This window comes from Oncorhynchus gorbuscha, linkage group LG17 (assembly GCF_021184085.1).
Source record: "Oncorhynchus gorbuscha isolate QuinsamMale2020 ecotype Even-year linkage group LG17, OgorEven_v1.0, whole genome shotgun sequence".
NCBI classification, from domain to species: Eukaryota; Metazoa; Chordata; class Actinopteri; order Salmoniformes; family Salmonidae; genus Oncorhynchus; species Oncorhynchus gorbuscha.
The window spans coordinates 50,778,586-50,910,506 of NC_060189.1; the positions used below are offsets into that span (position 1 = coordinate 50,778,586).

The window sequence follows — 131,921 nt, forward strand, 5'->3', positions numbered from 1 at the left end:
GTGTCTTTTATACTGATAACAAGTTCAAACAGGTGCCATTAATACAGGTAACGAGTGGAGGACAGAGGAGCCTCTTAAAGAAGAAGTTACAGGTCTGTGAGAGCCAGAAATCTTGCTTGTTTGTAGGTGACCAAATAGTTATTTTCCACCATAATTTGGAAATAAATTCATAAGAAATCCTACAATGATTTTCTGGATTTTTTCCATCATTTTGTCTGTCATAGTTGAAGTGTACCTATGATGAAAATTACAGGCTTCTCTCATCTTTTTAAGTGGGAGAACTTGCACAATTGCTGGCTGACTAAATACTTTTTTGCCCCAAGCAATCTTGAAGCGTGGAATCAGATTGGTCGGACCAGCGTTGAACAGAACTGAGCACGGGCGTTTCCTGTTTTAGTGTCTGTCTATAGGGCGGGAGCAACAAAATGAGTTGTGATTTGCCGAAAGGAGGGCAAGGGGGGGCTTTGTATGCATCACGGAAGTTAGAGTAACTATGATCCAGAATTTTGCCAGCCCGGGTCACGCATTCGATATGCTGATAAATTTAGGGAGCCTTGTTTTCAGATTAGCCTTGTTAAAATCCCCAGCTTGTCACGCCCTGGCCATAGAGAGGCTTTTATTCTCTATTTTGGTTAGGCCAGGGTGTGACTAGGGTGGGCGTTTCTTTATTTCTATGTTTTCTATTTCTTTGTTTGGCCGGGTATGGTTCTCAATCAGGGACAGCTGTCTATCGTTGGGAACCATACTTGTGGTATTGTTTTGTGGGTAGTTATTTTCTGTTTTGTGTTTCTGCACCTGACAGGACTGTTTCGGTTTTCCCTCTTGGTTTATTTTGTTTGAGTGTTTGTTGATCTAATAAAAATCATGAACACTTACCACGCTGCGCTTTGGTCTGATCCTTCTTCATCAGACGACCGTTACACAGCTACAATAAATGCAGCCTCAGGATATGTGGTTTCCAGGTTAAATGGAGTCCAATACATAGAGTCCAAAGTTCTTTTAGGGCCGTCGAGGTGTCTGCTTGGGGGGGATATGCACGACTGGAATTATAATCGAAGATAATTCTCTTGGTAGATAATGCATTTGATTGTAAGGAATTCTAGGTCAGGTCAACAAAAGGACTTGAGTTCCTGTATGTTGTTATGATCACACCACGACTCGTTAATCATGAGGCATACACCCCCACCCTTCTTACCAGAGAGATGTTTGTTTCTGTCGGTGCGATGCATGAAGAAACCAGGTGTCCGTACCGACTCTGATAACGTATCCCGAGTGAGCCATGTTTCTGTGAAACAGAGAATGTTACAATCTTTGTCTCTCTGGAAGGCAACCCTTGATCAGATTTCGTCTACCTTGTTGTCAAGAGACTGAAAATTGGTGAGTAGTATACTCAGGAGCGGTGGGCGATTTGCCCATCTACGGAGCCTGACCAGAAGACCGCTCCATCTGCCCCCGTCTGGCACTGTTGTTTTGGGTCACCTACTGGGATCCCGATCCATTGTCCTGGGTGGTGGACCAAACAGAGGATCCGCTTTGGGAAAGTCGTATTCCTGGTCATAATGTTGGTAAGTTGACGTTGCTCTTATATCCAATAGTTCCTCCCAGCTGAATGTAAAAAGACTTAAGATTCCTGGAATAACAGTGTAAGAAATAATACATTTAAAAAACAAAATACTGCATAGTTTCCTAAGAACACGAAGCGCCGGAAGTCAATCTTTGTCCGCAACACTGAAATGGGCTACTTCTAATGTGAATTAATGAGACTTAACACACCTCAAATCCAACTGTTGTTAGAAAATAAAACGTGCTAGTTTGAAATTGACAAGTTGAAACATAGCCTATAGATAATTAGCATGCAGTGTGTCATGGTTTGAGGGCAGTGTGCTTTAACTGTCCTGTTGTGTAACAATCCCATTTTGTAACAGCGAGTGCATTCTGACATCACGTGCCTAAAAACACTCACGCTTAGGGGCAACCCTTAGAGATGTTTGGAACTCGCGTGAGAAGGTACAAACTGTTGGACTCGTGACACGTTGATATAACCTGAATATGCAGTAGATACACTCCAACTGACTCATGTGGTTGATGGAGTGAGGAAGACCACTCCATCCATTATTTTGTTTGTTTGAAGAAGAGTCTCTCCCTTCACACGTACTGTATATTTGGGTTACGTGAGATACCCCTGTAAGAGCCTTCGTATTTGGACATGTGTTAAGTGTATGTTGACGGGAGGAGTATCGTATTCCAGTCGAGGTGGAAATGCTGCAGTTGTGGTGGCGAGCCATGTGCCCGAATTCATGACGTGCCAAGTTAAGGTGAAGGAGGGCTGCCCAGCATGTCTCCTATCCAGAGGTGTTAAGAAGAGTGGAGTAACGTTGAAGAAACCATGGTAGTTGGATTAGAGAAACAGTCAAATGTTACTTGCCAAAGGATCCTGAAATGTTGCATGTTAAAAAATAAATACTTTATATAATTTATTGCATTGGTTATAAACTGTACAGCACAAACAAAGAGGACATATGACAAAGTAGGCATCGTTGAGTTCGGCTGAACATTTTTGGGGGAATCCGGGATTTTACAGCACAACCATTTACAAGAAATGTGAATGTTCAGCCGCCTGTGTAAGGATGTGGTTTGGACTTTGACTGAAGGAGTGGGGTGGGTTTTAGGATTCATTTAAATTGTTGTATTGTATGTGATGTTGGGTTTTTCCCCTTTCCAGCAATGGATATTTTTTTCCTCATTCCCTACCTGTACAGTAGGTGGCGGCATGCACCTTAAACGTTTGTTTGCGGACCGCCATAATGCCAGAGAAGAAGAGGAGAGCAGTCTGAGGTTGCGGTTCAAACTCATAAAAAACACACCCTCATCCACCTACTTATGCCCTTTGGGTAATCCCCGTCGCCATCTTGGAGGGCGGTTCAAGTGATTTGCCAAGCAAGGGAAGTTTGCTACGTAAGCCCCTCGGCCCTCGTATTTTGTAGAGTTTGCGAGTGTACAATTATGTTCACTCCAGGGCCTGAAACTCCCCATAATTCAATTCGCAACGAATGTACATCCGCTAAGAAAACGTTGCAAAATGAAGAAGTCAGCATAAAAGTGTAAGTAAAAAACGAATGCAAATAAGTCAGAAATTGTGCTACTAATGCACATGACGGCACAAACACCTCTCGTAAAAAGTAAATATGTTTTTGTTTGGTTATCTTTTGGAAATTGTAGAAATAAAACGTTTTCCTTCTTCAGAAGTTCCACCTCGGCAGGCTAACATTAGTTAGCTAATTAATTTGCTAGCTATCATACAGTAGGCCTATATTAATAATTATAAATTTAATATTAGTAGACGTGCACTCAATTGACGCATATAAAATTACCCACAAGCTACCGGTGTCTGAAAACAATCATGGCCAGGGGTGGTCCGGGGCGGCAGGGTAGCCTAGTGGTTAGAGCGTTTGGACTAGTAACCGGAAGGTTGCAAGTTCAAACCCCAGAGCTGACAAGGTACAAATCTGTTGTTCTGTCCCTGAACAGGCAGTTAACCCACTGTCCCTAGGCCGTCATTGAAAATAAGAATTTGTTCTTAGTTAAATATTTGTGCCTAGTTAAATAAAGGTAAAATAAAAAATCATTCCTTCCTCCCTTGCCCTTCAAGTGTATACTGGTCAGAAGTGTCCACTTAATTTGAGGGCTGATGGGATAGGGTGTGTCTTTAAAGTGTTTGTACTGCATTCTGAGTATCCATTAATTCCATACAGCAACTTCAACAGGAAGTTACCATTCTCAGCAAGAAGAATAGTGAATTTTGGAAAGAAACCGCCACATGCTTTTGGAGGTAAAGAACAGTTAAATGAATTGTATTTATCACCACCAAACGTTTTGAAATACTTAACAAATAATACACTAGTGGCCCCCATTCAGTCGATATAGATAGAGCACCAGATAACGTTAGCTAGCCTGGATTTTGAATCATGGAGTAAGCAGGGAAAATCCATTTTGGTGGTTATTGATTTATTTTGATATACCAATCACAATGTTTTTGGACTCATTCAGGGGTTTGTACTGGTTAAGTATAATTGCATTAAATTAAAGTTCCATTTATATTCCTAAAACTTTCAAGCTGCAATATGTAACTTTTTGGGTGGGTGACCTGATCAAATTCACATAGAAAAATGTGCTATAGATCTGTCATTCATATTAAAAGCAAGTATAAGAAGCGGTATGTTCTATTTGGGTTATTTCTATACTTCCCAAGTGGTGCGCGGGTCTAAGGCGCTGCATCTCAATGCAAGAGGCGTCACTACAGTACCTGGTTTGAATCCAGGCTGTATCACATCCGACCATGATTGAGTCCCATAGGGCGGCACACAATTGGCCCAGCGTCGACCGGGTTAGGCCATTATTGTAAATAAGAATTTGTTCTTAACTGGCTTGCCTAGTTAAATTAATATTTTGCATTTTTTACACCACCTTCTAACACCTGAAAATACAATTTTTGGTTATGGAAAATATATTCGTCACATTGTAATTGTTTCCTCCTCTTCGTCTGAAGAGGAGAGGCGAGAAGGATCGGAGGACCAATATGCGGCGTGGTAAGTGTCCATGTTTTTTAAATTAAAACACATGTGACGTTCTTTCAAAATCGAACCCAGAAGCAGACCAGGACAAGGAGAGTAGGAAGAAGGTGAGTATTTATTTACAAGTGAATGTGAATGGGTAGATATATCCAGGTGGCGTAGCGGGCAGCGGTGGTGAGTTGATGGGAGTAAATAGGTGGATGCAATGGGGTAGCGGAATCCTCCGACGACCAGGCGGGAATGGGGTAAATGATCCGGGTGAGTAACTGAAGACAGAACAAACGGAGGTAAGTTTAAGGCAAGCAATACGTAAAAAACAAAACAAATTCTATCCAACTTGAGGCTGATACTATGGCGCAACATATTGTTCATGGCTAACGATCCGGCAGGGAATGGATGTCAGGTCCGGGCTTATGAAGAGGAGAGATGATGATCAGGACCAGGTGTGCTGATGGGATACAGGTGCGGGTAATCAGAACTCCCAACTGGCTACATTGCCCGGCAACCAGACAGGGTGCGTTCCAGGACGCCGGAAAAAAACACTCCAGGACAGAACACAGGCAAAAAACAGACTCAGGAAACGGGATTCGTGACACATAAACTGAACACTCCATACAAAACAATAAACGTAACGTGAATAACGAAAACAGTACTGTGTGGTGTAAAACACAGACACGGAAACAATCACCCACCAAACAACAGTGAAACCCAGGTTACCTAAGTATGATTCTCAGAGGCAACTAACGACACCTGCCTCTGATTGAGAACCATACTAGGCCGAACACAGAAAAACAACCTAGACACACAAAACATAGAATGCCCACCCAACTCACGTCCTGACCAACTAAAACAAACAATAACACAATAAGTAGGGTCAGAACGTGACACACATGTGCTCCATCTCCAGCCTCCAGGTCGTCAGAGCATTATGACAACACCTGGACTCCATCACCTCCTTGATTACCTGCCCTGTCTTGGTTCCTTCCCTAGGCATCATTGTTTCTGTTTCATGTCTGTGCGTTGTTTGTGTTTCTTGTTTTGTATTATGTTTCGTTTATTGATTAGATCACTCACTCCCTGAACTTGCTTCCCGACTCTCAGCGCACTCATTACAAGTTCACAGAGGTTTGGATGGTACAATGGGAGCAAACTATTCTAATTATAGCAACCAGGAAATGGCAGAGCGATATCTGCATAGTGCATCTTTAAGTTGAAAACGATGCTGTCGCTGCTTCCATAAGACACATTGATAAATAGCCCAATGTCAAAACCTAGTTTTAAAGTGTCCAAATCAATAACCAATATGCAGGGACAGTTTGATATATTGAAAACCAAAAATAACTATCTACACGCACATGTGGAACAATAATAATCATATTATTATTAGCAGTTTTTTTAAACGAGCACCTTATAAACAGCACACCTACCAAAAACCCTGCTGTTACTACAGTGTGTCACTGAACTGTGTGAGAAGCCTGCAAGTACATGACAATAACATTTGATTTGACTGAATTTGATTTGTCACCAGTGGATCCAGGTGACCAGGACTGCCCCTCGTTATCGGATATATTTTGCACACACACACAATTCTTTACTGCACTTTTCAACAAACCTTTTTCAAATGGACATGGTATTCAATGTATTTTAAATAATATAAATATGTATAAAATAAGTGGCGACAGGGAGTAGGTATGCCACTGGCTCCGACTGGCAGCTGTCGTGTTGCCGGTCTGGAGAAGGGCGACTGGGTTGTGTAAGGAAAACGGTATGTCAGCGGGAGTAGCAGCGTGACCCAAACGGCCTATCGCTCTGTGAGTCGGTTTGGGGGGGAAAAGCTGCCGCACCGCGATCAACCACTATGGAGGGACACCGGGCTCCCGAGTGCTCATTGCTAACTGGGATGCAAGCCGCTTCATTGGGGGCTTCCAACAGTAAACTTGTAAAAAACGCTTACTTCAAAGTGGATGTACTGTGACAAGACCTTCAGGGGCATATTTCAGAAATGTATTTCATAGCTCAGCTTGCAATGCCATTTTTCAGGTGACACGAATCTACTCTTCATAGCCCAATTTGAATTATTGTAGCTCTTGCTACTCATAATAACGTAGACGTTACATCCTTGTTTTTTTGTTGCCATGTAATGGAGGACAATTTATTACGTTACACAACAATACAAAAGTCATTGTTAGGCTCAATTCATGCATGGAACTTGGCCGTTTATTCAATAAATTGACGGAAGAAGACTTGGAGTAGAGGGTGAGGGGTCAGAACCCACAGGAAGGCCTCCGCCTTCAGGAGAGTTTATGGGCCGAGGTGGAGATGGCAAAGCCTGTATCAAATACTAAGGAACATCTCTGAAGAGAGTGAAACTGACTTAACAACCATATCCCATCTCTTTGAGTGTCGCGTGGTTTCATAGACAATGTGTCTTTGCATTACACTCTCCGCAACCCTGACACCGAATAAAATATATGAAATAATGAATCCAATCTACAAGCTGGCTCTTTATGCAGTAGCAATTGAGACTGGGAAGGAGGTTAAGAATAAATGGACTGGTTTACATCTCCTGATCTCCCGCATCCTTCTATTTCAGTGTAAGTCACAATATTGCAAAGAAAAGGTATCTGCAGTTTGCGTCCCCCTTCCAGGTAGGCTATAACAAGTTGCCCTTATACACAGATATAGGATCAGTTTACTCAACAGCAATCCCTTCCTTAAAAACGATTGTGGAGGAAACACACAACTGATCTTAGGTCAGTTTCTACTAGAAGACTCCTTGCTAACTAAAAGACACTTCACTTTGCCCTGTTGTTGTAGCCTTATGTTACACCCTTATCTTATCCTAGAAAATCAAAGTTCACATGTGTCTTATTACAGTTTGAGAAGGTTACTCACCAGCCATGTTTGGGTTCTGTAGAGTTGGTCTGTCAAGTCCACTGTTCCGTAATCCCTCAGCCAGGGGATGACCTAATGACCCACACTTGGGTCGTGTTCACTAGAAACCAATAAAATGCAGGCTCGCAAGTTGAAATCTGTTCATTTATTACTTCACAAAGAGAAGTGCCCCAGAACATCAGTAAAAACACTTAAAGAGATTCTCCGGTACTTTGTAAACTTTTTTAGCCAGTAGTTCTGAAAGTAATGACCACGAGCCAAAAGTGGTCCCCGGAAATGAAGTACTATTGTTACGTCACATATGTGCAGATATGTGCACCATGTCATTGCTCTCTCTCTGCTGTGTTTGCATCCTGCTAGCTGTCACTCAAATAGCGAGGGGCTGGCCTACGTGGGGGGGAAATGGCGCCACACAGCTTCCAGAAAACAGTTGGGCCTTCGTGGCTAATGAAGTAAGACAGTAATTAGGCATGTATGAACTACACATGGACGCATCCAACCCTAAGCGGGAGGTTGAAAAAATTCAAAGTTCCGGAGCGTGTCTTTAAATATGACATTTTCTATTCAAAGCCTATTTATAATACATTGTTTTGGATCCTCTTACATTCTCTTCACCACATTGCCCGCATAATATGATCTTATTATTACAAATGGAATAAGATCAGTGATAATGATGAATGTTCTCCAACACAGAGGTGGAAGCACAGTATGTGAAAGTTGCCCCATGTTCTGCGCATGTAATCATAAAGCATCTCAGAGTTGGAGTACAGATCTAGGATCAGGTCCCCCCCCCTGTCCATGTTATCTAATTCATTCTGATCTAAAAGGCTAAACTGGTCCTAGATCACCACTCCTACTCTTGAGAGGCATAGTTGGAGAGCAACTGTGATGTGGATGAACCAACATTTTTTTTCTTCTTCTGATGCTCAAATAAAATAAATGGCAAAGCAAACTCTCATGTCTTAAAAAGATGAGAAAACATTCCAAGCGCATATATATATATATATATATATAGCAAAACTATAGCTTTACATTCTCATAGTGCAATTCGGACACTATAGGTACTACACATACCATTACATGGCACAAAAGTAGCCAGAGTGCCAGTCTGTTTGTGCAATCGTGTCAACTCCTTTTCAAACGTGCCATGTTTGTCTTGCAATAGAGTTGGGGAAAGCACAAACAGATCTGAGACCAGGCTACCACCAAAATACTTGCTTCCCAGGCACTTACAATAAAGCACACACATTCAATTTATTACATATCATTACATACATACATTACAATATTCTCTTTCAGATTCAAGCGCTACTAAGTCACGCACGCGGTCTCCATCACAAATGGCACCCCATACCCTACAGAGGGATTTAGTGGGATGCACACTAAATAAATAGCCTAGTAGCTCCAATGCACCTGCTAAATGAAGCCCTGCTCCAATGAGGTGGTTCTACTGTCGTTGTCATGGGGACAGTGATATCGGGGTTCAGGTGCATCCACCTTACCTCATACATTACTTGTTAACTAGTAATACTGTTTGTTATATTTGACCTAATACAGTACTGTTAACTAGCAACACTTTTATTTGACCAAATACAATACTATGAACTGTAAAATACTGTTTTATTTGACCTCATCGAGGGCTGTTAGCTGTAAATAATGTATTGTTTTTGAATACCGAAGACGGTTGGTTGATCAGATTCAACCAGCTTTTGGAGTTGATTTGAGCAACACATCTGTACATCTATATTATCTCGTACAGTACTGTAAACACGGTTTAACATTTCAAGATGGTTGGTTGGTGGGCTGTTTGACCAGATTGAATCAGCTTCTGACAAGTGCTCTTTCTTGCCCACATTTATATATATACTTTTCTTTTAAACTAATCTACAGCTCTTTGTAAGAGCTCCTTTGTAACAGCTCACCTTGAAAGGTTTCGGTGATGGGTACCGATTGGCATTTCTCTTGAACTACACAGACATTTCCCGTTGCAATTTTATCATACGCAACAAGTTCAATGACATGATTATCTAAAAGCAAAATTCCATCAATGTTGCTGCAAACTAGGCTGTGCCTGCACAACACCTCGCATACCGTACCACTGTCCTGAACTTAGCTATGATTGGCGGAAATAACAATGGATGATGTCATCTCAAAACCTCGGTTCTGTCTCACATGGCACCCTATTTCCTATTAGGGAATAGGGTGCCATTTCGGACATAGCCGCAGACTTGACCAAGTGGGCATAGTACTTAGTGGACTTACAATGACAGGTCTGACATGGAGATAAAGAAGGGGACACAGGGAAAGATTGCAGGTGCAGATTGATAGTCAAATTAATAGGGATGTGCAGGCCCCATGGGCTGGTGGTCTGGGCACATGTACGGGGAAACTGTGGTTCCCCTTCTCCACCATGTCTCCTCCTAATCTGTATTCTCCGCTAGATGTAAAGACACAATAAAGACAAGTATAGATACAGGGAGTGAACCGGAAAAGACAAACAAACAACGACCAATAAAATATTAGTACCAGACTGGCTGCTAGGCCTAAATTAATGAAGTGACTGGGGTGGTGAGAGTTGGGTGGGGGAGGTAGTTCAATGTTACACCAGCCAATCTGATAGTGAAATAAATCTACTTCCTGTCTACTACAGAATACTGAGAGTTGTGCTTCTGGTTGGTGGAAGGGTGACCTGAAATGGTACCAATAACCTTCATGGAATTTCTGGTCAGTGTAAATTTTATTGCTTAATTATTGAATTGCCGAACCTCAATTTCCATTGAGATTTTCTATTTCACGTTTAGGCATGAAATTATGTTTTTAACTAAAATAAATATTAGTTAAATGTATATTTTAGGATTTCTTTGGCATGTCATACCTAAAACAAAAATGAGTGTATTGAGTGTGTATTTTGATGTCAAATTAAAAAGGGCTTAAGGGTGACATGTCCAAACTCCAGTGCACAATATTGTCATCACTGTCCGAAAATGACAACCATCATTTGTCATCGTCATGACGATGGTCTATAATGATATTTTACAATTAATGACTATGATATTTGACAGTTAGTTTGGTCAAGATTCTTAAGCTTAATTGCTGAGATGTCCATTAGTATGGTTTTTGGTATGGCCATTTTCTGGTTGCCGTAAGGTTTGTCTCTCTCTTTCTGATTGGTTAGCGGCCTCCCTCTCACACTCCTCCACCTTCTCTCGCATCAGGTTCCTACGGTGATAGATCAGGTATCCGGGCAACAGGAATCCAGCCAATGAGGCAATGAGCAGGCTCAGGTTGATCTGTTGATCGGAAGATAGAGTTAGTCAGAGAACTAACGTGTTTGAGACATACCTTTCTAATAAATCTTATTGCCTCAATTGTCTGTTTCTGCCTATTCACATGAATGTATTAATTTGCCTTACAATCTCAGTAGTACAATGGCAAAGCACGAATGTCATCGTGTGTGCTGTGTGTGTCTGCATGCATGTGTGTGTGTATGCTCTGTGTACGTGTGTGTGTGTGTGTGTGTGTGTGTGTGTGTGTGTGTGTGTGTGTGTGTGTGTGTGTGTGTGTGTGTGTGTGTGTGTGTGTGTGTGTGTAGCCTCACCCAGTAGGGGTCTCCTCCCAGGTGTCCCACCATGATGACGAAGAGAGGCTGCTGGAGGAGAGCGAATAGCGCGCTGATCATCGACTGCATCCCCGTCAATGTCCCAAAGTGATTGGACGGATATCTGGAAGGGGCGGGATGTATGGTTACCTCCCCAATCAACACTGACAGCACCTTACCTGTGTTTTATTAAGATAATACATATTTTTGATTTTTTTTTGTGTTTGTAGCAATTTGTGAATTGTATCCAATACTTTAACCTTTCACTGCTATTGATATGTAATATAGTTTTTTCTAAATTGTGCAACAAACAATTCCCAAAGCTATCTGACACACACACACCTACGGATCTTACTGAGACGATCATAGCGATCATAGGGTGGAATGTTCTGGAAAGCAAGCGTCCAACAATGTGTTTAGTTGACGTTGTAATGTACTTACACGGCAGCATAGAGTCCTCCGGCACAGGAGTGGACGAAACCCCTGACCATGGTGTGGACGATGAAGGAAATTATCTGGGAGGGAGGGAAAGAGAAGGCGAAGGAGAGAGAAAGGGGGGGGGGTATTAGGAAAATAAAAGGATAGGGGGATGGAGAGGGAGAGAAATTGTTCATTTTATTTGGCCATTTAAAAACACAACACAACCACACACGTGGATACTGCCGCATTTTAAAATCATCAAGGACGACACGAAAAGGTTCCATTGTGGCCCTAAACATATACTAAACACTAAACATATACTAAACACTAAACATATACTAAACACTAAACATATACAAACTAAACATATGGTTTAGACTGGACAAGAGTTTTTGCAGAGATTGAGAGCTTTCCAGTGATAACCACAATTAATATTAGCAGCACAGATGTGCAGCGCGGTTTTGTTAAGCAGTGGGAACGACACATCACACCCAGCAGACACAACCTACATCAGCTGGTGAGCTGAGGGGGAGCAAGCAATGAGTGTGGGCAGACAGGCTCCACTCAGGCTCAGCCTCCGATTATACACATCACGCTGGCGACTCTCTTGTATCCCCATAGCTAACCAGTCACCACCAGCCTTCTAGTTAGCTACCCTTTGGCTGGTTAAGAAACACAAGCCTCTTTATGAAATGAAAAACAATAGCAGCATTGAGATTAATAGTAAAACAACGGTCTAGCTATGTTTTTTTTTATCTCCCTTGACTATAGACAAGTATAGAAAAGCCTTTGAATTTGTAGTTTCACTTAACCCGTCCACTTTCCCCACTGTATTTCAGAGCCAGGTTCTGTAGTCAATGTAGCCAAGTCTCAATCTTTTCCTCAGAGAAAACGGCTTGATTCTAGCCCTTAACGTTCAAAAGATAGACTACATGACCAAAAGTATGTGGAACATCTCATTCCAAAATAATAGGCATTAATATGCATAGGCATTAATAGGCATTAATAGGCATTAATATGGAGTTGGTCCCCCTTTGCTGCAATAACCACATCCACTCTTCTGGGAAGGCTGTCCACTAGATGCTGGAACATTGCTGCTGGGACTTGCTTCCATTCAGCCACAAGAGCATTGGTGTGGTCGGGCAATAACGCCTGGCTCGCAGTCGGCGTTCCAATTCATCCCAAAGGTGTTTGATGGGGTTGAGGTCAGGGCTATGTGCAGGCCAGTCAAGTTCTTCCACACTGATCTCAACAAACCACTTCTGTATGAATACCACTTTGTGCACGGGGGCATTGTCATTCTGAAACAGGAAAGGGCCTTCCCCAAACTGTTGCCACAAAGTTGGAAGCACAGAATCATCTAGAATGTAATTTTATGCTGTAGTGTTAGGATTTCCCTACGCTGGAACTAAGAGGCCTAGCCCGAACCATGAAAAACAGCCACAGACCATTATTCCTCCTCCACCAAACTTTACAGTTGGCACTATGCATTCGGGCAGGTAGCGTTCCTCTTTCATCAACCAAACCCAGATTTGTCCGTCTGACTGCCAGATGGGGAAATGTGATTCATCACTTCAGAGAACGTGTTTCCACTGCTCCAGTGTGAGCTTTACACCACTCCAGCCGACGCTTGGCATGGCGCATGGTGATCTTAGGCTTGTGTGCAGCTGCTCGGTCATGAAAACCCATTTCATGAAGCTCCTGAAGAACAGTTTTTGTGCTGAAGTTGCTTCAAGAAGCCGTTTGGAACTCGGTAGTGAGTGTTGCAACCCAGGACAGATGATTTTTATGCCTATGGGCTTCAGTACTCAACAGTTCCGTTCTGTGCGCTTATGTGGCCTGCCAGTGTTGCTCCTAGACATTTCCACTTCACAATAACCGCAATTTGAGAACTGACTTGTTGGAAAGGTGACAGTATCATGTTGAAAGTCACTGAGCTCTTCAGTAAGGCCATTCTACTGCCAATGTTCATCAATGGAGATTGCATGGCTTGTGTGCTCGATTTTATACACCTGTGTGTGGTTGAAATAGTTGAATCCGTTAATTTGAAGGGGTGTCCATATACTTTTGGATATATAGTGTATGACCCATAATACTGCCGCTACGGTTTTTTTCTTTCTATCTTGCATTGGCGGGCCGCATTTGACATTAATCAAGCATATCGCGAGCCGTACTAAAACTAGGCCACATGCGGACCTTACCGTTAACCATTTGTTAAGGCTACACCTTGTTCAGTCATGTTACCTCATTTGCCAGCTATAATTAACAACCTGGGCGCGCGTTCAGTAGGACGCAACGTTTTTGGAACGTTCAGATATAAATGCTATTTCGGACACTTTGAATAAGAACTAACATCTCATCTGTTGATGGAATTTATATCTGAAACGTTTGAGAACGTTTTGCAACTGAACATGGCCCTGGTAGCGTTACAGCAGCCTATTCATTCATAGGTTGCATCTCCGTCACTTGGTCGCGTCAGTTTATCTCAATACTTTGTTATATACCCTTTGTTGGCAATGACAGAGGTCAAATGTTTTCTGTAAGTCTTCACAAGGTTTTCACACACTGTTGCTGGTATTTTGGCCCATTCCTCCATGCAGATCTCCTCTAGAGCAGTGATGTTTTGGGGCTGTTGCTGGGCAACACAGACTTTCAACTCCCTCCAAAGATTTTCTATGGGGTTGAGATCTGGAGACTGGCTAGACCACTCCAGGACCTTGAAATGCTTCTTACGAAGCCACTCTTTCGTTGCCCGGGCGGTGTGTTTGGGATCATTGTCATGCTGAAAGACCCAGCCACGTTTCATCTTCAATGCCCTTGCTGATGTAAGGTGGTTTTCACTCAAAATCTCACGATACATGGCCCCATTCATTCTTTCCTTTACACGGATCAGTCGTCCTGGTCCCTTTTCAGAAAAACAGCCCCAAAGCATGATGTTTCCACCCCCATGCTTCACAGTAGGTATGGTGTTCTTTGGATGCAACTCAGCATTCTTGTCCTCCAAACAGCCGTGCATCCTTCGAAACAACCCTGCTAAGCCGCACTGTTTCTTGACACCGCTTAACCCGGAAGCCAGTCGCACCAATGTGACGGAGGAAACACCGTCCTCCTGGCAACCGTGTCAGCGTGCATTGCGCCCGGTCCGCCACAGAAAGTCCCAACAGCGTGATGGAACAAGAACATCCCCTAACCAGGGCGACGCTGGGCTGATTGTGCACCGCCCCATGGGTGTCCTGGTCGCGGCCGGCAGCGACTGAGCCTGGACTCGTACCAGGATCTCTAGTGGCACAGCCTTAGACCACTGCGCCACTCGGGAGGCCCCCCATATATTCCTATCGGAAACATTTCCACAACGCTGTGTCCTGTTGAACGCATCCCAGATGAGCTGTGTGTGGTAGGGTCATGTGGCTGTCTTCTTACCTGTACAGGCAGGTTGTCTATCATCTGGATGACTCCGAAGGTGACCAGTAGAACGTTGGTGATGATGAAAGCACGGATGGCGTTTGTCAGTTTCTGGATCTTCCTGTCTCTCTTCGGGGGTTCAGGTTGGCTGGAAAGAAGAGGTCAGGGATGAAAAAAATATTTTAAAAATGTAAGTATCAGGAAAATACCAAGGGTTGTGTTTATTAGGGAACACCACAGAAGACATTTAAACAGGAAAGCGAAAAGTAGCATTTTAGTCCGTTTTCTTTAGTTCGATGTCTAATGAACACAACCCGGGCTCTCTCTCAACATGCCATGCTTGGTCCTTTCTGAATTACTTCTCCCTTAAAGAGAGTGGCGCAGTGGTCTAAGGCACATCATCTCGGTGCTAGAAGCGTCACTACAGACACCCTGGTTTGAATCCAGGCTGTATCACAACCGGCCGTGATTGCGAGTCCCCATAGGGTGGCGCGCAATTTGCCCAGGGTTGTCCAGGTTTGGCCGGTGTAGGCCGTCATTGTAAATAAGAATTTGTTCTTAACTGACTTGCCTTGTTAAATAAAGATTTAAAAAACAATAAAGACAGCTGATTGACCGATTTTAGTCACCTCCTGTCCTTCTCTCCATAGGGCTGAACAGCTTATGTCGCCATCTAGGGGTGATTTTGTATTACTGCATCCCAGGCACCAATAGGCACATGCATATAAAATACCTAGGGCCCAGAGATTTTCTTGGTGGGCTGTAAGTATAAACACTGTCCAATCAGCATGATGGATGAGATGGGTAGTTTATAACTGAAGTTCCTATGTTCTCTCTCTCTTTCTCTTTGTTCCGTTCTCTCTCCGTTTCACTCTGTCACACACACGCGCGCACACACACACACACGAACGTGCACGCACACACGCACACCTCTGGTCTACGTCGCACTCCTTCATCCTCCAGTCCATGATGTAGCCAATCAGAGGACAGGTGAGCAGGCAGAGCAGCTGCAGAGAGCCAAACACTGACGAGTAGAAACCCACTAAGGAGAGGAGACACACGGTCAGAAAACACACACACACATACGTACATGCACATACACAGTCACTATGCATTACCACACACACACACACTCTCTTTCTCTCACACGCCCGAACGCACGCACGCACAAACACACCCCTCAACGCACACACACAAGCTTCCAATACCAAACCAGGATCTCTCTCTGTTTCATCCTCTCACCTTGTTGCTCTGCCTCCATCAATAGCTCCTTAGAGGCTGAAAACAAAACAAAAAACACACAGAAAGTCAAGGAAGTCACAAATTCACGCCCACTGACATCATAACAAATCCCAGATGCCATTCTCCGACAACTGTGACCATCCGGTGCCACAGATATTCAAGTCAAGTTTTATTTCGTCATCTCAATATACTTGACAAAAAATAAATATGAAGATATGTGACAGAATAAAGAAATGGCAGACTAACCGCTGCGTTCATGTTTTGTTGAACATCACTTGAAGGGAAACAGAATGTGAGCTACTACGGAATCAGTCTGCTTTCACAAGGCAAATGGGGCAGTGCCCACGACTTAAAAGCCTTCACAAGTGATTGGTCCTTACGGTGTGGGTCGCCGTGGGTAACCAGGAACTCCAGCATCTTGTTCATGGCGCCCATAAAGAAGATGATGCGTAGCTGGGTCATCGCCATGGTGATGAGACTCCACAGGAAGATGGGCGAGCAGACTGAACTACGGAAAGGAGGGCCACCTGTCGGGGGAAAGAAGGGGAGGGGCGGGGGTAAGAATTAAACATGAGATAATGACACTAGGCTAAGTTACTTTCTCTATTTGTTAACACATTTGTATTACATTGAACAGATTAAAGTAGGGTTGAACTCAATACCGTCCATTTATTCTGGTTGGTGAGTGAAGCCATGGAAGACCAGCTCTGACCGGTTCCATATAACTATCCGGTTCTAAGCAGTTATGTCTAGTTCTGACTGGTTCTAACCGTTTTTGTTGTTGATCCCATGCTATTCCTCACCCTGTGTCTGTTCTCCAGTTGGGAGCTGCTCTGACGAGGAATCTGGTTCCTGCTGCTTCGCAGCCATCTTCTCTTCCACCGTGGTCACATGACTGTAGAATCTGTCCCCCGTCACCTTGTCATCCATCACCATGCCACTCAGCTTCACCTCCTTACTGTGGGAGCAAGGGGGAGGGAGAGAGGGAGAGAGAGAGAGACTCCTTCAACGATTTTTGGGTTACTGTAACAGTCTATAACGTTAGAGTTACGTCATGTAATGTTGTGTTTATGATAGTAACGTTGTCATGAATACTGACGTGTAGCTGATGTCCTCCGGTGCGGGGAAAGACTCCCCCGGCCAATTGAGGAAGCAGTTGAGGAAGACGAGACCGGCTAGCCCCGACCACACCCACATGATCACCCTGAAGGACACACCTAGATCATAGATCAGCTGGAGGGAAGAAACAGAGGGATGGAGGGAGAGAAGTAGAGGTTAGAAAATTCAACTATAATATATCACGATATCAAGTAAAGCCATCAAGTGATGCCTTACTGTGTATCCTCAATCAATCAAACCAATCAACATTTGTCACAAGGTGCTCAAGGTAACAAACACTGACCTAAACTCCCAGAGGGAACTGAAGAGTAACTCTCCTACCTTGACTCCAGGGAAGGTGACGGCTGAAGAGGCGTAGGAGCCGATCATTAGAGACAGGATAGTGGAGCGCACGTTCCCAAACATGTTGGGCAACTAGGAGACAGAGAGAAGGGGGGCCAGAGAGGTAGTGAGATGGGAAACAGCGAGAGTGGGAGATAGAAAAGAGGGAGGGAGAGGAAGTTGGACAAAGATCACAGGTGAGCAGTGGCTGTATTAACTGATTTTTTTTTGTGCAAATTGATGGAAAATGAAACGCAGAAATACTTTGTAGAAGCATTTTTGGCGGCGATTAGAGCTCTGAGTCTTTCTGGGTAAGGCTCTAAGAGCTTTGCACACCTGGATTGTACAATATTTGCCCATTATTCTTACAAAAAACAATATTCAAGCTCTGTCAAGTTGATTGTTGATCATTGCCAGACAGCCATTTCAAGTCAAATCAAATTGTGTTTATCACATGCGCCGAATACAACAGGTGCATGTGATAATTGTCAATAATGACAATCACCTTACAGTGAAATGCTTATGTACAAGACCTTAACCAACAGCGCTTTAAGAAGTTAAGAAATGTTTAAGTAAAAAAATAGATAAGTAAAAAAATAGATAAGTAAAAAATAGAAAATAAAAGTAACAAATAATTAAACAATGTGCGGGTGCACTGGTTAGTCGAGGTAATATATACATGTAGGTAGAGTTAAAGTGACTATGCATAGATAATAAACAGAGTAGCAGCAGTGTAAAAGAGGGTTCTGGGTAGCCCTTTGATTAGCAGGTCAGGAGTCTTATGGCTTGGGTGGTAGAAGCTGTTAAGAAGCCTTTTGGTACCAGACTTGGTGCTCTGGTACCGCTTGCCGTGCGGTAGCAGAGAGAACAGTCTATGACTTGGGTGGCTGGAGTCTTTGACCATTTTCATGTCTTTCCATAGATTTTCATGCAGATTTAAGTCAAAACTGTAACTAGGCCACTTAGGAACATTCACTGTCTTCTTGGTAAGTAACTCCAGTGTATATTTGGCCTTGTGTTTTAGGTTATTGTCCTGTTGAAAGGTGAATTCATCTCCCAGTGTCTGTTGGAAAGCAGACTGAACCAGGTTTTCCTTTAGGATTTTGCCTGCGATTATAGCTGTATTCCGTTTATTATTTTCCCGAAAAACAAACTCCCTTGTCCTTGACGATGACAAGCATACCCACAACATGATGTAGCCACCACCACACTTGAAAATATATGATAAATATACAATGTGATGTGTTGTGTTGGATTTGCCTCAAACATAACACTTTGTATTCAGGACAAAAATGTAATTTCCTTGTTGCAAACATGTGGGCATGTTTAGGAATATTTGTATTCTTTACAGGCTTCCTTCTTTTCACTCTGTAATTTAGGTTGGTATTGTGGAGTAACTACAATGTTGTTGATCCATCCTCAGTTTTCTCCTATCACAGCCATTAAACTCTGTAACTGTTTTAAAAGTCACCATTGGCCTCATGGTGAAAATCCCTGAGCCGTTTCCTTCCTCTCCGGCAACTGTTCGGGTGGACATCTGTATCATTGTCGTGACTGGGTGTATTGATACACGATCTAAAGTGTAATTCATAACTTCACCATGCTCAAATGGATATTCAGTGTCTGCTTTAAAAAAAATTTTTTTTAAATACAATTCTACCAATCGGTGTCGTTCTTTGCGAGGCATTGAAAAACCTCCCTGGTATTTGTGGTTGAATCCGTGCTTGAAATTCACTATTTGGTTTAGCGACCTTACAGATAATTCTATGTGCGAGGTAGAGAGATGGGGTAGTCATTCAAAAAAAAAAATATTAACCACTATTATTGAACATTATTATTAACTTATTAGGTGACTTGTTAAGCACATTTTTACTCCTGAACTTATTTAGGCTCGCCATAACAATGGCTTGAATACTTATTGACTCAAGACATTTCAGTTTTAATTTTTTTAAACCAAATAAAAAAAACATTTCTACAAACAAAATTCCACTTTGACATTACGGGGTATGGTGTGTGACAGAACATCTAAATGTAATCCATTTTAAATTCAGGCTGTAACACAGCAACATTTGGGAAAAGTAAAGGGGTGTGAATACTTCCGGAAGGCAGTGGAAGTGCTCAAGATGCAATTCCATGAAAGTAACACCAGGTGGCGATATGAGCTGTTCCATCTTTATGGAGAGGGTCCTAATACGCAGCTTTGCAACATGTGTTAGGTCAGTTACTCTGCTGCTTTAGGAGACACATGCTAGCCTGAGGCAGGGGGAATAGCCTTGCTTTGTATTCACAGCCTCTGACTTGGCATATAATATTGCTACACAAGTAGAAGGTTGATTTTAGACATTTTTTTGGTCGCTGGCACTTTTGCAAAACAAACCGTTTTTACTTGGAAACGGTAGAACATGTGGACATATGGGGTTATGAATGAACAAATGCCATATACAAGAAGTCTTGTAGTTGCCTTCCTATTTCCCTCACTCATTCTCTCCCTTGTCTTTTTGGAGGACGTTGTGCAAGTACTGAGCGTCTGCGTGACAAAAATGCATTTTTTGTTGTGGTTGCTGTGAATGAGTGTGTGCGTGGAATTGTGCAGGTGGCACAGTAGAAGCAGTGTCGTCCTTAACCTGCCGAAGTAATACCCAACACAAACAGCTGTGAGCAGTTCCCCCTGTGTCGTGCCGACGACACTGTGCCAGTGCCAGCCTACGCAGATATAAAGACACACCATCCTGCCAACCACTATATGAAGAAGTTTAAGGAAAACATCAACTCAAATTGCTCCTTTTGTAATGACCACCCAGAAAGAGTTGTGCATCTTTTTTTGGCATTGTATGCATGTAAGAAAACTGTGGCAAGACATCAGTAGGTTTATAATTGAACACATTTATGAAGATTTTACACTATTGTGGAGAGATGTACTGTTTGGATTCTTTACATACAATAGAAATAAGCGGAATAATTTTTATGTAATTCATTTCATTATTCTTTTGACCAAATTTCATATACACAAATGTAAATTTACAAACAGAAAACCACATTTTCGTATCCTACAAAAAGAAATTGAACTGTATTTTAAGACGGTTAAATGCTCTACTAACAAAAAAGCTGTTAGAATTGTAAGTATATGCATGTCCCTTAAGGTCCTTGTGTAATTGTAATGTGATATTGTACCCCCTAGCTCGATTGTCCATTGTTTGTAATCTATGTATGCTTGTGTTCCCTCATGTGCTTTATGTATTGATTTGTTGTTAATAAAAATAAAAATAAAATAAAAAATAAAAAAGATATAAAGACACACAGATAACAACGTACATCACGCCAGGCTGTGTGTCGTCACCACTCTCTCCCCCTTTGGAAAACATCGCCTGATCTCGCGAGCTTGACATGAATGTTCGCTGCACAGAGCGGTAAATTAGTTCAAGTTAAATATAGTGACAACACGTACTGTGTCACCACACTGAGCTTAAATACATACCAGATATTGTGACAGAATTTCTCTATGGGGGCTTAAATCAAATTGATGTGATTTAGCCTTTTTTGTACATTGTATATAAACGTACAGACTCAGAGCAACAGCACTGTTTGCACTTCTCTTTATAGATGTGTGTTACGATTTGAAGTCGCACCCTATTCACTATATAGTGCCCTACTTTTGACCCCTATGTGGTTAGGGAATAGGGTGCCATTTCGGATGCAAACTGTCACTCCACACTGTGCCAAGCTGAGCTTAAAGAGTGATATCAAACACCATTGTGCTAACCTCTATTTAAAGATGTGCAATACACCCGGAACCTATAAAGACAGCATCCATGTAAACAAGTTATATAAATCATTTCTATAAATAATAACTCTGTGTATCGTTCCCATCCGTCATGCCTTCACTATTTGTTCAATAGAAATCTGAAAATACAGAAAAGGTGGGAATTACCACTCCTTCATAAAATATATATTCTTCTGATGCTTCTGATGCTTCTGATGCTTCTGATGCTTGGGCTTCTGATGCTTCTGATGCTTCTGATGCTTCTGATGCTCTCTCTTTTAACAAATAAATGCAAAAAAAACACAAAAAAAACAGGAAGAAGCAAAAAACACACACTTTGACACCCTATTTCCAGTTGGTCACTCTAAGTTTAACTGAGGACAATATCCCACTCTCTCCCTCTCTAGATCTTTCCTGTTTTCCACAACAGTCTCTCTCCCTGTTTTTCCATTCTTATCACTCCCCCCACCAATTTAACCCTGCTGATAGTGACATACCAGCCAGTACCACAGTTTTCCAGACTAAGTAACCTGACCAGGAACAAACCTGGTCAGGCTATACACTATATAGAACCCCTAGGGTTGCTATATGAAGTGATAGAACCATTTTTGGTACTACATAGAAACCCTTTTCCTACGAGTGTAGTTTTAGCCAATAACTAGGAACTGCAGGTTTCCCTGGTCAAGTCTTGGCAGAGGTACGGATAGAGTTGCCCCATAACCATGACCATTCTCTCTCCAGGTCCTGTCGATCAGTGTACAGGTCATGGCTGAACCATCAGAGGACTTCAGGGGCCTCAGCTACGTGCCCCAACACACACTACCATGGACATGGACTGACAGACAGAGACAGGCAGACAGAACCAAAGGTTGACATTATTTTGGTGGATGGAATGAAAGAGTCCATGACTAGGAGGGAAACGTGTGACTCGTTTGCCATGTCGTGCAGTGCAACCGTTTACTTGCATATGCGCCTAAATATTTTTGCTGCGACCTGGAGCTTTAATTTAGGAGCACCAGTGCGCCAACATTTTGGGGGGATTCTGGCTTCATTACCTCCTATATTTACATTTTTCATCTTAGGTTCACACACACATGCCCTTTCATGTGTGGGTATCAGAGGAGGCTGGTGGGAGGAACGATAGGAGGATGCGTGAATTGTAATGGCGGGGATTAAATTAATGGAACGGTCTCAAACACACCCAACATACGGAAAGCAACGCCATTACAATGGGCCCGTCCTCCTATAGCTCCTCCCACCAGCCACCCCTGGTGGGTATGTGTACATGTGCGTGTGTGAAAAAGGCAGAGAGTGTGTGAGAGAGAGGTAGAGGTACAGACAGAGGTAAGGGAACAGACAGAGAGGTAGAGGTACAGACAGAGGTAAGGGAACAGACAGAGAGGTAGAGGTACAGACAGAGGTAAGGGAACAGACAGAGAGGTAGAGGGACAGACAGAGAGGTACAGGGACAGACAGAGAGGTAGAGGGACAGACAGTGAGGTAGAGGGACAGACAGTGAGGTAGAGGGATAGACAGAGAGGTAAAGGGATGGAGAGAGTTAGAGGGACAGACAGAGAGGTAGAGGGACAGACAGTGAGGTAGAGGGACAGACAGAGAGGTAAAGGGACAGACAGTGAGGTAGAGGGACAGACAGAGGTAAAGGGACAGACAGAGGTAAAGGGACAGACAGAGGTAAAGGGACAGACAGAGGTAGAGGGACAGACAGAGAGGTAAAGGGACAGACAGTGAGGTAGAGGGACAGAGGTAAAGGGACAGACAGAGGTAGTTTTATGTTTATCCACCCAGAATTCCGCTACAAGACCATGGTGCTTGCCTACGGAGCTGTGAGGGGAACGGCACCTCAGTACCTCCAGGCTCTGATCAGGCCCTACACCCAAACAAGGGCAGTTCATCCACCTCTGGCCTGCTCGCCTCCCTACCACTGAGGGACAGCTCCCGCTCAGCCCAGTCAAAACTGTTCGTGCCCTGGCCCCCAATGGTGGAACAAACTCCCTCACGACGCCAGGACAGCGGAGTCAATCACCACCTTCCGGAGACACCTGAAACCCCACTTTAAGGAATACCTAGGATAGTAATCCCTCTCACCCCACCCCCTAAGTTTTAGATGCACTATTGTTAAGTGACTGTCCCACTGGATGTCATAAGGTGAATGCACCAATTTGTAAGTCGCTCTGGATAAGAGCGTCTGCTAAATGACTTAAATGTAAATGTAAATGTAGAGGGACAGACAGAGAGGTAGAGGGACAGACAGAGAGGTCGAGGGACGGAGAGAGAGGTCGAGGGACGGAGAGAGAGGTACAGGGACAGACAGAGAGGTAGAGGGACAGACAGAGAGGTAGAGGGACAGACAGAGGGGTAGAGGGACAGACAGAGAGGTCGAGGGACGGAGAGAGAGGTAGAGGGACAGACAGAGAGGTAGAGGGACAGACAGAGAGGTAGAGGGACAGACAGAGAGGTCGAGGGACGGAGAGAGAGGTCGAGGGACGGAGAGAGAGGTACAGGGACAGACAGAGAGGTACAGGGACAGACAGAGAGGTAGAGGGACAGACAGAGAGGTAGAGGGACAGACAGAGAGGTCGAGGGACAGACAGAGAGGTAGAGGGATAGACAGAGAGGGTAGGAAGATGGGTGAACTCGAGAAAAAGCAGGGAGCCTTAAAAACAGAATCAGAACAACATTCTACAAGCACAAAAAAAGAGGAATGGGATATGTCTCGATTGCCCTGGAGAATGTAAGGTCATATAGCTCATGTACCTAATATTGACTGACGGACGGACGGGTGTGTGTGTGTGTGTGTGTGTGTGTGTGTGTGTGTGTGTGTGTGTGTGTGTGTGTGTGTGTGTGTGTGTGTGTGTGTGTGTGTGTGTGTGTGTGTGTGTGTGTGTGTGTGTGTGTGTGTGTGTGTGTGTGTGTGTGTGTGTGTGTGTGTGTGTGTGTGTGTATATAATATAGTGAGAGATGTGAAATGGCTAGCTAGTTAGCAGTGGTGCGCGCTAATAGCGTTTCAATCGGTCACATCACTCACTTGAAGTAGTGGTTCCCCTTACTCTGCAAAGACTGTGGCTTTTGTGGAGCAATGGGTAATGGTGCTTCGTGGGAGGCAGTTGTTGATGTGTGCAGAGGGTCCCTGGTTCGAGCCTGGGTATGGGCGAGGGGACGGACTAAAGTTATACTGTTACTCCCATCCCCCTGCAGACCCACACTTGGAGGAGCCACAGCCCAGCAGGCAGAGCTACGCACAGGCTGTGAGAGGAGCAACTGGCCCAGCCCCCACCAACCAAATGAGTGACACTAAACAAATGCTGAGTCTACTATGCTCACATGTGATAAGGTCGAGGGTCATGGTAAGATGAGCACAAGAACTCCACCATCCTCATCCTACACCCACCCAAGTGCCATGACACAAATTCTTAAATGATAAACATATCACATTTGCATAATAAGAGTTTACTTTAATTGAAAAACCCTATTGTAATAGTTCTTGTTGGATTGTGAGTGTTTGTCTCATTTTGAAGGAAAAAAAAGTTATGAAATGTTTTTACGTGGCATGTTGAAACTTACAAGGATTGAAGTCCTCTGCTTTTGGACTAAAAGAGCAGAAACCCAGACTTCCTGAAAGAAATTGATGATGTTGACATTGTAGTTCTACAGGAAACATGGTGCAGAGGTGATGTTTCCACTGGCTGTCCACTAGGTTATAGGGAGATAATCATATGCATCCACTCAATGAAAAGGAACCAGACAGGGCAGAGACTCAGGGGGAATGCTACTATGGTATAAATCTGAACTAATTCATTCAATCGAATTGATCAAAACAGGAGAATTCTTTATCTGGTTAAAAATCAACAAGGAGGCTATCTTGACAGATAAAAACGTCTTCCTCTGTGCCACATACATTCCCCCCTCAGAGTCACCCAACTTCAATGAAGAGAGTTTCTCCATTCTAGAGGGGGAAATGAGTCACTTTCAGGCCCAAGGCAACGTACTGGTCTGTGGAGACCTGAATGCAAGAACAGCAGAAGAACAAGACACTATTAACAGTCATGGGGATAAACACCTACCAGGAAGCAACAACCTTTCCATCCCCACAGAAACAACTATGACAAAGTGAAAAACGGAGTCCAGCTCGTGAAGCTCTGTGGAACACTGGGTCTGTACATAGTCAATGGTAGGCTGGGAGGGGACTCTTTTGGTAGGTACACCTCCAGCTCTGTGGAACACTGGGTCTGTACATAGTCAATGGTAGGCTGGGAGGGGACTCTTTTGGTAGGTACACCTCCAGCTCTGTGGAACACTGGGTCTGTACATAGTCAATGGTAGGCTGGGAGGGGACTCTTTTGGTAGGTACACCTCCAGCTCTGTGGAACACTGGGTCTGTACATAGTCAATGGTAGGCTGGGAGGGGACTCTTTTGGTAGGTACACCTCCAGCTCTGTGGAACACTGGGTCTGTACATAGTCAATGGTAGGCTGGGAGGGGACTCTTTTGGTAGGTACACCTACAGCTCATCCCTTGGCAGCACACTGGGTCTGTACATAGTCATGGACCTAAAGGGGAGTCTCTCAGAGCCTCCACAGTCAGCCCAGCTAACATCCCTCTCAGAGCTCCACTGTCAGCCCACTAACACCTCCTCAGAGCCTTCAAAGCCCCTAACAGTCTCTCAGAGCCTCCACAGTCAGCCCACTAACACCTCTCTCAGAGCCTCCACAGTCAGCCCACTAACACCTCTCTCAGAGCCTTCACAGTCAGCCCACTAACACCTCTCTCAGAGCCTCCACAGTCAGCCCACTAACACCTCTCTCAGAGCCTCCACAGTCAGCCCACTAACACCTCTCTCAGAGCCTCCACAGTCAGCCCACTAACACCTCTCTCAGAGCCTTCACAGTCAGCCCACTAACACCTCTCTCAGAGCCTTCACAGTCAGCCCACTAACACCTCTCTCAGAGCCTTCACAGTCAGCCCACTAACACCTCTCTCAGAGCCTTCACAGTCAGCCCACTAACACCTCTCTCAGAGCCTTCACAGTCAGCCCACTAACACCTCTCTCAGGCCACAGTAAAATCACAGTGTATCTGAGAAGAGCAGAACCCAACCATGAAGCATCACGGCCCAATAAATTGCATGGTACAAAACAGGCCTGTAGATGGAGTGTAAACTGTACAGACATCTACCAGAAAGCAATTAGTAGCCAAAACATACAATCTCTCCTGGACAACTTTTTAGCCTTAGCATTCTCCTACAACAATGAAGGTGTACATTTGGCTGTTTGGAACATAAACTTTATATTTGACAAATTAGCCTCCTCGTCTAATCTAAAGAAGCATAAGAGCAAACCAGAAATAACAGATCATGAAAAATGGTTTGATAATGATTGCAAAAATTTAAGAAAACCATTGAGAAATATATCTAATCAAAAACACAGAGAACCAGACAACAAAAATATACACCTTCAATATGGGGAAACACTGAAGCAATACAAACACACCCTAAGAAGAAAAAAGGAACAGCACATTAGAAATCAGCTGGTTGGAATTGAGGAATCCACAGAATCAAACCACTTCTGGGAGAATTTGAATAAATAAAACAAACCTCATCAGGAGGAACTGACTATCCAAAATGGGGATATGTGGAGAAATCACTTTGCAAACCTCTACAGCAATATAACAAAGAGCCCAGAACAAAAAGATATACAAGAAAAATGACAAATCCTTGAATCAGCAGTCAGACTATCAGAATCCTGTGGATCCCCAATTACAGAAGAAGAATTATTGGAAAAACTATGCACTCTCCAACACAAAAAGGCCTGTGGTGCTGATGGTACTTTAAATGAAATGATCAAATATACAGACCACAAATTCCAATTGGCTATACTCAAACTCTTCAACATTATCCTCACTGCAGGTATTTTCCCCGATATTTGGAACCAGGGATTGATCACACCAATCTATAAGAATGGAGACAAATTTGACCCAAATAATTACAGAGGAATTTGCGTTAACAGCAACTTGGGGGAAATCCTCTGCAGTGTTATAAATAGCAACTACATCATTTCCTTGACGAACACAACGTCCTGAGCAGAAGCCAGATTGGATTTCAATTTTTTTTCCGTACGACAGACCACATTTACACCCTCCACACTCTAATTGATAAACAAGTAAACCAAAACAAAGGCTAAATCGTCTCGTGTTTTGTAGATTTCAGGAAAGCATTTGATTCAATTTGGTACGAAGGTCTTTTTTATAAACTAATAGAAAGTGGTATTGGAGGGAAAACATATGATTTTATTAAATCAATGTACACTAAAAACAAATGTGCGGTTAAAATTGGCAACAAGCAAACAGACTTCTCTCAGGGACGGGGAGTGAAACAGGGCTGCCCAATAAGTCCAACACTATTTAACATCTACATGAATGAATTGGCAAAAACATTAGAAGTATCGGAAGCACCTGGTATCACCCTAAACAACACTGAAATCAAGTGTCTGAGGAACGCAGATGACCTGGTGCTGCTGTCTCCCACTAAAGAGGGGTTACAGCAGCACCTAGATCGTCTTCACGGGACCTGTCAGACCTGGGCTCTGACCGTTAACCTAAAAAAATATATATATAATGATATTCCAAAAAAGGTCCAGAAATAAGGATGACAAATGTAAATTCTATTTGGACACAGTTCTATTAGAACTACACATATCAGGACTAAATATCAGAAACACAGGTAGCTTTCACAAGGCTGTGAATGAGCTGAGAGACAAAGCAAGAAGAGCATTCTATGCCATTAAAAGGAACATCAAAATCGAAATTCCAATTAGAATCTGGCTCAAAATCTTTTAATCAGTTATAGAACCAATTGCTCTATATGGCAGTGAAGTATGGGGTCCAATCTCTAATAATGAATTTACCAAATGAGACAAAAATCCAATCAAAATACTGCATGCAGAGTTTTGAAAGACTGTATTGCAAGTGCAAAGAAAAACTCAAAATAATGCATGTAGAGCAGAATTGGGCCAATACCCCCTCCTCATTCAAATAGAAAAAAGAGCCATCAAATTTTACAACCATCTAAAAACAAGTGACCCCAAAACATTGCATCACACAGCTCTACAATGTCAAGAGATGAAACAAGAGAAGAGTCTCCTCCGCCAGCTGGTTCTGAGGCTCAGTTCACCAACCCAAACCAACCCCATAGAGCCTCAGGACAGCACTCAGAAAATCTGGCCCAACCAAATCATCACAAAACAAAAATAAAAATATATAATCTATTGGAAAGACACCACAAAAAAATCTAAGTAAACTTCAATGCTATTTGGCTCTAAACAGACAGTACATGGTGGCAGACTATCTGACCACTGTGACTGATAGAAAACTGAGGAAAACACTATGTACAGACTCAGTGAGCACAGTCTGGCTATAGAGACCGGTCATCACAGACAAACCTGGCTGCCCAAAGAGGACAGGCTGTGCTCACTCTGCTCCAGGGGAGAGGTAGAGACAGAGCTGCATTTCCTATTACACTGTGACAAATACTCAGACCTAAGAGAATATTTATTTCCCAAAATTATAATTCAATACAAAGAATTTGAAACTATAAAAGATGAAGAAAATATAAAATATTTATTTGGTGAAAAGCCAAATATGTGTCCTCCTGCTACAACCTGAGGGACAGCCAGTGAAAAGTGCAAAGTAATGTCGATAATATTACCCATCTTGTTTTGTTTTGTCTTTCATACCACGTCATGTGTCTTTTCAGTCACGTTGACACTGGTCTACTACCATTGCTTTAATGTATTGCTGTTCTCATTAATATTGTTGTTGTAGTTGTTGTTAATGGTAATCCCATGTCCACTACTACTATTATTATTGCTGTTGATCCCACCATTTATTTACATACAAATATATATATTATATATAAATATATGTTTTTTAAATGTTTTTGTTGATATTTATACTTTGACAATGTAAGTAATAATAAACTTGCCATGTCAATAAAGTCAATTGAATGAGAGAGAGAGAGAGAGAGAGAGAGATGGGTGTCCTTGTGTGTTTTGGGAAGGGGGCAGGGACGAGCGTGTCGACAGCCCAGTAATCTGATTGGCCGACGGCCGTGTGCTAGAATTTAGAGCCAGGAGCAGAACAGCATGTGCCGTAGAAACTCTGAACACCAACATACAAAATATACAGTTATATAGCGTATAATAGTAATAGCTACAGTATGCCTCACATAGTGCATTCAGGAAGTATTCAGACCCCTTGACTTTTTCCACATTTTGCCACGTTACAGCCTTATTCTAAAATGGATTAAATTACTTTTTTTGCTTATCAATCTGCACACAATACCCCATAATGATGAAGAGAAAACAGGTTTTTAAATATATTAAAAATAAGAAACAGAAATACCTTATTTACATAAGTATTCAGACCTTTTGCTATGAGACTCGAAAATTGAGCTCAGGTGCATCCTGTGTCCATTTATCATCCTTGAGATGTTTCTACAACTTGATTGTTGTCCACCTGTGGACCAATCAATTGATTGGAAATTATTTGGAAAGGCACACAACTCTCTAAATCATGTCCCACAGTTGATCGTGGATGACAGAGCAAAAACCAAGCCATGAGGTCGTAGGGATTGTCTGTAGAGCTCCGATACAGGATTGTGTCGAGGCACAGATCTGGGAAAGGGTACCAAAACCTTTCTGCAGCGTTTGAAGGTCTCCAAGAGCACAGTCGCCGCCATCATTCTTAAGTGGAAAAAGTTTGGAACCACCAAGACTCTTCCTAGAGCTGGCAGCACAGCCAAACTGAGCAATCATGGGAAAAGGGCCAAGAACCCAATGGTCACTCTGACAGAGCTCCAGAGTTCCTCTGTGGAGATGGGAGAACCTTCCAGAAGGACAACCATCTCTGCAGCACCCCACCAATCAGGCATTTATGGTAGAGTAGCCAGACAGAAGCCACTCTTCAGGAAAAGCCAAATGATAGTCGCTTGGAGTTTGCTAAAAGGCACCTAAAGGACTCTCAGACTGTGAGAAACAAGATTCTCTGGTCTTATGAAACCAAGATTGAACTATTTGGCCTGAATGCCAAGCGTCATGTCTGGAGGAAACTTGGCACCATCCCTACAGGTGAAGCATGGTGTTGGCAGCATCATGCTGTGGGGATGTATTTCAGTGGCAGGGACTGGGAGACTAGTCAGGATCGAGGGAAGATGAACGGCGCAAAGTACAGAGAGATCCTTGCTGAAAACCTGCTACAGAGCGCTCAGGACCTCAGACTGGGGGCGAAGGTTCACCTTTCAACAGGACAACGACCCTAAGCATAGCGTTTGGATAGCGTTTTCCCAGTAAGCCATGTCTCCGTAAAGCAAAGAACGTTGCAGTCTCTGATGTCTCTCTGGAATGCCACCCTTGCTCGGATTTCATCAACCTTGTTGTCGAGAGACTGGACATTGGCAAGAAGAATACTGGGAAGTGGTGCGCGATGTGCCCTTTTTCGGAGTCTGACCAGAACATGCGGTCTCTCCTTCAGCAGAGGGAACACCCCCCTATCCACATCGATGGAACAGTAGTGGAGAGGGTAGCTAGTTTTAAGTTCCTCGGCATACACATCACAGACAAACTGAATTGGTCCACTCACACTGACAGCGTCGTGAAGAAGGCGCAGCAGCGCCTATTCAACCTCAGGAGGCTGAAGAAATTCGGCTTGTCACCAAAAGCACTCACAAACTTCTACAGATGCACAATCGAGAGCATCCTGGCGGGCTGTATCACCGCCTGGTACGGCAACTGCTCCGCCCTCAACCGTAAGGCTCTCCAGAGGGTAGTGAGGACTGCACAACGCATCACCGGGGGCAAACTACCTGCCCTCCAGGACACCTACACCACCCGTTGTTACAGGAAGGCCATAAAGATCATCAAGGACATCAACCACCCGAACCACTGCCTGTTCACCCCGCTATCATCCAGAAGGCGAGGTCAGTACAGGTGCATCAAAGCTGGGACCGAGAGACTGAAAAACAGCTTCTATCTCAAGGCCATCAGACTGTTAAACAGCCACCACTAACACTGAGTGGCTGCTGCCAACACACTGTCATTGACACTGACCCAACTCCAGCCATTTTAATAATGGGAATTGATGGGAAATGATGTAAATATATCACTAGCCACTTTAAACAATGCTACCTTATATAATGTTACTTACCCTACATTATTAATCTCATATGCATATGTATATACTGTACTCTACATCATCGACTGCATCCTTATGTAACATGTATCACTAGCCACTTTAACTATGCCACTTTGTTTACTTTGTCTACATAATCATCTCATATGTATATACTGTACTCGATACCATCTACTGTATGCTGCTCTGTACCATCACTCATTCATATATCCTTATGTACATGTTCCTTATCCCCTTACACTGTGTATAAGACAGTAGTTTTGGAATTGTTAGTTAGATTACTTGTTGGTTATCACTGCATTGTCGGAACTAGAAGCACAAGCATTTCGCTACACTCGCATTAACATCTGCTAACCATGTGTATGTGACAAATAAAATTTGATTTGATTTGATTTGATTTAGCAAACAGCCAAGAAAACGCATGAGTGGCTTCGGGACAAGTCACTGAAGGTCCTTGAGTGGCCCAGCCTGAGCCCGGACTTGAACCCTATCGAACATCTCTGGAGAGACCTGAGAATAGCTGTGCAGTGATGCTCCCCATCCAACCTGGCAGAGCTTGAGAGGATCTGCAGAGAAGAATGGGAGAAACTCCCCAAATACAAGGTGTGCCAAGATTGTAGCGTAATACCCAAGAAGACTCGAGGCTGTAATCACCGCCAAATGTGCTTCAACAAAGTACTGAGTAAAGTGTCTGAATACTTATGTAAATGTGATATTTCAAAAAAAATTAACCAGTTTTTACTTTGTCATTATGGGGTATTGTGTGTAGATTGATGAGGGAAACAAACTATTCATTCCATTTTAGAATAAGGATGTAACGTAACAAAATGTGGAAAAAATCAAGGAGTCAATACTTTCCGAATGCACTTTATACACTGAGTATACCATACATTAGGAACACCTTCCTAGTATTGAGTTGCACCACCCCCCTTTGCCCTCTGAACAGCCTCAATTCGTCTGGACATGGACTCTACAAGGTGTCGAACGTGTTTCACGGGGATGCTGGCCCCATGTTGGGGATTCTGGCCCCATGTTGACTCCAATGCTTCCCACAGTTATGTAAAGTTGGCTGGATGTCATTTGGGTAGACCATTCTTGATACTCAAAGTAAACTGTTGAGGGTGAAAAACCCAGCAGCGTAGCAGTTCTTGACACAAACCGGTGCGCCTGGCACCTACTACCATACCCCGTTTTTGTCATTCACCCTCCGTATGGCACACATACACAATCCATGTCACAATTGTCTCAAGGCCTACAAATCTTTCTTTAACCTGTCTCTCCTTCATCTACACTGTTTGAAGTGGATTTTACTAGTGACATCAATAAGGGATCATAGCTTTCAACTGGATTCAACTGGTCAGTCTACGTCATGGAAAGAGCAGGTGTTCTTAATGTTTTGTTCACTCAGTGTACAGTTAGTTATATCCGTAGAATCTATTCCTATGGTTATAATAACTAACATATGTATGTTTCAGAGGAGGCTGGTCAGAATCACATCACCTTTATTCACCAAGTACATTTACACATACTCAGGATTGTACTTGGTGACATGGTGTTTCTAGTGATAGACAACATTTAGAGACAGAATACAGGCAGCGGAGTTTAAAGAAGGTTTACATGCATTATATACAACTAGGCAGAGTGAGCATAGAGCTATAAGAGAATGAGCAGATATACAAATATACAGTGGGTATACGGTTGGAATACAGTGGGTATATTGTAGACATACAGTGGGTATATTGTTGATATACAGTGGGTTATTGTTGATATACAGTGGGTATACGGTTGATATATAGTGGGTATATTGTTGATATACAGTGGGTATATTGTTGACATACAGTGGGTATATTGTTGATATACAGTGGGTATATTGTTGATATACAGTGGGTATACGGTTGATATACAGTGGGTATATTGTTGACATACAGTGGGTATATTGTTGATATACAGTGGGTATATTGTTGATATACAGTGGGTATACGGTTGATATATAGTGGGTATATTGTTGATATACAGTGGGTATATTGTAGACATACAGTGGGTATATTGTTGATATACAGTGGATATATTATTGATATACAGTGAGTATATTGTTGCTATACAGTGGGTATATTGTTGATATACAGTGGGTATATTGTTGACATACAGTGGGTATATTATTGATATACAGTGTGTATGTTGTTGATATACAGTGGGTATATTGTTGATATACAGTGGGTATATTGTTGACATACAGTGTGTATATTGTTGATATACAGTGGGTATATTGTTGACATACAGTGGGTATATTGTTGACATACAGTGGGTATATTGTTGATATACAGTGTGTATGTTGTTGATATACAGTGGGTATATTGTTGTTATACAGTGGGTATATTGTATTGTTGTTATAAAGTGGGTATATTGTTGTTATACAGTGGGTATACGGTTGATATGCAGTGGGTATTCTGCTGATATACAGTGGATGTACACATTTACAGTATCAGTATGAATGTATCTACATTCAGAAACATGAACAGAGTGCAAATGCAGTATAGTGCAGTTATTTTGTGTACAGTTCAGAGATGGCTTAAAACGGGGTGCAGCATAGAGTGCAGTCCTTTAGTCTCTATGGGCCACAGCACGCGCTAAGAAACTTTTCAGGTGACGGGAGGTTTTGGTCATGAGTGGTGGGAGGAGCTATAGGAGGAGGGGCTCATTATAATGGCTGGAATGGAATAAATGTAATGGAGACAAATGTGGTTTCCATATGTTTCATACCGTTCCATTAATTCCATTCCAGCCATTATAATGAGCCCGTCCTCCTATAGCTCCTCCCACCAGCCGCTGGTGTGTTCTGGGAACTTTGGATATGTCGTTATTGTGTCCATGTAGAGGAGAAGGATGGTGTGTGTGTGTGTGTGTGTGTGTGTGTGTGTGTGTGTGTGTGTGTGTGTGTGTGTGTGTGTGTGTGTGTGTGTGTGTGTGTGTGTGTGTGTGTGTGTGTGTGTGTGTGTGTGTGTGTGTGTGTGTGTGTGTGTGTGTGTGTGTGCGCGTGTGTGTGCGCGCGCGCCTTACCGTGAGGGAGGTGAAGGTGAGGCAGATTCCTCCGAAGCCGTTGAAGGAGACTGCAATGAAAATGAGGGCCGAGAGTACTGGAGGAGGAAAGGGAGGAGGAAGGAGGAGACCGTTAAGTGAGATCTATGTGTGCAGTGTAATGTAATAAGCAGATGTGTTCAATGTGATGTTTCTGTACATTTAGTGTTCATTTACAGTGACATACAGCGGTTTAGGATCCTTACCTTCGGGGTTATAGGCAGCTCCAGCTATCATGGCACAAGAGAAAGCAAAACACGCACTGCAAGAGAGAGAGACTTGATGATGACGCTGACTCATGGAAGATAATGATGGTGACGATGGTTGTGAAGATAATGACTATGGTCATGACGATTGTTAAAAAAGTTATAATGGTGACAATGACAATCACAGTGTTAATCGCTGATGATTTAATATTACTATAATGAGGACGGCAATGACGATGACGATGTGTCCCGGCTTTTACCTGCCGAGGAGGCGGAGTGGGCGGGGCCCGTACTTGTCCATCAGGATACCTAGCGGCAGAGTGGCTGCACTCAGCAGGAAGGAGCCAATGGTAAAGCCCAGATTCAACATCTCTTCCTGGTCCACGCAGCTATGCCAGATACCACTGTCCCACGAACTGATGTTACTGAACACTGTCTCATTGTCTGGGAGGGGGGGGGGGTGGAGAGAGGTGAAGAAAGAGAGGGGGGAGCAGGAGAAGGGTAAGGAAGGGGACGAGAGAGAGGGGAGTTGAGAACTATACAAGACACAGGAAACCACATGTGCTATAGACATGTATATCTCTATGGACGTACACAGGGGCGAAATCCCAAGTTCCACTGGAGTTGAATTTTCACTTAGTCATGCGTTGATATCAGTGGTCGTTAGGATTCACCCCACAGTATCTATGCATAGGTTTATGTATACCTGGGGTCAATTCCATTTCAATTACACACAGTTTGGAAAGTACTCTGAAGTTCTCTTCTGTGCTTTTCAATGAGAAACATTTTGAATTGGCATTTGGTCTATTTTCTGAATTGACTGGAATTTAAATGGATTTGAACCCTGAAGTATACGGCATCCCTTAGTATGGAAATGACCCCAACCCTGAAGTATACGGTATCCCTTAGTATGGAAATGACCCCAACCCTGAAGTATACTGCATCCCTTAGTATGGAAATGACCCCAACCCTGAAGTATACTGCATCCCTTAGTATGGAAATGACCCAAACCCTGAAGTATGCAAGTATGGAAATGACCCCAACCCTGAAGTATACTGCATCCCTTAGTATGGAAATGACCCAAACCCTGAAGTATACTGCATCCCTTAGTATGGAAATGACCCCAACCCTGAAGTATACTGCATCCCTTAGTATGGAAATGACCCAAACCCTGAAGTATACTGCATCCCTTAGTATGGAAATGACCCAAACCCTGAAGTATACGGTATCCCTTAGTATGGAAATGACCCCAACCCTGAAGTATACGGTATCCCTTAGTATGGAAATGACCCCAACCCTGAAGTATACTGCATCCCTTAGTATGGAAATGACCCCAACCCTGAAGTATACGGTATCCCTTAGTATGGAAATGACCCCAACCCTGAAGTATACGGCATCCCTTAGTATGGAAATGACCCCAACCCTGAAGTATACGGTATCCCTTAGTATGGAAATGACCCCAACCCTGAAGTATACTGCATCCCTTAGTATGGAAATGACCCCAACCCTGAAGTATACTGCATCCCTTAGTATGGAAATGACCCCAACCCTGAAGTATACGGCATCCCTTAGTATGGAAATGACCCCAACCCTGAAGTATACTGCATCCCTTAGTATGGAAATGACCCCAACCCTGAAGTATACGGCATCCCTTAGTATGGAAATGACCCCAACCCTGAAGTATACTGCATCCCTTAGTATGGAAATGACCCCAACCCTGAAGTATACGGCATCCCTTAGTATGGAAATGACCCCAACCCTGAAGTATACGGTATCCCTTAGTATGGAAATGACCCAAACCCTGAAGTATACGGCATCCCTTAGTATGGAAATGACCCCAACCCTGAAGTATACTGCATCCCTTAGTATGGAAATGACCCCAACCCTGAAGTATACGGCATCCCTTAGTATGGAAATGACCCCAACCCTGAAGTATACGGCATCCCTTAGTATGGAAATGACCCCAACCCTGAAGTATACGGTATCCCTTAGTATGGAAATGACCCCAACCCTGAAGTATACAGCATCCCTGTGTGAGTGTTACCCATGGACGGGGACGTACCTATGCAGAGGTGTGAGTAGAAGCCCTCGTTCTTGAGCATGATGAGTAGCGATCCCCAGCCCAGCAGCACAGCAGAGAACAGCAGGTTCTCTATGACCGCAGTCACCGCCATCCACCAGCGCCTACGGTAGGCCTGGGCCAGAGAAGGAGCCATCGCTGCTCTGGGGGGAGAGAGAGAGAGAGAGAGAGGTGGTAGAAAGAGAAAGACAAGAGGATGAGGAAGACAGGGGAGAGAGAGTTTAACGTTTAACAATCCTTTCTTAAAGACTGAAGTACTGCACACACTCTCCGTGCGGAACTTCAAGGTTGCATGAACAAACGTCAAAGGTCGACAAAAACTAAAAATACATATCAAAGCAAGAAAGGATGTTTTTCTTTTTTAAGTGTGCAGCTGCTTTCCTCCTTACTTTCATCTGAGCTCAGAGAGCAACAAAACGGACGAGGACGGCAATATAAACCCTCTGTGGGATCCTACCACTGAGAGATTGAGGTTAACCACACGACTGACTCGTTATCACCACCATCACGGCGACCACATCATTCTGGTTTCTGGAAGGAAGCGGTGCTGACTGGTTTCTCTGTCAATTCCGCTATAATCCCGAATGTGTTGACTTTCTATAAAACATATAGAATATGAATATAGAATATGAATATAGAATATGCTCCCCCCTCCCTTAACATGACAGACTGGTGGTTTGAAGACTTCGACAGACGGATGTAACGGATCCAAAAGAAATTGAATTATTTCATTACGTTGCATAATGAATTGTGGAAACACTCTGAATGTAGACTATTCTAAGTTAGCAAAAAAACACACAGATCTGTCTGTAATGTAGTGCTGAGCGAATAACCGAAATGTTGGTTATTTATCATTATTGTTGGTTTCAATTATTTGAAACCATTATTTTATTTTTTGGGAGCTCAGTGCGCACAGTTGCCAGTTCCCCTAAAGATAAATCAGATCAAGCCCGAACTGTGCAATGTAGTAGGGAGTTTTAGTTTAGTGGAAATAACTAACTGCCCTGAGGAGGGAGAGGAATAAGGGATTGGTGAAGATGAGAATAAAGGAGAGACAAAGATGAGAAAAGACCTGAGTGGCGAGTAGAGTAGTGACCCCTGGATTGACTGTCACCCAGATCAACAATGTTGTAACCCACCAAGGAGCCTCTGGCCACTTACCAACTCCCTCCAACAACAGTCCAACCTCAACCCAGGAGGAGCCAATGCTGAAGTCTCATCGCCCAGTCCTACAGGCGTCGCAGTGGGTTTACGGTTACCGGCAGTCTTTCAAGCATTGGTCAATGACACTCTTAGGGATATATTGCATCAGTTCGTCTTTGTTTACCTCGATGACATCTTGATCTTCGCCAAAACCCTTCCAGAACACATACTGCATGTCCACCAAGTGCTGAGACGCCTCCTGCAGGGTTGTTAACACAGTGTCCAAAGAAGGGCCAGAAGTATACAGAATGGTGCCGTCTGCGTAGAGGAGGATCAGAGACTCACCAGCAGCAAGAGCGGCATCATTTATGTATACAGAGAAGAGAGTCGACCCAAGAATTGAACCCTGTGGCACCTCCAAAGAAACTGCCAGAGGCCCAGACAACAAGCCCTCCGATTTGATACACTGAACTCTATCAGAGAAGTAGTTGGTGAACCAGGCGAGGCAATCATTTGAGAAACCAAGGCTATCGAGTCTGCTGATGAGGATGTGGTGATTGACAGAGTCGAAAGCCTTGGCCAGGTCAATGAATACGGATGCACCGTATTGTTTCTTATCGATGGCGGTTAAGATATCGTTTAGGACCTTGAGCGTGGCTGAGGTGCACCCATGACCAGCTCTGAAACCAGATTGCATAGCGGGGAAGGTGGGGTGGGATTCGGAATGGTCGGTAATCTGTTTGTTGACTTGGCTTTCGAAGACCTTAGAAAGGCAGGGTAGGATAGATATAGGTCTGTAGCAGTTGGGTCAAGAGTGTTCTCGCTTTGAAGAGGGGGATGACCGCAGCTGCTTTCCAATCTTTGGGAATCTCAGACGACACGAAAGAGAGGTTGAACAGGCTAGTAATAGGGGTTGCAACAATTTCGGCAGATAATTTTAGAAAGAAAGGGTCCAGGTTGTCTAGTCCGGCTGATTTGTAGGGGTCCAGATTTTGCAGCTCTTTCAGAACATCAGCTGACTGGATTTGGGAGAAGGAGAAATAGGGAAGGCTTGGGCGAGTTGCTGTCGGGGCTACAGTGCTGTTGACCGGGGTAGGGGTAGCCAGGTGGAAAGCATGGCCAGCCATAGAAAAATGTTTATTGAAATTCAAAATTATAGTGGATTTATCGGTGGTGACAGAGTTTCCTATCCTCAGTGCAGTTGGCAGCTGGGAGGAGGTGTTCTTATTCTCCATGGACTTTACTGTGTCCCAGAACTTTTTTGAGTTTGTGTTGCGGGAAGCAAATTTCTGCTTGAAAAAGCTAGCCTTGGCTTTTTAACTGCCTGTGTATATTGGTTTCTAACTTACCTGAAAGGTTGCATATCATGGGGGCTGTTAAATGCTAATGCAGAACGCTAAAGGATGTTTTTGTGATGGTTAAGGGCAGTCAGGTCTGGAGAGAACCAAGGGCTATATCTGTTCCTGGTTCTAAATTTCTTGAATGGGGCATGCTTATTTAAGATGGTGAGGAAGGCATTTAAAAAAAATAACCAGGCATCCTCTACTGATGGGATGAGGTCAATATCCTTCCAGGATACCCAGGCCAGGTCGATTAGAAAGGCCTGCTCGCTGAAGTGTTTCAGGAAGCGTTTGACAGTGATGAGTGGAGGTCCCTTGACCGCTGACCCATTACGGATGCAGGCAATGAAGCAGTGATCACTGAGATCTTGGTTGAAAACAGCAAAGGTGTATTTAGAGGGCAAGTTGGTTAGGATGATATCTATGAGGGTGCCCGTGTTTACGGCTTTGGGGTGGTGCCTGGTAGGTTCATTGATCATTTGTGTGAGATTGAGAGCATCAAGCTTAGATTGTAGGATTGCTGGGGTGTTAAGCATGTTCCAGTTTAGGTCACCTAGCGGCACAAGCTCTGAAGATAGATGGGGGGCAATCAGTTCACATATGGTGTCCGGGGCACAGGGTGGTCTATAGCAGGCGGAAACGGTGAGATAATTGTTTTTAGATAGTTGGATTTTTAAAAGTAGAAGTTCAAATGGTTTGGGTACAGACTTGGATAGTAGAACAGAACTCTGCAGGCTATCTCTGCAGTAGATTGCAACACTGCCCCCTTTGGCCGTTCTATCTTGTCTGAAAATGTTGTAGTTAGGGATGGGGATTTCAGAGTTTTTTGGTAGGATAAGGGTATGGCTAAAAGATGTGAGAATTGGTCGTCTAGGACGCCCGGAACAGAGAGTAAAAGGAGGTTTCTGGGGGCGATAAAATAGCTTCAAGGTATAATGTACAGACAAAGGTATGGTAGGATGTGAATACAGTGGAGGTAAACCTAGGCATTGAGTGATGATGAGAGAGATATTGTCTCTAGAAACATCATTGAAACCAGGTGATGTCATCGCATGTGTGGGTGGTGGAACTGAAGAGTTGGATAAGGTATAATGAGCAGGGCTAGAGGCTCTACAGTGAAATAAGACAATAAACACTAACCAGAACAGCAGTGGACAAGGCATATTGACATTAAGGAGAGGCATGGCTTAGCCGAGTGATCATAAGGGTCCAGTGAGTAGTGAGGTTGGTTGGGGTCATGGCAATTCAGACAGTTAGCCGGGCCATGGGTAGCAAGCTGGCAGAGGATGGAGGTCTGTTTTTAGCCACCTTGTGCGTTTCCGTCGGTAGATTAGCGGGCAGATAACATCGGTAGTCCAGTCGTGAAGGCCCGGTGGGGCTCCGCGTTGGCAGTAAAACGGGTCCGGATAGGTGATTGTAGCCCAGGAGTGGCTGATGGAACTCTTCAGCTGGCTAGCTCCGTAATAATTTATGTTTGCTCCGGGACCGACGTAAGCCAATAGTCACTCGGATAGCAGCTAGCTAGCTGCAAGATCCAGGTATTAATGTCCAGAGCTTGCGGTAGAAATCCAGGGATATGGAGAGAAAATAGGTCCGGTATGCTCTGGTCTGAGTTGCGTTGTACAAAACTGTCGATTAAAGACATTAATGACACTCAGTTGTGTCCCATTACTCATTATGATTTCCCTATTAAAGGGGGGGGGTTCTGTTTTCCTTTGCAGCTTTAATTGTTTTACGTGTTTGTTTCCTGAGTGAGTTTTCGAGACTTAGTGGGGGTTCCCCAGTGTACTGTGATCCTGCGGCTACTGTTTATCAGTAAAGCATTTATGTCTATCCTTAACCACTGACTCCTCGTCTGGTCTCTTCCCTGCACCTGGGTCCAACCTCACCACGTCACATTGACCTTACCGCTGTGTGCCTGACCTCATGCCGTGGACCTATCAGGTATCAGAGAGCAGGGACTGACACAAACACACACTCTGTTATTTGCATGTGCCTATCGGCACACACATACGCACACAGCCTGACCTAGTTAGGGAGAGTTTAGCCTTGTGCAATGTGCCTTGTAAAAATGTAAATTCCAATGAGAAGAGTATAACTCCGGAGTATAACTCACAAAAATGTATATGTTTACCTGTGGCCAATAGGCATGACGTCTGTATGCATAAAACAAATGGATGTTAGATGTATGTGTGAGTACATATAAGCACAGATAGAACAATGAGACAGATATTTCACCGGATGTATACACTTGAAGCATCCGCTCGGCGTGGCCGGCAGTGGGAGAAGATGCAACGAGATGGATTTTGGTCGGCATTCTGCTCATTTTCTCGTCAATGAAAAATTTGATCTCAATTCAGTTTTCTGTTCCCCAAAACTAGAATCTGTTACGAACAGAGTGGACTAAAGTTTTGTAGTCTTTACCCTTTGCAAAAACAACAAAAAAACTACAACAAAAAAGATGTTGTTTAGAAGGAGAGCAAAGGCGAATTGAGTTATTGCACACACGCACTTCAGAGTAGGCGGTCCCTAACATACATATGCAAATGATTGTGAAAGCATGCCAATAGGATCTCGCTAGCTCTTGCTTGGCTCTGCCCACCACCTTCCTTGTTCTGCCCACTATGACTCATTTGTTCCCATTTGAAATGAGCGGCTGTGGTCTTTCTTGGTTTAGTTATACAAAATGTTTGATATAAGTGTGAATAAATGCCAGTCTATCTGTGACTGTGTGTGTAGGTAAAGCAGGTTTGACTGAGGGTCTGTTACCTCTCTTGAGCACAGGCCTGCATCCAGACTGGGACTTCGGCCAGCTGGGGCCAAAAATAGCTGCAGTGGTCACAGATCCAGTCCCACTTAACTACACCTGTACACTACATGGGAACACATCTATGTTGCACAGAATATCTGGATATTACCATGACTGGAGAAGTGTTTAAAGAGAAACTTCACCCTTTTTCAATATGAAATTGGTCATCTCTAGCACCACCCTAACATCAAATCAAACTTGATTTGGCACATGCTCCGAATAGAAGTGTGGACAACGTGAAATGCTTACTTACAAGCCCTTTACCAACAGTGTAGTTCAAGAAAGAGTTAAGAAAATATTTACCAAATAAACTAAAGTAAAAAATTAGTAAAAAATTATAAAACACAATAAAATAACAATGAGACTATATACAGGGGGTACCAGTCAATGTGCGGGGGGGGGGGGGTACAGGTTATTCGAGTAGCAGCAGTGTACAAAACAAATTGAGAGGGGGGTTGTAAATGTAAATAGTCTGGTGGCAATTTGATTCATTGTTCAGCAGTCTTGCAGGCTTGCGGGTAGATGCTGTTAATGAGCCTTTTGGTACTAGACTTGGCGCTCCGGTACCGCTTGCCGTGTGGGTAGCAGAGAAAAACTCTATGACTTGGGTGACTGGAGTCACAGCGCTACAGGGAGACAGGACGGACAGCTGATCGTAAGCTTACAAAGATAGAAGAAAATGTTTTTTTCCGATGGCATCATCCGGAGACACTGATGACATCGTCGGGTGTGAATCATGTGATTTTAGCCAACTATGAGCAGGCAAAGATGACTTACAATATCCTTATGTCATATAGATGTGGTAGTATCTGAAATGTGCTCATACTGAAACAAAACAGAAAAAAACATGTGATTTAACCTTTTATTTAACTAGGAAAGTCAGAAAAAAATCTTATTTACAATGACGGCCTACACCGACTGTAACGGCGTTCGTCTGTTGTAAGAAGAGAGTCGGACCGAAATGCAGCGTGTAGGTTACTCATGACTTTAATGAAAGATATGATGGTACATGAAATAACTGAAATACGAAAACAACAAACGAAACGTGAAATAAATTACAGCCTATCTGGTGAATACTACACAAAGACAGGAACAAACACCCACGAAATACAAAGCGAACTCAGGCTACCTAAATACGGTTCCCAATCAGAGACAACGATAAGCACCTGACTCTAATTGAGAATCGCCTCAGGCAGCCAAGCCTATACCACTCCCCTAATCAGCCGCGATCCCAAATAATACAAACCCCAATACGAAACACAACATATAAACCCATGTCACACCCTGGCCTGACCAAAATATATAACGAGAAACACAAAATACAATGACCAAGGCGTGACACCGGCCAAACCTGGACGACGCTGGGCCAATTGTGCGCTGCCCTATGGGACTCCCAATCATGGCCGGTTGTAATGTAGCCTGGATTCAAACCAGGTGACGCCTCTAGCACTGAGATGCAGTGCCTTAGACCGCTGCGCCACTCGGTAGCCCAACATGGGAAAGTGTGAGACTTTGACCTCTAACCCCTGACCTCTCTGCTCCTCCCTCAGCTGAAACTTGTGTGCCCTCAATTTTAGTTGTACGTCCCTAATATAAAAATGGCAAAATAACGTTCAAATTATTGAGTGACAGCTTCGTGAAAAATCTATCTCCACCTCGCTGTATCGACAAGCGGCGCAAGGAGAATGTCTCCATAGCCCTCTCCACCTCCGAGTGTTCCTGAAGGTCTTTGAACAAGAGGCGGCGGCCATGTTAGCCTAGAATCCTACCCAAGCCGTAAGGTTTTCAGTCCAAAAACGTTATTTTAATAGCAACCGGTTCATACTGGTTTTCGTGGTTGTAAATGGAACTGTACGTATTGGAAACGTGTTTACTGTCGGCCTGGTATTGCTTAATTGATTACGTGGGTCGAATATGACCCACAGAAGTGTATTGTGCCATATCACAACGTGTCGCTGTACTCATGAGCGGAATGGTTTTCCATTTTTGAAGTGGACCTTTAACTGGTCTATTTGTGTGGCAAGACAGGTGTGCGTGGCTGCATCTCATTGTAGTAGGCTGTGTTCTGGCCATTTGGATCTCCATTCACCTCTTTGATTACTGTGTTCACTACACCCGCACTAACATCTGCCAAAATATGTGCATGTGACCGATAACATTTCATTTGATTCAAAAGAAAGTTGGAAAGCATCATTAATAAGAAATCCAGCAAATCTTTTAGAGGAACAGTGGAAGTTGATAAAGATCTTTATTGGTAAACGTAATAGTAAAGAAGCACTTCTATCACCTTCCACTGTTCCTCCAAGAGTTGCTGGATTTCCAATTCCTGCTGTAGACACCAGCGAAGGCAGAGTAAATACACAATATGTTAACACTGGCACCACCATTCACTGGCCATGTCATGAACAGATCAGTCCACCAACACCAACTAACTGTGAAGTGTGTCGAGAGAGATATGACGTCATAGGTTTGCATCACAACCAAGTCTGTGGCCCTGGTTGATTGGTGCTGTTGGCATGGTTATAGGTTGGTTTACTACTAGTAATATGGAGTCCAAATGGATGGTCACAGATCTCTTAAAACCAGGGGTGGTAAAACAGCTCTCTTTCGACTCTCTCTCTGTCACTTACTCTCAGCTGTTGCCCCTAGTGCGGCCAGTCACTTCACCTCTCCTCGTGCTCCCCTGTGTGCGCACTAACAGCTGCGTCCAGGTGACACCGGTGGTGCCACCTTTTACGTGGACAGCGCATGGAATGCCCGTTGCCGCGTTCAAAACTGGACCGATTTCCAATTATACAAAGTTGACTATAAATAATGTACTGGTCACCCTCCATTATACTACTCTTATGGCTAAACGACACCTGAAACGTGTCAAGAACAAAATTGTGATATAATTAGCGTCAAACATACTAGTGTCAATATAATAACTTTAGCATTGTTTAAACTGATATAAAATCATCCTTGTCACTGTCTACACAAAAAGGCATGTACATTAATAGGAAAACAAATTAAAGACTGTCAAATAAAGAATGAAATAGAATTAGGGAAAAAAAACAAATATTCAAGAGACGTGTATATATATATATATATATGAGACGTCTTGTGCCATGTGCGTAAAGTCAAATTCCTCTTACCACAGACACAAAAGAATTAACATTTCTGAACATGCAAAACCCCAAAATATGACAGAAATTACTTACTTCAGACGATAATCCCTGAAAGAATCGATATCTATGGTAAATGGTTTATTTCCCGTCTTTGGTGGGGAAAAAAAGCGGGATTTAAACTGTTCATGTGTTGCTATAACACGTTACACAGTCAGTTACTGTGGGTCTTGTGAAACTTCACTTTCCATTCGGTTAGTTCCTCGTCACAACTTCATTACATCTGCATGGCTTTAAACCCCTCCTCTCGCCTTCCAACGATCTATATAAATGGACTCCCCCACCCCCCAAAGAAAAACACACACACACACAGCAACGAGTTTCCACTTACGCATGCACGCCCAGCTGTCAGTGGTACTTTACAGCTGTCAAATCTTCAAACCCTGCTTTACTGCGCCACCTTGCGGCGGCATAAAAAAAAATATATAAAAACAGCATGTTTTTCTTGGTGAGGTTAGCCAACATCAGCGTTACCCAATGTAGGCTGTTGTTTTGCCCTAGCACTACACAGTGGATTGAAATACCCAACTCTTCAAGCTTTGATTTTTTTTTTGGGGGGGGGCTTGGGAAACCATGGACGACATGGTGAGGGGCCATATTGAGACACATTGTGACTTTACAATGTGAAGAATACCCTAACCACAGCCATGTATTTAAATACATTGCTCTGACCTTGGTCAAATTAGCAACCACAAAAACGTACATTTAAATTAACAATTTTATTGTTATCCCATAAAGCATTTTCCATATTTCAAATAGCAGTAATGTGGCAGACAGCAATGGAACAATTTACAATAAACAAAATACATTCCCACTTTAATTCAGTCAAAATTAAATGTTGTAAAAAGTTCCAATTACTCCACTCAATGTTTATTCCTTTGAAGTTGTTAATTTAAGAATTATTTTGCTTATTGGTTTCAGATGAAGACAGAGAGCACTGGCAGAACGCTAGTAGAGAAACAGAGATGGAAAGAAAAGAGACCTCTCAGCATCTCTCCCTCATCCCCCTTTTCCACTCCTCTCATTCTCACACCTATTAATGATTTTTATAATAACCCTTTACTACAAAAAAAAAAAGAAATTGCACCCCTAATTCTTTACAGGCACAGTAGGGGTACTACAGATGCCACAGCGACAATTAATCAGAATTACCGTAGTTATATCAATCATAATAAACAAAAAACAATGTTGCGGGGGGGGGGGGGGGGGGGTGTTTGCAAATTTGGTGTGTAGTCAATAAAACACAAGTGTTCCCAGCCCTAACAAACCCACTACTATAGGGGAAGTGGTATTGGTGTCCACATAAGCAGACTACACAACTTTGTACCTTTAGTTCATGGTGTGATGTCACAGTGGCTGTTAAGACTATCAAAACACATGGTCAACTAGTAGAATGGTAGAGTAGCCTAGCTGAAATATGATGCAATTTCTCAGCCCGACAACAATGTCAGAGATGTTGGAGCCTTCCGGAGAGGCAAGTCTACTACTTCTAGGCCTACGTGAGGATTGTGACAGAACTTTAAGGACGCAGCTGAAATCGTGTGGAGGACATCAGAACGAATCTGGTAACGCAAAAAGATGCCAAGCCTGCACCTAAAGCCCATTACTACCCAACCTGGACAGTTCTAGTATAGAGCAACAGTCAGCGTGTTTGAGCAAGGCACAGCGCAGAATCGCTAATCTTAATCACATAATGAGTAGTTATTTAGAATGCAAGGTGATTTGGAGATCAGTGATTCTGAGCAGTCCATCTGCAATGTACCAGTAGTCAATCTCAAACATGCATGATGATAAGGAGACAAAAGGGTATGATGTCATAAAGAGTAGCCAACCTTAATCAGAACCATACATGGAGGCAACATCCATTCTGTAGCAAAGTAGTTAGTCATAGAAAAATCTGACACAAATCAAAAAAAAGAAAACAATTCCGTGTCGTTAATAAATACGAATAGTGCAGTGAAAATGAACAAAAAATATTTTACTTTCCAAAATTCAGCTTTGCCAGCCCATAACCCTAAGAAATACACATTAAAGAAGTACTCTGCTGTCCTCTTCTCTAGACACAGTTTGATGAGACCTAAATTAAATCAAATATTAATTAATTATTGATTGATTGATTTCTGAAGCTGGCTGGAATGTCAGTGTGTGGCCAGTCTGACGGATGCTGGAAGATTCTTCAGCTTTCCCTTTCCATCCAGTCATCCCTCCATTCCCTAGACTGGACTGAAGAAGCTGCTTTCTCTATCTTCCCACCTGTCAACTTCCAGGTAGAGAAACTGGAATGAAATTATTAAGTACTATGTTAGAAATCCTCTATAGACAGGAATTTACCTTTCAAAATTGAATAAATATGCAGGAGAGAGTTCAAGACACAAGCAACAGCCATATTCAATCAAATCCGCTAAACAAGCTTTCTGGGGAGAAGTTAAATTGGAAAAAAATAAACACTCATTCTGAGCGGCCAGAAAGATAGTTTGAATCAACTACAAAGTTGCGTTTCTTCTCTGCTTTGTCCCACATTGTAAAAATGGTGTTGTCAAGGAGCTACGTGAACCCAAACGTGCGTTCTTTCTGCACAAGAGGAATGGTATTTTCAAGACCTATTCCGGCAATGTTAAACCAGGCATGATTAAATAGGACCTTGAGTTTTGTAAAAATCCCTCACTTACGGTCAGGGCCCGTATTAAAAAAGTCAGAGTGCTGAGCTAGGTTGTATCAGCTCCCTCCTCTTCACTTCCTCTCACTGTCTCAGATTGTTCACCTTTCATCCCTGGCTTTATCCCTCTAAAAATGTATATTTTAAACGTTTTCCTTTCCCTGCACTCCATCTTCACCTCAACTTGCTCCCCTATTTATTTTATAGTTCCTTCCCCAAACCCCTCCCACCCCCTCTTCTCCCCTTCACTCATAGAACATGTTAGTAATATCAGAGTCCAGGCTGTAAATCCAGACCAGTAGCGGGAACGACATTAAAACGAACGACCAGGACACGCCCTTGAATGCCCTGCTCACGGCGGCGGTCATGCCCCCTGGCCCTTGACCCCTCCGCCGGCGCTCCCGCTCCTCCTCCTGGCGCTCCACGTTGGTACCCGGCTCGATCCAGTTCCGGGCCAGGAACTTAAGGGCCTCGTCCATGAAGATGACAGGCAGGGACATCTTGAGGACCACAACCCACTGTGGCCATGACAGGGGGCGGATCTGGAACACCACCTGGATGGGAGAGAAGGGAAGGGAGAGAGGGGCGAAGGCAGGGGAGAGAAGGGATGGGAGAGAGGGGAGAAAAGGCAAGGGAAAGAGGGGAGAAAAGGGAGAGAGGGGAGAAAAGGCAAGGGAAAGAGGGGAGAAGGCAGGGGGTGGTTAAACAATGAGATATCGGAGGAGCACAATGTAACACACAGGCACTTCATTGTCCAGCAGAGGTCATTTTGGCACATAACAAAATATTAAAAAATAAAAAATCAGTGAAGTCTTACTCCCATTTTTTTGGCATTTGAATAATGATTTAGTCTGTCAAAATAATGAAAACAATGGGACCAAAAAAAAGAAGCATCCTCTCACTGTCAACTGCGTTTGTTTTTAGCCAACTTAACATGTGTAAATATTTGTATGAACATAACAAGATTCAACAACTGAGACATAAACCGAACAAGTTCCACAGACATGTGACCAACAGAAATTGAATAATGTGTCCCTGAACAAAGGGTGGGGGGTCAAAATCAAAAGTAAGTTTGTAATCTGGTGTGGCCACCAGCTGCATTAAGTACTGCAGTGCATCTCCTCCTCATGGACTGCACCAGATTTGCCAGTTCTTGCTGAGAGATTTTACCCCACTCTTCCACCAAGGCACCTACAAGTCCCAGGACATTTCTGGGGGGGAATGGCCCTAGCCCTCACCCTCCGTGCCAACAGGTCCCAGACGTGCTCAATGGGATTGAGATCCGGGCGCTTCGCTGGCCATGGCAGAACACTGAAATTCCTGTCTTGCAGGAAATCACACACAGAACGAGCAGTATGGCTGGTGGCATTGTCATGCTGGAGGGTCATGTCAGGATGAGCCTGCAGGAAGGGTACCACATGAGGGAGGAGGATGTCTTCCCCGTAAAGCACAGCGTTGAGATTGCCTGCAATGACAACAAGCTCAATCCGATGACGATGTGACACACTGCCCCAGACCATGACTGACCCTCCACCTCCAAATAGATCCCGCTCCAGAGTACAGGCCTCTGTGTAATCCGACCATCACCCCTGGTGAGACAAAACCGCGACTCATCAGTGAAGAGCACTTTTTGCCAGTCCTGACTGGTCCAGCAATGGTGGGTTTGTCCTCATAGGCTCAAATGTTGTTGCCGGTGAGGACCTGTCTTACAACAGGCCTACAAACCCTGTCCAGCCTCTCTCAGCTTATTGCGGACAGTCTGAGCACTGATGGAGGTATTGTGTGTTCCTAGTGTATCTCGGGCAGTTGTTGTTGCCATCCTGTACATGTCCAGCAGGTGCGATGTTCGGATGTACTGATCCTGTGCAGGTGTTGTTACACGTGGTCTGCCACAGAGGACGATCAGCTGTCCGTCCTGTCTCCCTGTAAGGCTGTCTTAAGCGTCACCCAGTACAGACATGGCAATTTATTGCCCTGGCCACATCCGCAGTTCTCATGCCCCCTTGCAGCATGCCTAAGGCACGTTCACACAGATGAGCAGGGACCCTGGGCATCTTTCTTTTAGTGTTTTTCAGAGTCAGTAGAAAATGTATGCCAGATGAACGAACACACACTTACAGGCAGGGGGTCAACGTAGAGGATGAGGAAGTGGAGCGCCATGGAGAGACAGATAGCTCCCACCAGCCAGGGGTTGGACCAAGGAGGCATCTTCAGCAGGGACTGGTTTTCTGACAGACTGAGGACAAGGACACACACAGCGGAGCTCAGAAATGGACCAGTACAAACTCATAAGATGCCAATAGAATATTGATATTAACACAGAGCTCTGGATATCAGTACACAGTCAGATGTCAGTAAAGTATCCACATATATACTAAATAATCTGATACAAATCTGTACTCGACTGAATAGGCATGAATATCATGATCTTTTTTGTGTGTTTAATTTGATGTAAACATTTATGTCTGATTGAAAAGAGCAAAGGTGGACTACAAATGCAATAGAACTGAATGAACCATACAGTCAATATTCATACATGTAGAATGTACTGTGACTAATAAATAGAAATGTTACTGTACGAGAACTAAAAACCTGTTCTGTGTCGCGTCACAAATAATCATCGCTGTGACCGATGCTAAGTACCGCAAGGAATTGTTGGGAGTTGCAGTTTTAGTAGCGTACCTGTTGAGGGCGTTACACATCTCTATGGTAACGAGCACGGACAGGGCCATGGTCATGGGGTAGGGCGACTCAAACACTGAGCACTGCACCCCCGCAAACTCCCCGTGGCCTTCACTGCACTGTAGATAGTGGGACTGAGAGGAGGAGCGAAAATAGAGCAAAACATTTTTTTTTAAAGAGCGAGATGGGTAGTGAGTGAGAGGTCAGAGACCTCGTTAAAGTAAAAGAGAGGGACGTGTTCTTACCAGTTGGTAGAAGGAGAGTTTGGGTCCGTCGTGTGCTGCCATGAACCACCAGGCAGCAGCTCCTACTGTGGCCGCTCCCACGTAGCCTGAGAGAGAAGTCAAAGGTTAGATGTGTATATTCTAGAATCCCAGCTGATATTGTGACGTAAAAATACAAAATCCCTGTCTGTTCATAATCTATAGCCTCACAATGTGGTGTCTGCCATAGATATAGATATACTAGATTTACTCACATCCGACAATGAGGTATCTGCAGAAGAGCCAGCCGGAGATGAGTGGCTCCTTCGGGGAGCGTGGGGGGCGGGACATGATATCCAGGTCAGGGGGGTTGAAGCCCAGGGCGGTGGCCGGGAAGCCGTCTGTCACCAGGTTGACCCACAGCAACTGGACTGGGATCAGGGCCTCAGGCATGCCCAGCGCAGCAGTCATGAAAATACTGGAGGAGAGAGGGTCAGAGTGAGGGAGGGATACAACATAATTCAGAAATCCTCTTTCACTGTCCCAGACTACTATTTTCCCTCAAATTAATCCCTTCAACCATCCCTCCTTTTAAAATGTTCCTTCTCCCTATTGTCACCTGACCTAAAGAGTACTCCTCTCCTAAATGTCCACCACTGTTCTGTTATCCTTGCCCTTTATTTATAACTGTAACCCCACCACCCTCTCTCCCTCCCCCGTTTCCATCCCCCTCTCCACCATACAACCTCTCCTATAAACGGTTTCATTTTGTTATAGATGGCTTTCCCGTCCTCTCCTCTAATCCATCCCTCTCGTCCCCCTATCCATCCATCCATCCCTCTCGTCCCCCAATCCATCCCTCTCGTCCCCCAATCCATCCCTCTCGTCCCCCAATCCATCCCTCTCGTCCCCCAATCCATCCCTCTCGTCCCCCAATCCATCCCTCTCGTCCCCCAATCCATCCCTCTCGTCCCCCAATCCATCCCTCTCGTCCCCCAATCCATCCCTCTCGTCCCCCAATCCATCCCTCTCGTCCCCCAATCCATCCCTCTCGTCCCCACATCCTCACCAGACAACCTCTCCTATGTTGGAAGAGATGAGGTATCGTATGAACTGCTTCATGTTGTTGTAGATGGCTCTGCCCTCTTCTACAGCCGCTACGATGGTAGAGAAGTTATCATCAGCTAAGATCATCTCGGAGGCGGACTTGGCCACAGCCGTGCCTGAACCCATGGCGATACCGATCTCTGCCTTCTTCAGGGCTGGCGCGTCATTTACTCCATCACCAGTCTGGGGGAGAGTGGGATGGAGGGGGCAAAAACAGGCGATGAGTCAAAACGAGGAAACACATGAAAGGCCCCACACAATGCAAACATGCCTTTTTAAGTGTCACAAAGTAGAGCCCTAGACAGGGACCCTGTTGCCAGAGATACACACACAGAACACACAGCCCCCCCTCACCATGGCTGTGATGTCATCAAGGCTCTGTAGGTACTCCACGATACGGCTCTTGTGTGTGGGTTCCACGCGGGCGAAGCAGCGTCCGGTACGACAGGCCTGCCTCTGGAGGTGGGGGGGCAGCTCGTCAAACTCCCTCCCAGTCAGGCCCCCTGAGAACGGGTCGTCCCTGCCCGCCTCCTCCTCCTCCTCCGTGATGATGCCCACGCGACGACAGATGGACATGGCCGTGCCCTTGTTGTCACCTGGGGGGGACGTGAGTTTAGAGGCAAGACGTTAGAGATGACACCCAGCAGGCAAAACGGTTTGAAATTGCGTTATTAGGCCGGTACCAGTATCATGATACTCAATAGTGTCGTGGCAACAAAACAAAGTGGATTTAACTTAGAGGGAAAAAATCCATAATGTCACATTTATTTAATTTTCCAAGTTAAAGCAAACAATATTTGACATACAGCAGCTTTTTAAAGGACAAAAAAAGTTTGGTCTGCATCGTGTATTCATTTTTGCCATTGAATAAAAATATTGCAATACTGCTATCGTCCCGGCCTTTCACGTTATAATATCATTTTAAGGTAGACGAGTGAGAGGCTAGAAATTCTGTTCAGTTGACTTTATTGAATCCCCTCAGATTATGTGTCTTGCATCTCCCCATCCAACAAACATGTATCACAACACAACAAACAACCGAGGGAGTGTGTGCGCGAGGCGTGTCATACCCGTGATCATGATGACCCGGATGCCAGCCTGTCGACACATGCGGACCGCACCAAGTACTTCCTTCCTGGGGGGGTCCAGCATCCCCACGCAGCCCACAAAGGTCAGGTCCGACTGGGGGGGGGACATTGTTGTTTATTTAACGCTAATCAAATAAAACGGTATTTGAAGTGCCTTTAAAATCCACAACACTTTATAGTCAAAAATCAATAAAATAGATTCATAAAAAGTGCATAATAACACAAAGGATGAAATAATCCTAAAAATCACTCACCTCGTAGTCGGCGAAGGTAGCCGAGTTCTCCAGGTTGAGGGAGCGTATCTCGGGGGGTGAGTCCCGGGTCGCCATGGCGAGGCATCGGAGGGTGTCCCGCCCCGTGGCCCACTCCCTGACGGTCCCCTGGAGCTGCTCCCGCCCCGCTGGTGTCATGGGCACCCGCGCGCCCCTGTTCACCCGGATCCAACGGCAGCGCTCCAGCACGCTCTCCGGAGCTCCCTGGGAGAGAGAAGACAAGTTGATACAAAGTGAGGAGAGTGATAGAGAAAGAGCTCAGAAGAAAGAAACGCGTCAGGAACAGAAACGACAAGAAAGAACAGAGAGAGGAGAGAGCTGACCTTGACAAACATCTTGGCCCCCGTGGCAGAGCGGCTGAGCTTGTTGGGAGAACAGAACACTGACATGGACTTCCTGTCACGAGAGAACTCCAACGTCAACTCCTTCCTCATCAACTGTTTAATCACCTGATGGAGAGGATAGAGGGAGGGAGAGAGGAGATATCATTCAATCATCCTGCCAGGAGGTAAATTAGGTCAGCACGTCTCAAATGGTACACACAGATTTTTTCAAAAGCACGGACACAGATTTTATTAATTTAATTTAGACACACACCGAGCAGCAGGCAGTAGCCCTCTCGACAGCGGACAGTCCTCGGAGGTCTGTGTCGAACACGTTCATCTTCTCCACCAGACAGCACAGAGCCGTCTCTGTGGCTTCGCCTACCTTCTCATACACACCCTTAGACTGGGGGGGGACGACACACCCACAGGTTAATGGTCAGTAAGGATATATTATTTGAATGTATTATTCCAAACAGATGCTACTGGACTGGAACAAAAAAAAGTAGCTCTCCAGGACTAGAACTAAGAAGTGTCTGTCCATGTACATTTGTATGTATCATGGTGTGCAGGGCAGGGGTTATATATGGTGTGCAGGGCAGAGCCGTGGTTATATATGGTGTGCAGGGCAAAGCAGGGGTTATATATGGTGTGCAGGGCAAAGCAGGGGTTATATATGGTGTGCAGGGCAAAGCAGGGGTTATATATGGTGTGCAGGGCAAAGCAGGGGTTATATATGGTGTGTAGGGCAAAGCAGGGGTTATATATGGTGTGTAGTGTAGTGGTTATGGTGTGCAGGGCAGTGGTTATATAATAATAATAATAATAATAAGCCATTTAGCAGACGCTTTTATCCAAAGCGACTTACAGTCATGTGTGCATACATTCTACGTATGGGTGGTCCCGGGAATCGAACCCACTACCCTGGCGTTACAAGCGCCATGCTCTACCAACTGAGCTACAGAAGGACCATATGGTGTGCAGGGCAGTGGTTGTGTGGTTGTATGGTGTGCAGGGGTTATGGTGTGCATGGCAGGGGTTATGGTGTGCAGTGGTTATGGTGTGTAGTGTAGTAGTTATGGTGTGCAGGGGTTATGGTGTGTAGTGTAGTAGTTATGGTGTGCAGGGGTTATGGTGTGTAGTGTAGTAGTTATGGTGTGCAGGGGTTATGGTGTGTAGTGTAGTAGTTATGGTGTGCAGGGGTTATGGTGTGTAGTGTAGTAGTTATGGTGTGCAGGGGTTATGGTGTGTAGTGTAGTAGTTATGGTGTGCAGGGGTTATGGTGTGTAGTGTAGTAGTTATGGTGTGCATGGCAGGGGTTATGGTGTGCAGTGGTTATGGTGTGTAGTGTAGTAGTTATGGTGTGCATGGCAGGGCAGGGGTTATGGTGTGTAGTATAGTGGTTATGGTGTGCATGGCAGGGGTTATGGTGTGTAGTGGTTATGGTGTGTAGTGTAGTAGTTATGGTGTGCATGGCAGGGCAGGGGTTATGGTGTGTAGTGGTTATGGTGTGTAGTCGTTATGGTGTGCATGGCAGGGCAGGGGTTATGGTGTGTAGTGGTTATGGTGTGTAGTCGTTATGGTGTGCATGGCAGGGCAGGGGTTATGGTGTGTAGTGGTTATGGTGTGTAGTCGTTATGGTGTGCATGGCAGGGCAGGGGTTATGGTGTGCATGGCAGGGGTTATGGTGTGTAGTGGTTATAGTGTGCATGGCAGTGAGCAAAGTGGGCTGGCACTGTTCTCACCTCGTTGTAGTCCAGAGAGGAGTCGTTACACAGAGCACAGATAGAGGCCATCTCCACCAGGCCCTCATACTGACTACACTTCACTATCGTCTCATCTTTATACCTGGGAGAAAGAAAGAAAGAGGACAAGGAGAAGAGAGTTAAAGGTGGATATGGAAGATGACATGGGGAGAGATAAGAGGGAGAGAGGGTAAGAGGGTAAGAGAGAAAGAGGAAAGAGTGAGAAGTAAGGGATTGTGAAAAGCCAGAAGAGGGGGAGAATGAGACCAGAGAAAGAAAGAAAGTAGAGGGGAACCAAATGTTAGAAAGATAACAAGATCAGCATCTTAAAGGTCCAGTGCAATCAGAAACATGATTCATCTGTAATATATATATTTCCACACTGAGGTTGAAATAAAACAGAACTTGTGAAAACTGATCATGTCCAATTGACAAGACTGCCGTAAAATTTCAGCCAATTTTGGTGGGATAGAGTTTTGGCCTGCCTGGTGGCATCACCAGGCAGTAAATTAGTTAATAGACCAATAAGAAAGAGTTCCAAACCCCTCTGCCAATAACAGGTAGTTTTCAGTTTTCCCCTCCCCACTCAGACAGTCCTAGCAAAATTTGGGATGAGTGATTCGTCATGACATCTAGTGCTTTCAAGACAACTGGAAACTCCAAAGAAACGCGGTCAAATCATGACCTCCCTGATCTTCAGGTCAGAATTTCAGAGCTCTAGAAAGATGAGTTTCTGGCATGGAATTTCATGTTGGATGACCATTCAAAGCAATTCTTCCCGGTCGGGGCTCGTTTTGTTCCAGAGTTCAGTTGTCTTGAACGGACTGAAGTCCGATATTTCCAAGTTCCCAGTTGTTTTGAACATGGCAATCATCAGTTAAGGGTTAAAAGGTTAAAGGCACTCACACTTCCCCTTCCGGGGCGTAAGTCGATCCGGTCACCGAAAACTCACTCAGGGTGCATCGCTCCCCTGACACACTGTCCACAACAAATATCTACACACACATGCAGATACAGACAGACCGGGTTAGAAGATACACCCTCATTGTCACAATCAGTTAGGTTAGGTCAGCATCAGGCTGAGTGTCTGTCAATCAACATGCCAAACCATTCCACTTTCAGGTCAGCTCCAGGGAACCAAAAGTGGTTACTCATCGCCTATCTCTATTTTTCCCCCCTCTCTCCCTCCCTCTCTCACCCGGTGGACAGACATCTGGTTGGTGGTGAGGGTGCCAGTCTTGTCGGAGCAGATGACAGAGGTGCAGCCCAAGGTCTCCACAGAGGGCAGACTGCGGACGATGGCATTCTTCCGAGCCATGCGTCTGGTGCCCAGAGCCAGGCAGGTGGTGATCACAGCGGGTAGGCCTGTGGGCGAGCAAGATTGAATAGGGTGAAGGGACAGTTAAATATATGGTTCCATAATGGTTATTCCGAGTCATGTAACAAAAGTACACTGGCTGATCAATCTATTTATCGAGTTAAGAGCCTACATGGACACAGAGAGGAGCTGTCTTGAGAGAATTCATTTTGGTTTAGATTGCTCAGAATAGAATAGAATTGACTCATGCTCTACTTTGTGTGTGTCACATGGAGGCAGAGAAGGAAATAGGAAAGAGAGAGGTGGTTGGTCCCACAACGTACCCTCAGGGATGGCCGCTACAGCCAGTGCCACAGCGATCTTGAAGTAGTAGACGGCCCCTCTGAGCCAGCTGCCACCGTGGACCGGGTCATTGAAATGGCCCACGTTGATACCCCACACTGCCACACAGATCACTGTGATCACCTAAAGGGAGGGAGAGAGCCTGTAATCACAACACTGCCACACAGATCACTGTGATCACCTAAAGGGAGAGAGGGAACCTGTAATCACAACACTGCCACACAGATCACTGTGATCACCTAAAGGGAGGGAGAGAGCCTGTAATCACAACACTATAACACAGATCACTGTGATCACCTAAAGGGAGGGAGAGAGCCTGTAATCACAACACTGCCACACAGATCACTGTGATCACCTAAAGGGAGGGAGAGAGCCTGTAATCACAACACTGCCACTCACAATTTTTTAAAACATTTTTATTTTATTTAACTAGGAAAGTCAGTTAAGGAACAATACAGCTGACAGATTAAATAAAATGAATGAGGAAAAGAAAGAGAAGGAAAGTCCTTGTACCTTGGACAGCTGTTCTCCAAACTGGTCCAGTTTCTGCTGCAGCGGTGTTCTCTCTGGGTCTGTAGCAGCCATCTCGTCGCGAATCTTCCCGATCTCAGTCTGCACCCCTGTAGCTACCACCACACCTATAGCCCTGCCCGCCGCAATGTTGGTGCCCTGGAAGAACAATGATACAAAGCAATGTGTTGGTACACTCTTAACTACAACAGGAGTTTGATCTGAAAAGCAGCATACTTTTCCTGATCAAATAGAAACACGAGTCAAGAGAAGAAAAAAAACATGGGGATTACAGTAAAACACAAGAGCAGAATGACATCTTTTCAACCAGAAATACACAATGTATTTTCAACATTTTTTTTTCAACATTTAAAACCACAAAGTGTTTCCAACGTCTTGTGCTCATTGGGTAGATGTATTATAAATCACAAATTGTGTTCTGACTATGTAGGTGGCGTGCGGGGGGGTCAACAACATGCATCTCACACATTCGGTATCGTTTAGTGATATACAGAACAGAATCCGTATGTGGGGGTAGGTCTAGTACCAACACAGCCCTCGATGGTCCAGTTCGATGGCTCCACTATCAGTACATTGACCTGGAAGACAGTGGTCTTGAAGCTCGTTCAGCTGGCTCTTCAGAAGTGCACGAGGAGCACTTTAGTAGGTTACATCACGCAGTATATTGTGTGTTTTTGTACGTGTCCTGTGCAAACAATGCGAGTGATGTTTTATTCAACAAACGGTTGAGTCACACCTTCAATACTCACATCAAAGTGCACACACACACAGTCCTGAGTTCTGGTTCCTCTTGCACACCATATCTCCCATTAGATCAATAAAACACACACACACACACACACTCTCTCCCACACCTACACAAACAAATGTGCACCTTTTAGCTTGATGCCTTAATCCCACGTGCTGTGCTGGTCTATTTCTAATCAGATAATGACCCCCCACCACCACACACTCTCTCCCACCCACTTACAGAGAACAGCATGTTTTTCTTGTCCTGGTTGACGGCTCGCGGGTCAGGCACTGGGTCTGTGTGTTTGATCACAGACACTGACTCCCCCGTCAGGATGGACTGGTCCACTCGCAGTGTGGTGGAGCGGATGGAGGTCAGCCGGATGTCTGCTGGGACTTTATCACCCACTGGGGGAAAACGGGGCGGAACAGGGAGGTGATGGTTCAAGTCTTACATTGCAGAAATTAGTGGATTTGGCTAGATCAGCCACACCCATTGCTGACAGGAGTATAAAATTGAGCACAAGCCATGCAATCTCCATAGACAAACACTGGCAGTTGAATGGCCCATACTGAAGAGCTCAGTGACTTTCAACGTGGCACCGTCATGGGATGCCACCTTTCCAACAAGTCAGTCTCAAATTTCTTCTCTGCTAGAGCTGCCCCAGTCAACTGTAAGCAAACAGACACCTCACAAGTCCTCAACTGGCAGCTTCATTAGTGAAGAGAACGAGGAGTAGGATGCTGACCTTTAAGCAGAGTAGCAAAGAAAAAGCCATATCTCAGACTGGCCAATAAAAATAAAAGATTAAGATGAGCAAAAGAACAGAGCATGGACAGAGGAACTCTGCCTAGTAGGCCAGCATCCCAGAGTCACCTCTTCACTGTTGACTTTCAGAATGGTGTATTGCGGTACTATTTAATGAAGCTGCCAGTTAAGGACTTGTGAGGCATCTGTTTCTCAAACTAGACATCCTAATGTACTTGTCCTCTTGCTCAGTTGTGCACTGAGGCCTCCCACTCCTTGTTCTATTCTGGTTAGAGCCAGTTTGCGCTGTTCTGTGAAGGGAGTAGTACACAGCGTTGTATGAGAGCTTCAGTTTCTTGGCAAGATTTCACATGGAATAGCCTTTATTTCTCAGAACAAGAATAGACTGATGCGTTACAAAATAACGTTTTTTGTTTCTGGCCATTTTGAGCCTGTAATTGAACCCACAAATGCTGATGCTCCAGATACTGAACTAGTCTAAAGGAGGCCAGTTTTATTGCTTCTTTAATTAGCACAGCAGCTTTCAGCTGTGCTAACATAATTGCAAAAGGATTTTCTAATGATAAATTAGCCTTTTAAAATGATAAACTTGGAAGAACTAATACAACGTGCCATTGGAACACAGTAGTGATGGTTTCTGATAATGGGCTTTTGTACATCTACGTAGATATTCCATAAAATAAATCAGCAGTTTCCAGCTACAATAGTTATTTACAACATTAACAATGTCTACACTGTAATTCTGACCAATTTGATGTTATTTTAAATAAATAAGGGATTATCTCTCAAAAACAAGGACATTTCTAAGTGACCCCAAACTTTTGAATGGTAGTGTACATAAAACATACTTGGTAGCAGTTTAAAAAAGGTGAGTGGACATCCTCCCTTTATAGTGGATCTTTGTCCAGCTACTGTATTTAAAACAAGTTGATTCAACTTGTGTATATTTCCACATCGAAGCCATGCAATTTCTTAGAACAATGTAGAATGCAAACAGGGTCAAGTTAACATACTGAATTTAGCAAAGATGGGATAGGTCTACATTTTGTTATTTAGTTTCTGTAAGCTGTTTAACAAACTATAATGGACTAACATTGGAATTGGAGTTGATTCCAAGGCAATACATAACAGACCGTAAATACACAACTTAAAGCAACCACATATTTTCGCCATGGAGCACGTTTCTGATTGGCCAGTGAGGGGCCAAGTCGACACACCCCAAACTTGTTTATTCATAAAAACCCAGCCCTTTCGCGCCCATGCCAGCAAACAGCATCGATAATTATGGTTGTGAAAATAGCAAAAATATTTGACACCGCCAGCGCTTAGATTGACCGTTGTTTTAAGTTTGTTCTAATACAACCCATATTATAATACAACCCATATTAAAATACAACCCATATTAAACTAAAGCCCATAGACGTATCATCTTATTTCCACACAACTGCTGTTTTGTTTATTTATGACCTGTCAATCAGCCAAATTCATTGATAAACATCTCAAACCCTGCAAGATCATTGGCTCAGACGGATAGACAGGCAGTGATGTGATGATTGATGCGATAAACAGTGTGTTACGTTTTTTTTAAACAATCCTCCATGGATGATTCCCAAATGGCACTCTATTCCCTAGCTCTGGTCAAAAATAGCACACTATAAAAGGGAATAGGGTGCCATTTGGGATGCGTCCCCCAGTGTTCCGCTGTGTAAACTGTGATTGGTGTCACAAAGTTCCCATGCTCTTTAAGCCAAACATCGCCACTGTGAATCTCTCGGAGTCACACACAAATAAAAAACACTCAAATCCCATTTCCTCTGTTACTTCTTTGAAGCTCTAAGAATAGAAACGGAGCGTCTTGAGGATTCGACAATTGGGGCGGTCTTAACCCTTTGAGCTGTGTTGTCGCTAAAAGTCACACAGAAATTTGAAACTGACCCCCAAACCGCATTTTCAGTCAGATATCTGTAAAAAGTTTAATTGAGAAAATATTTAGAAAAGGTTAGCGTCGCTGAACCCGTCTGGCCTCATTCCCAGAGCTTATCAAGATGCAGGGATATTGGGTATTGTAGGCCTCTTCGGATATCACATCAACTGACAGCACCTTGATTAAATTATTAATTTCCCATAAAACCTTTCTTTGATTTCCATGATGATGCGAGAGGGCAAATATCCAACCCATACAGATAAAAACATGTCAAGGGTACCTAAAAAATATATTTTGGGAAATTTAAACAACTCGGTCAATAATAGAACACTTTGGGTATGAGATTTACTTAATGGGTATGGGATTTGTAGTTTCTGTTTCCCCCTACACACCTGCCACCTTCACTGTGTCTCCACTCCCCAGGTACAATGTATAGAGCACAATGGACCTTTCAGGAGTTACAGAATTTGTAGTTTTTCCCCCTACCTGCTATAGTACCTCAATATCATAGGTGTTTTTTTGGGAGAGTTGCTGTTCTTCTTTCCATTATTGGAGGACTTCTAATATAAAGAACACTTAGGCCCCAAGACTAGAGGATGGTGGGATATTTCTGCCTACCTGCTATAGTACCTCAACAATGTTATCAGTTACAGTGTAGAACACTGTGGTCCCTAGAGGACTCTGGGATTTGTAGTTGTTCTGCCTACCTGCCACCTCCACTATGTCCCCAGGTACGAGGTCCTTAGCCCGGACCCTCTGGACACTCTTCCTGTCCTGTCGGTACACCTTCCCCATCTCAGGCTCATACTCCTTCAGCGCCTCGATCGCGTTCTCGGCATTACGCTCCTGGAAAAACACACACACGTGAATGAACACACATCATCACACATTAATAAACTTGTTTATGCATGAACACACACACACACTTAGGAAGGAACACGCACTAATGCAACATGTCAAAACACTGACTTTACCTGCCACACCCCGACGATAGCGTTGGCGATGAGGATGAGGAGGATGACGAAGGGTTCCACGAAGGCTGTGATGGTCCCCTCTCCTTCCTCGAACCAGGCAAGAGTCTGTCAGAAGAGAGAGAGAGAAGAGAGGTTAAAGAGGAACTTGTTTTCAACAACCAAGAGAGTATGTGACAGAGATGATAATACTGTGAGGATATAAAGAATTAATAGTAATGCTCAGAGCAAAATATTGAAAAAGCTATAAACATACGTCTGACTGGCTTTGGGTAGGCTGTAACTTAGCCATATACAGTAAAGCTACAGTATTTACGATAGTGTTTGTTCAGGTAGTCTTTGTGTGTGTGTGAGTGTGTGTCCTTACGAAGGAGATGCAGGCAGCCAGCAGAAGAATCCGAACCAACAGATCCTCAAACTGTTCCAGGACCAGCTCCCATAGCGACTTCCCTGGAAACACAGATATGGAAAGAATGTAAATGCAGGGGACAGAGAGAGAGCGACCGGAGAGAGAGATAATGAACATCTTACCTTCTTCTGCCGGTAACTCTGCATCATGGAGTTCAGAAATCCAGAGAGAAAGAGAGATTGTTATAAACATAGCAATAACATTGCTATTATCAGCCATCATCAATATCATCTTCACATTACTAAATATAGGCCTAACTTGGTGTCATTACTTTGTAATAATCATTGAAACAATTGAATACTGGTGAGAGTAAAAGGGGTCAAGGGTTAAGGATTCGGAGTGAAGGGTTTGGGCTGTATCCCAAAAGACACCTATTCCCTACATTGGTCAAAAAAATAGTGAACTGAGTCCTATAGGCGCTGGTCAAAAGCAGTGCACTACATAGGTAAGAGTCATTTAGGTCACGAACTAGGACATACCGTTTGGGCCCCATCTCTCCTTGCTCTTCCTCAGCTGTTCACAGCTCAGGCCTGTCGACTCATTCACACAGAAATACCCCAACACCTCCTCGACGGTCTTAGTATGGGCATTGTCCATCCCTGAAGGAGAGAGGGATAGAGAAGCGGGGTGGAGACAGGGGGAGTCAAAGAGAGAGAGTGTGACGGTGGATACACAACACATCAGTAGGCCTACAGAACATTAACTCTTAACTACTGAAAATAAAATGGAGGGTGGGGGGGGTTATTGTGTACTCTCCATTCTATTCATGATCTCACTGCACTGAATGAAACATGACCACAATATGGTGACCGACTTGATGCTGTAAATACCGATAATGTTGAGACAGAGATAACCGCCTGGGGACATTACAAAACGAGCCTAGATAGTGAATCAGATGCACCTGTTGCATGTAAATTAGGTTGATTTACAGCACCTGTTCAGGAGGGGGTTCAACACATGACACAATAAACTTCGTAACATCATAATATACTGGAACCGTGAATTCTCCGTCACGTTGTGCTAAATGCACCTATCGATGGTTCGAAGAAGATACAATGTCAGAATCTCAGAATGTTACCGACAGAATCATCCTCGCAGCATCCGACGCAGCGCTCAAGTGAGCACGCAGACACGGGTCAAGTGTTTGTCAACCACTCTCACATTATTTTACAAATAAAACAAATGCAATGAATGTCGTGTGTTTGTTGACATACAACGATAAAGTCTTGTTGACGAGCTTTTAAATATCTGCATTGAAGGTAAATGCCCTACTTCCAGGCCGAGCCGCTGCGACGCGTTCAAATATGCTAACATTTGCTAACTGGCGTTCTCAGAATCGGTACCTAGCGAATAATCCTGTTTGCACGGGACGTTTACGCTCAAATTCATTTAGGGAGACTTACCAGTACACTACGTATCCCGGTATTGCGTTGACTAACAACTAATTCCGAAACGTTGAGTAAATAACACAATATCAAAACAAATAGGATTAGAAAACCACAAAAAAAACGGTAATTCCCACGAAGAATTGAGAAATCGATCTAACGTTACATTAACTGCCTGACTATCTCTCCCACTGAATCACTAGCTAACGTTACGTCCTGGAAAATTATAAGGAAGGCATTTTCAGAGAATAACAGTAATTTTCTTCCGGTACAACTAAGATTTGTTGGAGCCGTATTCCCCTACTTTTATATTTGATTACAACACCGATGTCGTGCGCTTTAATCCACCCGCTCTGTCACAGCTATCTAAATAGCCGTCGCTTTATTTAATGCTAGGCCACAGAATTACACAGTTGTGCATCAGTGGCAGAAATCGTAGGAGCAGAAGTTAGGCCAATTAGAGACCTGGGATTTAGACTGAATTGGCTGTACAGCGAATCACATTGCAGCAACTTCTATAAACCCGCCTACCAGTGATTTGCTGCAGGAGGGTGGAACCCCAACCTTGCCCTTGGCTCAGTGCTTGACCAATGAACGTGCTGTGCGACAGTCGTTTTTCAGGTGATTGCCTTTTGTACAACCCAATGGGTTCGTCAATGACATTCGCTTCGCGTTACCCCTGACCAATAGTAAAGTTTGTCAAGCAAAATAGGCGGAACGTAGATTTAAAGGTAAAGCTGAGAGCTCCCTCCCCCAACGCCCATCTGTCACCAGAATGCTAATGGGTGACGCACAATATTGGACTCTTTACTAGAGCTCCGACCTGAAGATCACCGGCATCATGATTTGATCTCGTATTTTTCCAAGTTCCCAGTTGTTTTGAACGCGGCATGTCTGGTCGCATATGTACCTAAAGTCATATGTGGTCAGACATTATATGTGCCCCCCGCTCCATCTCTCTCTCTCTCTCTCTCTCTCTCTCTCTCTCTCTCTCTCTCTCTCTCTCTCTCTCTCTCTCTCTCTCTCTCTCTCTCTCTCTCTCTCTCACACACACACACACACACACACACACACACACACACACACACACACACACACACACACACACACACACACACACACACACACACACACACACACACACACACACACACACACACACACACACACACACCCTCCTATCTGCTCTATAAGAGGTCACGTTAACAGCAGGAGGCTATTGCTAGTCTGACGCAACACATTAGCCTACATCACGTATTCTGGGCTATTACTCAAATCAAATCACATTTTATTTGTCACATGCTTCATAAACAACAGATATAGACTAACACTCACGGGCCCTTCCCAACAATGCCGAGAGGAAAAAAATGAAATACTAGAAAAATAATAAAACAAGGAATAAATACACAATGAGTGACAAACTTGTCTGTATAGCTACATATACACTGAGAATACAAAACATTAAGAACGCTTGTGCTTTCCATGGACATCTGACTAGGTGAATCCAGCTGAACGCTATAATCCCTTGTTGATGTCACTTGTTAAATCTACTTAAATCAGTGTAGATGATGGGGAAGAGACAGGTTAAAGAAGGATTTTTAAGCCTTGAGACAATTGAGAGATGGATTGTGTACAGTCGTGGCCAAAAGTTGAGAATGACACAAATATTAATATCCCCAAAGTTTACTGCTTCAGTGTCTTTAGATATTTTTGTCAGATGCTACTATGGAATACTGAAGTATAATTACAAGCATTTCATAAGTGTCAAAGGCTTTTATTGACAATTACATGAAGTTGATGCAAAGAGTCAATATTTGCAGTGTTGACCCTTCTTTTCCAAGACCTCTGCAATCCACCCTGGCATGCTGTCAATTAACTTCTGGGTCACATCCTGACTGATGGCAGCCCATTATTGCATAATCAATGCTTGGAGTTTGTCAGAATTTGTGAGATTTTGTTTGTCCACCCGCCTCTTGAGAATTGACCACAAGTTCTCAATGGGATTAAGGTCTGGGGAGTTTCCTGGCCATGGACCCAAAATATCATTGTTTTGTTCCCCGAGCCACTTAGTTATCACTTTTGCCTTATGGCAAGGTGCTCCATCATGCTGGAAAAGGCATTGTTCCTCACCAAACTGTTCCTGGATGGTTGGGAGAAGTTGCTCTCAGAGGATGTGTTGGTATCATTCTTTATTCATGGCTGTGTTCTGAGGCGAAATTGTGAGTGAGCCCACTCCCTTGGCTGAGAGCAAGGGGACCATCCACACATGTTGTGTAGACAGTGACACATTCTATTACACAGTAATAACACATTGAGTATACCAGACATTAGGAACACCTTTCTAATCTTGAGCAACTCAAGAAAAAAAAGGTGTTCCTAATGTCTGGTATACTCAATGTGTATTACTGTGTAATAGAATGTGTCACTGTCTACACCACATTAGCAGGTAATAGCAACATCTGACTGTCCCTCTCTCTCTCTCTCTCTCTCTCTCTCTGTCTCTCTCTCTCTCTCTCTCTCTCTCTCTCTCTCTTCACTCTGGTACATATACAATTGAAAAACTTTATTTTGAAATAGGTTACCTATAAAAAATATTTATGTAAACGTCTCAAAAGTGTACCAAATGTGTGACGTAGGCAGTGGTGTGTTTGTGTGACAGACCGAACAAAAAAGGATATTTGGGTAGAAAATGTTATTTATTTATTTAAGTGTAGTGTGATGGTTAGCAGTCAAACCCAAACTGAACAAAAGCAAAACCACGTGAACTTTGGACATTTCACTTATATCTTCTCTGTCTCTCCACTTTTTATTTCTCACAATGGATAGTCACTCCACAGGCTGAAAGACAAAACAGTACGAAGACAATATTTTATGACAATTGTATAATATCTAATTACTGTTATGCACAATGCTACTTATGATACTGTATGGCTGGAATACATTTGTAATGGTCCAGAATCAAGTGTGTGTGTTTATGAGAGTTTTTTTTGTGTGTGGTGTGTGTACACTCTTAGAAAAAAAGGTGCTATCTAAAACCTAAAGGGGTTCTTCAGCTGTCCCCATAGGAGAACCATTTGAAGAACCCTTTTTGGTTCCATGTAGAACCATTTTGGTTCTACATGGAACCCAAAATACTTCTACCTAGAACCCAAAAGGCTTCTCCTATGGGGACAGCCGAAGAACCCTTTTTACTAAAGAATGTACATGCATTTGTACATGAATCTGCTTGTTCGTTGTGTGTGTAGTATTCTGATCATGGTACCAGTGTGTGTAGTCCGGGTCTGTGTCTGCGCTAAGTAGCAAATCTCTGATCTCCTGAGGGGGTTTAACCTTCTCCTATGGGGACATTAAAGAATGTCTCATTTGTACATGAATCTGCCAGTTGTGCTACTATATCTCCTGGACCTTCCCGTTCTGTGTCTCAGCTGAAGGCTATTCCCATGCATGCTGTGCAGCTCTCTCCCACCTCTGCAAGCGACTGATACCTGATAGAGAGAGAGAGAGAGAGAGTGGGAGTACAGTGCGAGTAGGAACTCTACTGTAGATCATATAACACTATGAGATACAGGAGGGAAAACAATTGGATCGGTTTAAAACAATTCGCAAAACAATATGTCACAGGAGATGAAACGCTAAAACATCACTGTCACGCCCTGGTCGAAGTATTTTGTGTTTATCTCTATGTATTGGGTCAGGCCAGGGAGTGGCATGGGGTTTTTGTATTGTGGTGTGTTTTGTCTTGGGGTTTTGGTATATAGTGGGATTGTAGCTAGTGGGGTGATCTAGCAGAGTCTATGGCTGTCTGGAGTGGTTCTCAATCAGAGTCAGGTGTTTATTGTTGTCTCTGATTGGGAACCATATTTAGGCAGCCATATTCTTTGGTTGTTTTGTGGGTGATTGTCCTTAGTGTCCTTGTAACTGTCTAGTGTTAGTTTGCACCAGTTTAGGCTGTTTCGGTTTTCGTTACGTTTTGTAGTGTTTGTGTTTAGTGTGTTTTCTTCATTAAACATGAATCGTAATCTACACGCTGCGTTTTGGTCCGACTCTCCTTCACCACACTTAGAAAACAGTTACAATCACACTATAAAGGAACCATGCAAAGATGAAACACTGGCGCTCCGCTGTGCTGCATGTTGTTATTATGAACAACGGTATTAAAATGTGTTGTCAAGATAGTTAACACGGGTTGCTGCAGGGTACCTGTGCAGGGTCCATACCGCCAGTCCTGGTCAAACTGCCTCAGCTCCTGCAGCTCTATCTCTCTGGCCGTGAGGGGATGCGGCTTAGTGTCTGATTGGACGAGAGACAGGAAGCCAGGTTAGAGTGACACCACCATGACCAATCACTTACAGCTGGGCCATAGTGCTCTGTTGACAAATTGAGTTGCATCACTGAATCACTCATTTCCTCTCCGGAGACCAATAAAACTATTCTAGCATGCCATTTCATTTTATTCATTGTGTCTTTTGGGTGTCATTATTTGGGTGTCATTTGAAAACAGTAGTTCAATTTCATACTCTACTATGTCCCATCTGTCTTGTATGACAACTGTGTGGTTTGCTGTACACACACACACACACACACACACACACACACACACACACACACACACACACACACACACACACACACACACACACACACACACACACACACACACACACACACACACACACACACACACACACAGCTCTAACTCTTCTGGGGAGGAGATGGGGTCCTCTTCTCCCTCTTCTCCTCTCTCCTGGATCTCTTTACTACCTTGTAGGAGTCGGTGATCAGAGCTGCACGTTTGGCCGTCATAGCTGACAGACAAACAGACATAGGGTGTGTTTTCTACTGACATTGATGAGTAGGCAGTGTTTCTATTTCAATAGTGAAATTCCGAATCTGGGTTCTTGTTTCATTTAAACCAAGTCTGCAGTATAGTTTGCGGGTTGACGTTGTTACACACAGGGCATAACTACATTTTGACACAGCGACTGAACGTCCCACCCCAACCTTAGTTTCTTTACAAATGGATTGAAGTCTGTAATGCAAACATTAGCTGCATAACGTGCAATTTCGACGATATTTCGCCAATAGTGTAAAGTATTGTGAACATTTTGTATGCATTACTATCATATGACATTTTCTGCGCGTTTTCATTGGTTTCTTGTACTTGCGGAATTCTTTGTGTGCAAAAACGTTTTTTTTTATCAAGCCCTTGATATTGTTTTATAACATACCAGATCGCAATTCTGTTCGATGTCTTTCCACTTCGATTTTTGCCTGACGATCAATTTGTATGTTCTCATGAACAAAACAATCGAAACGCAACAAACCCGGACCAAGAGAAGAAAAAAACGTCAAACGTAACACATAACAGCCTTTGGCAACGTCACTTTCGACGCACACGACGTAAAGACTTGACATTCTCCCCACTCACAGCATTACAAGTTGACAGCTACAACACAACGGTTAGTAATGTAAACAAGACGTTATTCCACAGATCAACGATAGTCGGTAGACAATAACATAGTAATGGCACCATTATAACAAGCTGTACTACAATGCATAATAGTTTTTACATGTCATAAGGGTTATTTACATGTCTCAGTCCCCATTTGCTTGACAGCTGACCGCTACACATAACAAGCATGTTGGGTTGGTTGTTATTAACACTGCAAGGCCTGCTATGCTAAATTGTTGGGGCATGCAGTTCATACAGGCTTCCATATAAATCATTTAGATTCATTTCATTCAAGACTTAGTCCACTTCCTGCACATAAATTGTAAATCATTGAAACAATATATATTTCTTACAAATGTATATAAAGAGTTAGACAGTGATATAGCTCTATGAGTTTGTAGTTTGTTTATACTATAGACAGTACAGTAGACACTTTTATTCAAAGCGAATGACAGTTATGTGCATACACTTTATTGACGAGTGATCCCGGTAATCGTACCCACCGCCCTGGCATTGCAAGCCCCATGCTTTACCAATTGAGCTAGAGGACCAGTATAATGAAGAGAGACGGTTGTCCTCTCTCTGTGTGTGGTATTAGAGGCACAGTGGCTCCTGAGGACCAGAGGAATAGCTGCCATGGGCGACCCACTGGAGGTCAGTGACATTTACCAGGAGGTCAATGGGTCATGGGGGAGTGTGTGTGTGTGTGCATGCACGTGCGTGTTTGTGCATGTGTGTGTGTGAGAGAAATAGGGAGAAAGGACTCGAGGAGAGACTGTCTGTGTGTGTTTCTGCACAGCAACAGATATCTGACAATGCAGTAACAAGTCAACAGTTAAAAACTATGACCAACTTTTCTAAATGTGTGTTTGTCTATGTTTACTTCAGGTGTTTCTATACAGTATATGTACAGTTGAAGTCAGACGTTTACATGCACTTATGTTGGAGTCATTCAAAATAATTTCTCAACCACTCCACACATTTCTTGTTAACAAACTATAGTTTTGGCAAGTCGGTTAGGACATCTACTTTGTGCATGACAAAAGTAATTTTTACAACAATTGTTTACAGACAGATTATTTAACTTATAATTCACTGTATCACAATTCCAGTGGGTCAGAAGTTTACATACACTAAGTTGACTGTTCCTTTAAACAGCTTGGAAAATTCCAGAAAATGATGCCATGGCTTTAGAAGGTTTTGATAGGCTAATCGTCAGAGTCGTGTGTATGGGTGGCAGGGAAGTCAGGCACAGGAGAGTAAAACGAGTGTAATGGAGTCCTTTTAATATATGTCCACTAAACATGCTCCAAACACTAAATATACATACATGATAAACATGGGTACAAGGACCCGTCGCACACCTATACAAACATAAACAACACTGAAATAAAACAATCTCTGACAAAGACATGAGGAAAAACAGAGGGTTAAATACACAACAGGTAATGAATGGGATTGAAACCAGGTGTGTAGGAAGACAAGACAAAACCAATAGAAGACCGGTGACGTCGACAGCCGAGCACCACCCGAACAAGAAGAGGCAACGACTTCGGTAGAAGTCGTGACAGTACCCCCACCCCCCCGGACGCCGGCCTCAGGGACGACCCGGAGAGCGATCCGGATGGAGACAGTGGAATTATTTTAAAATGGAAGGATCTAACACGTCCTTCACCGGAACCCAGCATCTCTGCTTCGGCCCGTACCCCTCCCAGTCCACGAGGTACTGAAGGCCCCTCGCCCGACGTCTCGAATCCAATATGGATCGAACAGAGTACGCCGGGACCCCCTCAATGTCTAGAGGAGGCGGAGGAACATCACGCACTTCAGCCTCCTGGAGCGGGCCAGCCACCACCGGCCTGAGGAGAGACACATGGAACGAGGGGTTAATACGGTATTTAGTGGGCAGTTGTAACCTATAACATACCTCGTTCACTCTCCTCAGGACTTTAAACGGCCCCACAAACCACGGACCCAGCTTCCGGCAGGGCAGGCGGAGGGGCATGTTTCGGGTCAAGAGCCAGACCCTGCCTCCCGGGTGGCGCAGTGGTTAAGGGCGCTGTACTGCAGCGCCAGCTGTGCCATCAGAGTCCCTGGGTTCGTGCCCAGGCTCTGTCGTAACCGGCCGCGACCGGGAGGTCCGTGGGGCGTCGCACAATTGGCCTAGCGTCGTCCGGGTTAGGGAGGGCTTGGTCGGTAGGGATGTCCTTGCCTCATCGCGCACCAGCAACTCCTGTGGCGGGCCGGGGACAGTGCGCGCTAACCAAGGTTGCCAGGTGCACGGTGTACCCTCCGACACATTAGTGCGGTTGGCTTCCGGGTTGGATGCGCGCTGTGTTAAGAAGCAGTACGGCTGGTTGGGTTGTGTATCGGAGGACGCATGACTTTCAACCTTCGTCTCTCCCGAGCCCGTACGGGAGTTGTAGCGATGAGACAAGATAGTAGCTACTACAACAATTGGATACCACGAAATTGGGGAGAAAAAAGGGGTAAAAAAAATCGAATAAAAAAAAGAGCCAGACCCTGTCCCCTGGTGCGAACACCGGGGCCTCACTGCGGTGACGGTCTGCGCCAACCTTCTGGCGCGCTGAAGGTGGACGTAGGCTGCCTCCCAGGTTTCCTCAGCGAGCCGAAACCAATTGTCCACCCGAGGAGCCTCGGTCTGACTCTGATGCCAAGGAGCCAAAACCAGCTGATACCCTAATACACATTGAAAGGGAGAAAGGTTAGTGGAGGAGTGATGTAGCGAGTTCTGGGCCACCTCTGCCCAGGGCACGAACTTCGCCCACTCCTCCGGCTGGTCCTGGCAATAAGACCGCAGAAACCTACCCACATCCTGGTTAACTCTCTCCACCTGCCCATTACTCTTGGGGTGAAAACCTGAGGTAAGACTAACCGAGACCCCCAGACGTTCCATGAGCGCCTTCCAGACCCTTGATGTGAACTGGGGACCCCGATCAGACACTATATCCTCAGGCACCCCATAGTGCCGGGAAAACGTGTGTAAACAGGGCCTCCGCAGTTTGTAAGGCTGTAGGGAGACCAGGCAAAAGGAGGAGACGACACGACTTAGAAAACCGATCCACAACGACCAGGATCGTGGTGTTACCCTGTGAAGGCGGAAGATCAGTTTTTAAAAATTCATCGACAGGTGCGACCACGGCCGTTGTGGAATGGGTAAAGGTTGTAGCTTACCTCTGGGCAGGTGTCTAGGAGCCTTGCACTGGGCGCACACCGAGCAGGAGGGAGCATAAATCTTCACGTCCTTAGCTAAATTGGGCCACCAGTACCTCCCATCAAGACAGCGCATCATCCAACCTATCCCAGGATGACCAGAGGAGGATGACGTGTGGGCCCAATAGGTCATTCGGTCGCAGACAGCAGACGGAACGTACAGACGACCAGCTTAAGGGGAGAGGGCTCTGCACGTGACGCCTGCTCAATGTCCGCGTCCAGCTCCCACACTACTGGCGCCACCAAACACGAAGCTGGGAGTATGGGAGTGGGATCCAAGGACCGCTCCTCTGTGTCATAGAGCCGGGACAATGTGTCTGCCTTAACCTTCTGGGAGCCTGTTCTGTAAGAGAGGGTAAACATAAAACAAGTGAAAAACATTGCCCACCTTGCCTGACGAGGATTCAGTCTCCTCGCTTGCCGGATGTACTCCAGATTGCGATGGTAAGTCCAGATGAGAAAAGGGTGTTTAGCCCCCTCAAGCCAATACCTCCATGTCTTCAAGGCTTTTACAAAAGCTAACAGCTCCCTGTCCCCCACATCATTGTTTCCCGAACGTACCCGAACGCTGAGAGAGCACTGCTCCTATACCAGCTTCGGATGCGTCCACCTCCACTATAAATGGCGAAGAGGGATCCGGATGAGCCAACACAGGAACCGAGGTAAACAGAGTCTTTGGGTTCTTAAAAGCCCAGTTCGCCTCAACCGACCACTGCAAGTGCACTGGGCCCCCCTTTAGCAGTGAGGTAATGGGAGCAGCCACCTGACCAAAACCCCGGATAAACCTCCGGTACTAATTGGCAAACCCTAAAAAACGCTGCACCTCCTTAACCGTGGTTGGAGTCGGCCAATTTCGCACGGCTGTAATGCGGTCGCTCTCCATTTCGATGCCCTAGGAAGGAGATGGATTGGTGAAAGAACAAGCATTTCTCAGCCTTGACATATAGATCATGCTCCAACAGGTGACCAAGCACTTTGCACACCAGGGACATATGCTCGGCGCGTGCAGCGGAGTATATCAGGATATCATCGATATACACCACTACACCCTGCCCGTGCAGGTCCCTGAAGATCTCATCTACAAATGATTGTAAGACTGATGGAGCATTCATCAACCCATATGGCATGACACGGTACTCATAATGACCTGAGGTGGTGCTAAATGCCGTCTTCCACTCATCACCCTGCCGAATACGCACCAGATTGTATGCACTCCTGAGATCCAATTTTGTGAAGAAGCGTGCCCCGTGCATTGACACTAATTGACATCATTTGAGTCAATTGGAGGTGTAGCTGTGGATGTATTTCAGGGCCTACCTTCAAACTCAATGCCTCTTTGCTTGACATCATGGGAAAATCAAAATAAATCAGCCAAGACCTCAGAAAGAAAATTGTGGACCTCCACAAGTCTGGTCCATCCTTGGGAGCAATTTCCAAATGCATTAAAGTACCATGTTCATCTGTACAAACAATAGTACACAAGTATAAACACCATGGGACCACGCAGCCATCATAGTGCTCAGGAAGGAGATGCGTTCTGTCTCCTAGAGATGAAAGTACTTTTGTGCGAAAAGTGCAAATCAATCCCAGAACAGCAAAGGACCTCGTGAAGATGCTGGAGGAAACAGTTACAAAAGTATCTATATCCACAGTAAAACGAGTCCTATATTGACATAACCTGAAGGGCCGCTCAGGAAGAAGCAACCACTCCAAAACCACCATAAAAAAGCCAGACTACGGTTTACAACTGCACATGAGGACAAAGATCTTACTTTTTGGAGAAATGTCCTCTGTCTGATGAAACAAAAATAGAACTGTTTGGCCATAATGACCATAGTTATTTTTGGAGGAAAAAGGGTGAGGCTTGCAAGCCGCAGAACACTATCCCAACCGTGAAGCACGCGGTGGCAGCATCATGTTGTGGGATTGCTTTGCTGCAGGGGGGACTAGTGCACTTCACAGTAGATGGCATCATGAGGATGGAAAATTGTGTGAATATATTGAAGCAACATCTCAAGACATCAGTCAGGAAGTTAAAGCTTGGTCCCAAATGGGTCTTCCAAATGGACAATGATCCCCAAGCATGCTTCCAAAGTTGTGGCAAAATGGCTTAAGGACAACAAAGTCAAAGTATTGGACTGGCCATCACAAAGCCCTTTGTGGGCAGAACTGAAAAAGTGTGCGAGCAAGGAGGCATACAAACCTGACTCAGTTACACCAGCTCTGTTAGGAGGAATGGGCCACAATTCACCCAACTTATTGTGGGAAGCTTGTGGAAGGCTACCCAAAACGTTTGACCCAAGTTAAACTATTTAAAGGCAATGCTACCAAATACTAATTGAGTGTATGTAAATTTATGACCCACTGGGAATGTGATGAAAGATATAAAAGCTGAAACAAATCATTCTCTCTACTATTATTCTGACATTTCATATTGAAGTGGTGATCCTAACTGACCTAAGACAGGGAATGTTTACTTACATTTAAGATTAAATGTCAGGAATTGTGAAAATTGAGTTGAGATGTATTTAGCTAAGGTGTATGTACGTAAACTTCCGGCTTCAACTGTATGTCAACACAGTTTACTGTGTTTTCCCCAGAATGACTGCCGTCTGCGGTTCGGTAGACAGAGTGTGGTGTATAACAGCAGTAAGACAGGGAAGGTGGACAGCATCCCATCTGTGGAACTGTCTCAGGCCCAGTGGAGACGTGTATGTCTGGGACAGGGCATCAAGTTGACCACCAGCACTGGGCACATCTACAAATATGACGGCTTCAGAGACACAGTGACCAGAGGGATGGGGGAAGGGGGGGGGGTGAGGAGGGTAGAGGAGAAGTGAGGGGAGGAAAGGGGTGGAGGAGAGGAAAAAAGGACGGAGGGTAGGAGGAGAGGGAGGGGGAGGGAGGGAGATATCGTTGAGGTGAGACAGAGATGGAGGGAAGGATGAAGGGGAGGGAGGTATGGATGATGGAGGAGAGAAAACATGAGAACAGGGAGGAAAGAGGTGGAAAGAGGAAAGAATGGGAATGAAAAGAGAGTAAAGAGTGAGTTTGGAGTAGGAACGAGATCAGAGAGGAGTATAGAATAATATGAAACAGAAAAATCAGCATGGAAAATAAACATTGTCTTCTCTCTCTACATCCTTCTCTCTAGGAATTTGAGAAGATATCTGAGTACTTCAAAGCCCACTACAAAGTGGAGCTGCCAGAGAAAGAATTGTGTGAAAGGGGGTTGGAACTGGGGCACCGACAAAACCCGTGGAGGTGGGGGGGGCTGTGTGTGAGCGTGTGTCTGGTATAGACTTGAAAGCAAATACCCACACTCACTGAAATATTCTTTAAGTTGTAATGTATTTTGTGTTTAGCAGCAGAGGTCATAACAAATGAATGGCAGTGTTTGTCAAAGTCTGGTATAGACTCCCATTTTAGTCCCATATTCAGAAAACTTTAACCTGTTAATCCTACCCCCTACTTTTTCGAACATTCTGTTAAAAATCGCGCAACATTTCAGCGCCCTGCTACTCATGCCTACTACTACTACTACTACTACTACTCATACTCATGGAATATAGTATATGCATATGATTAGTCTGTGTGGATAGAAAGCACTCAGACGTTTCTAAAACTGGTTAAATCACGGCTGTGACTATAAAAGAACGTGCGTTTCATCGAAAAGCCCAGGAAAATCTGATCACTGAAAATTGGAAAATATATCAATGCGCCACTTGTATGTATTGTTGAATGGAAACCACATTACCTGGAGCCGAGATTGCAATTCCTACAGCTTCCACACGATGTCACCAGTCTTGTCAATTGCCTAGGCTTTGTTTCTTGGTCAAACGAAGAAGAGACAGCCCATTTCCTCCGGTCTCCGACCGGATGTTTTTGAGTAGAAATTTCTGAACATGATGTGAAGACGTCGAGCTATTGAATATACATCGCCCGTGATCAATTTGATAGATTATTAACGTTTACTAATACTTAAAGTTGCATTACAAAAGTATTTCGAAGTGTTTTCTGAAAGTTTATCGTCAACTTTTTTCATTTAAAAAAAATGATGTTGCGTTATAAAACGCAGTTTTTTCCTTGATCACACAGTCTTCATAGATTGATATCTAGACTATATATGGACCGATTTAATCGAAAAAAAGACCCAATAGTGATGTTTATGGGACATCTAGGAGTGCCAACAAAGAAGATCGTCAAAGGTAATGAATGTTTTATTTCTGCGTTTTGTGTAGCGCCGACTATGCTAATTATTTTGTTTACGTCCCCTGCTGGTCTTTTGGGGTGTTGCATGCTATCAGATAATAGCTTCTCATGCTTTCGCCGAAAAGCATTTAAAAAATCTGACTTGTTGGCTGGATTCACAACGAGTGTAGCTTTAATTCAGTACCCTGCATGTGTGTTTTAATGAAAGTTTGAGTTTTAACGAGTGCTATTAGCATTTAGCGTAGCGCATTTGCATTGCCAGATGTCTAGATGGGACGCATGCGTCCCGGGTCGACCCAAGAGAGTTTATCAAAATTGTGTTTGTTTTCAAATTCTTTATGGCTCTGTGTAATCTTAGGTAAATATGTGTCTATAATATGGGCATACATTTGGCAGGAGGTTAGGAAGTGCAGCTCAGATTCCACCTCATTTTGTGGGCAATGTGCACATACAGTGGGGCAAAAAGTATTTAGTCAGCCACCAATTGTGCAAGTTCTCCCACTTAAAAAGATGAGAGAGGCCTGTAATTTTCATCATAGGTACACCTCAACTATGACAGACAAAATGAGAAATTTTTAATGAATTTATTTGCAAATTATGGTTGAAAATAAGTATTTGGACAATAACAAAAGGTTCTCAATACTTTGTTATATACCCTTTGTTGGCAATGACAGAGGTCAAACATTTTCTGTAAGTCTTCACAAGGTTTTCACACACTGTTGCTGGTATTTTGGCCCATTCCTTCATGCAGATCTCCTCTAGAGCAGTGATGTTTTGGGGCTGTTGCTGGGCAACATGGACTTTCAACTCCCTCCAAAGATTTTCGGGCGGTGTGTTTGGGATCATTGTCATGCTGAAAGACCCAGCCACGTTTCATCTTCAATGCCCTTGCTGATGGAAGGTGGTTTTCACTCAAAATCTCACGATACATGGCCCCATTCATTCTTTCCTTTACACGGATCAGTCGTCCTGGTCCCTTTGCAGAAAAACAGCCTCAAAGCATGATGTTTCCACCCCCATGCTTCACAGTAGGTATGGTGTTCTTTGGATGCAACTCAGCATTCTTTGTCCTCCAAACACGACGAGTTGAGATTTTACCAAAAAGTTCTGTTTCGGTTTCATCTGACCATATGACATTCTCCCAATCTTCTTCTGGATCATCCAACTGCTCTCTAGCAAACATCAGATGGGCCTGGACATATACTGACTTAAGCAGGGGGACACGTCTGGCACTGCAGGATTTGAGTCCCTGGCGGCGTAGTGTGTTACTGATGGTAGGCTTTGTTACTTTGATCCCAGCTCTCTGCAGGTCATTCACTAGGTGTTACTGTAATTTAATTATTCATCAATTGAAATCCCTTAATCTATTTTATGAAAATTTCTAAGATTTCTTGTTTGCATTAAATAGACGCAGACCAGTCTCTCAATAATAGGTAATAGAATTTATTCTCGGAGCGCGCTCCCACTTAATCACGTGCAGCAGTTTATATACAGATCATGATGTAATTTCATTGCTGTAACAGAATCCCCTCCTCTCGAACGGGACAAAGTGAGGTGAAAAGTTCATTCTAACTTACTAACACACTCCCAGATAACTTTTGACCCCTCAACATTATCGATCACCACTGAGCTGACAGTTTTAATTAACAGAAAACCCAGGAATGCACTCACTGCCTTATCTAAAAACCCCAGAGCTAAGTTTCTGTAGGTTCAACGTTAGGTTAACGACATTATTTGTTTACACAGTCCCCAACCCATTAGTTTCTTCCTAGTTGGAATGGTGTTCATTAACTTTAATTACTCCTTGTCCGTGTCACACAATCCCTTCTTATGAACTCATATTGTTAATCAGATATAATAAAACAGAGTATAAGTTGACTTAGTTACAATTCCATTTCAAATTATTTGTTCAGTCATTTAATCATAATTTCCCAACACTAGGTCCCCCCGTGTGGTTCTGGGATTTTTGCTCACCGTTCTTGTGATCATTTTGACCCCACGGGGTGAGATCCCCAGATCGAGGGAGATTATCAGTGGTCTTGTATGTCTTCCATTTTCGAATAATTGCTCCCACAGTTGATTTCTTCAAACCAAGCTGCTTACCTATTGCAGATTCAGTCTTCCTAGCCTGGTGCAGGTCTACAATTTTGTTTCTGGTGTCCTTTGACAGCTCTTTGGTCTTGGCCATAGTGGAGTTTGGAGTGTGACTGTTTGAGGTTGTGGACAGGTGTCTTTTATACTGATAACAAGTTCAAACAGGTGCCATTAATACAGGTAATGAGTGGAGGACAGAGGAGCCTCTTAAAGAATAAGTTACAGGTCTGTGAGAGCCAGACATCTTGCTTGTTTGTAGGTGACCAAATACTTATTTTCCACCATAATTTGCAAATAAATTCATTAAAAATCCTACAATTTGATTTTCTGGATTTTTTTTCTAATTTTGTCTGTCATAGTTGAAGTGTACCTATGATGAAAATTACAGGCCTCTCTCATCGTTTTAAGTAGGAGAACCTGCACAATTGGTGGCTGACTAAATACTGTTTTGCCCCACTGTAGCCTGTCTTATCTTGAGAGCCAGGTCTGCCTACGGCGGCCTTTCTCAATAACAAGGCTATGCTCACTGAGTCTGTACATTGTTAAAGCTTTCCTTATTTTTGGGTCAGTCACAGTGGTCAGGTATTCTGCCACAGTGTACTCTCTGTTTAGAGCCAAATAGCATTCTAGTTTGCTCTGTTTTTTGTAAAAAGTTTCCAATGTGTCAAGTAATTATCTTTTTGTTTTCTCACGATTTGGTTGGGTTTAATTGTGTTGCTGTCCTGGGGCTCTGTGTGGTCTTTTTGTGTTTGTGAACAGAGCCCCAGGACCAGCTTGTTTAGGGGACTCTTCTCCAGGTTCATCTCTCTGTAGGTGATGGCTTTGTTATGGAAGGTTTGGGAATCACTTCCTTTTAGGTAGTTGTAGAATTTAATGGTTCTTTCCTTGATTTTGATAATTAGCGGGTATCGGCCTAATTCTGCTCTGCATGTATTATTTGGTGTTTTACTTTGAACACAGAGGATATTTTTGCACAATTCTACACGCAGAGTCTCAATATGGAGTTTGTCCCATTTTGTGAATTCTTAGTTGGTGAGCAGACCCCACACCTCACAATCATAAAGGACAATGGGTTCCGTGACTGATTTTTTTTTAGCAGATCCTAATTGTTTTGTCAAATTATATGTTCCTTTTGATGGCATAGAAGGCCCTTCTTGCATTGTATCTCAGCTCGTTCACATCTTTGTGGAAGTTACCTGTGGCGCTGATGGGCCGAGGTATGTGTAGTTTTTGTGTGCAACGGTATCTAGGGCAACGGTATCTAGGGCAACGGTATCTAGGGCAATGGTATCTAGGGCAGCGGTATCTAAGGCAACGGTATCGAGATGGAATTTGTATATGTGGTCCTGGCAACTGGACCTTTTTTGGAACACCATTATTTTTGTTTTACTGAGATTTACTGTCAGGGCCCAGGTCTGGCAGAATCTGTGCAGAAGATCTAGGTGCTGCTGTAGGCCCTCCTTGGTTGGTGACAGAAGCACCAGAGCATCAGCAAACAGTAGACATTTGACTTCAGAGTCTAGTAGGGTTAGGCCAGGTACTGCAGACTGTTCTTGTGCCGCTGCATCCCTGTCTCACCCCACGACCCTGTGGAAAGAAATGTGTGTGTTTTTGCTCATTTTAACCGCACACTTGTTGTTTGGATTTAGTAATGTTGGATGTTTTTCCCCCAACTCGACTTTCCATCAATTTGAATGGACCCTCATTCCAGATTAAGTCAAAAGCTTCTTTGAAATCAGCAAAGCACGAGAAGACTTTGCCTTAGTTTTAGTTTGTTTGTGTGTCAGTTAGAGTGTGCGGGGGGAATACATGGTCTTTCGTACGGTAATTTGGTAAAAAGCCAATTTGACATTTGCTGTATATTGTTTTTACTGAGGAAATGTACAATTCTGCTGTTAATGATAATGCAGAGGATTTTCCCAAGGTTGCTGTTGATGCATATCCCACTGTAATTTGTCTCCACATTTGTGGATTGGGGTGATCAGTCCTTGGTTCCAAATATTGGGGAAGATGCCAGAGCTAAGGATGATGTTAAAGAGTTTAAGTATAGCCAATTTGAATTTGTTGTCTGTATATGTTATAATTTAATTGAGGATACCATCAACACCACAGGCCTTTTTGGGTTGGAGGGTATGTATTTTGTCCTGTAGTTCATTCAATGTCATTGGAGAATCCAGAGGGTTCTGGGACTCTTTAATAGTTGATTCTAAGATTTGTATTTGATCATTAATGTGTTTTTGCTATTTGTTCTTTGTTATAGGGCCAAAAGTGGTTTACCCATACATCTCCATTTTTGATAGATAACTCTTCATGTTGTTGTTTGTTTAGAGTTTTCCAATTTTCCCAGAAGTGGTTAGTCTATGGATCCTTCAATTACATTGAGCTGATTTCTGACATGCTATTGCTTCTTTTTCCGTAGTGTATTTCTGTATTGTTTTAGTGATTCACCATAGTGAAGGTGTAGATTTAGGTTTTCTGGTCTCTATGTTTTTGGTTGAACGGGTTTCTCAATTTCTTTAATAGGTTTTTGCATTCTTCATCAAACCATTTGTCATTGCTGTTCATTTTCTTTGCTTTTCTGTTTGAAATTGAGAGGTCAAATATACTGTTTAGATTTTCTTGCGCCAAGTTTACAATTACAGTGGAATGTTTTGTCCAGGAAGTTGTCTAAAAGGGATTGAATTTGTTGCTGCCTAATTGTTTTTCCGTAGGTTTCCACACTACATGCCTTCCATCCATTGCATGTCTTAATATTATTCAGTTCTTATTCATGCCTCATGATTGAGTACTGTTCTGTTCAAGTAGACTGTGATTTTGCTGTGATCTGATAAGGGTGTCAGTGGGCTGACTGTGAACGCTCTGAGAGACTCTGGGTTGAGGTCAGTGATAAGTAGTCCACATTATTACTGCCAAGAGATAAGCTATAGGTGTACCTACCACAGGAGTCCCCTCGAAGCCTACCATTGACTTTGTATCTCTCTCGCTCTCTCGCTGGTATGATATCTACCCGAGCTTCCTCCATGGTAAGACATTTGACTATAAGATCCCCTACACCACTGTGCTACGTCTCTTCCTGCTGCCACACAAGGACAGGCAGATGTACTTCTGGTGCGTGTTTCAATAGTCATCATACGTAAGACCTCAAGATTGTATACAATTTGAATACAAACGTCTGTCTGTGTCTCCCTCTCACCTTCTCCCTAACTCCCCCCCTCCCTCCCTCCCGCCCACCCACGTACCCCCCTCTCTCTCTCTGTAGATTCAGTCTAGACCCACCCATTAAACAGGGGCAGACACGTTACCACTTTCTCATCCTGCTCTTCTCCAAGGAGGAGGACCTCAGCCTTTCCCTCAACATGACAGAGTGAGAGAGAGAGAGAGAGAGAGAGAGCGAAAGAGAGAGAGAGACTGTGAGTATTAGAGAGGAAGAGAGCGATATTATACTGGTACCCCCTGTACATAGCCTCATTGTTGTTATATTATTGTGTAACTTCTGTTTTGTCTACTTTAGTTTATTTAGTCAATATTTTCTTAACTCTATTTTCTGAACAATGCATTGTTGGTTAAGGGCTTGTAAGTAATCATTTCACGGTAAAGTCTACACCTGTTGTATTTGGCGCATGTGACAAATAAAAGTGGATTTGATTTCTAAGTGTTTGGAGAAGGAATGGTAAATGTTAGAAGAAATCGATCAGATTAGATACTTGTAATGAACTTCGTCTGTTGTTTGTAGAGAGTCAGACCGAAATGCAGCGTGTAGGTTACTCATGACTTTTAATGAAGAAAATAGCGGTACATGAAATAACTGAAAATACTAAAACAACAAACGAGTGAAACTAATACAGCCTATCTGGTGACTAACACAAAGACAGGTACAATCACCCACGAAATACAACGCGCACTCAGGCTGCCTAAATACGGTTCCCAATCAGAGACAATGAGAATCAGCTGACTCCAATTAGGAATCGCCTCAGGCAGCCAAGCCTAACTAGACACACCCCTAATAATACACACTCCCAATTAATACAACCCCAATACGAAATACAACATATAAACCCATGTCACACCCTGGCCTACCCAAACATATAACAAAACACAAGATACAATGACCAAGGCGTGACAGAACCCCCCCCCCTAAGGTGCGGACTCCGGGACGCACCTCAAGAACATAGGGAGGGTCCAGGTGGGCGTCTGTCCATGGTGGCGGTTCTGGCTCGGGACGTTGACCCCACTCCATAAATGTCCTAGTTCCTCCCCTTCGCGTCCTAGGATAATCCACCTTCTCCGCCGACCATGGCCTAATAGTCCTCACCCTGATCCCCACATAACTGAGGGGCAGCTCGAGGGGAGCTCGGGACAGAGGGGCAGCTCCAGAGGGGAGCTCGGGACAGAAGGGCAGCCCAGAAGGGCACTGAGAAGGGCAGCCGGGACAGAAGGGCAGCTGAGAAGGGAGCCCAGAGGGGTAGCTGAGAGGGAGCCCAGTACAGAGAGGAAGCCCAGTACAGTACTGAGGAAGCCTGAGAGGGAGCCCAGTACTGAGAGGAAGCTCAGTACTGAGAGGAAGCTGAGAGGAAGCTTTCAGTACTGAGAGGAAGCTCAGGCAGGTAGTAGGCTCCGGTAAATCCTGGCTGGCTGGTGGACCTGGATGATTAAGGTTGTCTGGCCGATCTAGAAGATCTTGGCACTTCTGGCGGACTGGCACTGGTCTGCAGACAGGGATCCTAGCAGACTGGTGACTGGTAGCACTGGGCAGACAGGAGACTCCGGCAGCGCAGGAGAGGAGAAAGGCTCTGGCTGAACAGGCTGGAGACTCCTGAAGCACTGGCTGTGCTGAACAGGCTCACTGGACGCGCTGGGCCGACTGGGAGCACTGGTGGCGCTGGACAGACAGGAGACTCCGGCAGCGCAGGAGAGGAGAAAGGCTCTGGCTGCGCTAAACAGGCGGGAGACTCCAACAGCGCAGGAGAGGAGAAAGGCTCTGGCTGCGCTGAACAGGCGAGGCGCACTGGACGCGCTGGGCCGACTGGTAGCACTGGTGGCGCTGGACAGACAGGAGACTCCGGCAGCACAGGAGAGGAGAAAGGCTCTGGCTGCGCTAAACAGGCTGGAGACTCCGATAGCACAGGAGGGGAGAAAAGCACTGGCTGTGCTGAACAGGCGAGGCGCACTGGAGGCCTGGTGCGTGGTGCTGGAACTGGTGGTACTGGCGCGAGGACACGCACAGGAAGCCTGGTGCGGGGAGCTGCTACCGGAGGACTGGTGTGTAGAGGTGGCTCTGGATAGACCGGACCGTGCAGGCGCACTGGAGCTCTTGAGCACCGAGCCTGCCCAATCTTACCTGGCTCGATGCCCACTCTAGCCCGGCCAATAGGAAGGGCTGGTATGAGTCGCAGCTGGCTCTGCACCCGCACTGGAAACACCGTGCGCTCCATAGCATAACACGGTGCCTGCCCGGTCTCTCTAGCCCAACGGTGAGCACAGGGAGTATGCGCAGGTTTCCTACCTGGCATAACTATTCTCCCTTTTAGCCCCCCCAATAAATTTTTTTGGGGCGACTTTCCGGTTTCCAACCGCGTCGCAGTGCTGCCTCCTCATACTCGCGCCTCTCCACTTTAGCTACTTCTATTTCCTCCTTGGGACAGCGATATTCTCCCAGCTGCGCCCAGGGTCCTTTTCCGTCTAATATCATCTCCCAAGACCAGAAGTCCTCATATTGCTGCTCCTCACAATTAACAGGGAGAGTAGGCTCAGGTCTGACTCCTGACTCTGCCACTCTCTCTCTGCGCTTTCCCCCGTTACCTACGGTTTTCGCTCTGTATAGCCGTGCTTTCCTTTTCGATTCCATCCGTGTATAGCCCTCTTCGCATTGTTGTAGGGAATCCCAGACGGGCTCCTGCACTCGCTCTGGGTCGGCCGCCCACCTGTCGATTTCTTCCCACGTAGTATACTCCTTGCTTCTGTTGTCCATAACGTCCACCTTCAGATCCTGCCAGTTCACACGCTGCTCGGTCTGTGAATGGTGGTGGGTGATTCTGTAATGAACTTCGTCTGTTGTTTGTAGAGAGTCAGACCGAAATGCAGCGTGTAGGTTACTCATGACTTTTAATGAAGAAAATAGCGGTACATGAAATAACTGAAAATACGAAAACAACAAACGAGTAAAACTAATACAGCCTATCTGGTGACTAACACAAAGACAGGTACAATCACCCACGAAATACAACGCGCACTCAGGCTGCCTAAATACGGTTCCCAATCCGAGACAACGAGAATCAGCTGACTCCAATTAGGAATCGCCTCAGGCAGCCAAGCCTAACTAGACACACCCCTAATAATACACACTCCCAATTAATACAACCCCAATACGAAATACAACATATAAACCCATGTCACACCCTGGCCTACCCAAACATATAACAAAACACAAGATACAATGACCAAGGCGTGACAATACTGAGGTTTATATTTCATGCTTTTTGTATAATTTATTTATGTTTGTCTTCCCCTCTCTCTCTGTCCTCACACTCTCTCTCTGTCCTCGCTCTCTCTCTCTCTCTCTCTCTCTCTCTCTCTCTCTCTCTCTCCCCTCTCTCTCTCTCCCCTCTCTCTCGCTCCTCGCTCTCTCTCTCTCCCCTCTCTCTCTCTGTCCTCGCTCTCTCTCCCCTCTCTTGCTCTCTCTGTCCTCGCTCTCTCTCTCCCTCTCTCTCTCTCTCCTTGCTCTCTCTCTGTCCTCACTCTCTCTCCCCTCCCTCTCTCTCTCTCTCCTCGCTCTCTCTCTGTCCTCGCTCTCTCTCCCTCTCTCGCTCTCTCTCTCTCCTCGCTCTCTCTCTGTTCTCGCTCTCGCTCTCCTCTCTCGCTCTCCTCTCTCGCTCTCTCCCCTCTCTCTCCTCTCTCTCTCTCCTCTCTTTCTCTCCCCTCTCTCTCTCTCTCCTCTCTTTCTCTCCCCTCTCTCTCACTCTCCCTCTCGCTCTACTCTCTCTCCTCTCTCTCGCTCTGTCTCTCCTCTCTCTCTCCTCTCTCTCGCTCTCTCTCTCCTCGCTCTCTCTCTGTTCTCGCTCTCGCTCTCCTCTCTCGCTCTCTCCCTCTCTCTCGCTCTCTCTCCCCTCTCTCTCTCCTCTCTCTCTCCTCTCTTTCTCTCCCCTCTCTCTCACTCTCCCCTCTCGCTCTACTCTCTCTCCTCTCTCTCGCTCTGTCTCTCCTCTCTCTCTCCCCTCTCTCTCGCTCTCTCCTCTCTCTTCTCTCTAGGGAGAAGCATTATGGGGGGAAGCTCAGTAAGAACATGTCAGGTTCCCTCTATGAGATGGTCAGCAGGGTGATGAAGGCTCTGGTCAACAGGAAGATCACCGTGCCAGGAAACTTCCTGGGGTAAACACTCTCACACACACATGTTTACATACACACACACACACACACACACACACACACACACACACACACACACACACACACACACACACACACACACACACACACACACACACACACACACACACACACACACACACACATACATGTTTACACACACACACACACACACACACACACACACACACACACACACACACACACACACACACACACACACACACACACACACACACACACACACACACACACACACACACACACACACACACACACAAACTTCCAGGAGTAAAGAGGCGAAACTGCTGCGGACAGCCAGGTCAACTGCTGCGCACAGCCAGCGTTCATGTTGCTCTGTCTCTGTCACACTCTCCTTCCACTCTGAAATACAACTCTAACTCTCTCCCCTGCAGTCCCAGTGTATGACGTGTTCCTACAAAGCGTGGTCAGGCCTGCTCTATCCTCTGTAGAGGGGTTTCGTCCACATACACAAGCCCCCCCCCGTGCACCTGCGCTCCCCAGGAGGTACTGTATGCCCGTCATTTGTCCTTATGGGACATTCAAGTTTCCCCTTTTTGTTGCTGGACGTTGGACGACAAAGTGAATGTCTACTTCCTCTACTCCTTCTTCATCCATCCAGGTGTCGGTGTGTTAACGTCGCCAGAGGCACCACCACCACGCGCTCCCTCGACTTTGAGATCGAAACCAAGCAGGGCACCCAGTTCACCCTTCAGCAGCATCGAGAGGTGACGGATACACACACACACACACACATACATACACTTCTACATACACACACCTTTGTCACGTCTCGTCTTTCACTCCATTCTCTCTCTGTTTCTAACCTCTCCGTCCTAGAGGAGTATGGGAAGCGTTTTGACTTTGTGACCGCCGAGAAGCTCAGCATCCAGAACAGAGGGTTCAAAGAGGTTAACATCTCACCTGTAAACTCCACTATTTCCCTCTTTCATTAGATGTTCTTTCATCCCTTCGTCCACTGACCTGTCCTCTCTGTCTCTCTGTGTCGTGGTCCGGTAGAAAAAGGTTGGTCCTGTACAGAGGTGGGGGTTTGGTTTTAAACTGCATGGCGTGTGATTTGGGAGAATGTTATGATCAGGATTGGGGGTGTTAATTGCATTGCCTTTCTCTTATGGAATTGTGGGGGTGGGAGGAGTCTAAATCTGTGTGTGTTATTACTGATGGTATAGCAAAGTAACACCTAACTTGGTAAGTGAGACAACATTTTCTATTTTGTTCACTGTGTATATTTCCCAAAGTAAGTTAGCATCTTTACATGGGTTGTCTGCGTTTTACAACGAATAATATTGCCTTGTATTACTACAGTACTACTATGTATTTACTATGATACTACTGTGTATTTACTATGTTACTGCTGGGTATTTTTGTCCTGTCAGGTTATGAAGGGTAAAGATGACATCTTGGAGGACTCAGACGAGGACCAGCACGATGTCTACCTGGAGAGGATGAAAGAGGAGGGCAAGATCAGAGAGGAGGCCAATGACAGTGATGACTCCCATGGAGAGAGCGGTGAGTGACAGAAGGCTTGGCCAATAAGAAGGCGAAAGCAGTGAGTGACAGGAGGCTGGGCCAATCAGAGGGTGAGAACAGTGAGTGACAGATATTGCTGAGCGATTATTTATGTAGTTTCGGTTTGATTATTAAAAAATAATCACTGTTTTCGGTTTATATCATTTTTGTAAATATTAAAAGCACTATGCATTATGTGGATTGAACTAAGTAACTTACTAAACTAAGTAACAACAGAGAATAAAACAATGAATAAAAGTCCCATGATGGTAGTGTTTGCCCATTACTGCTTATCACTTATTAACCATAATTTATTCACATTACTTAACGTTAATAAAATATTTCAGTTGTTGTGTATATTACATTTGTTTTATTTGATTAGTTTATTATTTCATTTACAAGTCATCTCGTTTCTATAAAGCTGCTGCCTATGCTGTCTGACAAAATCATTATTTTAGTAGTTCTTCATTGTTAATAAGTCATACTTTTATGACCATACTTTTACTACCAACTATCAATCACTTATATCATGTATGTTTTAAATTACCTTGTGAAGCAACTGATAGTGCATTCTTCTGTCTCTTCTCTCCCTCTCGGTGTCTGTCCTGACCGGACAAGAAAATGAACAGAGGGAAAAGCAAAATGACAAGACAATGTATTCTTCTGTCTCTTCTCTCCCTCTTGGTGTCTGTCCTTAGTATTATGGTCATTGTAGTTATTTATGTTTTCTGTACTAAACAGTGTAGAATATTGGCCTGTTGGAAACTACAACTCCTTCCTACATCACACAGTTTGGGCTTGACCTGATTTATCTCTAGAGTAACTGCATATTGGGATCACAGAAAAAAAAAGGAACGAAATGGAACTCAAATAATTGAAACGATGTCAGTCAGGGTGAGAGTGGTGAGTGACAGGAGGCAGGGCCAATCACAGTTGTTTGTCTTGTCTTCAGATGAGTCTTTTAACCCTGGAGAGGAGGATGATGACATAACGGAAGAGTATGTATTCGTTTTCAATCCATCACTCCATAATATTTACTTATTTTTTCAATGTTTTTATCAGTCAATCTCTTTCACTTCCCCCTCTCACTTCTCATCCTGCCTCCCTCTCTCTGACCTGCCTCCTTTCTTTCACTTCCCCCCTCTCTTCTCATCCTGCCTCCCTCTCTCTGACTCGCCTCCTTTCTTTCACTTCCCCCTCTCTCTTCTCATCCTGCCTCCCTCTCTCTGACCTGCCTCCTTTCTTTCACTTCCCCCTCTCTCTTCTCATCCTGCCTCCCTCTCTCTGACCTGCCTCCTTTCTTTCACTTCCCCCTCTCTCTTCTCATCCTGCCTCCCTCTCTCTGACACGCCTCCTTTCTTTCACTTCCCCCTCTCTCTTCTCATCCTGCCTCCCTCTCTCTGACCTGCCTCCTTTCTTTCACTTCCCCCTTTCTCTTCTCATCCTGCCTCCCTCTCTCTGACCTGCCTCCTTTCTTTCACTTCCCCCTTTCTCTTCTCATCCTGCCTCCCTCTCTCTGACTCGCCTCCTTTCTTTCACTTCCCCCTTTCTCTTCTCATCCTGCCTCCCTCTCTCTGACCTGCCTCCTTTCTTTCACTTCCCCCTCTCTCTTCTCATCCTGCCTCCCTCTCTCTGACTCTCCTCCTTTCTTTCACTCTCACACATTCTCTTTCTCTCACACTCTCTCTCTTTCTCTGTCTCCTCTCTCGGGTATGACAATAAGACAATTAAGGGGGGAGACAGTGACAGAGAGAAGAAGAAGAGACCAGCCAAGAAGGCCAAACTGGTGAAGGAGAGGAAACCACGCAAGGTAAAGGAGGGAGGAATGGAGGGAAAGAGGGAGGAGAGGTAAAATTGAGTAGCTCATCTGAAATGAACCTGTCTTTCCTCCCTTCCTTTCTATCTCTCAACATCTCTCCTCCTCTTTCCTCCCTTCCTTTCTATCTCTCAACATCTCTCCTCCTCTTTCCTCTCTGTCCTTCCTATTTGCATGTTCTCTCTCTTCACCTCTGTTTTTCTTCCTCTTCCCTTCCTCTCTCCCTCCCTCTCTTTTTTCCCCTCTCCCTCCTTCCCTCTCTCTCAGGACAGTGGCGCCCCCAAGAGGCTAATGAGCACCTATTTCCTGTGGCTGAACGCCATTCGCGATAGCATCAAAGCAGAGCACCCTGGGATATCATCACAGAGATCTCCAAGAGGGCTGGAGAGATGTGGAGCAGAAAGAGGTGTGAGAGAGGGAGGGAAATAGAGAGATACCACTATTGCAATTGTCCTCCTCTCATCCTTCCCTCTTGTCTTTCTTTTGCTCTCCCTTTCAATAAAAAAATGTAGTTCATTATAAAAAATGTAGTTCATTTCTAACCTTTTGACTATCTCTTTCTTTTGCTCTGCCCAATTCCTCTCCCTCTCTTTGTCTCTCTCTCTCTCTCTCTCTCTCTCTCTCTCTCTCATTCTCTCTCTCTCTTCCCTCTCTTTGTCTCTCTCCCTCTCTTTGTCTCTCCCTCTCTTTGTCTCTCCCTCTCTTTGTCTCTCCCTCTCTTTATCTCTCCCTCTTTTTGTCTCTCCCTTTCTCTCTCTCCCTCTACCCTTGTCAGTCTGTCTGTCCGTCCGTCCGTCTGTCTGTCTGGAGTGGAATGGGAAAGTGGAGGAGGCGAAGAAGGACTATGAGGGAGTACAGAGAGAGTGGAAGAGGATCCTCTGCCCCCTCCAAAAAGTTCAGTATCATGTCCCTGTTAAACACCGACATACTACACTGTTTACAAAAAAAGTATCTGGATAGAACCAAAAAGGGTTCTATGCTTGCTTCATACAGTGCATTCGGAAAGTATTTAGACCCCCTTCACTTTTCCCACATTTTGTTACGTTGCAGCCTAAAAAAAAGGCAGCGCGCTTGGAGTTTGCCAAAAGGCACTCAAAGGACTCTCAGACCATGAGAAACAAGATTCTCTGACGAAACCAAAATTGAACTCTTTCTGACGAAACCAAAATTGAACTCTTTGGCCTGAATGCCAAGCGTCATGTCTGGAGGAAACCTGGCACCATCCCTACGTTGAAGTATGGTGGTGGCAGCATCATGCTGTGGGGATGTTTTTCAGCGGCAGGGACTGGGAGACTAGTCAGGATCGAGATAAAGATGAACGGCAAAGTACAAAGATCCTTGATGAAAACCTGCTCCAGTGCTCAGGACCTCAAACTGGGGCAAAGGTTCACCTTCAAAACAGGACAACGACCCTAAGCACACAGCCAAGACAAAGCAGGAGTGGCTTCGGGACAAGTCTCTGAAAGTCCTTGAACCCGATTGAACATCTTGAGAGACCTGAAAATACCTGTGCAACGACACTCCCCATCCAACCTGACAGAGCTTGAGAGGATCTGCAGAGGAGAATGGGAGAAACTCCCCAAATACAGGTGTGCCAAGCTTGTAGCATCGTACCCAAGACGACTAGAGGCTGTAATCGCTGCCAAAGGTGCTTCAACATTATACTGAGTAAAGGGTCTGAATACTTATGTAAATATAATATTTCCATTTTTTATATTTTATACATTTGCAACATTTTCTAAAAACCTGTTTTTGCTTGGTCAGTATAGTGTATTGTGTGTAGCTTGATGACAAAAAGCGATACAATGACATTCAAAAGGAGACAAATAATTAGTAGGAAAACCTTGTCATCATTCTGATGTCACCAGATTGACTTTAGATACAGTACAATGTTAGCTAGCTAGCTAAGATTGAGGAGAGGCCACCGGATTTTAGCTCACTAACGTTAGCATTGCTAGCTATTTTTGACAGACTTTGCTAGCTAATGACAACATTGCAATCTGTGAAGTACATTTGATGACTGTCACAGTTTTCTTCCTGGGAAGGAGAGGAGGACCAAAATGCAGCATGGTTATTTATAAACATCTTTAATGAAAGATGAAAACTATACAAAATAAGAAACCGTGGAGAACCCAATACAGTCCTAACTTGTGCAAAACACAGAGACAGGAACACAATCACCCACGAAATACCCACAGAATATGGCTGCCTAAATATGGTTCCCAATCAGAGACAACGATAAACACCTGCCTCTGATTGAGAACCACTCTAGGCAACCATAGACTTACCTAGAATACTACACTGAACACAACCCCATCAATCTACAAAAACCCTTAGACAAGACAAACACATAATCACCCATGTCACACCCTGGCCTAACCACAAAAATAAATAAAACACAGAATACTAAGGCCAGGGCGTGACAACGACATGATAATGCTGACAAAGTTGTTTCCTACTAAATATTTGACTACTTTAGCAATGTCATTGTATTTCCAGGCACAGTAGTGTAATTTAGACTAAACCGTAGTTAGCCTCTGTCCAGAGTGACTGGGTTTATCACCACTTTATGGCACCACTATGTCACCGCCGAGTGACGGAGGTGCAACCTATGAAAATGAAGAACGCACTACAACCCTTTTTGGTTCTATCCAGAAAATGTTTTTTTCTAAGAGTTTAGATACAATTGATGCACTACTTGTATATAATATATACAAGTATATATAACGTGGGATGGTTTCCCAGACCCAGATTAAGCATACTGCTAGACGAGAAATCATTTCTAATTGAGATTCTCCATTGAGCATGCTTTATTAATTCAGGACTAGGCTTAGTCTGGGTGTGGGTCATAGATTATCATGGAAGAGTTTTGCTGATCATAACACCAAAAGGTGCATCATATTTGAAGTATTTGTGTCTGAACGTTTGCTTATTTATCCTGTCTTGAATATAATCTCTTCCTCTTTTTCACGTGTTCAGAGTGAGGAAAAAGAAGGAAGGGAAGAGTGAAGAGAAGAATAAGAAGGTGAAGTCTGGTGGAGGGAGAGAGAGAGGGAGACAGGAAACGACAGCTTTAAGAGCAGGGAGTTCATCTCCAGCGAAGAGAGCTCCTCAGAGTCCAGACAGTGGCACGGGCAAACGCAAGGTGAGGACACACATGCACACGCCCCATGCACACACACACTGTACTTCACATGTAAAACATTTTGCTACAAGTGTGGCATTTCAGACAGTTGTTTTGTTTATTCATGTTCACGCCTCTTCTTTTACCCTCTCTCTTTCTCCATCTCACTCTCTCAGGGTTCAGATGAACAAGAGGCGGAGGTGGCCTCGACCCCACCCAGTTCTGACTCAGGATCGGACTGAGGCACGTCTGAGAGGAGAGAGAGAGAAAGAGAGGGAAGGACATGGAGAGGGAAAAGAGGGCAAAGTGTGGAGAGGGGTTGTGAACTCCTTTACCGCCCTCTGTTCTTCTCTCACGCAAATTATATGACATTTTAAAGTACATGAAGCAAGTATGAAGATAAATACCGACGTATTCAAAAATATTCTGTCCAGGAATTGTAAAACTATCCCTCTTATCTTAGGAAGCAAAATACCGTATTTCATTATTTTAACCCAGTGCAAAAATCCCATAACCTGACCAGTGATGACTATATTTCCCAGCTACACGTGCATGACACTGCCTGTCGGTTTAGGCTGTGAACAACTCAGGTAAAACCCCTTGCCTACTGTGAAATGTAGTTTTCCAGAATAGTACAAAATTAAATATTGTAAGTAAATGCTCTTTTTCATGTCTTGAGTGTTTTGGTGCAGACTGGCTTAAAGGCTTAAATGCTGTCTGTCATATACACATATACAAAAAAAAAAAGTTCATTCACACACACGCACACACACACACACACACACACACACACACACACACACACACACACACACACACACACACACACACACACACACACACACACACACACACACACACACACACACACATAAACAACCATTTGCTGTTAGCGAAGCACAATAAACATTCTATGGTTATTCAATGTGTTTTAGAAGGATGTGTGATGTTGGACTGAGTTAGAGTAGTGAAGAGGGCTGTGGTTTCAATATGCCACGGTGTGGTCAACTATGAGAAGTGAGAACGACGGTGAGGACAGGAGAGAGAGATGGATGGAGGAGGCCTGTCTTTTAAGTGTCGGTGCGTAATCTGATACTGATGACAAGCGCTCGAAATGAACACAATCTCCTCCAGCTCCCTCGCTCTCTTTCCAGCCATACTATCAATTCTCTCTCCCCTCTCCTTCTCAGCCAACCTCGAAATCTATTTCCTTGTTCTTTCTCTCTCTCACACTCCCTTTTGTTCTCCCTCTCTCTGTTTCTCTGCACACCCCTCTCTCCAACCACACCATCGTCTGTATATGACAGTTATATTGTTTATCTACGACACTTACTCTCTTCTCTCTATATATTAGCCCTAGGTTGATATATATTTATACAGTAGATATGTTTTGTCACATACACCGGAGAGGTGCAGTGAAATGTGTTGTTTTACAGGGTCGACCTTCCACATCAACAGATTTTTCACCTTTGTCAGCTCGGGTATTCAAACCAAACATTCAGTTACTGGTCCAACATTCTAACCGCTCGGCTACCTGCCGCCCTTTCCATCATGCCCTTTGTTCCTTTTTGCTGTTTCTCTCTCCCCTTATCATTGTCTGTTCTCCATCCCCTTCTCCTCCGTCTTCTGTCTGCCCTCTAGCTCTCTCCTTCCTCTCAGACCACTTACTAGGTAATCTAATTTAAGGTGTGGATGAGTTGTATTTATCATCTACTGAAGTCCATTTCCTTTCTCTCTCTTCATCTCTTTCTCTCGCTCTCTCCCCCAGCTATCTCTTCTCTTTCTCTCGCTTGTTTCTTTTTCTCCCCCTCTCTCTCGTTCTCCCATTTCTTAGGAAATCTAATAACAGGTTGGAAGGAACTTCCCAGTATCTGTATTCTCTAACGGCGCCACAATCATCATTATGACCAATATAACTCTCTGGGCGCATCCCAACTGGTGCCCTATTCCCTATATACTACACTACTTTTGACCAGGGCCTATAGGGTGTAATTTGGGACTTAACCCTCTGGGCTAAGAGAGAGACGGCTGCTATGGTGTACTGAATACTTAACAGGGTCATGACCTTAAAAACTTGCGATCCATCGTACAGTGCTTGTAATTTGGACTAGGACACTGTCGCCGCCCCCCTGACACTGTCGCCGCCCCCCTGACACTGTCGCCGCCCCCCTGACACTGTCTCTGACCGATTTAACGCCCATTCAATGTCTTAACATTTGAGTCATTTAGCAGATGCTCTTATAAAATGCGACTTACAGGAGCAATTATGGATAAGTGCCTTGCTCAGAGGCACATCGGCAGATTGTTCACCTATGTAGTCAGTGCTGGGATTTGAACCAGTGACCTTTCAGTTACTGGCCCAATGCTTTCAACCCGAGGAAATGTAAAGGAAGACGATATTTTGGTATTTTTGTCATTAGTCAATTGTTGATATAGTGCCAAAATGTGTTGCATGTCAGCAATCAAGTGTTCAAGATATATATATATATATAACTTTCAAAATACAGAAATACAGTGCATTCTTAAAGTATTCAGGTCCCTTGACTTTTTCCACTTTTTGTTATGTTATAACCTTATTAAAAAATGAGGAAATAAAAAAGAATCCTCATCAATCTCCACACAATACCCCATAATGACAAAGTGAAAACAGTTTAAAAAATATATATTTTTAAAAATCTTTGCAAAATAAAAAGCATAAATAGCTTATTTACATAAGTATTCAGACCCTTTGCTTTGAGACTCAAAATTGAGCTCAGGTGTATCCTGGTTCCATTAATCATCCTTGAGATGTTTCTACAACTTGATTGGAGTCTACATGTGGTAAATTCAATTGATTGGACATGATTTGGAAAGGCCCACACCTGTCTATATAAGGTCCCGCAGTTGACAGTGCATGTCAGAGCAAAAACCAAGCCATGAGGTCGAAGGAATTGTCTGTAGAGCTCTGAGACAGGATTGTATCGATGCACAGATCTGGGGAAGGGTACCAAAAAATGTCTGCAGCATTGAAGGTCCCCAAGAACACAGTGGCCTCCATCATTCTCAAATGGAAGAAATTTGGAACAATGAAGCGGTGACTCCCGGATGCTGGCCTTCTAGAAAGAAAAGAAAAAAGACATATCTCAGACTGGCCAATAAATTAAAAAAATTAAGATGGGAAAAAGAACAGCCACTGGACAGAGATATGGCTTTCTCTTTGCAGCTCTGCCTAGAAGGCCAGCATCCCGGAGTCGTCTCTTAATTGTTGACGTTGAGACTGGTGTTTTGCGGGTACTATTTAAGGAAGCTGCCAGTTGAGGACTTGTGAGATGTCTGTTTCTCAAACTAAACACTCTAATGTACTTGTCCTCTTGCTTAGTTGTGCACCGGGGCCTCCCACTCCTCTTTCTATTCTGGTTAGAGTCAGTTTGCGCTGTTCTATGAAGGGAGTATGACACGGTGTTGTATGAGATCTTCAGTTTCTTAGCAATTTCTCGCATGGAATAGCCTTCATTTCTCAGAACAAGAATAGACTGACGAGTTTCAGAATAAAGTCTTTGTTTCTGGACATTTTGAGCCTGTAATCGAACCCACAAATGCTGATGCTCCAGATACTCAACTAGTCTAAAGAAGGCCCGTTTTATTGCTTCTTTAATTAGGACAACAGTTTTCAGCTGTGCTAACATAATTGCAAAATGGTTTTCTAATGATCAAATAGCCTTTTAAAAGGATAAACTTGGATTAACTTGTACAACGCGCCATTGGAACACAGGAGTGATGGTTGCTGATAATGAGCCTCTGTAATCCTACGTAGATATTCCATAAAAAAATCAGTGTCTACACTGTATTTCTGATCCATTTCATGTTAGTTTACTGGACAACATTTTTTGCTTTTCTTTCAAAAACAAGGACATTTCTAAGTGACCCCAAACTTTTGAACAGTAGTGTAGACCTTTGAGTTCATTTTATTTTTACAGGGACAGTGCACATTAATCAACGTTTCAGTAAAAGTGTCGGTTTTAGCCAGCCGGCTAATTTTCAACCGCAGTCCCTGGGCAGGTTATTAAAAACAATTACACTATAGACAATCATTGAGCAGTGAGCACACGCAGAGCAACATAGGACAAGCAAGACATAGCATACAGACAGAGCAACATAGGACAAGCAAGACGTAGCATACAGACAGAGCAACATAGGACAAGCAAGACGTAGCATACAGACAGAGCAACATAGGACAAGCAAGACGGTTATTAAAAACAATTACACTATAGACAATCATTGAGCAGTGAGCACACGCAGAGCAACATAGGACAAGCAAGACATAGCATACAGACAGAGCAACATAGGACAAGCAAGACGTAGCATACAGACAGAGCAACATAGGACAAGCAAGACGTAGCATACAGACAGAGCAACATAGGACAAGCAAGACGTAGCATACAGACAGAGCAACATAGAACAAAACAACTCTGGAATGAAAAGGCGCTGTACAATTAAAATGTATTGTTATTATACTGTATACATACATATATCTACATCGAACATCCAGAGATACTGCCTTAATCTCTAGTCTAGTATCTTTCAGTCTATGGAAGAGCCCTATATAAATACAATCAATTATTATTCATTATTAAAGGGCTACTTTTCAACCTTATTCATTATCTCCGGCACCAAACCATATGTGAAAACAGAGCATGGTTATAAAAAATAGGAAGAAAGGCTCGGGAAAATGCATGTCTGTGACATCACAGGGTAGGATTAAAAGGAAAACAGTGATTTTCAAAACCTGCAACGTGTTTCTAGCTAGAGGGAGGGTATTTTCTTGTTCCCCACGCCACCGTGAATGTCCTAGTGTTTGAAAGTCACCGTTTTTCAAATGTTAAAACTTTGAATCCCAGTCTCTTTTTTAAACAAAATGTAGAAATAGACCGTTTTCACATATGTAGACACGGGTATTGTGCTGGAGATAACAAAAATAAGGCTGAAGAGTGGTGGAGCCGTACATTAGGTGATATGTTCATCTTTCAATGAGCATGGTCAGAGACAAGGGCCTGCATCCCAAATGACGCCCTATTCCCTTCATAGTGCACTACTTTTGACCTATGGACCCTGGTCAAATGTAGGGCGTTATATAGGGATAGGGTGCCATTTGGGATAAAGACACGGTTGAAACAACATCGGGTGAAATCGATATATATATATGAAAATGTATCTATAACATACATACAGTAGCATGCAAATCGCTATGGTCATGGACTTCTAGACCTCAGGTTAAGGACCTAAGACAACAGATGAGGAAATGAACCATCAAGGTTACTGCTCATTAAATGTCAGTGTGTGCGTGCGTTGTGTCTGTCATTAACTGTAATGGGGATTGTCTTTTACTTCGAACTCCAGTTTTGGTCATTTTACTGAGAATGCTGACAGACTGACTGGCACCACTCAGGAAATGAATCTCCTCCTCCTTAACTCTCAAGTCTTTTCCTCATCTTTTAGTGTGTGTGTGTGTGTGTGTGTGTGTGTGTGTGTGTGTGTGTGTGTGTGTGTGTGTGTGTGTGTGTGTGTGTGTGTGTGTGTGTGTGTGTGTGTGTGTGTGTGTGTGTGTGTGTGTGTGTGTGTGTGTGTGTGTGTGTGTGTGTGTGTGTGTGTGTGTGTGTCTGCGCGAGCATTAGGGGAAGCAGAAGAGAAGAAGGAAAGATAAAGGGGTTGAGAGTCAATCTGGTAAGTGGAGGGGGGAAGCAGAGACAGAAAGAGAAAGGGGAGGGAGGGAGGTAACGAGAGAGATGGAGAGAGGGGGAAAAGAGAGAGATGGAGAGAGGGGGTAAAGAGAGAGATGGAGAGAGGGGGAAAAGAGAGAGATGGAGAGAGGGTGGTAAAGAGAGTGATGGAGAGAGGGGGGTAGAGAGAGATGGAGAAAGGGGGAGGGAGAGTGTAAGGATGTTTACCATTTCACTACTTCAGCAGCGACATTGAGGTCCGTTATTTGGACCTTTTTGAAAGGAGCGAAGAATAGGATCAGGTTGCTTTTTTGGAACAAATAGCAGTGTTTTAGTATGTAGGGAAACCAACACATCTTGAGATTTGTCTTTTGTTTTGGGGGGTTATCTATGTCACACACACTGTACACACTCTCCGAAGAGGCATTCTGTGGATTGTTGGCTGTGACACGTTGAATTTATTGGGGGTCGCGGGTTGCCTCAATGCCAGGATGTGGACGTGTATCACGGACTTCTTCACCTATGAGACCACCAAGTCGGTGGTGGTGAAGAGCTGGACCATCGGGATCATCAACCGAGTCGTACAGCTCCTCATCATCACCTACTTCATCGGGTCAGTACTATCGCTCCATCACTCACATTCTGGATCTCCCAGTGAGAGGAATTGGTTGAAAGACGTCTTTTCAACGTCTTTCCTTTGGAGAAACGGGAAAAAGTCTCCGCACACTTCCAGTCAGACACACATTTCTCATTATAAAGGCTGTGCTTTATGTATTTTCAACGTCTTTTCAACGTCTTGTGCTTATGGAGCTGAATCTATTGTTTGTTCATTAGAATCTCTTTCAGCCCAACAAAGGGCAAGTCTATAAAGTCTCATAGATCATTCATTATTGCTCTATACGTGACAGAAAGAGAAGGGAAACTGTGATTGAATGATTTTCCCATTATGTTATCTCAACCCCTCTCTCTCCACCCCCCCTCTCTCTTCTTCTCTCTCCTCTCCTGCACCTCTCTCAGGTGGGTGTTTGTGCATGAGAAGGCGTACCAGATCAGAGACACGGCTATAGAGTCGTCTGTCATGACCAAAGTCAAAGGCTTTGGACTGTACAACAACCGAGTCATGGACGTAGCTGAGTACGTCACCCCCTCTCAGGTAACACACAAACACACGCAAACATCTGTACTAGAGGTCGACCGATTATGATTTTTCAACTCCGATACCGATACCAATTATTGGAGGACCCAAAAGGCAGGTACCGATTAATCGGCCGATGTCAAAAGAAATGTATTTGTAATAATGACAATTACAACAATACTGAATGAACACTTATTTTAACATAATATAATACATCAATAAAAAACATTTAGCCTCAAATAAATAATGAAACATGTTCAATTTGGTTTAAATAATGCAAAAACAAAGTGTTGGAGAAGTAAAAGTGCAATATGTGCCATATAAAAAAGCTAACGTTTGAGTCCCTTGCTCAGAACATGAGAACATATGAAAGTTGGTGGTTCCTTTTGACATGAGACTTCAATATTCCAAGGTAAGAGGTTTTAGGTTGTAGTTAATATAGTATTTATAGGACTATTTCTCTCTCTATACCATTTGTATTTCATATACCTTTGACTACTGGATGTTCTTATAGGCACTTTAGTATTGCCAGCGTAACAGTATAGCTTCCATCCCTCTCCTCGCCCCTACCTGGGCTCGAACCAGGAACACATCCACAACAGCCACCCTCGAAGCAGCATTACCCATCGCTCCACAAAAGCCGCGGCCCTTGCAGAGCAAGGGGAATAACTACTCCAAGTCTCAGAGCGAGTGACGTTTCAAACGCTATTAGCTCGCTGTTTGAATGAATGCTTACGAGCCTGCTGCTGCCTACCATCGCTCAGTCAGACTGCTCTATCAAATATCAAATCATAGACTTAATTATAACATAACACACAGAAATACGAGCCTTTGGTCATTATTTAATTGAAATACGGTACCGTTTGGTATTTTATCTAACGGGTGGCATCCCTAAATCTAAATATTCTTGTTACTTTGTACAACCTTCAATGTTATGTCATAATTACGTACAATTCTGGCAAATTAGTTCGCAATGAGCCATGCTGCCCAAACTGTTGCATATACCCTGACTCTGCGTGCAATGAATGCAAGAGAAGTGACACAATTTCACCTGGTTAATATTGCCTGCTAACCTGGATTTCTTTTAGCTAAATATGCAGGTTTAAAAATATATACTTCTGTGTATTGATTTTACGAAAGGCATTGATGTTTATGGTTAGGTACAGTCGTTGTGCTTTTTCCGAAAATGCGCTTTTGTTAAATCATCCCCCAGCTTTGCATCGATTATATGCAAAGCAGGACACGCTAGATAAACTAGTAATATCATCAACCATGTGTAGTTAACTAGTGATTATGATTGATTGATTGATTGTTTTTTAAGATAAGTTTAGTGTAATGCTTAAGATAAGATAGGTTTAATGCTAGCAAGCAACTTACCTTGGTTTCTACTGCATTCGCGTAACAGGCAGGCTCCTCATGGAGTGCAATGAGAGGCAGGTGGTTAGAGCGTTGGACTAGTTAACAGTTGCAAGATTGAATCCCAGAGCTGACAAGGTAAAAATCTGTCTTTCTGCCCCTGAACAAGGCAGTTAACCCACTGTTCCTAGGCTGTCATTGAAAATAAGAATGTGTTCTTAATAACTGACTTGCCTAGTTAAATAAAGGTGTAAAAAAATATATATTTTTAAATCGACTTCCAAAAATACTGATTCCCGATTGTAATGAAAACTTGAAATTGGCCCTAATTAATCGTCCGATTAATCGATAAACTAGGTACCCAAACTAAACTAGGTACCCAAGCACGTATTGATACTGAGGTATGTGTGGATTATAACATCAGGTCTGATGTGCTGGTCAATGGAAATGGGAGTGTTTTTGATGCTGTGTGTGTGTGTGTGTGTGTGTGTGTGTGTGTGTGTGTGTGTGTGTGTGTGTGTGTGTGTGTGTGTGTGTGTGTGTGTGTGTGTGTGTGTGTGTGTGTGTGTGTGTGTGTGTGTGTGTGTGTGTGTGTGTGTGTGTGTGTGTGTGTGTCTGACAGGGGGCCTCTGTGTTCTGCATCATCACTAAATTCATCACCACAGAGAACCAGGTGCAGGGATACTGTCCCGAAGTGAGACCACTCATACTTACTCTACCATTGGCCCTCTGTTGTCTCCCCCCATATGTTCTCTCTGTCTCGGTCTGTCTGTCTGTCTGTCTGTCTGTCTGTCTGTCTGTCTGTCTGTCTGTCTGTCTGTCTGTCTGTCTGTCTGTCTGTCTGTCTGTCTGTCTGTCTGTCTGTCTGTCTGTCTGTCTGTCTGTCTGTCTGTCTGTCTGTCTGTCTGTCTGTCTGTCTGTCTGTCTGTCTGTCTGTCTGTCTGTCAGTCTGTCTGTCTGTCTGTCTCTTTCTCTCTCTGTCTGTCTCTTTGTGTCTGTCTGTCTCTCTCTGTCTCTGTATTTTACTCTAACCTGTATTATGTGTGATGCACAGAGTGAGATGAAATACAAGTGTACGCACGACAACAACTGCACTAGGTTCCTCAACAAGCCTGGAGGAAATGGTGAGGTTCTCCACTTTTTCTGGATCAATTCACTTCCTTTTCTTATTGTCTTTCCTTCAGAGGATAGAAGATGTTACAGAATTTGCAAAACAGTTGCTTCCAGAATAATGGTTTGGTCTTTGTAATTTATTGTCCCTATCCGTCCTCCCCCTTTCTGTGTCATATATCCTTTCTTCCTGTCTTTCTTTCTTTCTGTCTCTCTCTCCCCTACCTCTCGCTCTCTTTTCCCTACCTATCTTCCTCAGGTCTTCCAACGGGCAGGTGTGTACATTTCAACGACACCCTCAACACCTGTGAGATCAGAGGCTGGTGCCCCGCGGAGATCGACTACATCAAGACGTGGGTAACCGTGTGCGTGCGTGTGTATTTGTATTTGCCAAGGCAGCAGCTACTCTTCCTGGGGTCTGGAAAAATAAAGGCAGTTATATACAATTTTTTAAAAATTACAACACTAAGTGTGTGCCCTCAGGCCCATTTTCCACTACCACATATCTACAACACAAAATCCATGTGTATGTGTGTGCATAGTGCATATGTTATCATGTGTGTGTGTGCATGTGTCTGTGCCTATGTTTGTGTTACTTCACAGTCGGAAATATTTAGGAGTAACTTATTCCTTGCTACCCATTCCAAAACTAACTGCAGCTCTTTGTTACGTTATACAGTAATTTCAGTCACTGTAGTAGCTGACGTGTATTGTGTTGAGTCATCTGCATACATAAACACACTGACCTTACTCAAAGCCAGTGGCATGTCGTTTGTATTGATTGAAAAAAGCAAGGGGCCTAATCAGCTACCATGGGGAATTCCTGATTCTACCTGGATTATGTTTGAGAGGCTTCCATTAAAGAACACCCTCTGTGTTCTGTTAGACAAGTAACTCTTTATCCACATTATAGCAGTGGGTGTAAAGCAATAACACATACATTTTTCCAGACGCAGACTATGATTGATAATGTCAAAAGCTGCACTGAAGTCTAACAAGACAGCCTCCACTATCATTTTATTATCAATTTCTCTCAACCAATCATCAGTCATTTGTGTAAGTGCCGTGCTTGTTGAGTGTCCTTCCCTTAATGCATGCTGAAAGTCTGTTGTCAATTTGATTACTGTGAAATAGCAATGAATCTGGTCAAACACAATTTTTTCCAGAAGTTTACTAAGGGTTAGTAACAGGCTGATTGGTTGGCTATTTGAGCCAGTAAGGGGGGCTTTACTATTCTTGGGTAGGGAATGACTTTAGCTTCCCTCCAGGCCTGAGGGCACGCGCTTTCTAGTAGGCATATGAATATGTGACAAATAGGAGTGGCAATATCGTCCACTATTATCCTCAATAATTTTCCATTCAGATTGACAGACCCCAGTAGCTTGTCATTGTTGATAGACAACAAACATTTTTTCACGTCTTCCACACTGACCTTACGGAATTCAAAAGTACAATTCTTGTATTTCATAATTTGGTCATATATACTTGGATGTGTAGTGTCAGCATTTGTTGCTGGCATAATTCAATGAATGATGGAGCCGAGTTGGCTTTTCCCCCCAAAATGTCATTTAAGGTGCTCCATCATTCTTTACATAATATACCTTTGTTTCATAGTATAGTTTTGATTTATTTAGCTTAGTCACATTATTTCTTCATTTTGCAGTACGTTTCTCAATCAGTTGGGCTGCCAGACTTATTTGCCATACCTTTTTGCCTCCTCCCTCTCAACCACACATTTTTTTTTATTCCTCATCAATCCAAGGGGATTTAACAGTTTTTACAATCATTTTCTTAATGGGTGCGTGCTTATTAGTAACTAGAATAAGTTATTTCATAAATGTGTCAAGTGCAGCGTCTGGTTGCTCCTCAATACACACCACAGACCAGCAAATATCATTTGCATCATCAACAGATGAATCACTACAAAACATGTTGTATGACCTCTTATACACTATATTAGGCCCAGCTTTTGGAACTTTGGTTTTCCTAGATATGGCTTTTATATTGTGATCACTATATGGATTTGGATACTGCTTTAAAGCACATTTCTGCAGCATTAGTAAAGATGTGATCAATTGTTAATGAGTTCATTTACTGTCCTGTTTGTAAATACCATGGTAGGTTGACTGACAACCTGAATCATGTTGCAGGCACTGGTTACAGTTTGACGTTTTTTCTTGAGTGGGCAGCTTGATGAGAGCTAGTCAATATTTAAATCACCCAGAAAATATACTTCTCTGTTGATGTCACATACATTATCAATCATTTCACACATATTATCCAGATACTGACTGTTAGCACTTGGTGGTCTATAGCAGCATCCCACAAGAATGGGCTTTAGGTGAGGCAGGTGAACCTGTAGCCATATTACTTCAACAATATTTAACATTAGATCTAAGCTTTACAGGAATGTGGTTCTTTATATAGACTACAACACCGCCCCCATTGGCATTTCTGTCTTTTCGGAAAACATTATAACCATGTATTGCTACCACTGTATCATCAAAGGTATTATCTAAGTGAGTTTCAGAGATAGTCAGAATATATATTTTTTAATTATTTTTATTTCACCTTTATTTAACCAGGTAAGCTAATTGAGAACAAGTTCTCATTTACAACTGCGACCTGGCCAAGATAAAGCAAAGCAGTGTGACACAAACAACAACACAGAGTTTCACATGGAATAAACAAGCATACAGTCACTAACACAATAGAAAAAAAATAAAGTCTATATACAGTGTGTGCAAATGGCGTGAGGAGGTAAGGCAATAAATAGTCCATAGAAGCGAAGTAATTACAATTTAGCAAATTAACACTGGAGTGATAGATGAGCAGATGGTGATGTGCAAGTACAAATACTGGTGTGCAAAAGAGCAGAAAAGTAAATAAAAATAATATGGGGATGAGGTAGGTAGATTGGGTGGGTTATTTACAGATGGGCTATGTACAGCTGCAGCGATCGGTTAGCTGCTCAGATAGCTGATGTTTAAAGTTAGTGAGGGAAATATAAGTATCCAGCTTCAGCGAATTTTGCAATTCGTTCCAGTCATTGGCAGCAGAGAACTGGAAGGAAAGGCGAACAAAGGAGGTGTTGGCTTTGGGGATGACCAGTGAGATATACCTGCTGGAGCGCATGCTACGGGTGGGTGTTGTTATCGTGACCAGTGAGCTGAGATAAGGCGGAGCTTTACCTAGCATAGACTTATAGAGGACCTGGCGACAAATATGTAGCGAGGGCCAGCCGACTAGAGCATACAGGTCACAGTGGTGGGTGGTATAAGGGGCTTTGGTGACAAAACGGATGGCACTGTGATAGACTGCATCCAGTTTGCTGAGTAGAGTATTGGAAGCTTTTTTGTAAACGACTTCGCTGAAGTCGAGGATCGGTAGGATGGTCAGTTTTATGAGGGTATGTTTGGCGGCGTGAGTGAAGGAGGCTTTGTTGCGAAATAGGAAGCCGATTCTAGATTTAATTTTGGATTGGAGATTTTTAATATGAGTCTGGAAGGAGAATTTACAGTCTAGCCAGACACCTAGGTAATTGTAGTTGTCCACATATTCTAAGTCAGAACCGTCTAGAGTAGTGATGCTAGTCGGGCGGGTGCAGGCAGCGAACGGTTGAAAAGCACGCATTTGGTTTTATTAGCGTTTAAGAGTAGTTGGAGGCCACGGAAGGAGTGTTGTATGGCATTGAAGCTCGTTTGGAGGTTAGTTAACACAGTGTCCAAAGAAGGGCCAGATGTATACAGAATGGTGTCGTCTGCATAGAGGTGGATCAGGGAGTCACCCGCAGCAGGAGCGACATCATTGATATATACAGAGAAAAGAGTTGGCCCAAGAATTTAACCCTGTGGCACCCCCATAGAGACTGCCAGAGGTCTGGACAACAGGCCCTCCTATTTGACACACTGAACTCTATCTAAGAAGTAGTTGTGATCCAGGCGAGGCAGTCATTTGAGAAACCAAGGCTGCCGATAAGAATGCGGTGATTGACAGAGTCTAAGGCCTTGGCCAGGTCGATGAACACAGATGCACAGTACTGTCTTTTATCGATGCCGGTTATGATATCGTTTAGGACCTTGAGCGTGGCTGAGGTGCACCCGTGACCAGCTCGAAAACCAGATTGCACAGCGGAGAAGGGATTTGAAATGGTCAGTGATCTGTTTATTAACTTGGCTTTCGAAGACTAGAGATGCAGGGCAGGATGGTTATAGATCTATAACAGTTTGGGTCTAGAGTGTCACCCCCTTTGAAGAGAGGGATGACCGCGGCAGCTTTCCAGTCTTTTGGGATCTAGGACGATACGAAAGAGAGGTCCATGAATGACATATGAATGTCATCTGTTGCAAGCAAGTTATTGACTTCATGGACCTTGTTTCTCAGGCTGCATATGTTACTATGGGCTAATTTGATAACTTTTCTGGGTTGCTTGATTGTTTTTAATGCTTTAATCGGAAGCTTATCAGAAGTAGATTTGATAGTACAGGGTGAGCTGCATCTTTCACACACAACGATGGCACTGGTCCTGAAACGATTGGCCCTTTTGAGTTTTTTAATGCTAAAATCAGTTCTTAAAATCCATTTTCAGATGTTCCGAGCTAGCCCTCCTGATGTTGTTTGACCCCACATGGACTACGACAGTGTCAGCATCCCGGCATCTGTTGTAGAACAGTCGGAATCAGCCTTGTTATGTCCTGTCCTCATGCTCCTGGGTAGCACAGGGTTTTTGCCTTGGGAACCAAGATGTTTCATAAAGTTGCTTATGATGACAGCTGGCGATGTCTCTCACGCAGTCTCACAGTCTGATGAGGGTGGGAGCTTCAAGAATCTGAACTTGAGGTAGAAGCCACCGGAGAGGGAGACAGAACAGAGGATGAAGACCCAGGTACCTCCGGATCCGATCTTGAATGGGAAGCCCCCAAGGAAGAAGGTGCTGGAACCTCTGGATCCAGGGCGGCAAAGCTGTTTCTGGTCTGTGTCAGGTCCGGGCTCAACATCTCCAAGAAGACCCCTGTTGCCAGAGGACGCTGTCTTCGAATTCCCCGTCGGGTGACATATCTACATGGCTGGTTGGTTGGGTCGAGAACAGCTCTGTTCTCCAGGGAAGGGGGAGACACCATCGGGGATGGAACCCTGCTGAGCACCGGCCAGTCAGCTGTGGAGAGCCAACACGGCGGCGACAATTCCAAATCACATTTATTGGTCACATACATGTGATAAGCAGATGTTATTGCGGTTGAAGCGAAACGCTTGTGCTTTTAGCTACGACAGTGCAGTAATATCTTACAAGTAACATCTAACAAATTACACAACATATACCCAATACACACAAATCTAAGTAGGAATGAATTAAGACTATATACATATGGACGAGCGATGTCAGAGCAGAACGTACTAAGAAACAGTAGAATAGTCTAGAAAACAATATATACATATGAGATGAGTAATACAAGATATGTAAACATTATTAAGTGAATGAGATACAGTAGAACAGTACAGAAAACTGTATATACAGTTGAAGTCTGAAGTTTACAGACGCCTTAGCCAAATACATTTAAACTCAGTTTTTTTTTACAATTCCTGATATTTAATCCTAGTAAAAATTCCCTGTCTTACGTCAGTTAGGATCACCACTTTATTTTAAGAATGTGAAATGTCAGAATAATAGTAGAGAATATGATTTAATTCAGCTATTTCTTTCATCACATTCCCAGTGGGTTAGAAGTTTACATACACTCAATCAGTATTTGGTAGCATTGCCTTTAAATTGTTTAACTTGGGTCAAACGTTTTGGGTAGCCTTCCACAACCTTCCTTCTGACAGAGCTGGTGTAACTGAGTCAGTTTGTAGGCCTCCTTGCTCACACACGCTTTTTCAGTTCTGCCCACACATTTTCTATAAGCTTGAGGTCAGGGCTTTGTGAGGGCCACTCCAATACCTTGATATTGTTGTCCTTAAGCCATTTTGCATGGAAGTATGCTTGGGGGGTCATTGTCCATTTGGAAGACCCATTTGCGACCAAGCTTTAACTTCCTGACTGATGTCTTGAGATGTTGCTTCAATATATCCACATAATTTTCCATCCTCATGATGCCATCTATTTTGTGAAGTGCACCAGTCCCTCCTGCAGCAAAGCACCCCCACAACATGATGCTGCCACCCCCGTGCTTCATGGTTGAGTTGGTGTTCTTCGGCTTGCAAGCTTGCCCCTTTTTCCTCCAAACATAACAATGGTCATTATGACCAAACAGTTCCATTTTTGTTTCATCAGACCAGAGGACATTTCTCCAAAAAAGTATGATCTTTGTCTCCATGTGCAGTTGCAAACCGCAGTCTGGCTTTTTTATGGTGGTTTTGGAGCATTGGTTTCTTACTTGCTGAGTGGCCTTTCAGGTTATGTCGATATAGGACTTGTTTTACTGTGGATATAGATCCGCACCAAAGTTCCGCACCAAAGTACATTAATTTCTAGGAGACAGAACAAGTCTCATTCCTGAGAGGTATGACGGCTGCGTGGTCCCATGGTGTTTACACCTGCGTACTATTGTTTGTACAGATGAACGTGGTACCTTCAGGCGTTTGGAAATTGCTCCCAAGGATGAGCCAGATTACACCTCCAATTGACTAAAATTATGTCAATTAGCCTATCAGAAGCTTCTAAAGCCATGACATCATTTTCTGGAATTTTCCAAGCTATTTAAAGGCACAGTCAACTTAGTGTATGTAAACTTCTGACCCACTGGAATTGTGATACAGTGAATTATAAGTGAAATATTCTGTCTGTAAACAATTGTTGGAAAAATTACTTGTGTCACGCACAAAGTAGATGTCCTAACCGACTTGCCAAAACTATAGTTTTTGTGGAGTGGTTGAAAAATGAGTTTTAATGACTCCAACCTAAGTGTATGTAAACTTCAGACTCCAAATGTACACACGAGATGAGTTATGCCCGATATGTAAACATTATTAAAGTGACAAGTGTTCCATTCCACCAGAACAGAGCGGCGTCCGGCTACTGGGGTGGAAGAAAAATGAAAAAGTACATGGGAGTGGATTCCCCAGTAGCTTGTGTAGGTTTGCTACTTGCTTGCTAAGAGTAGCCACTTCGCTCCTATAGTCCTCCGCAAGCAAGCAGTTGCTGCATTGACAGTCAGCGTGGTCCACGTTGTCCTGGAACAAAGCAAAGGTAAACACAGCTCTTGCAGCACTGGAAACGTTCAATAGCGACCTCAATTTGAGACCGCCGAGCCAGCTGGTCTAGCTCGGCTTCCATGTCTCTTCCCCTCTGCGGAATCCTGAGGGATCCCGGGACAGACAGCAGCGCTCAGAGCAACTAAGCCCCAACAGAGCCGCAGGATCCAAAATCAAACAAAAGTATATAAAAACACTGTACAATAATCTCGGTACAATAAACCGAGATCTCTCGTTCAGATGAATGAACACGGTTTTCTTTCTGACCTTCCCTCAGGCATCCTATGATGGAGGTGGAGAACTTTACCATCTTCATCAAGAACAGCATCCGTTTCCCCCTCTTCAACTTCACCAAGTGAGGATGATGATGATGATTATGATAATGATGATGATGACAAAGATAATCATGTTACAACTCTAACTGGTCCCCTGTCTCTCCTGTGTTTATATATGTGTGTGTGTGTGTGTGTGTGTGTGTGTGTGTGTGTGTGTGTGTGTGTGTGTGTGTGTGTGTGTGTGTGTGTGTGTGTGTGTGTGTGTGTGTGTGTGTGTGTGTGTGTGTGTGTGTGTGTGTGTGTGTGTGTGTGTGTGCGCGCGCATCTCAGGGGTAACTTCCTGCCCACCATCACCCCTCAGTACATCAAGGCGTGTAACTTTGATCATGAGAACAACACCTACTGTCCCATCTTCAGGGTGGGGGACGTCATCCGCTATGCACACCAGAACTTCACCACGCTGGCACAGAAGGTATGGTGGTTCACTCCCAGTTATATATCCATACTAGTATATTCACTTGACATACAATGCATTCAGAAAGTATTCAGACCCCTTCACTTTTTCCACATTTTGTTATGTTACAGCCTTATTTTGAAATGAATTAAATTGTTATTTTCCCTCATCAATCTACACAAAGCAAAAACAGGCTTTTGGATTTTTTTGTCAATTTTTTTTTAATATAAAAAACTGAAATATCAAATTTACATAAGTATTCAGACCTTTTACTCAGTACTTTGTTGAAGCACCTTTGGCAGCGATTACAGTCTCAAGTCTTCTTGGGTATTACGCCACAAGCTTGGCACACCTGTATTTGGGGAGTTTCTCCCATTCTTCTCTGCAGATCCTCTCAAGCTCTGTCAGGTTGGATGGGGAGCGTTGCTGCACAGCTATTTTCAGGTCACTCCAGAGATGTTTGATAGGGTTCAAGTTCGGGCTCTGGCTGGGCACCTCAAGGACATTTAGGGACTTGCCCCGAAGCCACTTCTAAGTTGTCTTGGCTGTTTGCATAGGGTCATTGTCCAGTCCTTAGCAGAGCTCCTGAGCAGTCTGGAGCAGGTTTTCTTCAAGGATCTCTGTAGTTTGCTCAGTTCATCTCCCAGTGCCTGCCGCTGAAAAACATCCCCACAGCATGATGCTGCCACCACCATGTTTTACCGTAGGGATGGTGCCAGGCCAAAGAGTTCAATCTTGGTTTCATCAGACCAGAGAAGCTTGTCTTTTTAGGTGCCTTTTGGCAAACTCCAAATGGGCTGTCATGTGCCTTTTACTGAGGAGAGGCTTCCGTCTGGCCACTCTACCATAAAGGCCTGATTGGTGGAGTGCTGCAGAGATGGTTGTCCTTATGGAAGTTTCTTCCATCTCCACAGAGGAACTCTGGAGCTCTGTCAGAGTGACCATCGGGTTCTTGATCACCTCCCTGACCAAGGCCCTCTCCCCTAATTGCGCAGTTTGGCCCGGGTGTCCAGCTATAGGAAGAGTCTTGGTGGTTGCAAATGATTTCCTTTTAAGAATGATGGAGGCCACTGTGTTCTTGGGGACCTTCAATGCTGCAGAAACGTCTTGCTACTCTTTGGTACCCTCGGAGCTCTACGGACAATCCCTTCGACCTCTTTGCTTGGTTTTTGCTCTGACATGCACTGTCAACTGTGGGACCTCATATAGACAGGTGTGTGCCTTTCCAAATCATGTCCAATCAATTGAATTTACCACAGGTGGACTTCCAATCGAGTAGTATAAACATCTCAAGGATAACCGATGGAAACATGATGCACCTGAGCTCAATTTCGAGTTTCATAGCAAAGAGTCTGAATACTTATGTAAATAAGGTACTTCTGTTTAAAAAATATATATATACATTTGCAACATTTAAAAAAAATAATGTTTTTTTGCTTTGTCATTATGGTTATTGTGTGTAGATTGAAGAGGGGGGGAAAAATATTTGATCCATTTTAGAATAAGGCTGTAATGTAACAAAATGTGTAATGAAGGAAGGCGACTGAACATCGGCGGCACCTTAATTGGGGCGAACAGGTTTTTATTCGTGACTGGAGTGGAATCAGTGGAGTGGTAACAAATACATCAAACACCTGGTTTCCAGGTGTTTGATGCCATTTCAGTTGCTCCGTTCTGGCCATTATTAGCAGCCTCCTGTGATTTCTATCCAGTTATTTCCATCCATACTAGTCATTTTATATACTCACATATTATGCTCTCTTTCTCTCTTTTCCCTACCCGTCGGCTGTATTCACTCCTTCCCCTTTAGGCTACATTCAAATGCTGTCTTTTTCCCACTCTCATGAAGTAACAAATGAGAGAGATTTTCTAAATGCATGTCAACCCCTTCCTACAGGGAGGCGTGATAGGTATAAAGATTGGCTGGATGTGTGACCTGGACCAGTCAGAGGATGAGTGTAACCCTTCCTACTCCTTCACGCGGCTGGACGCCATGTCGGAGAAGAACAGCGTCTCCCCCGGGTACAACTTCAGGTAGCCATGACCTCTGACCTCTAACCCCTGGCCTTTGGAGAGTGAGCCCCGTAGAGATACATAGAGAGAGATATCTTGATGTACATAACCAGCTTTTGCATGGACATTGCCATTGAGGGCTTACACCATTTTAAAGTAGTCAAATGGGTGGGGATTCCTATGGGTTGGAAGCGATCAGTCAATGATCAGAGCATCGTCTTCTTCTTCAAATTGGGTTGCCTATGGGTAGTAAATGGCTTTAAGCTAGATCAGTGATTTTACCGTGGCACAACTTGATGGAAGACAAATTAGGTCTGACACCTAAAATGTCCCTATTAATTGATTTAGTGTAAATTAACTCTGTCTTATCTGATCCAAACTGCAAGTCATCTACTTCTGTGACAAACATATTTATAGATTAAATCGGGTTTATTTGAACTATTTTCATAGTTCCTTATTCGTGATGATACATTTCTCTGATACCCCTTAATGAGCACCCCGCAAAAATGTGCTGGAAGGATTTTTTTGAAAGGTTTGGGTTTAGAGACATTGGTTTTCTGCATTGTAAAGGTGCAACCAGGAACACAAAACCATGCTCCATATCTTTCTATGCCAGAGGCTGTGGTACAGGTAAGCCTAATCAGACGTGCATGTGCTAATGGTTCTCAGTCACAGGCAAAGTCAAATGATAAAAAATGACTTTGCTCCTGATGTGTGACCTTCAAATGATACAAAGATATCACCACCTAGTGGCGACAACAAATGAATGACACGCAAGATTTGGTTCAGGAATCAGGGAGGAGGTAATTGCACGCGGAGTGTGTTGTGAGGAAAACAACCTCTCACTCAACGTCAATATAACAAAGGAGAGGATCGTGGTACTTCAGGAAACAGCAGAGGGAGCAACCCCCTATCCACATCGACGGGACAGTAGTGGAAAGTTTAAAGTTATGCATACACATCACGGACAAACTGAAATGGTTCACCCACACAGACAGAGTGGTGAAGAAGAGGCTGAAGAAATTTGGCTTGTCACCTAAAACCCTCGCAAACTTTTACAGATGCACAATTGAGAGCATCCTGTTGGGCTGTATTACCACCTGGTACGGCAACTGCACCGCCCTCAACCTCTCCAGAGGGTGGTGCAGTCATGGGTCAGACCCCAATTCCAGTGGATCAGAAGTTTACATACACTAAGTTGACTGGGCCTTTAAACAGCTTGGAAAATTCCAGAAAATTATGTCATGGCTTTAGAAGCTTCTGATAGGCTAATTGACATCATTTGAGTCAATTGGAGGTGTACCTTTGGATGTATTTCAAGTTCTCCCTTCAAACTCAGTGCCTCTTTGCTTGACATCATGGAAAAATCAAAATAAATCAGCCAAGACCTCAGAAAAAGAATTGTCTGGTTCAAGTCTGGTTCATCCTTGGGAGCAATTTCCAAACGCTTGAAGGTACCACGTTCATCTGTACAAACAATAATATGCAAGTATAAACACCATGGGTGTAACGACTCTTCGTCTGATGATGAGGAATAGGAATCATCGGACCAACACGCAGCATGGTAAGTGTTCATCGTAAATTGAATGAAATTAACTGAACACTGAATGACAAAAACAACAAAAGAGAATGAACGAGACCGAAACAGTTCTGTCTGGTACAGAATACAAAGACAGAAAACAACTACCCACAAACACAGGTGGGAACAGGCTACCTAAGTATGGTTCTCAATCAGAGACAACGATTGACAGCTGCCTCTGATTGGGAACCATACCAGGCCAAACACATAGATATACACCACACAGAACAAAACATAGAATGCCCACCCCAACTCACGCCCTGACCAAACCAAAATTGAGACATAAAAAAGGAACTAAGGTCAGGATGTGACAATGGGACCACGCAGCCGTCATAATGCTCAGGAAGAAGACGCGTTCTGTCTCCTAGAGATGAACGTACTTTGGTGCGAAAAGTGCAAATAAATCCCAGAACAACAGCAAAGGACCTTGTGAAGATGCTGGAGGAAACAGGCACAAAAGTATCTATATCCACAGTAAAACGGAGTCCTATATTGACATAACCTGAAAGGCTGCTCAGCAAGGAAGAAGCCACTGCTCCAAAACCGCCATAAAAAAGCCTGACCACGGTTTGCAACTGCATATAAAGACAAATCGTACTTTTTTGGAGAAATGGAGTCTGGTCTGATGAAACAAAAATAGAACTGTTTGGCCATAATGACCATCGTTATGTTTGGAGGAAAAAGGGGGAGGCTTGCAAGCCGAAGAACACCATCCCAACCATGAAGCACGGGGGGTGGCAGCATCATGTTGTGGGGGTGCTTTGCTGCAGGAGGGACTGGTGCACTTCACAAAATAGATGGCATCATGAGGCTGGAAAATTATGTGGATATATTGAAGCGACACCTCAAGACATCAGTCAGGAAGTTAAAGCTTGGTCACAAATGGGTCTTCCAAATGGACAATGACCCTAAGCATACTTCCAAAGTGTTGTCCTTTTTTTCCTCAAAAGTCACAAAAGGTATTGGAGCGGCCATCACAAAGCCCTGACCTCAATCCTATAGAACATTTGTGGGCAGAACTGAAAAAGCGTGCACGAGCAAGGAGGCCTACAAACCTGACTCAGTTACACCAGCTCTGTCAGGAGGAATGGGCCAAAATTCACCCAACTTATTGTGGGATGCTTGTTAAAGGCTACCTGAAATGTTTGGCCCAAGTTGAACAATTTAAAGGCAATGCTACCAATTTTGTATTGAGTGTATGTAAACTTCTGACCCACTGGGAATGTGATGAAAGAAATAAAAGCTGAAATAAATCATCCTCTCTACTACTATTCTGGCATTTCACATTCTTAAAATAAAGTGGTGATCCTAACTGATCTAAGACAGGGAATTTTATGTCATGATTAAATGTCAGGAATTGTGAAAAACTGAGTTTAAATTTATTTGGCTAAGGTGTATGTAAACTTCCGACTTCAACTGTAGGTGCTCTTTTTGTCCAGGTGGGAAAGGGCAGTGTGGAGTGCGATTGAGATTGCATCATCTGTGGATCTGTTGGGGCGGTATGCAAACTGGAGTGGGTCTAGGGTATCCAGGAGGATGCTGTTGATGTGAGCCATGACCAGCCTTTCAAAGCACCTCATGGCTACCGGCGTGAGTGCTACAGTGTGGTAATCATTTAGGCAGGTTACTTTCGCTTCCTTGGACACAGGGACTATAGTGGTCTGCTTTAACTCAGTCAGGGAGAGGTTGAAAATGTCAGTGAAGACACTTGCCAGTTGGTCCGCACATGCTTTGAGTACATGTCCTGGTAATCCATCTGGCCCTGCGGCTTTGTGAATGTTGACTTGTTTAAAGGTCTTGCTCACATCGGCTACCGAGAGCGTTATCACACGGTCATCCAGAACAGCTGGTGCTCTCGTGCATGCTTCAGTGTTGCTTACCTCGAAGCGAGCATGAATGGTATTTACCTCGTCTGGTAGGCTCGCGTCACTGGGAATCTCGCATCTGGGTTTCCCTTTGTAGTCCGTAATAGTTTTCAAGCCCTGCCTGTGTAGTAGGATTCAATCTTAATAATTTATTGACACTTTGCTTGTTTGATGGTTCGTCTGAGGGCATAGCAGGATTTCATATAGCTATCCGGATTTGTATCCTGCTCCTTGAAAGTGGCAGCTCTAGCCTTTAGCTAGATGCGGATGTTGCCTGTTTTCCATGGCTTCTGGTTGGGATAGGTACGTACGGTCACTGTGGGAATGCACTTATTGATGAAGCCAATGACTGAGGTGGTATACTCCTCAATACCATTCGATGAATCCCAGAACATATTCCAGTCTGTGCTAGCAAAACAGTCCTGTAGCGTAGCATCCGCACCATCTGACCACTTTTGTATTGAGCGAGTCACTGGTACTTCCTGTTTTAGTATTAGCTTGTAAGCAGGAATCAGGAGGGTGTAATTATGGTTGGATTTGCTAAATGGAGGGTGGGGGAGAGCTTTGAATGCATCTATGTGTGTGGAGTAAAGGTGGTCTATAGTTTTTTCCCCCTGTGGTTGCACATGTGACATATTGGTAAGAATTTGGTAAAACTGATTTAAGTTTGGCACCGCTTCTGGGAGAGTATTTTCTTGTTTGCTTATGGCCTTATAGAGTTGATTGAGTGCGATCTTAGTGCCAGCATCGGTCTGTGGTGGTAAATAGACAGCTATAAATAATATAGATGAGAACTCTCGTGGTAGATAGTGTGGTCTACAGCTTATCATAAGGTACCTCAGGCGAGCAATACCTCAAGACTTCTTTCATATCAGCACCAGCTGTTATTGACAAAGACACACACCCCCACCCCTTGTCTTACCAGATGTAGCTTCTCTGATCTGCCGGTGCATTGAAAATCCCTCCAGATCTATATTGTCTGTGTCGTCGTTCAGCCATGACTCGGTGAAACATAGGATATTACAAGTCTTAATATCCCGTTGGTAGGATAATTGTAATCGTAGGTCATCCATTTTATTTTCCAATGAATGCATGTTAGCAAGTAAGTTTTAGATGCACTATTGTTAAGTGACTGTCCCACTGGATGTCATAAGGTGAATGCACCAATTTGTAAGTCGCTCTGGATAAGAGCGTCTGCTAAATGACTTAAATGTAATGTAATGTAAGTAGAATTGATGTTAATGGGAGTTGTCGCTCGCCTACGGATTCTCAAAAGGCAGCCTGATCTGCGTCCTCTTTTCCTACGTCTTTTCTTCAAGCCAATGACGTGGACCTGGGCTTCTTCCCGGGAGAGCAGTATATCTTTCTTGTTGGACTCGTTAGAGGAAAAAGCTTCTTCCAGTCTGTGTTGAGTAATTCCAGTTCTGATGTCCAGAAGTTATTTTCGGTCACAAGAGACAGTAGCACCAACATTATGCACAAAATAAGTTACCAACAATGCAAAAAAATGAACAAAATAGCACAATTGATTACGGGCATGTAAAACGTCAGCCATCCTCTTCGGCGCCATTTTCCAAAATCGAAAGAAAATGATGTACTTCTTACTCCATACATTTTTCCTGACAACCAAAATTACACGTTGCATTTGGAATGCTTAGCAGGACAGGAAAATTGTCTAATTCAGAACAATACAACATCCCTGGTCATCCCTACTGCCTCTGACCTGGTGGACTCACTAAATACATGCTCTGTTTGTAAATCAGGACTCGGGGTAGGATTAACTGTCAACCCATGTCCTTACACTCTGTCTATGTTGTGCTGATAGGTATGCTAAGTACTACAAGATGGACAATGGGACAGATTACCGTACTCTGCTGAAGGCCTATGCCATCAGGTTTGATGTGCTTGTCAATGGAAATGTGAGTGATTTCAATTTGTGTGTGTGTGTGTGTGTGTGTGTGTGTGTGTGTGTGTGTGTGTGTGTGTGTGTGTGTGTGTGTGTGTGTGTGTGTGTGTGTGTGTGTGTGTGTGTGTGTGTGTGTGTGTGTGTGTGTGTGTGTGTGTGTGTGTGTGTGTGTGTGTGTGTGTGTGTGTGTGTGTGTGTGTGTGTGTGTGTGTGTGTGTGAGAACATGTCTGTGGTTTGCATGAGTCTAATTGCCTATGTGGGTCCATGACTGTTCTACATATATGTGTTGTTAGATGGGGGGGTTGTGTGTGGGTGTGGTTGGTTGTATGTGTGTGTGTTTACTTCTGTAAAGTACTTAACGTTTTTGTCACAGGCAGGGAAGTTTAACATGATCCCGACTCTGATCAACATGGTAGCTGCCTTTACGTCAGTTGGAGTGGTGAGCCCTTCTATTCAGTTTCTACTTTCTATAAGTCGCTCTGGATAAGAGCGTCTGCTAAATGACTTAAATGTAAATGTAATGTATCCACACCGTCTCTAGGCTAGTTTTACATTAAAATGTGTCTGTTCCACCTTCAGTCTCTTCACTTTGTAATAATATTATCCACAGTCTCCATAGGCTAGTTTGAAAATGTCTCTGTGCCGTGTGTGTTCCTGTCTCGCCAACTGAAGTTATTTCCAGGAAAATAAAGTGATTCTTATTTTCTACTCTCTTCTCCTTTCTCCTCTCCTCTCGTCTCCTCATTTCTTCAATTCCTTTCTATTCTATTTTAAAACCTTGTTTTTTTTCCCCCCTCTGCCTTGGATTGGTCGCAGGGCACCGTGCTTTGTGACATCATACTCTTGAACTTCCTGAAGGGAGCAGAGCAATACAAGGCCAAGAAGTTTGAGGAGGTAAAGTTTGAGGCAAGACACCCAACCCTGCTTACTGTGATATAGATATGTATCTTAATAACCAGTGTCAGCCTTTGCAAGCCTGGGGCCGCATCTCAGAGTAGGAGTGCTGGTCTAGGATCAGCTCACCCCTGTCCCATGACCTTATTCATTGTAATCTAAAAGGCAAAACTGATATTAAATCAGTAAGCCTTCTCTGAGAAGTTGATACATATGGCCCAGAGGAATAGTTTAAACTAAGAAGCAAATCCTAACTTCCACTTAAATCATGCATCGATGGCAACTGGAGACTAAGTGAAAATGTGCTCCTGATGTTCTTCAAGTTTATACAATTCAATAAAGTAATCTCTCTCTCTCTCTCTCTCTCTCTCTCTCTCTCTCTCTCTCTCTCTCTCTCTCTCTCTCTCTCTCTCTCTCTCTCTCTCTCTCCATTAGGTATCAGACACGCAGATCGAGAACTCCTTATCCAGCAATGGGCTCTATCGGAGTAGGGAGTTTATTGGAGTAGAGAAGCAGTCAAACGACTCAGGGGCCTTTTCCATTGGGCAATACGGCTAACGGACAGCCAATGGAATGGAGTGTTTGAGGGGAAAGGGGTTGGGTGGTGGCAATTTGGGACGTTTGGCTGCAAATGTAGGTTTAGGGTGATATTGCCCATAGACCCTAATCTTGGATCAGTTTAACATTTCCCCCACAAATGGTTATGGTGAGGATTGGGGAAGAGGAAACTGATCCTAGATCTGTACCTAGGGTAGACGTCACCCCGGACAGAGAATGCGTATATGCATGGCATTGTAATATCCCTAATATTTCACATGAACCTGTAATTTATCTGTAATATTGTCATGGTGGACGTTGTATGTGTAATCCTTAACTTTGCATGTGACCCTGCATGTGACCCACCATGGGCTATCGTATTTGAACTCCTACCTCTACAAAGTATTAAAGTCTACCCACAACTTCAATAAAATTATGTCACTTAAATTTGATTCTGGTTGGATTCTGCCAGAGGCTCAAATCCTGCAGGAAACAGACAAACAAATACTGTAGTTGTCTATTTGCTTCACACTTTTTATTGATAGTTTGCATTAAGCACATCTCTCTGTGGTTTGGTTTCACAGTGGGAGATCTGTGGGTTGGGATCATTAGAGAGAGGAGCAGGGTGAGTGTGAAATGGCACCCTATCCTTTATAGTGCAATATTTTTGACCAGGGGACCCATTGCTGCTTCATAAAAAGTATCAGAGGTGTGGACACGAGTCACATGACTTGGACACGAGTCACATGACTTGGACACGAGTCACATGACTTGGACACGAGTCACATGACTTGGACACGAGTCACATGACTTGGACACGAGTCACATGACTTGGACACGAGTCACATGACGAGTCACATGACACGAGTCACATGACTTGGACACGAGTCACATGACTTGGACACGAGTCACATGACTTGGACACGAGTCACATGACTTGGACACGAGTCACATGACTTGGACACGAGTCACATGACTTGGACACGAGTCACATGACTTGGACACGAGTCACATGACTTGGACACGAGTCACATGACTTGGACACGAGTCAGACTCGAGTCTCAAATATGATGACTTGCAACTCGACTTTGACTTTAACACCAATGACTCGTGACTTGAGCCGTATCACTCGATCTGACTTGACACCCTCCAAGCCCAAATATAAAGAATGATGCTATTTTAAAAAGTGCGCAGTGCATCAGCTCTTCATTTAACGGATTGCAGTTTGAATCGGACAGCAGCCAATAAAATTGTGCCAGCTGAGGAAAAAGTTGTGGGTGGCAGTGCAGAGGAACGTCGGTGGGTGAATTCAGATGGAGCCCTTGGAAAGATGATACCCCAAATTATTATTTTCGGATATCAAGACGACGCTGTATCAACAAAAAACTGATTGCAACTTGCAAAACATGCGGGAAGAAAATGACAGACGGAGGCGCAACAATTTCCAACTTTGTTCGACATTTGAAGCTGCACAAAGAATGGTAAGTCGTGGCTAATATAGCCGACAGCTATATATTTGATTACTTTACTGGTGTATCATGTAGCCTAACGTAACGTTAAATCAATGAGCCACCACACAGTCAGTCAGTGCGGGAACGTGATCATTGCACCCAAGATTGAGCTTCAACTGGCGAGGCAGTTGGTAGTCTAAATCCTGCCTGATGTTACTGCTGTTCCTAAAACCATTGACATACATTAGCCTACCGTAACCAGAGAGAGAGAGAGAGTGTGCGTGTGTGTGTGTTAAGGTTGGGTGATTGTGTACAAGCCTAAATCGCCCGATTGCGCCCCATAGAGATCCTCGATAGTCAATCACTATTGGGATCAGGGGGGTCTTTCTCATGGCTTCCCATGTATTTCCATATAACGTTTATTTGGAAAGTAATAAATAGACATTTTTAAAAGCATTTATGATTTGCATAAATAATATACTAACTTACTCTTGTTAAAAATATGAAATGGTATTACATTTGGTGAAGAGCACATTATGACTTGTTTAGGACTCGAAACTCAAAGTTCAGGACTTGAGACTTGACTTGATGGTCTTGATTTGGGACTTGAGTGCTAAGACTTGAGACTTACTTGTGACTTGTAAAAACAATGACTTGGTCCCCATCTCTGCTAAGTGTGTGTGTGGATATTGGAAAAGATGCACAGTCTCTCTCTCTCTCTCTCCTCAAACTCTGTTCTTGAAGGAGCACATGTAGCTCTTCTTGGTGAAACAATGCCTTGGAGATAGAGAACACATATACAGAGAGAGGGACAGACACACAGAGGTTCAAATGTCTGAGCTCAAAAATAGCATCTCTTCCCTCCACCATTCATTCGAACTTCCTCCCCACCTCCTTCCATTAAAAGTCGATTTCCCGTTTGTCATTTTAGCCCTTAATTAGCCACTGCATTCAACTAAGGTAGGTAAAAACAAACATATCACAGCCGTTGCAAGTAAAAAAATATCCATCCATCCACATCACTCCTACCTCCATCCATCTCTTAATGCTTCGGTTCATCTCCACACAGTCCTCGCGGCTCGTCCAGCAGGCGATGGGCTCCCCAGGGGTTCCAGTTGGAGCCGTCAATCCACACAAACTTACCACATTGAGAGGAGGGAGAGAGAAAGAGGTGGTTAAAGGAAGAGAGAGCGATAGAAAGACAGGTGGTGAGGCATGGTGTACTGAATACTTACAGGGCATTCTGATCCAAGTATGCTTGTACATGTTGACTTTCCCCTGACACTTTTGTTACTTTACAGCCTTAATCAATGTCTTAAATTTGATTTTGATAAAACATTTTGCCTTGCTCAATCAGATTGTTCACCTATGTACACTGGGATTTGAAAGTGACCCCAGTTACTGACGAGGAAATGTAAAGGAAAGCGATAAAACAGTTTTTGTACATCAGCAATTTTGCAAATGTATAAAAATACAAAAACAGTGCATTCTTAAATATTCAGGTCCCTTGACTTTTTCCACTTTTTGTTAGTTATAACCTTATTTCAGAAATAAAAAAGAACCCTTTGCTATGAGACTGAAAACAGTTTAAAAAATATATATTTTTAAAAATCTTTGCAAAATAAAAAGCATAAATAGCTTATTTACAGTTTCATCCTGTATCCATTAATCATCCTTGAGATGTTTCTACAACTTGATTGGAGTCCACCTGTGGTAAGTTCAATTGATTGGACATGATTTGGAAAGGCACACACCTGTCAATATAAGGTCCCGCATTGCATGTCAAAGCAAAAACCAAGCCATGAGGACGAAGGAATTGTCTGTAGAGCTCTGAGACAGGATTGTGTCGAGGCACAGATCTGGGGAAGTGTACCAAAAAATGTCTGCATCATTGAAGTTCCCCGAGGACACAGTGGCCTCCATCATTCTTAAATGGAAAAAGTTTGTAACCACCAAGACTCTTCCTAGAGCCGGCCAAACTGCCCGGCCAAACTGAGTAATCGGGGAGAAGAGCCTAGGTCAGGGAGGTGACCAAGAACCCAATGGTCACTCTGACAGAGCTCCAGAGTTCCTCTGTGGAAATGGAAGAACCTTCCAGGGGGACAACTATCTCTGCAGCACTCCACCAATCAGGCCTTTATAGTAGAGTGGCCAGACGGAAAGCACTCCTCAGTAAAAGGCACATGACAGCTCACTTGGAGTTAGCCAAGAGGCACCTAAAGGACTCTCAAGACCATGAGAAAAAAGATGATCTGGTCTGATGAAACCAAGATTGAACTCTTTAGCCTGAATGCCAAGAGTCACAGCAACCAGGCACTTCTCATCACCTGGCCAATGCCATCCCTACGGTGAAGCATGGTAGTGGCAGCATCATGCTGTGTTGATTTTCTTCAGCAGCAGGGACTGGGAGACTCGTCAGGATTGAGGGAAAGATGAACGGAGAAAAGTACGGAGAAATCCTTGATGAAAATCAGTCTCTGAATATCCTTGAGTGGCCCAGCCAGCCAGGCTCGGACTTGAACCCGATCTACCATCTTTGGAGAGACCTGAAAATAGCTGTGCAGCAACGCTCCCCATCCAACCTGACAGAGCTTGAGAGGATCTGCAGAGAAGAATGGGAGAAACTCCCAAAATACAGGTGTGCCAAGCTTGTAGCATCATACCCAAGAAGACTCAAGGCTGTAATCGCTGCCAAAGGTGCTTCAACAAAGTACTGAGTAAAAGGTCTGAAAAATTACGTAAATGTAATATTTCAGTTTTTTATTTCTAAAAACCTGTGTTTGTCATTATGGGGTAGTGTGTAGATTGATGAGGAAAAAAACAATTGAATCCATTTTAGAATAAGGCTGTAACGTAACAAAATGTGGAAAAAGTAAAGGGGTCTGAATACTGTAAATGTACTGTAGATATCAAGACAGAAGTCATATGTTCAATGTGAAATGTTGTGCTGCAAAGCTTCCCTCTCATTCCCCTTCTACCGAACGTCACTCTTTCCTCCCACCTTAATTTACCTCCCTCTCCATCCACCCATTATCCGCCCTCTCTTCATCATTCCCCCTCTCTCCATCCATCACTTCCCTCCTACTTGAAAGGCCTCCTAGACAGATGTGAAGGTGTTTGGCATAGTGCTCCTTCCCTTACTCTCTTCCCCACATTCATGAATCCCCTTTCACCCCCCTCTCTCTCTCTCCATCCATCCCTCTCCCTCTCCTACCAGGAAGATTTCAAAGCCTCCCGGCCAAATGCGAAGGCTTTTGGCGTTGTTCTAAAGCAGGTACGCGCTGGCCTGTTTGTTATGCACTGACACAAGGTGGCCACCGGGGGCAGCAGACCTGCACTTCATCTGAGAGGGATGTGAGAGTGGAGGAAAAGAAAAGAGAGAAAATAGGTGGAGGGAAGAGAGATAGAAATGAGTGAGAGAGAACGAGAACGCAGGGGGGAGGAGAAGGAGTAAGAATGTGCAGACCAATTGATTTGGAGCCCCAGGGAGAGGCCCCTGCTACTCTTATGCGCATGCACCATTTTCTTTTAATGGGATTTACATGGAACGCTGTTTGGATCTTTGCGTGTCAAAAAATATACTATTTACTTGACGTGTCAAATAAGCTTGTTGGCCAATCAGACAACTAATGAATTATACAAATGTATTACCTTTTAATGTAGCTATGAACACAACCAGTCATGATGTTTTATCTGATTGTTGAACAAATCACTTCGGATTGTGCCAAAGGAGGGGCGAGTTGCTCGAGGTCAATTTGAGTGGCTCCGCATACTAACGGATTGTACGTGCCACAGCCTTTGACACAATCAGCAGTGGCACAATCGTTTAGCGCGCGACCCATTTGACAACAATAGATTTTCTGGCCCCAGTCAATTTGACAACAAGAACCAGGTGTCCGTCGTTTGTTGACCCGTAAGAAGCATGCACCATTAAAATGCAATTTTATGTGCCACAATAAATACATATTGTGAAACACTATCATTCCATTATTACTGTAGATGTAATGAAAACATTTTACAGGGAATTACAGGGAGGAGTTGAGAATACATTTGCTATAAAAGAGGGGAGTACCAAATGTGTGAGAGAGAGGGAGTATGAAAAGGGGAGAAGCAACCTAGTCCACACTCTGGTAAGGTTATTTTTCAGAATACATTGTGCAAATGTTCCTTATTTTTTGCTTTGCATTATCATGACACAAGGCGAGACCCATATGCAGACACAGGAGGCAGATGGTTGGAGTTTAAGTTGCAAGAGAATGGTCGTGGACAGGCAAAAGTTCAAAACCAGAAAGTGGGCATTGTGTCAAGAAGCAGTGCGGCTTGATGGGGTTGTGTTTCAGAGGATGCACAGCTCTTGATCTTCTCCTCTCCTGAGTCCATATGGGAGTTGCTGCGATGAGACAAGACTGTAACTACCAATTGGATACCACGAAATTGGGGAGAAAAAGGGTAAATAAATAAAAACAACATTTATTCAGATCTTACAGAATCTCATTCAGATAACACTGATGTTAGAGAAAATCTATTAGTGACTAAAAGTGTTGGTAACACACTCAATATAGCAAGATAATCATTTGATCAAAGATAGGAATACATATTTCATTACTGTGTGCATCTGCGGTGTTATTGCTTTCACACCTAAAACTGTAAACACTAAAGAGGTAGGGGCTATGAAAAGGAGCTATGGGTTACTATTGGATCACCAAGACCTAGATTTTAAGCTTCCTCTTGGTTTTGTCTTTCAGGACTGTCATGAATTTGGACAGAGGTGGCTTGGGCCTTGAACCTGGCTTTCAGTGGTGAGAGAGAGAGAGAGAGAGAGAGAGAGAGAGAGAGAGAGAGAGAGAGAGAGAGAGAGAGAGAGAGAGAGAGAGAGAGAGAGAGAGAGAGAGAGAGAGAGAGAGAGAGAGAGAGAGAGAGAGAGAGAGAGAGAGAGAGAGAGAGAGAGAGAGAGAGAGAGAGAGAGAGAGAGAGAGAGAGAGAGAGAGAGAGAGAGAGAGAGAGAGAGAGAGAGAGAGAGAGAGAGAGAGAGAGAGAGAGAGAGAGAGAGAGAGAGAGAGAGAGAGAGAGAGATAAAAAAAAAGAAGCTGAGCGTGATGACATATTATGGGGAAAAAAAGAGCGCGATTATTTTTATTTGTCAAACCAGGATCAAGCTCATCACTGTGCACTTTCGCCACTCTGTAAAGCTCATCATAACTTATTTCCCCTGTAGCCTAATAAACCGCATGCTTTCCCAGAGTCGTAGTGGGACGAGCACACAACATATCCCCTGAATCCAAGTTGACTTCGATATGACGGTTATCACATCAATATCTGCGCAGAATAGGTGTTTCCACCGCCATTTCAGGCATAATTAATTTGTTTTATCCGACATGCACTTTACTCACATAACAAGGTTGGATGGAAACCGGGTTAGTGATGCTAATATACATTATTACATTCAAGAATAAGCTACAGTCTGTCTGAAATTACATCCTATTCCTATCGTGCACTAGGGAGTAGGGTGTCATTTCAGACACACTTCAGAGACACATCATGTTCATATGCAGTGTTTGAAAATGTTGCCAATGGTTATGGGGTCAAATGAACTCTGACCTTAACAGAGAGGTTGTCCTGTGTCGGTGATGTCACAGGGTCCTGTTTTTCAGCGGACGGGGGGGATGTTGTAGAAAGACGACGGAAAGAAATAGGAGGGAGAGGAGGAAGAGAGGGAGGAGGAAGGAGAGGAGGAAGAAGGGAGTGATGTGGGGGAGGGTGTGGAAGGAGGAGAGGGTTTGAGGAATTTGATTTCAGGGGCTTTGATTGCAGTGCATCTTACATTGAAGGTCTCTGTTTCTGAAAAGAGAGAGAACAGCAGAAAAAATGAATATTTCAGTGTCTCAGCTTTTGTCCAACTCCTTTCATCCCATTTATTTTTACTGATTATTTCATCTAGTTTTCCAGTCATTCACTCTTACTTGTCTTCTTTAGCCTCGGAAGTCTGTGCTTTCTCTTTTTGCTCAGACAAATTTTTATGTTTCTGAGCAGAACTGTCCAGAAATCCAAGTGACTGAGAAAGAGAGTGTGTGTGAGTGAGTGAGTGAGTGAGTGAGTGAGTGAGTGAGTGAGTGAGTGAGTGAGTGAGTGAGTGAGTGAGTGAGTGAGAGAGAGAGAAAGCGAGACAGCGAGTTAGTGAGAATAAGAACAAGAGAACGAGATTTTGCAATAAGTGTTTATATACCAGGGCTCTCCAACCCTGTTCCTGCAGAGCTACTGTCCCGTAGGTGTTCAACCCTAATCTAGAGCACCTGATTTTAATAATTAGCTGTCTGATAAGATGAATAAGGTTAGTTACAACTGGGGTTGAAGCAAAAACCTGCGGGGGGGTTACAACAGCACTTTAAATGACTACAATACCCACAATCCAGCAGTGTGGCTCACCTCAACACAGAGGAAGTCAAGAAGGTCCTTTGATTGGGTCCTTATGGGGGACTTGCATAATTCAACTGTGTCATGGATGTCCTTAGATATGGGTCTGGAGTAGTCCAACTCACTCTCCTCCGTAGCATCATTTTCCAATAATATCTTCGGTTTGATGACAGTAATGGCGTCAGCTCCTGTGTCATTGTTGTTGTCTACTTCCTGTTGTCTGTTGTCCGATTGGTTGTCCACAATCTCATTCGGACTTGATTGACTGAAGCTGACAGCCTCGTATAAAGAAAAGCCTATGTACTCGTGGTTATGTTGAACGTCGTTGGGAAGGCGCAACTCTGGTCCAGTCTTTAATTGGTCGCCTTCATCATAACCGTGTTGGCTAGCAGCCTCTGATTGGAAAACGGACGGTGAGGGGGCTGGACTTATAGACAGGAATGGTGACCACTCATCTCCTGTTAGAATCTCGTCCACCCTCTCATTCTGTCTCACCTCTGTCTCACCTCTGAAAACGTGTCTCTCTCTCTCTCCTCGTCTTGCTTCCTCTCATTCTGTCTCTCACCTCTGAAAACGTGTCTCTCTCTCTCTCTCCTCGTCTTGCTCCCTCTCATTCTGTCTCACCTCTGAAAACATGTCTCTCTCTCTCTCTCTCCTCGTCTTGCTCCCTCTCATTCTGTCTCACCTCTGAAGACGTCTCTCTCTCTCTCCTCATCTTGCTTCCTCTCATTCTGTCTCTCACCACTGAAAACGTGTCTCTCTCTCTCTCTTTCTCCTCGTCTTGCTCCCTCTCATTCTGTCTCACCTCTGAAGACGTCTCTCTCTCTCTCCTCATCTTATTCCCTCTCATTCTGTCTCTCACCACTGAAAACGTGTCTCTCTCCTCATCTTATTCCCTCTCATTCTGTCTCTCACCTCTGAAAACGTGTCTCTCTCCCTATCTTATTCCCTCTCATTCTGTCTCTCACCTCTGAAAACGTGTCTCTCTCTCTCTCCTCATCTTGCTCCCTCTCATTCTGTCTCTCACCTCTGAAAACGTGTCTCTCTCTCCTCATCTTGCTCCCTCTCATTCTGTCTCTCACCTCTGAAAACGTGTCTCTCTCTCTCTCCTCATCTTGCTCCCTCTCATTCTGTCTCTCACCTCTGAAAACGTGTCTCTCTCTCCTCATCTTGCTCCCTCTCATTCTGTCTCTCACCTCTGAAAACGTGTCTCTCTCTCTCTCCTCATCTTGCTTCCTCTCATTCTGTCTCTCACCACTGAAAACGTATCTCTCTCTCTCTCTCTCCTCATCTTGCTTCCTCTCATTCTGTCTCTCACCACTGAAAATGTGTCTCTCTCCCTATTTTATTCCCTCTCATTCTGTCTCTCACCTCTGAAAACATATCTCTCTCTCTCTCTCCTCATCTTGCTCCCTTTCATTCTCTCTGTTATGTTCTGTTAATTACGGATGTCCCCTTTAAGGAAGAAGCGCCCTTGGTCATGCGCAGTATTGTTCTATGTTATTCTGGTACTAACCTGTTTGAGTAAATGTGAAGCTCCAGTTCAATTGCTTGTATTCAGAGTCTTTCTTATTACATAAATAAGTACTAAGTGTTAAGACACTACACTCTCTGTCCCTCTCTCTCCTCATCTTGCTCCCTCTCATTCTGTCTCTCACCTCTGAAAACGTGTCTCTCTCTCTCTCCTCATCTTGCTCCCTCTCATTCTGTCTCTCACCTCTGAAAACGTGTCTCTCTCTCTCCTCATCTTGCTTCCTCTCATTCTGAAAACGTGTCTCTCTCTCTCTCTCCTCATCTTGCTCCCTCTCATTCTCTCTCTCCCTCTCTCTCTCCTCATCTTGCTCCCTCTCACTCTCTCTCTCCCTCTCTCTCTCCTCATCTTGCTCCCTCTCATTCTCTCTCTCCCTCTCTCTCTCCTCATCTTGCTCACCTCTCATTCTGTCTCTCACCTCTGAAGACGTGCATGGTGTCCCACAGGCTTCCTCTCCGTCTCAGCTTGGCTGGGCCGCTCCATCGTTGGCGACTCCTGTGTAGCCTCACCACTCCTCTTCTCCTCCTCCTCCTCCTCCTCTTTCCCCTCCTCTTCCTCTATGACGGACATTTTAGCATGCAACCTGACTGAATGTCGATCTTGATTGAGGTGCACCTGTCAACAAAAAAAATTGCACCATGATCACCCTACAAGAAGAGGGCGACTTCATTCTTAATCAATGTTAGATAGTTCGACAGGATGTCGATCTTGATTGAGGTTACCCTGTTATAACATAACTGTAAGAGGGAAATGATGCAATAATTGACTCATTATTTCATTAACGTTCGATAGTTCTTTGGAGTAAAAGAAAGAATACGAATGTAATTTCGACGGCATTAATGAGCAAGAAAGACTCACTAACGGCATTTCGCTCTCCACCTCTCTTTCTCCGTCGTCATCCTGAATCTCTCCATTTCCTCCCTTCTCCTCTCGACTCTCCTTCCAACTGCTCATCATCTTCTTGGTAAATTTATTCAGCTTTCCTCCCTTCATTTCCTTCATATTCGTGTGTTTCGACCCAAGCACACCCCCACCACCCCATGTTGCAGTGTCCTGAACCACAACTTCCTGTGTGCCCTCTAAACCCCCCCCCCCCCTAACAAACCTCCCTCCTCCGTGTTACTCCGAATCTCTGCAGGGGTTCTGGAGCTCTCGCTCCCATCTGCGATGTGTTCGCTAGGATCTGGTGGTTCTCTGACTCCCTCTGTCCTTGGAGGTACAGACTGGAAGCCAGGGGGGATGTCTCTCATTTCAGACCCAGAAGAGGCACTTCCATCTGGGATGTCCTGGGCTCTCCCCTCAGGTCCCTGGGGCAGAGATCTGTTTTTGCGTGGAGGTTTTGGTATAAGTGGCTTGGGTGGGGTCAATTCCAACGGTTTGGGTATCCCCATTACCCCCATCCCCACTGGCTCAGAGGATTCAGGGGGCGCCCTATATCCTTTCCCCTCAGATTGGAAGGGTCCTGTGTTGCCATGGACACAGTCGTCTCCAACTGCTGCACCCCCTCACCCCTCTGTTCTGTAGAGCCCAGAGTAAAATCCAGAATGGGCTGTGAGAATCGGCGTTCTGACTTGAGGACAATAGCATATCCTCCTCCTGGCCTCCAGGCCCTCTCCCATGCCCTGTAGGCCTCAGCTCACAGCCTGGGCCCTCGCCTACCACTCCCCCCCACACAGGAGCACTCCGGCTAGGGTCGAGGGCTGGTGGAGGGGGCGGTGGCCCTGTAGGGTTTAGCGGTGGTTTAGCCCTCTTGGGGGCAACGGGGGGAAGCGGGGGTCTGCGTCCAGGCCAGGGGGACAGGGTAGCAATTGCCTTCCCTCCCATCTGGGAATCACAGAGGGGGTTTCGCTGGTTTCCTCCTCCTCCTCGTTGCCCAGTTTTTCCAATCCTGCATCCAAAAATGGAATACCGGAATTCCCCTCTTCTCTTTCTGAATCCCTGTCTGATGATTCCGGATCGTTGTCCCTTTCAGTCGGAACATTCAATTGTGGATCCTTGTCATCATCAACACAATCACCATCATCATCCTCAATCACTGCGGCAAGCTTTCCTTTGCATTTGAGCTCTGCATTATTATGGCCATGAGGGGTCACATAGAATCCCCTGTCTGTTTCCACTGAGGTTCTGAAGAAGAAGCCAGTAGCTTTTGGAAAGAAAACGCCACAGGCTTTTGGCGGTGAAGAACAGTTGAATTGTCTGTATTTATCACCACTCACCGTTTTGAAACACTGAACAATAATACGCTAGCTGCACACATTCGATATACAGTGCCTTCGGGAAGCATTCATAACCCTTGACTTATTCCTCATTCTATTGTGTTACAGCCTGAATTCAAAATGTGGAAATATATGTTCTTTCTTTATGAGGATAACCAAAGAAAGACAAAATGTAGTGGTTTAACTTACTCAATTGTAGTCATATTTCTCTAAACATAATTTAAGTTCTTGCAACAACTTGCCAAGTGGCTCCATTTTTCGAGGACTGTGGGTATTTCAAAAATGTTTCACTTTATGATTATTTTACACAATGTCGAATAACATTTACACTTACGCTGTTATCCAGAGCAGCTTACAGTTAGTACATTTATCTTAAGATAGCTAGGTGGGACAACCACATTATCTCAGTCATTGTAAGTACATTTTCCTAAATAAAGTAGTTAGTAAGAAAAGCGCTAGCAATGCTAGTACGGAAAAAAAGTCAAGTGCGAGTGTCAATTCGATAAAAGGCCAGGGGTGGGGTGGGTGGTGCTGTGGGATTATTTAAGATAGTCTTTGAAGAGGTAGGGTCTCAGACGTTTTCGGAAGATGAAGCTTGTTCCACAACTGGGGTGCCAGGACAGACAAGAGCTTTGACTGGGCTGAGTGGGAGCTGACCTCCAGTAGAGGTGGGAGGGCCAGGAGACCAGAGGTGTCAGAACTCGGGTTGGGGTGTAGGGTTTGAGCATAGCCTGGAGGTAGGGAGAGACAATTCCCCTTGCTGCTCTGTAGGCAAGCACCACGGTCTTGTAGTGGATGCGAGCTTCTACTGGAAGCCAGTAGAGTGTGCGGAGGAGGGGGGCGACATGGGAGAACTTGAAATGGTTGAACACCAATCAGGCTGCTGTGTTCTGCAACAGTTGCAGGAATTTAATAGCACAAGTGGGGAGCCCAGCCAACAGCAAGTTTCAGTAGTTCAGAGAGGAGATGTCTGTATTAGGACCTGCACCACTTCCTGTGTGAGTTAAGGTCGCACTCTATGAATGTTGTAGAGCATGAACCTGCAGGAGCGAGTCACTGCTTTGTTTGCAGAGAACGACAGGGTGTTGTCCAGGGTCACGCCAAGGTTCTTTGCACTCTGGGAGGAGGACACAGTGGAGTTGTCAACCATGATGGAGATGTCTTGTAGCGGGCAAGCCTTCCCTGGGAGGAAGAGCAACTCAGTCTTGTCAAGGTTGAGCTTGAGGTGGTGGGCTGACATCCAAGCTGAGATGTGTGCCAGGCACGCAGAGATGCGTGTCAGCACCTGGGTGTCAGTAGGTGTCGTCAACATAGCGATAATAGGAGAGACCACGTGAGGATATGACGGAGCCAAGTGACTTGGTGTATAGAGAGAACAGGGCCTATAACCGAGCCCTGGGGGACACCATTAGTGAGATCAGGAGAGGAGGGTACGATGGTTCACTGTGTCAAAGGCGGCAGATAGATCTAGGAGGATGAGAACAGAGGAGAGATAGTCAGCTTTAGCAGTGTGGAGAGCCTCCATGACGCAGAGGAGAACGATCTAGGGTGAGTGACCCGTCTTGAAGCCTGACTGGTAAGGTTCAAGAAGAATGTTCTGAGAGATAATGAGAGAGTTGGTCATAGATATCACGCTCAAGTGTTTTGGAAAGAAAAG

The 131,921-nt window shown here is 44.1% G+C and overlaps 5 protein-coding genes and 1 long non-coding RNA gene across 6 annotated transcripts; 3 read left to right on the plus strand and 3 right to left on the minus strand.

Annotated features, from left to right (window-relative positions):
* Positions 1 to 7,596: 7,596 nt before the first annotated feature.
* On the minus strand, positions 7,597 to 45,566 carry LOC124002159 (large neutral amino acids transporter small subunit 3-like). Its single transcript, XM_046309477.1, has 15 exons — positions 45,381 to 45,566; positions 36,871 to 37,031; positions 35,069 to 35,252; positions 34,809 to 34,864; positions 34,585 to 34,661; positions 17,569 to 17,661; positions 17,228 to 17,361; positions 16,932 to 17,086; positions 16,509 to 16,655; positions 16,129 to 16,164; positions 15,817 to 15,928; positions 14,905 to 15,034; positions 11,506 to 11,579; positions 11,065 to 11,188; positions 7,597 to 10,756 (listed from the first exon to the last, which is right to left on the minus strand). The coding sequence occupies exons 2-15, from the start codon at positions 37,022 to 37,024 to the stop codon at positions 10,553 to 10,555; spliced, it is 1,680 nt and encodes a 559-aa protein (XP_046165433.1). The 5' UTR covers positions 37,025 to 37,031; positions 45,381 to 45,566; the 3' UTR covers positions 7,597 to 10,552.
* A 482-nt stretch (positions 45,567 to 46,048) lies between these two features.
* LOC124001523 (sarcoplasmic/endoplasmic reticulum calcium ATPase 2-like) lies at positions 46,049 to 64,216 on the minus strand. Its single transcript, XM_046308363.1, has 23 exons — positions 63,817 to 64,216; positions 62,893 to 63,012; positions 62,536 to 62,553; positions 62,372 to 62,454; positions 62,008 to 62,112; positions 61,741 to 61,879; positions 58,582 to 58,748; positions 57,594 to 57,749; positions 57,062 to 57,203; positions 56,619 to 56,785; positions 56,327 to 56,415; positions 55,421 to 55,523; positions 53,950 to 54,081; positions 53,676 to 53,801; positions 53,335 to 53,556; positions 53,063 to 53,174; positions 52,347 to 52,588; positions 51,955 to 52,175; positions 51,161 to 51,363; positions 50,928 to 51,013; positions 50,683 to 50,816; positions 50,119 to 50,236; positions 46,049 to 48,554 (listed from the first exon to the last, which is right to left on the minus strand). Exons 2-23 carry the CDS (start codon positions 63,008 to 63,010, stop codon positions 48,246 to 48,248), a joined length of 3,192 nt encoding a protein of 1,063 aa, XP_046164319.1. The 5' UTR covers positions 63,011 to 63,012; positions 63,817 to 64,216; the 3' UTR covers positions 46,049 to 48,245.
* A 2,259-nt stretch (positions 64,217 to 66,475) lies between these two features.
* Positions 66,476 to 68,659, minus strand: pold4 (DNA polymerase delta 4, accessory subunit). The gene is given in 6 exon segments (XM_046309247.1): positions 66,476 to 66,636; positions 67,061 to 67,131; positions 67,243 to 67,283; positions 67,999 to 68,088; positions 68,496 to 68,623; positions 68,625 to 68,659. Coding segments are annotated over 6 exon segments (375 nt in total). The 5' UTR covers positions 68,645 to 68,659; the 3' UTR covers positions 66,476 to 66,611.
* Positions 68,660 to 69,886: 1,227 nt separating this feature from the next.
* Positions 69,887 to 75,785, plus strand: LOC124001438 (FACT complex subunit SSRP1-like). The gene is made up of 3 exons (XM_046308169.1): positions 69,887 to 69,946; positions 75,085 to 75,270; positions 75,639 to 75,785. The coding sequence occupies exons 1-3, from the start codon at positions 69,887 to 69,889 to the stop codon at positions 75,783 to 75,785; spliced, it is 393 nt and encodes a 130-aa protein (XP_046164125.1).
* Positions 75,786 to 81,261: 5,476 nt separating this feature from the next.
* Positions 81,262 to 93,306, plus strand: LOC124002036. Its single transcript, XR_006832904.1, has 11 exons — positions 81,262 to 81,898; positions 82,050 to 82,154; positions 86,036 to 86,155; positions 86,569 to 86,680; positions 86,796 to 87,703; positions 88,656 to 88,701; positions 89,427 to 89,513; positions 89,787 to 89,925; positions 90,295 to 90,413; positions 92,499 to 92,664; positions 92,820 to 93,306. It is a non-coding gene; the product is annotated as an uncharacterized LOC124002036 (long non-coding RNA).
* A 5,271-nt stretch (positions 93,307 to 98,577) lies between these two features.
* Positions 98,578 to 119,048, plus strand: LOC124002186 (P2X purinoceptor 3-like). Its single transcript, XM_046309523.1, has 12 exons — positions 98,578 to 98,952; positions 99,357 to 99,492; positions 101,453 to 101,524; positions 101,885 to 101,954; positions 102,200 to 102,293; positions 109,409 to 109,486; positions 109,737 to 109,878; positions 111,758 to 111,894; positions 117,143 to 117,236; positions 117,598 to 117,663; positions 118,041 to 118,118; positions 118,554 to 119,048. The coding sequence occupies exons 1-12, from the start codon at positions 98,831 to 98,833 to the stop codon at positions 118,674 to 118,676; spliced, it is 1,212 nt and encodes a 403-aa protein (XP_046165479.1). The 5' UTR covers positions 98,578 to 98,830; the 3' UTR covers positions 118,677 to 119,048.
* The last annotated feature ends 12,873 nt before the right edge of the window (positions 119,049 to 131,921 follow it).

Coding starts and splice junctions, on each gene's coding strand:
- LOC124002159 (XM_046309477.1), bottom strand. CDS start 37,024: ATGGCTCCTTCTCTGGCCCAGGCCTACCGTAGGCGCTGGTGGATGGCG. Junction 16,656..16,931: donor AACTGGAGAACAGACACAGG/GTGAGGAATAGC, acceptor TTCCCCCGACAG/GTGGCCCTCCTTTCCGTAGT. Junction 15,035..15,816: donor GAGTGCGACGTAGACCAGAG/GTGTGCGTGTGT, acceptor TCTTCTTTCCAG/CCAACCTGAACCCCCGAAGA.
- LOC124001523 (XM_046308363.1), bottom strand. CDS start 63,010: ATGGACAATGCCCATACTAAGACCGTCGAGGAGGTGTTGGGGTATTTC. Junction 53,802..53,949: donor GGGCTACTGCCTGCTGCTCG/GTGTGTGTCTAA, acceptor CCTCTCCATCAG/GTGATTAAACAGTTGATGAG. Junction 52,176..52,346: donor TTGATGACATCACAGCCATG/GTGAGGGGGGGC, acceptor ACTCTCCCCCAG/ACTGGTGATGGAGTAAATGA.
- LOC124001438 (XM_046308169.1), top strand. CDS start 69,887: ATGGGCGACCCACTGGAGGTCAGTGACATTTACCAGGAGGTCAATGGG. Junction 69,947..75,084: donor TCAATGGGTCATGGGGGAGT/GTGTGTGTGTGT, acceptor TGTTTTCCCCAG/AATGACTGCCGTCTGCGGTT. Junction 75,271..75,638: donor ATGACGGCTTCAGAGACACA/GTGACCAGAGGG, acceptor CCTTCTCTCTAG/GAATTTGAGAAGATATCTGA.
- LOC124002186 (XM_046309523.1), top strand. CDS start 98,831: ATGTGGACGTGTATCACGGACTTCTTCACCTATGAGACCACCAAGTCG. Junction 101,955..102,199: donor CAACAAGCCTGGAGGAAATG/GTGAGGTTCTCC, acceptor TATCTTCCTCAG/GTCTTCCAACGGGCAGGTGT. Junction 117,237..117,597: donor ATGTGCTTGTCAATGGAAAT/GTGAGTGATTTC, acceptor TTTTTGTCACAG/GCAGGGAAGTTTAACATGAT.